General features: G+C 44.0%; 4 protein-coding genes and 3 non-coding genes across 7 annotated transcripts in view; 5 read left to right on the top strand and 2 right to left on the bottom strand.

Annotated features, from left to right (window-relative positions):
* LOC119930465 (galactose-3-O-sulfotransferase 2-like) overlaps positions 1–11,607 on the top strand; it is a 13,847-nt gene extending 2,240 nt beyond the window's left edge. The window contains exons 2-5 of the mRNA XM_038748791.1: positions 2,865–2,966; positions 3,048–3,134; positions 5,268–5,538; positions 10,792–11,607. Coding sequence (XP_038604719.1) covers positions 2,865–2,966; positions 3,048–3,134; positions 5,268–5,538; positions 10,792–11,607 — 1,276 coding nt within the window. The remainder of the gene's footprint in view (positions 1–2,864; positions 2,967–3,047; positions 3,135–5,267; positions 5,539–10,791) is intronic.
* A 6,828-nt stretch (positions 11,608–18,435) lies between these two features.
* On the bottom strand, positions 18,436–32,647 carry LOC119930463 (galactose-3-O-sulfotransferase 2-like). Its single transcript, XM_038748790.1, has 4 exons — positions 32,479–32,647; positions 30,132–30,279; positions 23,932–24,208; positions 18,436–19,250 (listed from the first exon to the last, which is right to left on the bottom strand). The coding sequence occupies exons 1-4, from the start codon at positions 32,645–32,647 to the stop codon at positions 18,450–18,452; spliced, it is 1,395 nt and encodes a 464-aa protein (XP_038604718.1). The 3' UTR covers positions 18,436–18,449.
* Positions 19,650–19,787, bottom strand: LOC119931146. Its single transcript, XR_005452003.1, has one exon. It is a non-coding gene; the product is annotated as a small nucleolar RNA SNORA7 (small nucleolar RNA).
* LOC119931108 lies at positions 26,523–26,661 on the top strand. The gene has a single exon (XR_005451970.1). It is a non-coding gene; the product is annotated as a small nucleolar RNA SNORA7 (small nucleolar RNA).
* A 6,557-nt stretch (positions 32,648–39,204) lies between the features above and the next one.
* On the top strand, positions 39,205–49,654 carry NEU4 (neuraminidase 4). The gene is made up of 4 exons (XM_038749595.1): positions 39,205–39,364; positions 42,016–42,221; positions 46,714–46,969; positions 48,372–49,654. Exons 2-4 carry the CDS (start codon positions 42,021–42,023, stop codon positions 49,427–49,429), a joined length of 1,515 nt encoding a protein of 504 aa, XP_038605523.1. The 5' UTR covers positions 39,205–39,364; positions 42,016–42,020; the 3' UTR covers positions 49,430–49,654.
* Positions 49,655–75,339: 25,685 nt separating this feature from the next.
* On the top strand, positions 75,340–110,130 carry PDCD1 (programmed cell death 1). Its single transcript, XM_038748789.1, is given in 10 exon segments — positions 75,340–75,390; positions 76,305–76,385; positions 76,735–76,804; positions 79,596–79,599; positions 80,452–80,482; positions 80,484–80,673; positions 101,882–102,232; positions 102,919–103,074; positions 107,416–107,450; positions 108,351–110,130. Coding segments are annotated over 10 exon segments (1,149 nt in total). The 3' UTR covers positions 108,531–110,130.
* Positions 110,131–128,615: 18,485 nt separating this feature from the next.
* On the top strand, positions 128,616–128,754 carry LOC119931197. Its single transcript, XR_005452053.1, has one exon. It is a non-coding gene; the product is annotated as a small nucleolar RNA SNORA7 (small nucleolar RNA).
* Positions 128,755–144,179: the final 15,425 nt, after the last annotated feature.

Here is a 144,179-nt window from a genome sequence, read left to right as displayed (position 1 = left end):
CCAGGACAGGAATGGACATAGAGGACAGGTGTAGGCAAAGCCTGAAAGTGTGGTGGCTATATTGACTGTGATGGTGGTTGCATCATGGGGAAAGCTTCCCTTCATCCTTGACTTATTCCTAACCCAATCACTGCTCCTCCTCGTCATCACAGAAACCTGGCTCTCTCCAGATGATACAGTCTACCCTTCTTCTGTCTCCAGAGGGGACCTCATATTCTCCCAACACCCCAAGACTCCCTGGGAAAGGGGGAGAAGTGGGCTTCTTTCTCGCCCCGCACTGTCACTTTCATACAATCCCACATCCTTATCTTTCTCTTTCCCTTCCTTCCATATAATCTGCCTCTACCACCCACTCCTGTTACTACTCACTATCAACTTCCACCCACCTCAGGCCCCTCCTCCAATTTTCTGAACCATTTTGATCACTTTTCTCATATTCCTTTCCTCATTCTCCATCCCTAAATTGACCCTTGAGGACTTCAATAGACTGTGAGCCCACTGTTGGGTAGGGACTGTCTCTATATTTTGCCAACTTGTACTTCCCAAGCACTTAGTACAGTGCTCTGCACACAGTAAGTGCTCAATAAATACGATTGATTAATTGATTCAATACTCATGTGGATGTTCATGATGACCCTTCCACTGCCCGCTTTCACTCCTCAACTCCACTGACCTCCTGCTTCACCCCCACCTCCCACTTCATCAACTCGGTCACACTCTTGAGCTTGTCATCTCCAGTCACTATGCAGTTGATTCATTCAATTGTATTTATTGAGTGCTTACTGTGTGCAAAGCACTGTACTAAGTGCTTTGGAAGTATAAGTTGGCAACATATAGAGACAGTCCCTACCCAACAACGGGCTCACAGTCTAGAAGGGGGAGACAGACAACAGAACAAAACATGTGGACAGGTGTCAAGTCATCGGAATAAATAGAAGTAAAGCTTCCAGGAGGCCTTCCCAGACGGAGCCCCCTTTTTCCTCTCCCCCTCCCCATCCCCCCGGCCCTACCTCCTTCCCCTCCCCACAGCACCTGCATATATGTTTGTACAGATTTATTACTCTATTTATTTGGCTTGTACATATTTACTATTCTATTTATTTTGTTAATGATGTGCATCTCTACCTTTACCAACTATGAAGTGTTTCTGAAGTGAGAGTCGAGATAAGTTGAATCCAACCGACAATGGTGACATTTGGTATTTTTTTGAATCATTTATTTGTTATATTCATTTATTTGTTAATTTCACTTAAAATTAAATCCAATCATATAGTGTTCACTACAAATTTTAAAGGGAGGAGGGAAGGCCAACAGTCTCTGTGGCGAAATGTTCCTATCACAGAGGGGCTCAAAAAGCAAGACAAGCTTTTGAAGAAAAGCCACTCTGTCCAGGGAGAGAATGAGGCTGTGGAGGTGGCTGCAGCATTGATAAAATTCCAGAGAGAGTGACAGGAACAGAGGAGGAATCCAGGAGAAGGGTGGGAATGCTCAGGTGCAAACTGGGTATTTCTGCCCAACTTCTGTAAAATTAATTTGCTTCTTGTGTTACGTACAGGAGCAGGAGAGGGCAGTGTCGGGGGGAGGTGGTTGTGAAAGGGCAGGGCAGGGAGAAGGAGAGACAGATTATAATAATAATTGTAATTTTTGTTAATCAATCAATCAATCGTATTTATTGAGCGCTTACTGTGTGCAGAGCACTGTACTAAGTGCTTGGGAAGTACAAGTTGGCAACATATAGAGACAGTCCCTACCCAACAGTGGGCTCACAGTCTAAAAGGGGGAGACAGAGAACAAAACCAAACATACTAACAAAATAAAATAAATAGAATAGATATGTATAAGTAAGATAAATAAATAAATAAATAGAGTAATAAATATGTACAAACATACATACATATATACAGGTGCTGTGGCGAAGGGAAGGAGGTAAGATGAGGGGGATGAGGGGGACGAGGGGGAGAGGAAGGAAGGGGCTCAGTCTGGGAAGGCCTCCTGGAGGAGGTGAGCTCTCAGTAGGGCCTTGAAGGGAGGAAGAGAGTTAGCTTGGCGGATGGGCAGAGGGAGGGCATTCCAGGCCAGGGGGATGACGTGGGCCGGGGGTCGATGGCGGGACAAGCGAGAACGAGGCACGGTGAGAAGATTAGCGGCAGAGGAGCGGAGGGTGCGGGCTGGGCTGGAGAAGGAGAGAAGGGAGGTGAGGTAGGAGGGGGCGAGGTGATGGACAGCCTTGAAGCCGAGGGTGAGGAGTTTCTGCCTTGTTAAATGTTAATTGTTAAATGCTTGCTATATTCCAAGGAGCGTACTAAGCACTGGAGTGGATAAAAGATAATCAGGTCTCGCATGGGGCTCCTAGTCAAAGTAGGAAGGAGAACAGGTATTGGATCTCCATTTTGCAGATGAGGGAACTGAGGCACAGATGAGTTAAGTGACTTGCCCTAGGTCATACAGTAGACAAGTGAAGCTGGTATTTGAACCCACACCCTCTGACTCCCAAGCCAGAGCTCTTTCCACTGGGCATGCTGCTTCTCTGATTTATATCCTCTGAAAGATAATAAGAATAATGGCATTTATTAAGCACTTACTATGTGCAAAGCACTGTTCTAAGAGCTGGGGAGGTTACAAGGTGATCAGGTTGTCCCACAGGGGGCTCATAGTCTTCATCCCCATTTTCCAGATGAGGGAACTGAGGCCGAGAGAAGTGAAGTGACTTGCCCAAAGTCACACAGCTGACAAGTGGCAGAGGCAGAATTTGAACCCATGACCTCTGACTCCAAAGCCCGGGCTCTTTCCACTGAGCCACGCCGCTTCTCGTGATGATTTACACACAGAACCTCAAGGATATATGCATGAGCGTTGGGGCTTAGAGTAGCTGGGAAAGTTCAGGCTCTGGACTTGGATGGAGGTGGTGAGGACGACGGAGACAAAAAACAACCAGAAATAAGAAACCAGACCATGAGTACAAACAGGTAGGATTTGCGGGAAGAAAACTTGAATTTTTAGATTCCAAGATGAATAGAGTAAGACTACTTCTTGACTTGTCTTTCCAGGTTCTTCTTGTGTGCTGTCCTTCTTCTTTCACTGGCAGCCATTTTCCTTGGAAGCTTCCAGCCTTCAAAAGTGAAATTCCCTGTGGTGTAAGTATATCTGTGCCAGACCAAGCACCGGGAATTGGGAAAGGGGACAACACACACACTGTGTAGAGGCTGCTGGTCACCTGACAGGACTGCCATTTTAACTGACTATTCATTCATTCAATCATATTTATTGAGCGCTTACTGTGGGCAGAGCACTATACTAAGCACTTGGCAAGTACAAGTTGGCAACATATAGAGACGGTCCCTACCCAACAACGGGCTCACAGTCTAGAAGGGGATGATGGCATTTAATAAGCACTTACTATGTGCAAAGCACTGTCCTAAGCGCTGGGTGGGTTACGAGGTGATCAGGTTGTCCCACGGGGGCCTCACAGTCTTCATCCCCATTTTACAGATGAGGGAACTGAGGCACAGAGAAGTGAAGTGACTTGCCCAAAGACACACAGCTGACAATTAGCGGAGCTGGGATTTGAACCCATGACCTCTGACTCCAAAGCCCCTGCTCTTTCCACTGAGCCACGCTGCTTCTCTGGTACGAAAGACTACAAAAGACAGGAAAGCAGGGAGCTTCAGAAAGAAGCCCTAGTCATAATTGTGGTATTTGTTTTACAGTTACATATGCATTGAGATATTTAGAGTGAGGAATGGTATGTGTGTGGCAGATCAGAACTAAAGTAGTAGAAATAACAGTGGATGGTACCGATCAAAGCAGAATAAATATATTTCTAGGCACTGTAGACTCCAAACTGTGTTAAACCCAGGACCAAATCCCCAGAAAACCTTTAAAGAGAAGAATGAGGCTCATTTCCCCTATCTGTGTTGACTACGCAATTGAGTGTATACCACTTAAGCACTTTGATATTCACCCTGGCCGCACAAGATTTATGTAGAAATCCTTATATTCAACTATTTCCCACATCTGTAATCTATTTTAACACCCATCTTCCCCTGTAGATTGTAAGTGCTTTGTGGACAGGGATTGTGTTTACCACCTGTGTTGTACTTTCCGAAGCACTTAGAACAATGCTCTGCACACAGTAAGTGCTAAATAAGTACCTCTGATTGATTGGTCGGTAAATGGGAGTTTTGAAGACCAGAAGAGAATTATAGTGCTAAAAATCCTTGGAGAACTAAAATGGCTGGAGAAGCAGCTTGGCTCAGTGGGAAGAGCACGGGCTTTGGAGTCAGGGGTCATGGGTTCGAATCCCAGCTCTGCCAGTTGTCAGCTGTGTGACTTTGGGCAAGTCACTTCACTTCTCTGTGCCTCAGTTCCCTCATCTGTAAAATTGAGACTGTGAGCCCCCCGCTGGACATCCTGATCTCCTTGTAACCTCCCCAGTGCTTAAAACAGTGTTTTGCACATAGTAAGTGCTTAATAAATGCCATCATTATTATTATTATTACTGAGCATTGGTTCTTGTGGGCCTGATCCATGGGGGAACTGAGGCCCAGAGAAGTTAAGTCACTTGCTCAAGGTCACCCAGCAGACAAGTGGCAGAGCTGGGATTAGAACCGAAGTCCTCTGACGCCAAAGCTCATGGTCTTTCCACTAGGCCACCTACTTCTCTGTTGCTGATGCTCCTGAGACTCTTTTGACCATTTAAAAGAAAGCATGATATTAGGTTCTGTCAGGAAACTAGGCCTTACGTGAGGTTGTGGTTTGGGTCTTCTTCTTTGGTTTTCTTTCACAGTCCCCCTTCTCCTCTCCCTATGAACGGCAGATTGGCTCTCTTGGGCTGGAGAGGACTTGACGGTCTGAGTTTTGGCAAACCTGACTATTCAAATGCCAAATGAGGCTGTCAGAGATTGGCCCAAACCCCAGAGATTCTCCTTGTGAGGGTGGACTCCCTTCTTGCTGTCCTTGGGAGCCAGGTTAAGAAGGCCCTCTGGGGAAGCTGGTGGCTCCCTCTGGCCAACACTGCCAGGGTGGGACAGGAGAAGGAGGAATTGGGGGACAGACTCAACCCAGCTGTACATCGTGATGCTTAATGCTTTCACCATTACTATGGTGAAAAATAATGAGAGATTATACCCAGCTGTACATCGTGATGCTTAATGCTTTCACCATTACTATGGTGAAAAATAATGAGAGATTATAATGCTCTCTGGGGAGGACGAGGGAAGGACAGGCACTGACAAGTCAGTTCACCATATCGTTTTGTGTTCATTCAGGAAATGGAAGAGCCCCTATGCCAGTAATAAATCCTGTCATGCCAGGACGAACATCATGTTCCTCAAAACCCACAAAACCGCCAGTAGCACCATCATGAACCTCTTGTACCGGTTCACAGAGAAGCAGAACCTCACCATTGCTCTTCCCGCGGGCCGGAGTTTCCACCTGGGATACCCCTGGCTTTTTCTGACCACTTATGTGGAAGGCTTCGACACAGAGAAACGCAACTACAACATCATGTGCAACCACTTGAGGTTTAACTGGCCAGAGGTAAGGTTTGGAGCACTGGGCTGAAGGGGCAATTTGGGAAAGAGAAGCAGCCTGGCCCAGTGGAAAGAGCAAGGGCCTGGAAGACGGAGAACCTGGGTTCTAATCCTGGCTCTGTCACCTGCCTGCTGTGTGACCTTGGGCAAATCATTTCACTTCTCTATGCCTCAGTTCCTCAACTGCAACCCGTTCTCCCTCCTACTTAGATTGAGAGCCCCATATGGAACAGGGACCGTGTCCAATCTGATTAATTTATATCTACCCTATCTTGCTTGGGAAATGTCATAAAAAAAGGCTGCTCTTTCTGGGGCAGATACTGTGTAAACTGCTGTGATGCATAAGAATGGGCTATTCTGTTGAAGCCACAGTATGGCCTTGTGCAAAGAGCAAGGGTTTGGGCATCAGGAGACCTGGAATCTCATTCCAGCTTCCAAACCAGTCGGCTGGACAAATCCTATGACCTCTTTTTGCCAAATCTGTTAAATGGGGTTAAGATGGAACAGGAACTGTGTCCAACACAATTTGCTTGTATCCACCCCAGCGCTTAGAATAGTGTTTGACACATAGTATGTGCTTAACAAATACCATCATCATGGCATTCACACTCTCTCTACTCCAGAGCTGAGCTAGACGCTTGGAACCTAGTTAGTGCTTAATAAATATCACAATTATTGTTTCCAATTTGGGCTGCAGAGAGAGAACCTGGGTTCTAATTCTGGCTCTGCCATTTTTCGGCTGTGTGACCTTGGGGAAGTCACTTAACTTCTCTGAACTTCAGTTACTTTATCCGTAAAATGGGGATTAAGACTGTGAGCTCCATGTGGGACATGGACTATGTCCAACATTATTATGTCTAACAACATTATTATCTTGTATCTTGTGTATATTTGTACACATTTATTACTCGATTTTATGAACGATTAATGGTGATGAGCTACAATTCTGCTTATCTATTCTGATGGTATTGACACCTGTCTACTTGTCTGTCTCCCCCTTCTAGACTGTGAGCCTGTTGTTGGGTAGAGACTGTCTCTATATGTTGCTGATTTGTACTTTCCAAGCGCTTAGTACAGTGCTCTGCACACAGTAAACGCTCAATCAATATGATTGACTGAATCTATCCCAGCATTAGTTCAGTGCCTGGTACATAGTAAGCACATAACAGATACCATAAAAAAAATGTTAGCTTGGTGGAAATTGTCTCTCTTGGAGTGATGGCTGCTTTAAGTCTCTGTTTTTGCAAACTTGCTGGGGAAATAGGCCCACCCCTGTCTCCTAGCCCAGCTCACCCTAGTTTGCATGACTTTTTGACTTTCCTGTTCTCCCTCCCTACACTTTGACCTCACTCCCCCGTCTCACTGGTCTCTCTATGTGCCCCACTGCTTCTATTCTACAGCTCCTGGGATGGATTTATTTTTCCCTACAGCTCCAGCACTGCTAGATCCCAGCAGTCACCTTGCTGCTGCTCCCCAAACTGCTTCTGTCACTCTGGGGGAAGGGGAGGGAATGTGGGGAAAGCCAGCATATGGGGCAGGAGAGGATGGGGCTGGGCGGAAGACCGTTGGTCTTCCTGCATCCCTCCCTGCTCCGGTCTCGGAAGGCTGGGCTCGGAAGATTGTGGGACACAGAGAATTGGAGAAGTGAAATACAGAATAATAATAATAATAATAATTATGGTATTTGTTAAGCACTTACTATATGCCAAGCACTGTTCTAAGGGCCAACAGGTTTGGGGCAAGGTTAGGGGACTAAGAAAACCCTGGGGGTTGAGGAGGAGGATAGGGCTCAGTTTGTGAACCAAATGGAGTGACTATATTCTCGCCTCTAGACTGAAAGCTCGTTGTGGGGAGGGAATATCACTGTTAATTGTTATATTGTAGTTTCCCAAGTGCTTAATACAGTAGTCTGCACACAGTAAGCGCTCAATAAATATGATTGAATGAATGAATGAGGCTAGCTCAACAGGAAAGAGCATGTGTACACCACTCAGGAGCTTCTTAGAGCTACTCTGATGGTTATCAACCCACCCTTCCTGCTCCTCTCAGGTCTGCCCAGGGAGAGGCCCTAGAGCAGGGTCTTACGAGACTAGACAGAAGAACAGAAGCACCTTTACCATTTAGGCCACCCATAACCTTGTAAAATGATCATTTCTAGCCACAGAATTGTTAAGCTGAAGCTTATCATATGCACCAAATATCCACCAGTTTATCCCCACACTTAACTGATAGAGTCTAATTAAGAGAAGAATTAGGGGCCTCATGGACCCCCTCGCAATGTGCCCTGCCATCACCTCCAGGTCATCTCTGGCTTAGCTCGGCTCCGTGGAAAGATCCCGGGCTTGGAAGTCAGAAGTCATGAGTTCTAAACCCGGCTCCGCCGTTTGTCAGCTGTTTTTGACTTTGGGCAAGTCACTTAACTTCTCTGGGCCTCTGTTACCTCATCTATAAAATGGAGTTTAAGACTGTGAGCCCTACGTGGGGCAACCTGATCACCTTGTATCCTCCCCAGCGCTTAGAACAGTGCTTGGAACATAGTAAGTGCTTAACAAATGCTATTATTATTATTATTGTTGTTATTATATGACTACATTCACCACCACCCTAGATTCCAACAGCACTGCCCCAGAACCTTAACCTTCTTTCCTACCCCCTGGGGGTCCCCAGATGGATCAGGGCCTGCTGAAAATACTATTGCATTCACCTCGGGACCAATCAATCAATCAATCAGCAAATGTTATTTATTGAGTGCTTCACACATAGTAAACACTTAACAAATGCCATCATCATTATTATTATTATGCACAGAGCACTATACTAAGTGCTTGGGAGAGTACAGTGTAACAGAGTTGGCAAACACATTCCCTGCCCAAAGAGGGCTTACAATCTACAGGGGGAGACAGGACCATAATATAAATAAAAAATTTTTGATGTATAATTTAAAGATTATATGTAATCTTTAAATTATACAATATAAATTATAACAATTATAAAGTATACAAAATATATTATAATAATTATAATTGTATGTTATTATTATAAATTATGATATATATATATAATATATATGTATAAGTGCAGTGGGGTTGGGGGTGGGGTAAAAGCAAGTGTCCAAAGGTCATAGATCCACATGCATAGATCATGCGGAAGGAAGGGGGAGCTGGGAAAAAGAGGGCTTAAATTGGGGAAAGTCTCTTGGGGGAGATGTGACCTTAATAATCAATTGATCAATCAATGGTATTTATTGAGTGCTTACTATGTGCAAGAGCACTGTACTAAGTGCTTGGAAGTATAATAATAATAATAGTAATTGTGGTATTTTTTAAGCGCTTACTGTATAGCACTGCTCTAAGCGCTGGGTATGTTGCCAACTTGTACTTCCCAAGCGCTTAGTACAGTGCTCTGCACACAGTAAGAGCTCAATAAATACGATTGAATGAATGAACGAATGGGTAATCGGGTCAGACACAATCCTTGTCCCACATGGGACTTACAGTCTTAATCCCCATTTTACAGATGAGGTAACTGAGGCAGAGGTGAGTTAAGTGACTTGCCCAAGGTCACATAGCAGACAATATAACAAAATTAGCAATTACATTGTCTACCCATAACGAGCTTACAGTCTAGAGGAGGAGCCTACTATTGCCTTAAAAGTGGAGAAAGTGGTGGGCTGGCATATATCAATCAGTCGTATTTATTGAGCGCTCACTGTGTGCAGAGCACTGTACTAAGCGCTTAGTACATGGAGCGGGGAGGGAGTTACAGGCTAGGGGGAGGACGTGGGAAAGGGGTTAGCAGCGAGATAGATGAGATCAGTCTGCCAACTCTGTAATACTGTTGTACTGTACTCCCCCAAGCACTTAGTACAGTGCTCTGCACGCTAATCAATTGATTAATTGATCAGGGCACAGTGAGTAAGCTAGGATTTCAATGTCCTCCACCCTCTCCAATTCTATCCCTGCCCGTTCTGAACCCCAAACTGACTTTGTCCACCAGAAAATACTCAGATCCGATCCAGACTGCTGAACTGTATCTGAAGCAAGATACTCTACCAAATAATCAGCTAATACTCTGAACCTCTGTGCATTCAATCATTAGATGTTAAATGACTGCCCCCCTCCAATCAATCAATCAATCAATCGTATTTATTGAGCACTTACTGTGTGCAGAGCACTGTACTAAGTGCTTGGGAAGTACAAGTTGGCAACACATGGAGACAGCCCCTACCCAACATCATCATCATCATCAATCGTATTTATTGAGCGCTTACTATGTGCAGAGCACTGTACTAAGTGCTTGGGAAGTACAAGTTGGCAACATATAGAGACGGTCCCTACCCAACAGTGGGCTCACAGTCTAAAAGGGGGAGACAGAGAACAAAACCAAACATACTAACAAAATAAAATAAATAGAATAGATATGTACACGTAAAATAAAGAGTAATAAATATGTACAAACATCTATACATATATACAGGTGCTGTGGCGAATCAATCAATTGTATTTATTGAGCGCTTACTGTGTGCAGAGCACTGTACTAAGCGCCTGGGAAGTACAAGTTGGCAACATATAGAGACAGTCCCTACCCTCCAAGTATCAATGAAACAGATCCCTCATTCTAATTCTAGCCCTAGTGAGGATTTTTACCAATTGAATTTTGACCGCAATATCGGACCCAGTCAACGAAATGTTGTTGGAGCTCAATCATCAGTATGATTTTTGATGATTTATTAACAAACGTTATTTCAGGGACTGCTCCAGTTTATTTTTTCCCCCAATCGGTGAAATGGCAACTGGATTGCAAAGATCTGGGGAAACTGATCAAAATCTGGGGAGCACTGGACATACCAGCTTGGAGTGGCTTCGCATCCTCACCTCTGATTTGTCACCGGGCAAAATGTGGATAAAACAAAGCAGCAAGGCCTAGTGGGAAAGAAAGCACAAGCTTGGAAGTCAGAGAACTTGTGTTCTTATCCACTTGCTTGCTGTGTGACATTAGGCAAGTCAGTTAACTTCTCTTGTGCCTCAGTTGCCTCATCTGTCAAATGGGGATTAAATCCTTTTCCCTCCAATTTAGACTGTTAGCCTCATGTGGTATGGGGACTCTGTCCAACCTGGCTTTATTGTATCTATCCTAGTGCTTCGTACACTGCCAGGCACATAGTAAACGCTTAATAGGTACCTATAAAAAATAAATGTCCTGACATATGATGCAGTGATAAATGGATCATGCTAGGCATCCTCTTCTTTCCTACACACAGGTGCAGAAAGTGATGCCGCGCCATACAATCTACTTTTCCATCATAAGAAACCCAGTATCCCACCTGGAGTCCGCCTTCGTCTATTATAAAAACGTGGTGCCGGCTTTCAAGAACCTGAAGACGCTCAACGATTTTTTGGCGTCTCCACTGAGTTATTACAATGAAAGTCTAGCCATAAAAAATGCATATGCCAAGAACAATATGTGGTTCGATTTTGGCTACGATAACAACGCCAAAGACACCGAGGGCTACGTCCGCGGCAGCATAAAGGAGATTGAAGAGCGGTTCCAGCTGATCCTCATTGCGGATTATTTTGACGAGTCGATGGTCCTCCTGAAGAACACGCTCTGCTGGGACCTGGACGACGTGGTCTACTTCAAGCTGAACTCCAGAAGTCGGGACACCATCCAGACCCTGAGTCGGGAGAGTCGGGAGAAGGTGAAAGCCTGGTGCTCCCTGGACTGGCAGCTCTACCTCCACTTCAACGAGACGTTCTGGAGGAAGATCGAGGCCACCATCGGGAGGAAGGATTTGGTCAGGGAGGTGGAGCTCCTGAGACAGAGGCAGAAAGAGCTCATGGCGGTCTGTGTTCACAACGAGAAGCCAACAGATAAAACCGAAATCAAAGACTTAAAGCTCAAACCTTTCCAGTCGGGGGAAGCCAACATCCTGGGCTATAACCTCAAACAAGATTTAGACAATGAGACCTTGGCCGCCTGCCAGAAAATGGTCATGCCTGAACTCCAGTACATGGCACATCTGTATACGCAGCAATTCCCGGAAAAACGACCGAAGAACCTAGAGTTTCTTGGTTAGCCTGGGGGATAGTGAGTGCAAAAGTATCAAGTGCCAAAAGGCCTGCGTCCTGACAATGTGGCCTCGCTGTCCCAAACCCGGAGACCACCGTGGTCCCGTCTCTCCCCAGGTAGTGCAGGAAAATAGCAGGGAGAGGGCTAGGCATCCAAGAAAGCACATGTGGGCCAAATTCCACATTTTTTTTTTCAATTGTATTTATTGAGCGCTTACTGTGTGCAGAGCACTGTACTAAGCGCTTGGGAAGTACAAGTTGGCAACATATAGAGACGGTCCCTACCCAACAGCGGGCTCACAGTCTAGAAGGGGGAGACAGAGAACAAAACAAAACATATTAACAAAATAAAATAAATAGAATATGTACAAATAAAATAAATAAATACAGTAATAGGAGAGTACAATATACTTCATACTCCATACTTCATGCTGCCCATACTTCATGCTGCTGCCCAGATTATCTTTGTCCAGAAACGCTCTGGACATATTACTCCCCTCCTCAAAAACCTCCAATGGCTACCGATCAATCTGCGCCTCAGGCAGAAACTCCTCACCCTGGGCTTCAAGGCTGTCCATCACCTCGCCCCCTCCTACCTCACCTCCCTTCTCTCCTTCTCCAGCCCAGCCCGCACCCTCCGCTCCTCTGCCGCTAATCTCCTCACTGTACCTCGCTCTCGCCTGTCCCGCCGTCGACCCCCGGCCCACGTCATCCCCCGGGCCTGGAATGCCCTCCCTCTGCCCATCTGCCAAGCTAGCTCTCTTCCTCCCTTCAAGGCCCTGCTGAGAGCTCACCTCCTCCAGGAGGCCTTCCCAGACTGAGCCCCTTCTTTCCTCTCCCCCTCGTCCCCCTCTCCATCCCCCCGTCTTACCTCCTTCCTTTCCCCACAGCACCTGTATATATGTATATATGGTTGTACATATTTATTACTCTATTTATTTATTTATTTTACCTGTACATTTCTATCCTACTTATTTTATTTTGTTGGTATGTTTGGTTCTGTTCTCTGTCTCCCCCTTTTAGACTGTGAGCCCACTGTTGGGTAGGGACTGTCTCTATGTGATGCCAATTTGTACTTCCCAAGCGCTTAGTACAGTGCTCTGCACATAGTAAGCGCTCAATAAATACGATTGATTGATTGATTGATTGATTGATTATAAAAGAGTTGGTATTTAATACAACTCGTCATTCTCACAGCAGCAAATTTTCTAGAATACCAAGATTTATTTTATTATGCAAATTATCAACTGTTAAGGATGTGTCTTGCATAATACTCCATAGGGAACATATTTGGATTTTTTTTTTTTATCAGAGACATGCACACAGGAATATTATTCCTTAATTTGCACCGGGCAACAGTCCATTCTAGGTACAATCAGCAGCTAACTATTCTTTTAAAATTTGCCTTATGCTAACTTTTTAAAAGCATTTCTTTTACAACAGTAAAATACCCTCGTCAAGAAACATTCACTTACCAACCTGACGTGATTCCTTTATTCGGCTGTTTCCTGGAGGAAGTAGTCAGTGTTGAGTTTAGATGGAGGCTGACCTAGTTGAAGAAGCTGCTAATAGTTTTTTTTTAAGTTACGTCTTTCATTACCTAGTATTTTTGGGATGAGTACTGTGTGTTTGTTCTAGACGCTTGGTAGAGTACAGTGAAAATCAAAGACATTCATCCCTGAGCTTAAGGAACTCAGAATATGATGTGTAACTTTGTCATTTATTTATCTAAATGTTTGATATTTAATTCATTTTGTGAATTGTATAAAAGGATTAAGGGATGTGCCAAAGCACTGGGCTAAGCATAAAATAATCAAGTCAGGTACAATACTCATCCCACAGGAGCTCACGATCTAATCAATCATTCAGTGGCATTTATTGAGCACTTACTGTGTACAGAACACTGTACTAAGTACTTGAGAGAGTGCAATATAATAATATAACAGAGGTGGTAGACACGTTCCCCGCCCACAATTAGCTTACAGTCTAGAAGGAGAGACAGACGTTAATATAAATGCAAAAATTATGTGTATGTACGTAAGTGTTGTGGGGCGGAGGGAGGAGTGAATAAAGCACTGTACTAATCTAAGAAATAGAGCGTACTGTGAATGGTGTTGAAAAGTCAACGTGTTCATGGAAAGCTACTGTTTTCCATTCAGTCCCCTGGAAAACCCCTCATCTATGAATCACTTATGGACCGAACTCTTGCCTTCTTTCCGGCTCTTCTGAAAATGTGGAGAATGTTGGTGGAGACTGTCCCAGGATTAGCTACGCTATTCAGTGGGTATGGGGCTATCGCTGGTGAAATACCACTTTTGTCTTGCGTGTGGGAGGGGGGAACAAATATCTTTTTTTATTGTCCGTGACAATTGTTCTTAAACGACTAGAGTAAAAGTCATGGAAGTTACGGAGTTAGGGCTAACCAGAACACTGTATCCCACACAAAACATTATAATAAAATGTCTCTTGATTTCATTATGGTGTGTATTTGGTACATTTATTTTTGGGGGGTTTGATGTGGTGCAAATTCTGTCTTGTGCCTTAAAAGCTCATCAGGATTTTTCAATCCTTTTTTTTTTTAATGTTATTTGTTAAGCTCTTACTATGTGCCAGGCACTGTACTGAGCACTGGGGTAGACATGGTCCAATCTAGGAGGGAATAGAGGTTGATGGATTTGGCACTGGTGGCCTTTGAGAGGGTAGTTTCTGTGGAATGAAGCGGGTGGAAACCAGATTGGAAGGGGGTCACGGAGAGAAATGGAGGAGAGGAATTGGAGACAGTGGGTGTGGACAACTTGCTCAAGGAGTTGGGATAGGGATAGTAGTAGGGAGATGGGGGGATAACTGAAAAGGGAACTGTGGGGTCAAGGGAGGATTTTTTTTTTAGGAAAGGCAAGAATATGTTTGAAAGCAGTAGAGAAGATGCTATTGGAGAGTGAACAGTTGATGTTGGTTGGGGGAATAAGGGAGGGGGCAAACACTTTAATAAAGTGTAAAAGGATAGGGCCAGAGGAACAAGAGGAGGGTGTGGAATTTAAGAGGAGGCTGGAAATCACCTCTTGAGATACTACTGGGAATGATGGGAGAGTTGAAGAAGGGGCAGGAGGAGGGAGGGACTGCAAAGGAATAGGGGAGATTTCAGGGACATTTTACCAGATGGTTTCAATTTTCTCAAGAAATTATGTGGCCAGGTCATTAGGGGATGAGGAGGCGTGGAGGGAGGAGAGGAAGGGGGTTTGAGAATAATAATAATAATAATAATGACATTTGTTAAGTGCTTAGTATGTGTAAAGCACTGTACTAAGCCCTGGGGGGGATACAAGGTGATCAGGTTGTCCCACATGGGGTTCACAGTCTTAATCCCCATTTTATAGATGAGATCACTGAGGCTCACAGAAGTTAAGTGACTTGCTCAAGGTCACACAGCAGACATGTGGCGGAGCCGGGATTAGAATCCATGACCTCTGACTCCCAAGCCTGGGCTCTTTCCACTGAGCCATGCTGAGAAGGAAGTTAAATATCTGAAACAGCTGATGAAGGCAATGAGGATGGAATTCAGTGATGGAGAAGTGATGTTGTCAGGCCGAGGAGAGGGCAGAGCTAAAGCAGGCAAGTATGAACTTGAAGTGGATGAAGTCAGCCTGATATCTAGATTTCCGCCAGCGGCTCTCTACGACTCATGCACAGAAGCGAAGAGAGTGGACTTCTGAGGTGATCCAGGAATGAAGATTAGTGGTACAGCATTGGCAAAGGGTTAGGAGAGCGATTGATTTGAGTTCAGTAGAGAGGGTGGTGTTGAGGGCATCAATTTGGTCATCAAGGGAAGATAGTTTGGATGTGAAGACTAAATGGGGCACGGTGACTTGAGCAAATTGGATGGGGTTAAAAGATTGGAGGTCTCTGTGGAGGAACAGGATAGATTTGTGGGGAGGGGGTGTGTGGGAGAGAAGGTGGGTGAGGAGGCTGTGGTCAGTTAGAGGTATTCAGAGTTGGTGAGGGTAGAGAGTGAATAGTGACTAGAGATGATGAGATAGAGTGTGTGTCCAAGTTGAGAAGTGGGTGAGGTGGGGTGAAGCCGTAAGTCAGTGGAGTTGAGGAGTGATAGAAGGCAGGAATATATACCACCTGCCATCCAGTAATCAGTCAGTGGTATTTATGGAACGCTGACTGTGTGCAGAGCACTGTACTAAGCGCTTGGGATAGAATCAGTAGACACGTTCCCTGCTCACAACGACCTTACCTTGTATTGTACTCTCCCCAATGCTTAGGACAATGCTTGGCTCACAGGAGGCTCTCAATAAATTCATTATAAGACACATATAGTGTGTCTTATAATGAAGGCATATTGCCTTCCTTAGAAAGATAGCTCATCATGCAGGGTGAAAGTAGGTCTAGGTATGGGCTAGGCTTGGGGGCTAGTGGCAGGATTGGGGTTTTGGGGCTGGAGGAGTCAAGTGTCCTGAGTCCTTGGGGTTGGTGCAGAGCTGATGATGTTGACTGTGCTGCTGAGGTCTTATTTTCATTCCCGACCTCTGGGTGCTACTGGGAAGCTGGGGCAATCCTTGCAATAGGCTAGATTTGGGTATTTGAGATATGTTCTGCCATTTTATAATAATAAGATAATACAATATAGAATACATTATATAATAATAATAATACTAGTAATGGTATTTGTTAAGCACTTACTATGTGCCAGGCACTGAACTAAGCAGTGGCAGTGGTGGGTATACAAGCAAATCGGTTTGGATACAGTCCCTACCCTACATCAGGCTCACAGTATTAATTTCCATTTTAAAGGTGAGGGGACTGAGGGCCAGAGAAGTGAAGTGACTTGCCCAAGGTCACACAGCAGGCAAGTGACGGAGCCGGGATTAGAATCCAGGTCCTCTGAATCTCAGACCCATGCTCTTTCCACTAAGCCATGCTGCTATGCTTTAAAATCCACGGAAAGCCACGGTAGCAGGGGTTCAGGTATTGGATCTGAGCTTGGGTCTGGATAAAAGGTTGAAATCGAAGGCAGGTGGGAATTTGGCTACCTTAGGCAGAACGGGATAGGGACCAGAATGAAGGCAGAGGTAGAGGAGAAGAAAGGTGGGGGGAGTACAAAAAGGTGAAGCCCAGGACTCCCCGTTTCTGCCTCTACCCCTTCAGACTGGTTGTGTATTTGTGTTCATGGACATGCATGTGTAAGTACCTGCGCTTACAAGCATGTGAGCGTAAGGGATTGTGTGTTACTGTGTTTCTCTATCCGTGCCTCACTCTCACTGATGCTACCATCCATCCCCGCCCACCTGTTTCTGCTTTCTTCTCCAGCAAATTTTGGACCACTCTTTCTACTCCTGCCCGCTTGAAAGTTTTGCTCACAGCACTTCGCCTGGTTCTAATTAATAGGTCCTTTCATTCAACAGTTTCACTCCTTGTCTCTCTTGAAATAGTACTTTTATCAGTATTATTTCCTTCCTTTGACACTGTAAATGCCTTGAGGCCCTGGACGTTGTCTTCTGTTTCCTATGAATCACATTCCACATCATCATCATCCTCACTGTCAGTATTTATTGAATATCTGTGGTGTATAGCGGTCTTTATTAGCTGTTTCCTCTCAAGCCCCCCTCTGGAATGTAAGTTTGTTGTGGGCAGGGAATGTGTCTGTTGTTATATTGTGTTCTCCCAAGGGCTTAGAATAGTGCCTTGCACACAGTAAGTGCTCAATAAATATGACTGACTGACTGACTGGTATCTTTGCCCCTGACTAGCCCCATTAAATACCTAAGGCTTCATTGGCCTTGGGAAACACAGACTTTAAAGGATGAAAGGAGTACAGTTGGCAATGAAGCAATTTTTTTTAAAGCCAGGCCAGGGTGGGGAGGCCCACATAATGGGAGCTGTGGGAATGGAAGTTTCAAAGAATTGTGGGGAGGGCCGGATAGATGTGGCTAAGGGGTGGGCCGGGCTTCAAAGATGGAGAAAGTGGTAGTCTGTCAGATGTGAAGGAGGAGGGAGTTCCAAGCAGAAGGAAAGATGTAAGCAAGAGGTTATTGGGAAGAGATGAGAACCAGGCACATTGAGTAGGTTGGCATTAGAAATGTGAAGAGTGTGGCTTGGGGTGTAATGGCAGAGTAGTAAAGACAAGGAGGTGTGCGAGCTGATTGAGTGCCTTAAAGCTGATTGAATTTGGAGAGTGAGCACAAGAAGAAAATTATAGAGGTAACTGTCAACAAAAGTCAGCTTTTGTTGGAATCAATAAACTGAAAAACGCCAAGTGGGGAGGATGGCTGATGGGATTTTAGAGTGAATTAGGCTCCGGGTGAATCTGCTTCAGAGATGGCAAATTGATACTCCATGTCTGACCCCTGAGCTCACTGAAGAATCATCAGCCCATCAATGGTACCATTGTCAAACTTTATCTCTTAAATAGGAGGGCGCAATTTAAAATGTTCAAGAGTGAACCCCTAAGTCAGCTGGCATTTAAAAAAAAAATCAAGGGTCATCAAAAAACAAATCAAGGGCAGCCCTGAATGGGCCTGGGGGAAAGGGGTACCAGGTCAAAAGCTGATTTATGAGCTCTAGCTTTCAAAGAAGCTCCCATTATTTGCTGGATCCTGGGATGTAGCCCAGGGAAGTCATTTTGCAACTGTGGAGCTCTAAAGATAATGAAATTTACAGAGAAAGAGAAGAAGGGTAAATCTGTCAAAGGGGAGGTGTTTCTGTGTAGGAAGTCATGAGAAGAGTCAGGTAGATAATAGAGCATGGAAAATATAGTTTTATTTCTCAAACATAAATGGCAGTTAAGGTTCTGCTAATAGATTTTTACCTGTTTATATCAGACAATACGGCATCACATAGGAAATATTTATGTGATCTTGGGGGATTTGTGTGGGAACTGACGTTTGTACATGAGGTTTGTATGGGAAAATTCAGGGAGGATCATCCTATGGCACTTCTTCCTGGTCTCATTATCTAAGTAAGGCTTGAGATTATACCCGAGAATTCGAGCCAGGCCTGATTGTACAGGCTGTAGCTGCCTCTCTTTGATCTGGGACCACTCAACAGCCTTCTTGTCCTGTATACAGACCGCCATGAGCTCTTTCTGCCTCTCTCTCAGGAGCTCCACCTCCCTGACCAAGTCCGTCAGCCCGATGGTGGACTCGATCTTCCTCCAGAACGTCTCGTTGAAGTGGCGGTAGAGCTGCCAGTCCAGGGAGCACCAGGCCTTCACCTTCTCCCGACTCTCCCGACTCAGGGTCTGGATGGAGTCCCGACTTCTGGAATTCAGCTTGAAGTAGACCACGTCATCCAGGTCCCAGCAGAGTGTGTTTTTCAGGAGGACCATCGACTCGTCAAAATAATCCGCCATGAGGATCAGCTGGAACCGCTCTTCAATCTCTTCTATTTTGCTGCGGACATAGCCTTCGGTGTCTTTGGCGTCGTTATCGTAGCCAAAATCGAACCACATGAAATTTCTCGCAACCATGTTGCCTATGTCTCTTCTTGGGTTATAGTAACTTAGTGGGGAGGCCAGAAATTCATCCAGGGTCTTGGTTCTCTTGAAGGCGCCTGCAAATCTGAAATAGACGTAGGAGGATTCCAGCAAGGAAATAGGGTTCCGCAGGATGGAAAAGAAGAAGGTATTGCGAGGCATTATTTTTTGGACCTGTTCCATTTGAAAGAAGAGAGCACAGAGAAAGCTGCTATTAGCTCAAAGTTCTTTACTTTCATTTTCATAATTGAATAGTGCCAGTTATTCTCTGGACTCTAAGCTTGTTAGGGGCAGGGAATGTTATATTGTATTATATTGTATTTTACTCTCCCAAGGGCTTAATACAGTCTTTCTGTCATGCTGTCGAGACGTCTTCGACCCATAGCGATGCCATGGACACATCTCTCCCAGGACGCCCCACCTCCATCTGCAATCGTTCTGGTAGTGTATTTGGAGAGTTTTCTTGGTAAAAATATGGAAATGGTTTACCGTTGCCTCCTTCCGCACAGTAAACTTGAGTCTCCTCCCTCGACTCTATCCCATGCTGCTGCTGCTTGGCACAGGTGAGTTTTGACTTGTAGCAGATTGCCTTCCACTTGCTAGCCACTGCCCAAGCTAGGAATGGAATGGATATGCCTCTGCTTTACTCTCCCTCCAGTAGTCGAGACTTGTAGAGTACTGGAAACTCTACAGATGTGACCCTGAGAGGAGCTTAATACAGCTCTCTGCACATAAATGCTCAATAAACTCCACTGATGGATGGATGGATCCTCTGATGCCCACATATTTATGTTTGTTTAATTTTGAGCATTTTCCCTTAGACCAAAAAAACTTTCATGATCAATCAATCAATCAATTAATCGTATTTATTGAGCGCTTACTGTGTGCAGAGCACTGTACTAAGCACTTGGGAAGTACACTTCCATCATTAGCCAATGGATGTAGGATTCTGGGACACATAAGCTCTGCCTCTAGACTGTTAGTTCCTTGTGGGTTAGGAGTATGCCTTCCAATTCTAGAGTACCGTACACTCCCAGTTGCTTAGTACGATGCTCTCCAAAGAGCAAGTGCTCATTAAATGCTATCTATTGATTGACATGATGTGAGCAAAAATCATTTGAGTAGTAATGAATAACTAAAGTTCCAAAAGGCAAAGCCACAGGGCCACCTATGAGGCAGTTGTAGAAGGGAATGTAGTGGAAAGAGCATGGAACTTGGAGTCAGAAGACTTGGGTTCTAATCCCGGTTCCACCACTTGTCTGTTGTGTGACCTTGGGCAAGTCATTTAACTTCTCTGTGCCTCTGTTATAATAATAATAATGATGACATTTAAGTGCTATGTGCAAAGCACTGTTCTAAGCACTGGGGGGATATAAGGTGATCAGGTTGTCTCACGTGGGGCTCACAATTTTAATCCCCATTTTACAGATGAGGTAACTGAGGCTCAGAGAAGTTAAGTGACTTGCCCAAGGTCACACAGCAGACATGTGGCAGAATGGGGATTCGAACCCACGACCGCTGACTCCCAAGCCCGGGCTCTTTCCACTGAGCCACGCAGCTTCTCTAGTTATCTTCTCTACTTCTCAGAGTTATCTCATCTGCTAAAAGGGGATTAAGACTATGAGTCTTATATGGGAGAGGGACTGTGTCTAACCTGCTTATCTTGTATCTCCTCAGAGATATGTGTGCTTGGCACATAATAGGTGTTCAACAAATCTCATTAAAAAGGGAGGAGTGGAGAGAGAGAGGCTCCCACCAAGAACAATCAATGAGCTTCTGTTCAAGACTGAGAACCTGTGTGGAGGAATTGATTCTATCGCTTAGGTCTTGTACAGTGTCTCCTCACATTCCCTCATCCCTGCCGGTCATGTTTTCCCTGAGGCACAGAGTGCACCAAGTGAGAGGTGGGCAGGGATGCAGCACATTACAGAGGGGGCACTGGTCTTTGCCCATATCGGACACATCAGACAGGTAGCACGGTGCTTAGTTCTCCTGATTCCCGGAGAAGTGCTCCTTCAATAAAGGATGGAGGGAAAAGGGAGAAAAAGATAGGAGAAGATAGGGAGAGAGCGCAGTAAGCAGTAGGAGAAGATGGGGAGAGAGACAAGGGAGAAAGAAAGGGGTGGGCACAGCACACAAGGAAAAGAAACTGAAGACAAGTATAAGAACAGAGGAAGAGAGGGATCTGTGTTTGGTGAAGGGTGACAGGAACAACGAAAGGGAGAGGAAAATTGAGTGGCAGCCAAATAGGAAGATGCTTAGAACAGTGCTTGGCACATAGTAAGCACTTTATAAATGCCATCATTACTATTATTCTCTGAGCCTCAGTTCCCTCATCTATAAAATGGGGATTGAGACTGTGAGCCCCACGTGCGACAACCTTGGTTACCTTGTATTCCCCCCTCCCAGCGCTTAGAACAGTGCTTGGCACATAGTAAGCACTTTATAAATGCCGTCATTATTATTATTCTCTGCGCCTCAGTTCCCTCATCTGTAAAACGGGGATTGAGACTGTGAGCCCCACATGGGACAACCTTGGTTACCTTGTATTCTCCCCTCCCAGCGCTTAGAACAGTGCTTGGCACATAGTAAGCGCTTTATAAATGCCATTATTATTATTATTCTCTGTGCCTCAGTTCCCTCATCTGTAAAACGGGGATTGAGACTGTGAGCCCCACGTGGGACAACCTTGGTTATCTTGTATTCCCCCTCCCAGCACTTAGAACAGTGCTTGGCACATAGTAAGCGCTTTATAAATGCCATCATTATTATTATTCTCTGTGCCTCAGTTCCCTCATCTGTAAAACGGGGATTGAGACTGTGAGCCCCACGTGGGACAACCTTGGTTATCTTGTATTCCCCCCTCCCAGCACTTAGAACAGTGCTTGGCACATAGTAAGCGCTTTATAAATGCCATCATTATTATTATTCTCTGTGCCTCAGTTCCCTTATCTGTAAAACGGGGATTGAGACAGTGAGCCCCACGTGGGACAACCTTGGTTACCTTGTATTCCCACCTCCCAGCGCTTAGAACAGTGCTTGGCACATAGTAAGTGCTTTATAAATGCCATCATTATCATTATTATTATTATTATGAGAAGGGCAAACTAAGAATGGTACATGGAAGCAGCTTGGTCTAGAGGAAAGAGCGTGCACATGGGAGTCAGAGGACCTGGGTTCTAACCTGGGCTCCACCGCTTTGCCTGCTGTGTGAGCTTGGACAAATCACTCTACTTCTCTGTGCCTCAATTTCCTTATCTGTAAAATGGAGATTAAATCCTACTCCCTCCTACCTTAGACGGTGAGCTGTATATGGGGCAGAGAGTGTGTGTGTTCAGTGGTATTTGTTAAATGCATAATAATAATAACGATGATGATAATAGTATTTGTTAAGCTCTTCCTATGTTCCAGACACTGTTCTAAGCACTGGGGGAGATACAATATAAGCAGGTTAGACAAAGTCCCTCTCCCACATAAGGACTCCCAGTCTTAATCCCCATTTTACAGAAGAGGTAACTGAGGCACAAGGAAAGGAAGTGACTTGCCCAAGGTCACACAGCAAGGTGGAGCAGAGATTAGAACCCATGACCTCTGACTCCTGGGCCCATTCTCTTTCCACTAGGCCACTAGGTTATGTCCAAACTAATTATCGTCTATGTACTCCAGAGTTAAGTACAGTGCTTTAATAAAATACCATAATTATTATTAGTATTACAGAGGAGGCAGTAAACATGAGAGAAAGAGACAGAGATAAACATACACACACATACAAGAGTTGAGGATCATAGTAGGTGAGGTGGAAAAAGTCAAGGAGAGAAAAGAAGGCTAGCAAGGATAGGAAGCGGGGGAAAAAGAGAAAGAAATAGAAAAGCAACTGAATTTCTCATCCAGTTGAAGCATAGAGATTTCTGCTTGTGATTTTTTAATTACCCACAATATGCCAGTTTATTCTACAACTCATATAATAGTTTTGCTTTTTAAGAACCTTTCAACCTATATTCTTGAGCTATTTAGACAACTCATATAAATTTCAGTTGCGGATACTTGAATAAGCCTGCCTTTAGGAATGTGACTCATACGGTTGTATTTTACTTGAAGGAGACTCATTAAACAAGTTGTGGGACATTCAGTTAATCAACCCTAAAAAGGATTAATGGTAGAAATTGTACTGGTGGGATTTGAACTAGAGAATTGAGGGAAACTAACTTGGCATAACTGAGACGTATATCTCTATATTTATATGTGTATAAATACTCTTTATATAAAGAGAAGCAGCGTGGCTGCTTCAAGAGAAGCAGCATGGCTCAGTGGAAATAGCCCAGGCTTTGGAGTCAGAGGTCATGGGTTCAAATCCCGACTCCACCACTTGTCAGCTGTGTGACTTTGGGCAAGTCACTTAACTTCTCTGGGCCTCAGTTCCCTCATCTGTAAAATGGGGATGAAGACTGTGAGCCCCCCGTGGGACAACCTGATCACCTTGTAACCTCCTCAGCGCTTAGAACAGTGCTTTGCACATAGTAAGCGCTTAATAAATGCCATTATTATTATTATTATATATATACTCTTTTTACCCTCCCAAGTGCTCAGTACAGTGCTCTCCACACAGTAAGTGCTCAATTAATACCACTGACTGGATGATTGATATATTAATGTAATAGAATATCAAATAGTGCTTATATGAGCCTCAACCAAGAAACAACAAGGATAAATCCCAACTCTTGGGTTGTGTCCGATTTATTGTAAATCTACACTGTAAAGGTGGATTAGGGCGGATTTTGATATTCTACACGTGTTTGAACTCGGGAGGAATTAACTGGAATCTGTTGCCAAGCTCTATTATGTCTCTGAATCTTACCTCAGGAAAGTTGAACCTCAGGTGATTTCCCATGATGTTGTGGTTTGGCCCAGTGGTTTGAAAATCCTCCACATAATTAACCAGGAATGGGGAGGGGTAGCCGAAACTGAACTTTTTGCCTATTGGTAGAGCGACAGTGAGGTTCCTCTTCTCTGCAAAGCGGAAGAGGACGTTCAGAATCGTACTGCTGCCGGTTTTGTGGGTCTTCAGGAACATAATATTAGTTGAAGGCTGGCAAAGGATTGGCTTTGGACTGGCCAAAAGAAGATATGGCAACCTGCCGAAACAGACACGCACAGAAGAGTGTGATGATAGACAGACCGTCCATAACCGACTTTCCAGAAGTCTTCAGAAACCCAGGTAGCCCACCAGAAAATGTACGAGCCCACCAGACTCTCGTCATCCTCAACTACAGTCCCTTTAGACTGTAAACTCACTGTGGGCAGGGAATGTGTCAGTTTATTGTTGTATTGTAGTCTCCCAAGTGCGTAGTACAGGGCTCTGCACACTGTACGATTGACTTATATCAGTAAGTATGATTGGCTTTCTAATTGACTAATGAGGCATTGATGTGAGTGCCACCAAGGTGCTAAAGAGGGTGTCACCAGTCAACCAGCTCTGAGGGTTACGTGTTTAATTTGAATGGAAATTCTGATTTTTTAAAAATGTTATTTGTTAAGCGCTTACAGTGTGCCAGGCACCGTGCTAAGCACTGGGGTAGATACAAGCTAATCAGGTTGGACGCAGTCCATGTCCCACTTGGGGCTCACGGTCTTAATCCCCATTTTACAGATGAGGTAACCGAAGCACAGATATGCTAATAATAATAATAGTAATGATAATAATGATGGTATTTGTTAAGCGCTTACTATGTGCCAAGCACTGTTCTAAGCGCTGGGGTAGATACAAGGTAATCAGGTTGTCCCATGTGGGGCTCATAGTCTTAATCCCCATTTTACAGATGAGGTAACCGAAGCACAGATATGTTAATAACAATAATAGTAATGATAACAATGATGGTATTTGTTAAGCGCTTACTATGTTCCAAACACTGTTCTAAGCGCTGGGGTAAATACAAGGTAATCAGGTTGTCCCATGTGGGGCTCATAGTCTTAATCCCCATTTTGAAGATGAGGTAACTGAGGCACAGAGAACTTAAGTGACTTGCCCAAAGTCACACAGCAGACAAGCGGTGGAGCTGGGATTGGAACCCAGGTCCTTTGACACCCAGACCTGTGCTCCATTCACTAGACAATGCTGCGTCTCTTGCTTTCAACTGGTGCAGGTGGCCAACTTCCACGTGGCCGTGAGGAAGGTGCATCAGGTTTCCTGGGAGACCACTCTCACCTTCAGATGTCCTGTCAAGCACTGTCAACCCAGCCTGCACACTTCCCTAATGCTAACCTTCTCACTGTGCCTCAGTCTCCCCCTCTTGTCATCGACCCACGTTCTGCCTCTGACCTGGAATGCCTTCTCTCCTCAAATGTGACAGGCTATTACCCTCCCCCGCTTCAGAGCCTTATTGATGGCACATAATAACAATAATGACATTTATTAAGCGCTTACTATGTGCAAAGCACTGTTCTAAGCGCTGGGGAGGCTACAAGGTGATCAGGTTGTCCCATGGGGGGGCTCACAGTCTTCATCCCCATTTTACAGATGAGGGAACTGAGGCACAGAGAAGTGAAGTGACTTGCCCACAGTCACACAGCTGACAATTGGCAGAGCCGGGATTTGAACCCATGACCTCTGACTCCAAAGCCCAGGCTCTTTCCACTCAGCCAAACTGCTTCTCATGTGTGAAGCCACACTGCTTCTCATCTGCTTCACATCTCCACCAAGAGGCCTTCCCAAACTTTCCCCACCCTGCCCTTCCTCTTCTCCCACTCTCTTCCGCATTTCCCTGACTTGCTTCCTTTGTTCTTCCCTTTCCCAGCCCCTCAGCACTTGTGGATATGCCTGTAATTTATTTATTTGTATTGATGCCTGTCTCCCCATCAACCATGTATTCGTTAATTTATATCTATTGTATACTCCAGCAAATCATAAGCCACTAGAAGGCAGGGGAAACGCTTCATCCTTTGTTGTGCTCTGCACTCAGAGGGCACTGATGCCCTCTGCTACTAACTGTACTCTCCCAAGTGCTTTGTACAGTGCTTTGCACATAGTAGGCACTCAACAAATACCATTGACGATGAGGATACTGGTCCAATCACTGTCACCTTCAAAATCTAATGATAATAAAAATGGCATTTATTAAGCACTTACTATGTGCAAAGCACTGTTCTGAGGGCTGGAGAGGTTACAAGGTGATCAGGTTGTCCCATGGGGGGGGCTCACAGTCTTCATCCCCATTTTACAGATGAGGTAACTGAGGCCCAAAGAAGTGAAGTGATTTGCCCAAAGTTACACAGCTGACAATTGGCAGAGCTGGGATTTGAACCCATGACCTCTGACTCTAAAGCCTGTGCCCTTTCCACTGACCCACGCTGTTTCTCAAAGGGGTGTATATACAATTACCATGAAGCTAATCTTACTTTATGGGCTGCAATCCTCCTGTTTGGCAATTTCCCTTTCCCAAGTGGTAGCAACCCCTCTCAGGGTCACACCTGGTGAGTTTCCAGTACTCTACCAGTCTCGACTATGGGAGGGAGAGTCAAGCAGAGGGCCTACCCATTCCATTCCCAGCTTGGGCAGTGGCTAGTGAGTGGCAGGCAATCTGCTACAAGTCAAACCCATGGGAGAGAGTAGAGGGCGGAGACTCAAGTTTATTCATTCATTCAATCGTATTTATTGAGCGCTTACTGTGTGCAGAGCACTGTACTAAGCACTTGGGAAGTACAAGTTGACAATACATAGAGACGGTCCCTACCCAACACAGGCTCACAGTCTAGAAGGGGGAGACAGACAACAAAACATATTAACAAAATAAAATAAATAGAACAAATAGACTAGACTGTGAGCCCACTGTTGGGTAGGGACCGTCTCTATATGTTGCCAACTTGTACTTCCCAAGCGCTTAGTACGGTGCTCTGCACACAGTAAGCGCTCAATAAATACGATTGATTGAAATAGGCACAGGTAAAATAAATAGAGTAATAAATACGTACAAACATATATACATATATATAGGTGCTGGGGGGAGGGGAAGCAGGTAAGGTGGGGGGATGGGGAGGAGGGGGAGAGGAAGGAGGGGGCTCAGTCTGGGAAGGCCTCCTGGAGGAGGTGAGCTCTCAGGAGGGTTTTGAAGGGAGGAAGAGTTTACTGTGTGAAAGGAGGCAATGGTAAATGGTAAATCACTTCCGTGTTTTTCCGTATTTCCGTATTTTTCCGTATTCCGTATGTTTACCAAGAAAACTGTATGGATACACTACCAGAACAATTGCAGATGGAGGCGGGGCATTCCGGGAGAGATGTGTCCTTGGAGTTGCTATGGGTCGGAGACGACTCGATAGTGGAATAGGAGACAAGGCAAGCATTAGCGAAGAGGAGGCAGGGCTGGGTCGGAGACGAGGTAGGACTCCCTCTGCAGTGAGGTCAGGGGTTGGAGGTCCAGGGGTTCAGAGCGGCCTACCTCATTTTTCCCCAGGGGAAGGCGGAGCTTGTTTGCAGCTGGGAAGGAGGGGAAAAGCAGGGAGGTCTACAGGTCTGCTTTTCTGGATGAGCCATCATAGGGGCCATTGTATGGAGGGGAGCCCCTCTTCGGGTTTCAGACCCACTCCTCTCCCCATCCCCACCCCAGTGAGGCTGGGGACAGAACTGGGGCTCCAGTCTGGGGCACCCCAGGTGTCCTAAAGTTTTCTTAGGCTCCCTGAAAGCTGGGCTGGACTCTCCAGTGTAACTCAGCTCAGAATCCCAATGGCACAGTGGATAGAGAAGCAGCGTGGCTCAGTGGACCTAGCTCAGCTAGCTCTCTTCCTCCCTTCAAGGCCCTACTGAGAGCTCACCTCCTCCAGGAGGCCTTCCCAGACTGAGCCCCTTCCTTCCTCTCCCCCTCGTCCCCCTCTCCATCCCCCCATCTTACCTCCTTCCCTTCCCCACAGTATCTGTATATATGTATATATGTTTGTACATATTTATTACTCTATTTATTTTACTTGTACATATCTATTCTATTTATTTTATTTTGTTAGTATGTTTGGTTTTGTTCTCTGTCTCCCCCTTTTAGACTGTGAGCCCACTGTTGAGTAGGGATTGTCTCTATATGTTGCCAACTTGTACTTCCCAAGCGCTTAGTACAGTGCTCTGCACACAGTAAGTGCTCAATAAATACGATTGATTGATTGGAAAGAGCCCGGGCTTTAGAGTCAGAGGTCATGGGTTCAAATCCCGACTCTCCTAATTGTCAGCTGTGTGACTCTGGGCAAGTCACTTCACTTCTCTGGGCCTCAGTTCCCTCATCTGTAAAATGGGGATGAAGACTGTGAGCCCCCCGTGGGACAACCTGATCGCCTTGTAAACTCCCCAGTGCTTAGAACAGCGCTTGGCACATAGTAAGCGCTTAAGAAATGCCGTTATTATTGTTATAGAGCACGGGCCTGGGAATCAGAAGATTGGAGGTTCTAATCCTGGCTCTGCCACTTTTCTGCTGTGTGACCTTGGGCAAGTCACTTCACTTCTTTGGACTTTAGTCCCCCTTGTCTGTAAAATGGGGATTAAGTCTGTGAGCCCATGTGGGACAGGGACTGTGTCCAACACTATTTGCTTGTATCCACCCCAGCGCTTAGTAGAGTGCCTGGCACACAGTAAGCACTTAACAAATACCACAATTATTATGATTATTATTATTATTATTGCCATCATTTCTCCAATATCCGTTTTTCCAGAGCTTCCACTTTGTGTAGAAGGCACGGGATTACCAGTGCCTTCTTGATTCTTGAGAAACAGAGTGCCTGCTGCCTATCATGTGAAGGGAAAGCGACTGCTAATTCTGTTGTATTAATGCTCAGTGCAGTACTCTGTGCATAGTAAGCGTTCAATAAATACCTTTGATTGATTGATTGATTGATTAAAAGCAAGATACAGTGGGTGCCTGGTGCCCACTATACCAACCCTCAGGTAAAGTGCAACCCTCAAGGAAGCAGCGTGGCTCGGTGGAAAGAGCCCGGGCTTGAGAGTCATAGGTCATGGGTTCAAATCCCAGCTCTTCCACGAGTCAGCTGTGTGACTTTGGGCAAGTCACTTAACTTCTCTGGGCCTCAGTTACCTTATCTGTAAAATGGGGATTAAGACTGTGAGCACCCCGTGGGACAACCTGATCACCTTGTTCATTCATTCATTCAACTGTATTTATGGAGCACTTACTATGTGCAGAGCACTGTACTAAGCGCTTGGGAAGTACAAGTTGGCAACATATTAACCATTCAGTGCTTAGAACAGTGCTTTGCACATAGTAAGCACTTAATAAATGCCATTATTATTATTAATCCCCATTTTACAGATGAGGTAACTGAGGCCCAGAGAAGTGAAGTGACTTGCCCAAAGTCACACAGCTGACAATTGGCGGAGCTGGGATTTGAACCCATGACATCTGACTCCAAAGCCCGTGCTCTTTCCCACTAAGCCACGCTGCTTCTCAGCTGTTTGTCAGCTGTGTGACTTTAGGCAAGTCACTTAACTTCTCTGTGCCTCAATTTCCTCATCTGCAAAATGGGGATTAAGACTGTGAGCCCCACGTGGGACAACCTGATCACCTTGTATCCTCCCTCAGCGCTTAGAACAGTGCTTTGCACATAGTAAGTGCTTAACAAATGTCATTATTATTATTATTATTATCTACCCTCCTGTGCACTAAACCAGAAGGGTTTGTGCCACTGGGCTGGAGGCTCAACAGGCAGATTATCCCACCAATCAAGTCCCTCCTGGAGGAACCCATCAGGGAAGCTCCAGGAGGGACTTGATTGGTGAGATAATCAGGGGTAATCGATCAATCAGGGAAGGTCGGGGGAGAGGCTGACTATAAATCAGTGTTTCAATTGGAAGAATTCAAAAATCTTCTACCTCAGTGTTTGGCACAAAGATTGATAAATACCACCATCATCCTTACCAAACATGTACCTTGGTTGACTCCATGAGAGTGTACTCAACTGTTTCTGTTGACTCTCATCCTATTCTATCCAGTTAGATGAGTGTTGTGAGAAGAGCATTCCCTAATTCCCCAACAACACCTAGTAATCATATACAATTTGGCTTCAAGCTACCAAAACGAAAGGCGATAGAAAAGGGTATTTCTTAGGGAAGGCAGAACTGGACTGAACATGAAATTAAGAATCTCCTGAACCTGAGCTTTCTTTTGATCTTTCCTTGGAGCCCGGAGAACACCTGCTCTCAGGAGGTACATTTTATTTGCTGGATTAATACAGGGAAGAAAGTATTTTAGCCAACATTCCCCTCTCAGTCTTCCAAAGAGAACGTGTCTACCCACTCTTTTATATTGTACTCTCTCAAACACTTAGTACAGTGCTCTGCACACAGTAAGTGCTTAATAAATACGATTGATTAATAGGTTCCCTATGGCAAGGAAGTGCAAACTCAGCCATCTCCACTTGTTCTGATCTTAAACTGCTGGCTGGTGATTAGCTTCTAGCCTCAGGAGGGGAGAACATTTGCTCACCTGTTAAACTTGTAGACCTCTCGGTGAGCCAGGAGGATCCATTTCAGAACTATGAGCCCCAGGGATGCAACGAAAAGACAGCAAAGCAGCTGGAGAATCCTGGAGCAAAGAGTCAGAAGAATGCAGCTCATTCAGGCATATCATAGAAATGTTGCCCTCATCCAAATTTCTGCCAACTGTGTTATATTATACTCTCTCAAGTGCTTAGTTGATGGTTTTGACACTTGTCTACATGTTTTGGTGTCTGTCTCTCCCTTCTAGACTGTGAGCTCGTGGTTGGGTAGGGACCGTCTCTATATGTTGCCGACTTGTACTTTCCAAGCGCTTAGTACAGTGCTCTGCACACAGTAAGCGCTCAATAAATACAATTGGATGAATGAATAGCAGAGTGCTCTGCACATAAGCAGCATAGCTTAGTGGACAGAGCATGGCCCTGGGAGTCAGAAGGACCTGCTTTCTAATCCTGGCTCTGCTGTGTAACCTTGGGCAAGTCATTTCACTTCTCTCTGCCTCAGTTACCACATCTATAAAATGGGGATTAAGACTATGAGCCCTATGTGAGGCAGGGACTGTGTCCAACCTGATTAGCTGACCTCTACCTTAGTGTTTAGAACAGTGCTTAGCACATAGTAAGTGCTTAACAAGTACCATAATAGTAATAATAATTATTATTATTTTAGGAAGCATTCAATAATTATCACTGATAATAATAATAATGGCATTTGTTAAATGCTTACTATTTGCAAAGCACTGTTCTAAGCGCTGGGACAATACAAGGTGACCGGTTTGTCCCATGTGAGGCTCACAGTCTTAATCCCCATTTTACAGATGAGGGAACTGAGGCTCAGAGAAGTTAAGTGATTTGCCCAAGGTCACACAGCAGACATGTGGTGGAGTTGGGATTAGAACCCAAGACCTCTGACTCCCAAACCCGGGCTCTTTCCACTGAGCCACGCTGCTTCTCCTGATGATAGATGATGGTTCAAAAAATCGATTGCAAATTTTACCCAGGGGGAATGGTATCAGTCAATCAATGGTATTTATTGAGCACTTTTGGTGTGTGGAGCACTGTACTAAATGCTTGGGAAAGTACAGTACAACAGAATTGGTGGAAGAAATCGTGAAGGTTACAGGAGGAGAGAGAGACAAAATAAATTAGGGGTAGGGGAAGTAGTAGAGCACAGGAATATTTACCCAAGTACTGCTGGGCTGGGATAATGATCAAGGTACTTAAGGAAAGTGAGGATATAGAAAAAGAGGGCAGCTTTTCTGGAATTTGTATTACTGCTTTGGCATAGCCTTAAGCAAGGGCTATTTACTGACTATTCTGAGACCTATCTCTCCTCCCCATAAAAGAACTAATTCCCCTTCCAAGCTGTGGGGTGTCTGGCCACATATACCAGTCAGAACTGAGGATAGGGGAAAACTCAGGGCCGGCTAATGAGTCCTAGGTTCACAAGACAACAGTGTTACTGTTTCTCTGGGATCCTCAACTCTGAATTTCCTGATTTTGTGATGCCCTTTGAAATGCTGGTTGATTCAGCATTCAGTCCTCGCTGCTTCTGCAGTTGCTCTCTGTGTTTTGGAACCTTCATTTCCTCCCCATAGAAATCCCCCAGTCCAGTCATTTGGCAGACGGAGAGCCTCTGTGGCTACTGTACAGATCTGGGATTTTATTTATTTATAAAATGTCCGTCTCCCTCTCTAGACAGTAAGCTCGTCATGGGCAGGGAATGTGTCTGTGACGGTGTTATATTCTGTACTCTCCCAAGCGCTTAGTACAGTGCTCCACACCCAGTAAGCGCTCAATAAATACGATTGCCTGGTGGACAACCCTCCAGTCCCGTTTCATTAAAACCCAAGTTGCATTTTTTGAGTAACTCTTGCCTGCTCCCTTTTCCTCTCTTTCTCCTTCGACCCCCTCCTTTCCTTACCTGCATCTCCTATGTGAAAATCCCATTCCGTCTTCAGGCTCCCCACAGAACGCCACCCAACGTGCGAGACCTCCCCACCTGCTCGAGATCCGTATCCCTCAGCCTTCTCCAGCAGCAATGTGCGTTCCCACTGGAGGTCCTGCAGACTGGGCCTTGGTCTTCGGCTCATCCGGACGTCACGATATTCCCAACAATAAACTCAACGGAGTTAAACGTTCAGAAAGAAGCCATTCCAGAATGACGAATAAGCAGGTTTATAAGTCCTTTCAAAGTTCATTTCCAAAGACAGTAAAGAGAGTCCCACATCTAAAGCAGCCTCTTCCCCACGCTTGGTGTAGGTGGATATAATAACACCGAGGAGACTTAAACGTTTATAAGTATCATGGAGAGGGCCTTCTGTGATACCTCTTTGATCTGCGTCCCGGGAATTCGGTCTTAGAACCCCGGTCATGACCAAGCGATCACCGAAAAGAGGGGGTAGAGGAGGTCTCGGGTTAGATTGCATTCAAAATTTTAAAGGGATTATTTGTTTGGTTGTTTATGGTATTTGTTAAGCACTCACTTTGTGCCATGAACTGTACTAAGCGCTGGGGTGGATGCAAGTTAATCAGGTTGGACACAGTTCCTGTCCCACATGGGGCTCACCATCTTAATCCCTATTTTATAGATGAAATAACTGAGGCGCAGAGAAATGAAGTGACTTGCCCAAAATCATGCAGCAGATAAGTGGTGGAGTCAGGATTAGAACCCCAGTCCTTCTGACTCCCAAACCCGTGCTCTATCCACTAGCCCATGCTGCTTCTCTTAATGCTAGAAATCTAGAAAGGACAGATTTTGGAATACACAGTGATTCATTAGGTCAGGGACAGATTTTGAAATGGTGCCACAGGGAACAGAAAGACAAATGACTCAGAGAAATTGCTTTGATATGAAGTTCATCACCACGAAGGACAAGGGAGTTATTGTATTTTGGAAATCACAGGTGGATACATGTCTTTTTCCGGCTTCACCGACCTCATCCTCTGATTGAGGAAGACCAAGGGGTCAGGAGTGTGGGTCCGGGGCACAATTGAGGAGTTGAAGAATTGGACATTAAGAAAGAGTCACAGGGTACTGACTTTGCTTTGGAATGGAAAAGAGCATTTTTCTGATTTGCGAAAACAAGGAATTTCAATTAGCATCAGTGATGGATTCTTTTTAAGCTTTCTCAGACTGTTCAATCAGTGGTATTCATTGAGTGTTTATCATGTGCATGAAATAACTAATTCCTCATCCCAGCTGTGGGGTGTCTGGCTGCATATACCAGTCAGAACTGAGGATAGGGGAAAACTCAGGGCAGGCTAATGTGTCCTAGGCTCACAAGACAGCAGTGTTACTGTTTCTCTGGGATCCTCAACTCTGAATTTCCTGATTTTGTGATGCCCTTTGAAATGCCTGATTCTGGCATTTCATGTGCAGAGCACTGTATTAAGCACTTGGGAGAGTACAGTACCAAACTCTCTAGCTGCTGTTTCTTGGAGAGGACAAAGTTCGTATTAATGAATAATAATGAATAATTATGGCATTTAATAAGTACGGACCACATATGCGTCAAGTGTCTGTGGAAAACTATACTTTAAAATTTGACTTTCTCCCCACCATGTGGACTAGAAGGAAATGTTAGTGTTTTTTTAAAAAATGGCATCTGTTAAGTACTTATTATATGCCAGGCACTGTTCTAAGCACTGTTGTAAATACAAGATTATCAGGGTGGACACTGTCCATGCCTCCAAGGCTTAATCTTAATCCCCATTTTACAGATAAGGGAACTGAAGCACAGAGAAGTTAAGTGATTTGCCCAAGATCACAGAGCAGACAAGTGGCAGAGCTGGGTTTAAAACCCACGTTCTTCTGATTCCCAGGTCCATTCTCTATCTACTAGGCCATGCTGCTTCTATGTTGCTGAGACTTTTCCATTCTTTTTCCCACTTTACTTTGTGCCCCTATCCCTTTCTTGTTTGGCTTTCATTCTTCTCAGAAGCAATCATCAGCACCACCTGTTTCTTTCCAGCTCTCTTCTTGTTTTGTTTCCTCTTTTCTTCTCTCTATCCCAATTACTATTGACGGATTCAGTCTCTCCCATTGTAATCTGCTCTAGTGTCTGTCTAGATTGTAAACTTCTTGAGAGCAGGGTTCATGTGAACTAATTTTCTTGTTTATCAGTCAGTCCATCACATTTATAGGGCGCTGACTGTGTGCAGAGCACTGTACTAAGCGCCTGGGGGAGTACAATACAACAATAATCCCATTCCCTGCCACAGTGAGTTTACAGTCTAGAGAGGAAGACAGTCATTAATGTAAATAAATAAATTACGATATAGTAAATTACAGATATAATAAATGACAGATATGTTCTCTCCCAAGTGCTTAGGGCAGTGCTTGGCACACAGTTGGTGCTCAGTAAATACTAGTTCTTTGAGTCCTGTGACTGCAAGTTTGGGCTGGCACAATTTCACACCACCCATCACCCCCATCATCATCATTTTCATTATTGTTTTATTTACTGAGCACCTTTGATGTGGGGAGTAACAAACGAGGTGCCTGGGAACATGCAATATAAGTAGAAGACATTGCTTTTGCCCTTGAGGAGTTTACAGTCTATTAGCGATTTTATAATAATAATAATGATGGCATTTATTAAGCGCCTACTATGTGCAAAGCACCGTTCTAAGTGCTGGGAAGGTTACAAGAGAAGCAGCGTGGTGCAGTGGAAGGAGCTTGGGCTTTGGAGTCAGAGGTCATGGGTTCAAATCCCCGCTCCGCCAATTGTCAGCTGGGTGACTTTGGGCAAGTCACTTCACTTTTCTGGGCCTCAGTTACCGCATCTGTAAAATGGGGATGAAGACTGTGAGCCCCCCCCCCCCCCCCCCCCCCCCCCCACCATGGGACAACCTGATCACCTTGTAATCAATCAATCGTATTTATTGAGCGCTTACTGTGTGCAGAGCACTGTACTAAGAGCTTGGGAAGTACAAGCTGGCAACATATAGAGACAGTCCCGACCCAACAGTGGGCTCACAGTCTAGCGCTTAGTACAGTGCTTTGCACATAGTAAGCGCTTAGTAAATGCCATTATTATTATTATGATGATGATGATGATGATGATGATTACAGGGTGATCAGGTTGTCCCACGTGGGGCTCACAGTCTTCACCCCCATTTTACAGATGAGGTAACCGAGGCCCAGAGAAGTGAAGTGACTTGCCCAAAGCCACCCAGCTGACAAGTGGCAGAGCTGGTGGGATTTGAACCCCAAACCCCTGACTCCAAACTCTTTCCACTGAACCACTGTGCTGCTCTAGAGATGAAGTCGAGGCAGTAGAGGCTCCATAAAAGCCGAATTTTCTGCTTCTTACAGGTGCGGCTTGCCATCTACTGATTTGTGTGGGCACTGCAACCAGTCCTCGATTTCAGGGAATAATAAGAATAAATATAAGAATATAAATAAATCCACCTCTCGGGCTCGCACCCGGACAGTTTCCAGGACTCTAGCAGGCTCGGCTACGGGAGGGAGAGTCAAGCGGAGGCCTACCCATTCCATCCCTAACTCGCGCAGTGGCTAGCGAGCGAAAGGCAATCTGCTACAAGTCAAAACTCGCCCATGCTGGGCAACAGCGGCAGCATGGGAGAGAGTCGAGGGTGGATTCTCAAGTTTACTGCACGGAAGGAGGCAATGGTAAACCACTGCTGTATTTGTACCAAGAAAACTCTACGGCTACGCTACCAGAACGATTGCAGATGGAGAGCGGGGCGTTCTGCGAGAGATGTGTCCGTGGTGTCTCTATGGGTTAGAAATGACTCGACGGTATAAGACAAGACTTGTTAAGTGCTATGTGCTAAGCGCAGGGGTAGATCCAAGATGATCAGGTTGGACAAGATGATGGCATTTATTAAGCACTTACTATGTGCAAAGCACTGTTCTAAGCGCTGGGGAGGTTACAAGTTGATCGGGTTGTCCACGTGGGGCTCACGGTCTTCATCCCCATTTTACAGATGAGGTAACAGGCACAGAGAAGTTAAGTGACTTGCCCAAAGTCACACAGCTGACAAGTGGCAGAGCTGGGATTTGAACCCATGACCTCTGACGCCGAAGCCCGTGCACTTTCCACTGAGCCATGCTGCTTGGGCATAGTCTCTGTCCCACATGGGGCTCACGGTCTTAATCCTCATTTTACAGGTGAGCTGAGGCCCAGAGAAGTGAAGTGACTTGTCCAAAATAATAATAATAATAATGGCATTTATTAAGCGCTTACTATGTGCAAAGCACTGTTCTAAGCGCTGGGGAGGTTACAAGGTGATCAGGTTGTCCCACGGGGGGCTTACAGTCTTAATCCCCATTTTACAGATGAGGGAACTGAGGCCCAGAGAAGCTAAGTGACTTGCCCAAAGTCGCACAGACAACAATTGGCGGAGCTGGGATTTGAACCCATGACCTCTGACTGCAAAGCCCCTGCTCTATTCCACTGAGCCACACTGCTTCTTTAAGATCACATGGCAGACATGTGGTGGAGCTTATTAATAATAAATATTTATTTATTTATTTATTTATTTTACTTGTACATATCTATTCTATTTATTTTATTTTGTTAGTATGTTTGGTTTTGTTCTCTGTCTCCCCCTTTTAGACTGTGAGCCCACTGTTGGGTAGGGACTGTCTCTATATGTTGCCAACTTGTACTTCCCAAGCGCTTAGTACAGTGCTCTGCACACAGTAAGCTCTCAATAAATACAATTGATTGATTGATTGATTGATTCTCTCCTAAAGTACAGAAGAAGCCCGAGCAGTTTTACTTGGGATCCATGGTAGTAGTTGGGTCCTGGTCCCGCCTCTCCTTGGATTTTAAGCCCCACCCTCAAATTCCCGCTTTCCGTGCCAAAAACTAAGTCCTTGAGGGTGACAGCTCTCATGGCCGGAGTGAGGCAACCAATCTTGCCTTGCATCTGCCACACACAAGACTCCTCTGATGGTGTGACAGTGGTGGCAGATAAACTCAGCAGGTATCATTCCATCCCCAAACATTTCCAACCTCTCCGAGGCATAAGTTGTTTCCTAGATCAGGAATTGTATATTCCTTTAGTTTAGAAATTAACTTCACTGCAGTTACTAGTCAAGAAAAAAACAGCATGACCTAGTGGATAGAGCATAGGCCTGGACCTGGTTTCTAATTCTGGCTCTGACTCATCTGCTGTGTGACCTTAGGCAAGTCACTTAACTTCTCTGTGCCTTAGTTACCTCATCTGTAAAATGGGGATTAAGACTGTTGAGCCCCTTGTAGGACATGAACTTTGTCCAACCTAATTAGCACATGGTAAGTACTTACAAATGCCATTAGACGGTACTGGAGAGTCATGTTTTTTACTCTGCAACATCTTTTCAGTATTTATTGTGTTCCTACTGGGCATAGAGCACTAGATCAGATATTTGGGAGAAGAAATTAAAAGTAGAAGTTGTGTTTCTTATACTTGATCTTACAGTCTAAAAATGTGTGTGTATGTGTGTGTTTATGTAGGGGTGTGCGGTTTATCTCCTGGTAAATTCCAGAGTTTTATGTAGTGCATTGAGCATATTTACAATCCAATTCCCATCTCTCGAAAGCTATGATCTGTGGCTCCCTGCACCTGAAGGAAGGGAAAATGAACAATCAATCAATCCTTTTATCAATCGATGGTATTTATTGAGGGCTTCCTATGCGCAGAGCACTCTACTAAGAGCTCAGGAAAGTACAATATAACTGATAGTCTAGAGGAGCTTACAGTCTGTAGGGGAGACAGGCATGAATGTAAATAAATAAATTATGGATACTAACATGAGTGCTGTGGGACTGAGGGAGGGAGACAGCTACTGTAGTTGTCCCGCCACCCTCAGAGAGGACGTCTGTAGCCATTCCAACAGCATGTCTCCTCTTTGCTTCTGTGACTGCTGCTATGGAAGCAAGTGTATGGTTCCCTTCCCCACAGCACCTGTATATATGTATATATGTTTGTACATATTTATTACTCTATTTATTTATTTATTTTATTTGTACATATCTATTCTATTTATTTTATTTTGTTAGTATGTTTGGTTTTGTTCTCTGTCTCCCCCTTTTAGACTGTGAGCCCACTGTTGGGTAGGGACTGTCTCTATATGTTACCAATTTGTACTTCCCAAGTGCTTAGTACAGTGCTCTGCACATAGTAAGCGCTCAATAAATGCGATTGATGATGATGATGATGATGCTCTGAGCACAGTAAGGACTCAATAAATACGACAATGAATGAATGAATAAATAAATACCACCTCACACTCTCAAGCACGGGGCTGCCCAGTGCCCTGGGAAGAGAGAAGAAGGTGAATTTTGGCTCTCAGGGACCCCCCCGGGCATTTTCCGTCCCTGAGTGGACACTTGGGTCTGTAGTGTGTCCCTGCTGTGACGTGAGACCTTACTGCTCACAGGTCCACTGAACTGCTCCTTAACAATGGGGCCCCTGTCTGGGTGTCACTTGCTCAGCCTCCAGTTGCTGACTCAAGGAAATTTCCTGGTCACTGACCATCGACCCCTATTAGAGCTGTGTGAGGGAAGCAGGGAACGACACGGGGGAGAGGGGGTGGGAGATATGAGGGAAAGAGAGGAAGGAGAGGGGAGAAAAAGAGAGAGGGAGGGAGAGAGAACACACACCAAATCAGAGGGATACCAGAATTCTCACCACAGACTTAGGGAGAAAGAGCACATTAAAATAGTTAGAGAAGGAGATTCATTCAGTCATTCAGCGAACACAACGAGAACCCCGGAAAAGGAGCAGAAATGTCTGCATCAAGACAGGCTTGAAGAATAAACAAGAACCCGTCTAATTGAGCGGAAGTCCAGGTAAGTTATTCCTTTTTAATCCCATCATTTATCATCTAGCAATAATCCTTCCGTCCGCTCCGTTCAAAGGATCTTTTGGGGGATAGAAGTCAGCCATCCGTTTTAAAAATAATTTCAGCCAGGGGTAACCTATTTAGACAATGACAGGAATTGGGTTCCATTATTAGAGAATGGGTCCAATGAACCACTAGTTTCCAATTAGTTTTGCAACTCTTGCAGTTGGGTCAGAAAATTTCCTTCACATCCTCCAAGATGAAAGTTTCCCCTGCAGGGAGCACGATGGTGTATTAAATCAGAAATAGGAGTGAATGAGAATGAAGCTGCAGGGAAATATCTTAAACTAAGCTAGCCTTGATGGGTTTCCTGCCGATCCAGTGTGAAGATCAAATTAAATGAAATTGTTCATCCAGGGGCTTTTCAGGACACCTAGGCGTCGCAGTCATGATTTCTTTCCTTCAAATCCCCTAAAAACTCTTTGCATAAAATCCCCCTTCCTCCCCTCACTCCCCTCCCCTCAATGTTTGGAGGGTACGGATTCTCTCAGGTCATGATTAATGGATTAATTGTCTATTCTTATCTATATGCTGCAGTCACAGAAAAATTCCAGGGGGATTTTTAATGTCTATCGTTAAACCAAACTCATCACATCTTTCACTTTTCAGTGCCAAAAATGAAACTCTCGGTAGGGAGGGAATTCAAGAAATTCTTAAGGTCGACAAAACCAACAAACTAACCCTCTTTGAGAGCATGAAAAGGACATTCTGAAGGAGCAAGTAAATCTAGTAGTAGGTCTAAATAGGTGGCAGCAAGAAATCTCTAACTTTAACAATAACTTCAGAATCAGACACCCCCTTTGATTTCTAACTCTTTGTAAGGGGAATCAGAAAAAGTTTACCTGTAGCTGAAACTAAAATTCAGACAGATGCAAGTTTTTTTTTTTCCTGGATGAAAAAATAGAACTATTATAATGACTTAAGAACTGATTTGTTCTGTACCCAGGAAGAAGTCATGAGTAGGAAATCAATGTAACTTCAAGTTTTTAAATTTTATTTTATAGTATTTGTTAAGTGCATACTCTGTGCCACTGTACTAAGGACTGGGGTAGATAAAAGCTAATCAGGTTGGACACATTCCCTGTCCCACAGTCTTACATATTACATTTGAGGGAACTGAGGCAGGGAGAAGTGAAGTGGCTTGCTCAAGATCATACAGCAGAAAAGTGGCAGAGCCAGGATTAGAACCTAGGTCCTTCCTACACCCGTGCTCTAGGCAACACTGCTTTAAGATCCTTCAGAAAACCTGCTCTGGGAATACACAATTCTAGAAAAAGAGTTTCACATAAAAGATTATTTGTTGAAGACCACAGTTTTTGGCATCTTTGAGGCTGCCCAAGCCCAGAAGTATCATAGCTCTCTAATATTGTACAGAAGCTCGGCACATTTCCCCATCTGAGCATGAAGTTACAAGTATTACATCATCTTACTCAAATATCACTGGATAATTCAATCCCATATTCAGATGCTCATATTTGGAGGAAGCGTAAGATAGTAGAGTAAAACTCTTGATGAGGTAGGTCGATAGCAGCCCAGGGAATGTCAATCCTAGCCTCACCAGATAAGGCTTTTAACTAGCTTGACTGTTTTCATGGTGGATGCTTAATGACGGGGATCTCCATGGCAACTGGGAAAGAAGGAGAGAAAATGGCAACATGTTTGGAGCTGTTCAGTAATTCTGCCGTCTGAGCCAAGCACAAAGAAACTATTGCTCAGTATTCAGCTCATGAAGGAGAAGAACGGGTGACTCCCAGCTTCCTGGGAAAGAGAGTGGGCCAGGCACTTCGAACCTATTGCAGAATCTTTTCACTTTAGAGAAACTAAGTACTTTGATGGTCAAGAAATGGTAAAAGATGCCTATTTAAAATGGTTGGATCAACAGTGGGGTCTCTAGGGAAATGTCTTAGTATTAGTGAGGGTAAGGGCAGTGCTACTCTTGCCTTTAAAATGGTTGTGGTCAGCTACGGAAATCAATCCCATTCCTGGGAGGGTAGAAAGATTGGAGTAGTACATCTGCCAGAAAATTACTTTCTCCCCCTTCAAAGCCTTACTGAAGGTGTATCTCCTCCAAGAGGCCTTGCCAGACTAAGCCCAACTTTACCTCATCTCCCACTCCCTTCCGCGTCACCCTGACTCACTCCTTTTGGTCCCCCCCTCCACTTATGGGCATATCTGTAATTTTATTTATTTATATTGATGCCTGCTTACTTGTATTGTTGTCTGTCTCCCCCCCTCTAGATTGTGAGCTCATTATGGTCAGGGATTGTCTCTCTGTATTGTATTATTCGTTCATTCAGTTGTATTTATTGAGCACTTATTGTGTGCAGAGCACTGTACTAAGCGCTTGGGAAGTACAAGTCAGCAACATATAGAGATGGTCCCTACCCAAAAATGGGCTCACAGTCTAAAAGGGGGAGACAGACAACAAAACAAAACAAAACAAAAAGTATTATACTTTCCCAAGTGCTTAGTATAGTAGTGTTCTGCACACAGTAAGTGCTCAATAAATACAATTGAATGCTTGATTGCTTGTAAGTGCTTCGCAAAGATCATTATTATCATATAATTATTATTATTCTTACATTTTCTCTCTCCCAGGGGCCATGAGCACTCGGTATTTCCCAGGGCGGACAGTGCTCTTCGAGCGGGAGCACAGCGGAGTGACGTACAGAGTACCAGCACTCCTGTACATCCCTCAGAGTGCCACACTATTGGCTTTTGCTGAAGAGAGACTGAGTCCTAATGATGCTCATGCCAACCTGTTGGTCCTGAGAAGGGGAACATTTTATCGGAACTATGTAGAGGTGAGTGATACAGCCAGGTAACAGGAAGGGCAGGTTGTCCCATTCAATTTTTGGAGGACAGTACTGAGGCTAAATATTGAATTCCTGGGTAAATTCAAGTAGGTATCCAGACCCCTCAGTCCAAGAACTCCCGAGCTAGCACTAACACGTGCAGAAATAATAATAATAGATGAGCATATGGGTTATGGAAGAACTGGGTGTTCGTTTGTTTTGCAGAAACATCACACAAGATGTCTATTCTGCCACAACCCTCTCCGCCTGCTAAGGCTTTGGTAGAATAGACATCTTTTCAACTGAAGTAGGAAAAAATTGGGTTCTATGGAATCCTGTACAGATTCAAGTAATAGCTGCTGGATTCAGAAGAATGGTGCTCTTAGGATTGTTCTTTAGAGGAAGCTGGAATGAACCACATTGAACCTATCTACACAATTCGTTAAAGAGGAGAGTCACAGTCCTTGTGTTACCATGTTATGTGCCAGTGGTACCTGTTTCCCTGACAACTCACTGGATTGTTCCATTCCAGGTAGATTTTTTTCAATATTACTGGATCTGTGGCTGCAATTTGTCCCCCATGCTATTAGGAGAGATAGCTACTCCTGTGAGTCCCTTGCAGGATGTGGACTGTGTCTAACCTTATCAGTTCATGCCCCTGTGATTAGTACAGTGCTTGCCACATGGAAGTGCTTAACAGGTGCCATGAAGAAAAAAAAATCCACATTTTTGGGAGCCACAAAAACACCACAGAGAAAACTACTACCTGGGACTAAAATCACAAACTTTTGGAACATTTTTAAGCTATCAGGATAACGAGGAAGTAGCTCCGGACACTACAGAATTTGGCTGAATGTTGTTGTGTGGAACAGCAAGGCATCAGAAATGGCCCATGCCTAAATTTTATTCTGCAAAATAGGATCCCCAAACTCCCTGGGACAACATGGCTCCTCTACTTGTCTGCTGTCTGAACTTGGGCAAGTCACTTAACTTCTCTGTACCTCAGTTCCTTCATTTGTAAAATGGGGATTAAGACTGTGAACCACAGGTGGGGCATGGACTAACCTGATTAACTTGTGTTTGCATCAGCACTTACTACAATGCCTTGCACATAGTAAGCACTTAACAAATGCCATAAAAAATATTGAATCCATACAGGAAGAGAGGGAAGAAAATCCACGACTACACACATGTGCATTTTTCTTTTTAAAGAGACATGCCCTTGGATCATGGAAATGTAATGATAACAATAATTATAATTACTAAAAATTATGGTATTTGTTAAGCACTTATTATGTGCCAAGCACTGGTCTGGGTGCTGGGTTACATACAAGAAATCAGGTTGGACACAGTAACTGTCCTATAAGGGCCACATAGTCTTAATCCCTATTTTACAGATGAGGTAACTGAGGCAAAGAGAAGGTAAGTGACTTGCCCAAGGTCACACAGCAGACAAGTGGCAGAGCCTAGATTAGAACCCATGTCCTCTGACTCCCAAGTCCGTGCTCTTGCCACTAGGCCCTACTGCTTCTCTATGCAGTCCTAGGAGGAAAGATTTTGTGAAGGAAAGATTTTGTGGAGGAAAGATTTTTCCAGTCTTCCTGGACATATCAAGAGAAACATCTGATGTTCCCTTTGCTTGTGACTCCCTGCCTTTCCCTTCTCACAGTCAATCTCCTGGAAGCTCAGGATCCGATCCTGACATACTGCCTTTGGTACACAGTTCTGACATAGAGTAGTGGATGTCACCCCTAATCATTCAATCAATCAATTAATGTCATCTTTATTGAATTCTTATTATGTGCAGAGCACCGAACTAAGTTCTTGGGAGAGTAGATTATAACAGAGTTGGTAGACACATTTCCTGACCATACCAAGCTTACAGTCTAGAGGGGGAGATGGATATTGATATAAATAAATTATGCATCTGTACACAAATGCTATGGGGCTGAGAGATGGGTGAATAAAGGGTGCAAACCCAGTTCCAGGGTGATCCCAGACTGAGCTCCTTCCTCCCAGACTGAGCCCCTTCCTTCCTCTCCCCCTCGTCCCCCTCTCCATCCCCCCCCTTCTTACCTCCTTCCCTTCCCCACAGCACCTGTATATATGTATATATGTTTGTACATATTTATTACTCTATTTATTTATTTATTTATTTTACTTGTACATATCTATTCTATTTATTTTATTTTGTTAGTATGTTTGGTTTTGTTCTCTGTCTCCCCCTTTTAGACTGTGAGCCCACTGTTTGGTAGGGACTGTCTCTATATGTTGCCAATTTGTACTTCCCAAGTGCTTAGTACAGTGCTCTGCCCATAGTAAGCGCTCAATAAATACGATTGATGATGATGATGATGATGATGATGATGATGATGATGATACAGAAGGGAGTGGAAGAAGAGGAAATGAGGACGCAGTCAGGGAAGGCCTCTTGAGGGAGATGTGCTATTAATAATGTTTTCACGTTGGGGAGATGAGGATATGATAAGAAGGGACCCTGAAGTTGGGTCCAAGGTGAGATCAAAGAATGAAGTACATGGGTAACAAGCATAGGGAATTAGAGTAAGAAGACTAAAAGGCTATGTTTGCTTGGGAGAAAAATCTAGCCTCTTAAAAAAAAATCCTGAACTGTCATGTTTCTTAATGTTACAAATATATCCAATTCTTTTTTTCTTCAAACCTAAAGAGGACTGGCAAACAGAAGATTTGAGGGGCATGTTTTAGGACTGGCTCAAGACTGTTGGTTTTAGTCATGGATTATTGTCTCTGTTGTTTGCTTTCTTCTTTGCTCGTCTCCTGATTGGCTTAGGAGTGTGTCTGATTGCCAAGCCGTGTCTGAGAGTCCTGTGGGTTCAGTGCTGCTCTCCTCACTCTGCTGCCAGGCTGCCCGACTCTGAGATGGCCCCGAGGCTCCAGGGTGGCAGTGGGGATGGGGAGGGGATAGTTGGGGCAGGAAAAGTGCCAAATGCTACCTGTCAATCAGGAAGATGGGCTCCCACTGGGGCTCCCTTGTGGACTCTTGGTTGAGCGTCACAGGGATTGAAAGCCATTTCCCCTGTCTACATGCTATTCTTGTAAATGCTAGTTTGGCCCCGAGAGTTAGATTTAATAATAATAATGCCATTTGTTAAGCTCTTACTATGTGCAAAGCACTGTTCTAAGCGCTGGGGGGGATACGAGGTGATCAGGTTGTCCCGCGTGGGGCTCACAGTCATCATCCCCATTTTACAGATGAGGGAACTGAGGCTCCGATAAGTTAATGACTTGCCCAAGGTCACACAGCAGACATGTGGCGGAGCCGGGATTCGAACCCACGACCTCTGACTCCAAAGCCCGGGCTCTTTCCACTGAGCCACGCTGCTTGGTCTGTTCAGATTTAAACCAGTGAAGCAGTATGGTCTAGTGAAAAGAGCACAACCCTGGGAGTCGGAGAACCTTGGGCAAGTCGCTTTGCTTTTTTGTAACTGAGGGAATAAGACTGAGGGCCCCATATGGGACATGGACTGTGTCCAACTCGATTCAATTTTAATTACCCCAGTGCTTAGTACAGTGCCTGACACGTAGTAAGCCCTTATAAAATACCATAAAAAACCAAACCAAAACAAAATACCTGTTTTCCCTTCTCCTCAGACTGTGAGCTCCATCTGGGACAGGGATTATCTGACTTGATTATCTTGTATCTACTCCAGGGCTCAATACAATGCCTGGCACATAGTAAGCACTTAACAAACACCACATGAAAAGCAGCATCGCCTAGAGGATAGAGCATGGATGTGGGAGTCAGAAGGACATGGGTTCTAATCCCTGCTCCCCCATTCGTCTGCTGTGTGACCATGGGCAAGTCACTTAACTTCTCTGTGAATTAATGGGAATTAAGAATGTGAGTCCTATGTGGGACAGGGACTGTGTCCAACCCGATTATCTTGTGTCTACCTCAGGGCTTAGAACAGTCCCTGGCACATAGTAAGCATTTAACAACTACCACAATTATTATTATTATTATATTTCATTAAAATTAAATCTTAAGAGGAATTGTCCTCTTGAAAAGTCCCCTCAAAAGGACTGCCTTTCTCCATGCAGATTTGGCCAGAGGAAGATAGGGAGAAGCAGCATGATAGTCTAATGATAGATCTTCTATGATAGAGAAGCACCATGGCTCAGTGGAAAGAGCCCAGGCTTTGGAGTCAGAGGTCGTGGGTTCAAATCCCGGCTCCACCACTTGTCAGCTGTGTGACTTTGGGCAGGTCACTTAACTTCTCTGGGCCTCAGTTCCCTTATCTGTAAAATGGGGATGAAGACTGTGAGCCCCACGTGGGACAACCTGATTACCTTGTATCTACCCCAGCTCTTAGAACAGTGCTTTGCACATAGTAAGCGCTTAACAAATACCAACATTATTATTATTATTAGGGAGGACTTTAGTAGGCTGAAAAGTCAGAGAGGGAAGGGGCTGAGGGGAGGAGAATCTTGATTTCTTCCTGTCCTCTTCTCTCCTCATCAGTGGGAAGACATGAGAGCGCTAGAGACTGCAACTCTAGACCAGCATCGGTCCATGAACCCCTGTCCTGTCTACGACGAATTCACAGGCACTGTTTTCCTCTTCTTCATTGCCGTTCTCGGCCGCACCCCGGAAGCTTTTCAGATCATCACGGGCCAAAATGCGGCCCGCCTCTGCTACGTATATAGCTCTGACGAGGGTCACAACTGGAGCAGCGTCACTGACCTCACCCAAGAAGTCATCGGAAGCGCAGTCAAAGGTAGAAAAGCTCACTCACAAGTGAACTAGGAGTTCAGAACACAGTTCTTTTCTTCATCAAAATTTCCAGAACTGATCGCTTTTAAAAAAATAGTATTTGTTAAGGGCTTACAATGTGCCAGGCACTGCACTAAGTGCTGGGGTAGATACAAGTTAAACAGGTTGGACATAGTCTCTGTCCCACACAGGGCTCATGGTCTTAATCCTTGTTTGACGGATGAGGTAACTGAGGCATAGAGAAGTTAAATAACTTGCTCAGGGTCACACAGCAGACAAATGGTGGAGCTGGGATTGGAACCCAGGTCCTTCTGACTTCATTCATTCCCATGCGCTATCCATTAGACTAGGCTGCTGCTCCACTTGGGTGTCCAAGCCTGGCTATGAGAATGGAGAAGAGAGGAGTGTGTGCGAGATTCCTCCATTTTTATTAGTTCTAGAGACCAAGCTGGGAGGCTCTGAATAGCTATTTTCTGGTGGTTGGGGAAGGGCAATCAAATCAATTATTCAATCGTGTTTATTGAGTGCTTACTATGTGCAGAGCACTGTACTAAGAACTTGGGAGAGTACAATGCAACAGAATTAGCAGACACGTTCCCTGCCGATAATGACCTTACAGTCTAGAGGGGGAGATCTCTTTAATAATAATGATAACAATAATAATAATAATAGCACTAGTAATAATAGTCTTTGTTAAGTGCTTACAATGTGGCAAGCACTGTAGTAAGCACTGGGGTAGATACAAGATAATCAGGTCTGCAATTTCTTTTTCACACAGGGCTCACATTCTAAGGGCCAGAGAGAACAGGTATTTGATCCCCATTTTATAGATGAAGAAACAGACAAAGCAGCATGGCTCAATGGAAACAGCACGGGCTTTGGAGTCAGAGGTCATGGGTTCAAACCCCGGCTCCACCAATTGTCAGCTGTGTTACTTTGGGCAAGTCACTTAACTTCTCTGGGCCTCAGTTACCTCAACTGTAAAATGGGGATTAAGACTGTGAGCCCCCCGTGGGACAACGTGATCACCTTGTAACCTTCACAGCGCTTAGAACGGTGCTTTGCACATAGTAAGCACTTAACAAATGCCATTATTATTATTATTATTTAAAAGATGGGAAGGCCTAATGGACAGAGCATGGGCTTAGGAGTCAGAAGGTTATGGGTTCTAGTCCCAGTTCTATCACTTGACTGTCGCGTGGCCTCAGGCAAGTCACTTCACTTCTTTGTGCCTCAGTTTACTCATCTGTAAAAGGGGGATTAAGACCATACCTCATATGGGCAGGGACTGCATCCAACCCGATTTGCTTGTATTCACCCCACCGCTTAGTACAGTGTCCAGCACCTAGTAAGCACTTAACAAATAGCACAATTATTATTACAGTAGTCTCTTCTTCTCCATGCAGACTGGGCCACCTTTGCCCTAGGCCCCGGACACGGAATTCAGCTGAAATCAGGACGCCTGCTGGTGCCAGCCTACACCTACCACATCGACTGTACAGAATGCTTCGGAACCCTCTGCAGGACCACCCCTCACTCCTTTACCTTTTTCAGTGACGACAACGGCCACAACTGGCGCTTCGGAGAATTCGTCCCGAACCTGCAAACTGGGGAGTGTCAGTTGGTGTCTGTGAACGAGGAAGATGGCAGCAACGTCCTTTATTGCAATGCCAGGAGCCCTCTGGGGTACCGAGTCCAGGCTCTCAGCACCGACGACGGAGCTGCCTTTCACCCGGGGCAGCTGGTCCGTAAGTTAGTCGAGCCCCCGCGAGGCTGCCATGGTAGCATCGTTGGGTTCCCAGCTCCTCTGGCCTGCACCCCTGCCGGCCTCCCTCCCCAGGAATTCCCATCTGTCAGGCAGAGAAAACTCCCACTTCTAAGAGAGCTTTTGAGAAGCAATCCTCCTAGAGAGGGGATTGAAAATGTTACCTCCACCTCTGGGACCTGCAAGCCACTGGAGTCCCCTCATACAAAGAACTCTGAAAACCCTTCTCTTTCCAGGAGCTGTGAGCATGGTGATCTTGAATCTTCCCAACGGTTTTCCCTTGCTAAAGAGCCAAGACTGCCTGGCCCAGAATCCATTTCCAAACCGGAGACTTCGTTTCAGACCCCTACCTGGATGCTGTATTCCCACCCGACCAGTGCTAGGTCTCGAGTCAATATGGGGGTTTATCTCAGCACCTTTCCGAGAGATGCCAACAGCTGGACTGAGCCCTGGATAATTTACGAAGGCCCCAGTGGTTACTCTGATCTGGCCTACATTGGGCCACCATTTTCAGGGGTCCCAGCTGTTGCCTTTGCCTGTCTCTATGAAAATGGGACCAAGTCCTCCTACGAACAAATCTCCTTCAGCATATTCACACTCCATGAAGTCATGGAGAACATACCTGTGGTGCCCAGATCTCTGATCTGGAGAGACCGAGAGGGTAGCAAGGGGCGATCTAGGACTTGTACGACCTCCTGAATCTTTCAACTCATCAGATGAGACCCTGAGTCTTGTTGCGAAAGATTCAGAGAATAGAAATTACTCTAAGTGCAAGTACAGACTTGGGTCTTGAAGGAATCCTGACTTCCCCTTTCACCGGTGTTCATGAATGAATATGACCAAGGGAGTTGTGGAAGATTTCCAATGTTCTCCAGACCCCATTTCCATTCACCCTACTGTGTCTACACAATAAACAGTCATGGATAAGGGTATCGATGATGATGATGACCTTGAGAGGCCACATTGAAGGCAGAGCTGGCTTTTGGACCTGGGGAGGGAAGCCACTAGTAGGTTCTTTGCAGTGGCTGTAGGAGTATTGCCCCATCTCCCTCCTACCATTCCTCTCCAAACTCCTTGAGTGAGTTATCTAAACCCGCTGTCTCCAGTTCCTCTCCTCCAATTCTCTCCTTGACCTCCTCCAATCTGGCTTCCATCCCCTTCACTCTACAGATACCACCCTCTCAAAGGTCACGAATGATCTTCTTCTTGCCGGATCCAATGGCCACTAATTCATCCTAATCCTCCGCAACCTCTCAGTTGTCTTTGAAACTGTTGACCATCCCCTTCTCTTGGAAACATTATCCATCCTTGGCTTTATTGACACTGTCTTCTCTTGGTTATCTTCCTTTGTCTCTGGCCACTCATTCTCAGTCCTCCTCCTCTGCCTCCCACTCCCTAACTGTGGGGGTCCTTCAAGGTTCAGTTCTGGGTCCCCTTCTATTTTCCATCTACACCCACTCCCTTGGAGAACTCATCCACTCCCATGGCTTCAACTATACCTCTACACAGATTTTCCCAAATCTACATCTCCAGCCCTGATTTCTCTCTCTCTCTCTCTCTCTCTCTCTCTCTCTCTCTCTGAAGTCTCACATATCCTCCTGCCTTCAAGACTTCTCTATCTGTATGTCCTACCATCAGCTCAAACTTAACATGTCTAAAACAGAACTTCTTATCTTCCCACACAAACCCTGTTCTCTCTCTGACTTTCCCATCACTGTAAATGGTGCCACCATCCTTCCTGTCTCAAAATCCCATGACTTTGACGTTTTTCTTGACTCTTTCTCATTCAATCCATATATTCAATCTATCAATAAATCCTGTCGGTTTGACCTTCACATCACTAAAATTCTTCCTTTCTTCTTCATCCAAACTGCTACCACGTTAATCCTATCCTACCTCGATTACTGTATCATCCTCTTTGATTTCCTCCCAGCCTCCTGTCTCTTCCCCACTCCAGTCCATACTTCACTCTGCTGCCTGGATTATTTTTCTACAAAAATGTTCAGGACATGTTTCCCCACTCCTCAAGAACCTCCAGTGGTTTCCCATCCACCTCTGCAACAAACAGACATTCTTCACTAATTGGCTTTAAAGCACTCAATCACATTGCCCCCTCCTATCTCACCTTGCTACTCCCCTATTACAATGCAGACAACTCATCTGGCTCCTCTAATGCTAACCTTCACATTGTACCATGATTTGTCTATCTCACCGCCGACCTCTTGCCCACATCCTGCCTCTGGCCCTCCTCCTATCTGACAGACAATTACTCTCCTCACCTTCAAAGCCTTATTGAAGGCACATCTCCTCCAAGAGGCCTTCCCTGACTAAGCCTTCTTTTTCCTTGTCTTCAACTCCTTTCTGTGTCATCTTGATTTGTTCCCTTTATTCATCCTCCCTCCCAGCCCCAGAGCACTTATGCACTTATCTATAATTTATTTATTTATTTTAATGTCTGTCTCCCTCTCTAGACTGAAGCTCGCTGTGGACAGGGAATGTGTCTGTTATAATGTTATTCTGTACTCTCCCAAGCTCATAGTACAGTGGTCTGCACACAGTAAGCACTCAAAAAATATGATTGACTGATTGACTGAGTGGGCAGGTCCCTTCAGAGGGAAAGTTACCCCAGCCTGCCTGATATTCCTCTTCTCCTTGCATTGCTTACTTCCTGCTCCTCTCTCTTGACACTGGAAGTTGAAAATGGAGGCTGGGAAAACCTGGATCCTTTCTATAAGCACAAGACCACAATCACTCCTGCCTCTCACGTAAGCCTAAAGTTAATACTGATGAAAGAAAAACACATTCCTTAGATGCTTTGTGACTTTCTAATGTGTTAGTATAACTGGGCTTCAGTTGGGAAAGAGAAATTGGAGGAAGGAAAGAGAATTGGTATTACTTAGACTCTTAAAGGCAACAGGTCTCTCTGTTCCGGGTGGCATCTGAGTTCTTGATCTTTTTGCTTTGCTTTCATTCTCCCTTTCAGGGGGAGGAGTAATGTGACATGCCAAGTAATGCGAGAGGGGCTAACCCTGATGGTTTGAAGTTGCACACCCACATACATGAAGAAGCACACTTCCTTTTTTTTTTCCTCTCTTTATCTCCTCCTCCCGTTCTTTCTCTTTCATTTGCATCAGGGCTACCAGACTAAAACCAGGAAATTTTGAACTCTTTGTTATTTTTAGCATCAGCACAGTGAGACATGAAGAAATGATGCACTCAAAACACGCAAGGGGTTAAAACTTACTGCACAGGTTGGGCCGGTAACAGGTTCCAAAGGAAAGGAAATCCAAGAAAGGTGGCAGAGTCAGGCCCCATTTAACTTGTCCTTTGAGAATTACTCAGGTAGCTGTAATAACAGGGACGCAGTCTGGCCCCGAGGACCCAATTAAATACGTGTACCACCCCACCAGCGTATGTAATATGTTACACACACTCACACACACTGCATTGAGCTACACACAGCCTCATTCAGGCACACACCTATGCATTCAGACCCACCAGTCCACAAATTCAAATTCAGTCACACAACGTCTACACTTAGCCATGCATAATCACTTCCTCAGCCATTTTTTAACCTCAGTCATCTTCCCCCATAAGACAGTCTCATTTAGACCCTCTCAAACAGATACACTCTCACTCATTCACTCATCTGCCCCCAACCCCCACTTCAAACCTAGTCAGCCACCATCAAACAAATACGTTCAGCTACAAACACTCAGACGCTGCAAAATGGTGAGGATGATTCTGGGAAGTAGCATGGCATAGTGGATAGAGTATATCCCTGGAAGTTAGAAGTCATGGGTTCTGATCCTGGCTCTGCCAACTGTCTGCTGTGTGGCCTTAGGCAAGTCACTTCACTTCTCTGTGCCTTGGTTACCCCATTTGTAAAAGGAAAATTAAAACTGTAAGCTCTATGAAGAAGGGGGACTGTGTCTAACCTGATTTGCTTGCATCCACCCCAGTGCTTAGTACAGTGCCCGGCACATAGTAAGTGCTTAACAATACCACGATTATTATTATTATTGCTATTATCCTGGTCCATTACACTGTGTGTCCACAGTAGCTTTAGTGAAGTCATGTACACTTGTGCATCTGGTATCTATGAGGGCTGTCAGTGGCCACACTAGATGTGCCTTGGGTATTCATTCATTCATTCATTCAATCATATTTATTGAGCACTTACTGTGTGTAGAGCACTGTACTAAGTGCTTGGGAAGTACAAGTTGGCAACATATAGAGATGGTCCCTACCCAACAGTGGGCTCACAGTTTAGAAGGGGGAGACAGAGAACAAAACAAAACATATTAAGAAAGTAAAATAAGTAGAATAAATACGTACAAGTAAAATAAATAAATAGAGTAATAAATATGTACAAACATATATACAGGTGCTGTGGGGAAGGGAAGGAGGTAAGGTGGGGGGATGGAAAGGGGGGGAGGGGGAGAGGAAGGAGGGGGCTCAGTCTGGGAAGGCCTCCAGGAGGAGGTGAGCTCTCAGTAGGGCCTTGAAGAGAGGAAGAGAGCTATGTCTGACTCTGTCCAACCAATATCTAATGTCCAGGATCCTTAATGAAAGGAGAGCTAGGATGAATTCTCTCTTTAGTATTAACAAAATTCACCCTACTTCAATGATATATTTGGCATTTTCAAAGTCTTGGGATAAGGGTGGATTTGCCGTTTTGCAACATGTAAGTACTAAGCTAAGTGCATATAATTAAGAAAAAGCACTCTGAAAGCTCATTTTTGAACTGCTATGGCTATTGTAAGATACAATATATTGTATCCTGTGGTTCCCTACAAACTGCAATGAGAAAAAAAAGATATTTACAAGTTCTTTGTATTGCTGTTAGAAGTGTATTTCACTTTTAAAATTGCATTTTCCTGAAAAATTGCCTTGCACCCCAAATTTAGCTGCTCAAGGCCAGGAACTAAAGGCATTATTGGGAAATTCAATCTTATGTGGGGCATGATAGGATACAGAGTAAACCATGGGCTGCTGACTTAGAGTGAGTTTATAACATGGCAATTATGCCTATTCTGATATTTCTCCAGTGTGCTATAGATTGTAAGCTCCTCATGGGCAGGGAATGGGTCTTTTGCTTCTGTTTATTACTACTACTATTACAACAACAGCTATTACTATTACTAGCACTACTACTACTACCACTAGTACTACTAATTATGGTATTTGTTAAGCACTTATTACATGCCAAGCACTGTACTAAGCACTGGGGTAGAGACAAGATAATCAGATTTGACACAATCCCTGTCCCTCATAGGGCTTGCAGTCTACTATTACTACTACCACTTCTATTATTGGGGAGGATCACACAATGGGGTAAAACTCTAAAAGCTCTAAAAAGTGTTAGCCAAGCAAAGGCCTTCAAAATATTCCAGTCACGCACTTTTTAATGGCTAGTGGTCTCCCTATCTGGCAAGCAAGGTGTAGCGCAAGGGAAGATGGAGGAAGTCTTCTATGCTGTCAGCTCACTGTGGGCAGCGAATGTGCCTGTATTGTTACGTATTTTACTCTCCCAAGCGCTTAGGACAATGCTCTGCACACAGGATGCACTCCATAAATACGATTGACTGACTTTCTGCAATGTTGGAGTGGAAGGAAACCAGGCTGAGCAACCCAGGCGGACCACAGCCTCTGAAACCAAAGCATATGAGGGTGAGCCTGGAGCTGACTCCCAGCTCCTCGGAAGGGTTTGTGCTGCCTGGGCCCAACTGCTTCCTCGTTAGCCTACAGTGTGGAAAACCCTGCAAGTAGGGATGGGGAACAGAGCTTATAGAGAGCTGCCCGTTGCCACTGCCCAAGGTCCATCTCTCCATTCACCGGACCTAAGAGGGGAAAGGAGGAAAGCACCTGCGAGAAATATTGTGTTAATTTTCTTTTCACTTGAAAATAGATCAAAAATAAATTCCCGGGGACAGCAGCCGTCCGAGGATGGGAGGTCCTCAGACTGGGAGCCTTGAACCTGAGCATCAGTTTGCATCATATGCCTGGGAGGGGGAGGCGGCATCATGTTGGACTGTAGTTCAACCCCAGACAACTCTCTAGGCCAACCAAAAGCCTCTTATGCAAGTCGCACATCTTCCTGGGGAGCCCTATTCATGCTATATCGGGGACGGAGCTGTGTTGATTACACTATGACTCTTCATGTACACTTTTTCACCTTTCTTCCCTTTTTAGCCTTATTAGCCTTACATAGTTTCAATAATGAATAAGGATAGTTCTGAGTTGAAGTTGAAGCCTGAGGCCTCTCGTTATTTGTGAAAATAGATCCCTGAAGATCATTCAGCTCTGGGGTTCCGATCTTTTTGGGTGATCTGGGCCCTAGAGATCCCCTTTGCCTGGATGACAAACCCCATAGAGAGCCCACAGCTGTCCACCCTGTTCCAAAATCATAAAATGAACATTAAAAAGCATTAGATACTACTTCACAGAATTTCCCCAATTAGGCATATAATGTTCAATTTGTAAAACAATTAGAAATACTATTTCCCTTGAAATTTCTTTCCGCACTCATGGAAACATTATCACCCTGCTTTTTCTAATGGCCTTTGATAAAATAATGCAAATGAAATGATGCACCTTCAAACTCAGGGACAACCCTTCAGAGTCACATATAGCAACCAGGTACTCAAATCATGAGGCTCTAAGTCTGTAGAAAATCCTATAGGGTCACATTGCCTCTGGGGAAGCCATTATTATTACCATCCTTATTTGTAGTGATAAAAATGATAAAAATAACTGTAGTTCTCATTGTGTGTGTGTGTGTGTCTGTCTGTCTGTCTGTTTGTTGGGCTGTTCTTTGTATTCGAAGTCACCCCTGATGTGAGGTTCACCCTGAGTGTTTATGTGCCTAAAAAGGTCTTTAAAGACTGTGAGCCCCAGAAATAGGTGCAAGAAGGAGCCAATATTGTCTCCTTCTGAAATGTCTCATTGAAGTAGTAATAAAATGGAAGTAATAATAACAACAGCAGTAGTAATAACAGCATTTTTTAAGTGCTTTCCATGTGTCAAGCGCTGTACTAATTGCTGGGGTAGATAATAATAATAATAATAATGGCATCTAGACTGTGAGCCCACTGTTGGGTAGGGACTGTCTCTATATGTTGCCAACTTGTACTTCCCAAGCGCTTAGTACAGTGCTCTGCACACAGTAAGCGCTCAATAAATACGATTGATTGATTGATTGATTGATTAAGCACTTACTATGTGCAAAGCACTGTTCTAAGCGCTGGGGGAAATAAAAGGTGATCAGATTGTTCCACGTGGGGCTCACAGTCTTCATCCCCATTTTACAGATGAGGTAACTGAGGCCCAGAGAAGTGAAGTGACTTGCCCAAAGTCACACAGCTGACAATAGGCAGAGCAGGGATTTGAACCCATGGCCTCTAACTCCCAAGCCCATGCTCTTTCCACTGGGCCACACTGCTTCTCTGTGATCAGGTCAGGCACAGTCCCTGTCTCACATGGGGCTCACAGTCTAACTACGTAGGAGAAAAGAGAAGCAGCATGGATTTGTGGATAGAGCCTGGGTCCATGAAGAGAAGGACTTGAGTTCGAATCGCGGCTCTGCCGCTTCTCTGCTGTGTGACCTTGGGCAAGGCCCTTAACTTCTCTGTGCCTCAGTTACTTCATCTGTAAAATGGAGGTTAAGACTGTGAGCCCTCTGTGGGTCAGGGATTGTGTCTAACCTGATTAACTTGCAACTACCCCAGCATTTAGTACAGTGCCTGGCACGTACAAATACCATCAAAAAGAGTATTGAATCCCCACTTTATTGAGGGGGAAACTGAACCAGAGAGGTGTTGAATGCCTAGCAGGTCACACAGCAGGCAACGGTCGGAGCCAGGATGAAAACAGGTCTTCTGACTCTCAGGTCTGTGCTCTTTCCATGGAACTCCACTGCTTCTCTATGACCTCTGGACAACAGATAGAGACCTCTTTTCAATTTAGGTCTCTTCATTTGAAACCCAGGACCCATGATTTCCATTTGAGGTGGAAAGCAAGAAGGAGCCAGGGAAGGGATTGATAAAAGATCGGATGTGGTCAAAGCAATTGGAAAGATGAAGAAAAATGATTCAGACCTGGGTATCTATGATGCAAGAAAAGCAAATATTCTTTCCTAACTTCCGAGAAATGTTTCAAGAGTAAACAGAGCACAATGTTATTATTTGCGAGCATTATTAACCATTTCCTGTTCCTGCTTGAGAAAGAACTACTGATCAAATTTCGGTTTTAATGTCCTACAAAAAAAATCTCTCCTACCTATCTTTTCTTTAAATGACTACCATGCTTCAGGCTAGATTCATAATGAACCCAGCTCCTCAGTCGTTTGGCTCATGTGATTCTGAGAGGAGCTTTTGTTATAATTGCTTTGTTCTAGTGTTTCCACGGAAGGTGTACGTTTTGAATTGAAATTTAGTATTCTTATTCTCGGATCAAAGTTAATTTGAGAGGTTAAGAAGAATTTCTCTCCCAGTTACTTGGAGAATTTTGAGATCTCTAGCCACATTTTTAAAAGACAATTCCAAAATTTCCTTTTTGTTTAAAATGGTATTTGTTAAGCACTTACTATGTGCCAGGCACTGTACTAAGCTCTGGGGTAGACACATGATAACCAGATTGGATACAGTTTCTGTCTCACATAGGGTTCGCAGTCTCAATCCCATTTTACAGGTAAGGTAAGTGAGGCACCGAGAAGTTAAGTGACTTACCCAAAGTCACACAGCAGACAGATGATGAAACCGGAATTAGAACCCAAGTCCTCTGACTCTTGGGCCTGTGTTCTGAATAATGATAATAATAATAATAATGATAATAATGGGATTGTTTAAGTGCTTACTATGTGCCAGGAACTCTACTAAGCACTGGGGTGCATACAAGAAAATTGGGTTGGACACAGTCCCTGTCCCACATGGGGCTCATAGTCTCAATCCTCATTTAATAGATGAAGTAGGTGAGGCACAGAGAAGTGAAGTGACTTGTCCAGGGTCACACAGCAGACATGTGGTGGAGTCGGGATTAGAACCCTTGACATTATGACTCCTAGGCCTGTGCTGTAGCCTCTATGCCATGCTATTTCTTTTCAGTAAACCAGGCTGTGTTGTGGACAGGGATTGCATCTACCAAATCTTTTGGACTGTACTCTCCCAAACGCTTAGTACAGTGCTATGCACACAGTAATGGTAGAGTGCTCACTTAGCATGTGAGAGGTAGTGGGATAGATGCCTGCATTCTCCACCTATTTCATGAGACTGTGAGCTCATTGTGGGCAGGGAATGTATCTGTTGTTGTACTCTTCTAAGCGCTCAGTACAGTGCTTTGCACACAGTCAGTGCTCAATAAATACGATTGAATGAATGAATGAATAAGTACTCATTAATTACCACTGATTGATTGAGTGAGTGATTAGTATTTTTGAGTACCAGCTATGTGCTAGACCATATCTAAGCTTTTGGGGAAGCTACAAAAGAAATAAATGATTCAAACCTTGCTCTCAGTTAGTGGTAGGGAATGTGTCTGTTTATTGTTACAGTTTACTTTCTTGAGCACTTAGTACAGTGCTTTGCACACAGTAAGTGCTCAAAAATATGGTTGAATGAATGAATGGTATTGATTGAGTGTTTGTTATGTGCAGAGCTCTGTACTAGGCACTTGGGAGAGTACAACAGAGGCACAAAAATTTGCTCCCTGCCTACATTGAGCTTATAATTGAAAGGGAAAATAATAAGCATAACTCAATGAATATACCACAATAAAGTTTGAAAGAATGGTGAAACAAGTACTAGCCACCAATGAAGAAAGAAAGGAATAAATAGATAGCAAAGCCGGTACATTTTTGAGTGCCAAAAAGGCGTGTAGGAAATACCACCCAGGAAGATAGGAGGAATGTCTTCTGGTGGGAAAGGCACATGTCCACCAATTCCTGCATATTGTACTCTCACAAGAGAGTCTTACAGTGCTCTGCACACAGTAAGTGCTCCATAAACGCCAATGATTGACTGAGAATTTAGTACAGTGCTCTGTCCATAACAATCACTCAGTAAATGCCACTGAATGACCGATTGAAGAGATCATCTTTATTGCGGGGCTTGAAGGCTCTCAGAATCTGATGACTAGACACTGGGCAGGGTGGGCACTGCCACTGGAAGTCAGACCAGCCATTCCCTTTCTGGGAGAGGGCAAGAGGGAGGCAGGGTTTCAATCCTATAATCTTGGACTGTTAACGAGTGCCGAAGGAGCGGGAAGTACCAACCTTGGCAACTTCAGAGGTGGAAGGTGAGAAGGAAAGTGCCTCTGATTATCCACCCCCAGCTCTTTCCTGGATGTTTATGATCATCTCGATTGCTCCATCGTCTCCCGTGGGAATTTCAATTCCTAAATATTTCCCATGAGCAACTTTTCTGATTTAATGGCCTGGGCTGGGGTGGGAGGTGGGGGTGGGGGAGAGAGAGAGAGACAGAGAGAGAGAGAGTGTGTGTCTGTGTGCGTAGAGGTCGGCCCTGAGCTAAGAACAAACACAGTTGAGGGTGACTAGAGAGCCCCTGGAGATTTTGGAGAAAGAGTCAGCCACCTAATGCTGAAATGCTTTTTTATGGCCAAGCTAGATAGCTGAGTCACTTTTTCTCTTCCTGCCTCTTTTCCATTTATTTCTTCCTTTCTATTTTGCAGTGTTTTCTCATAGGAATTTAAAGTGCGTTCTTTCTAAGGTAAGGCATCCTTTTTTATTTTACTTTCCTTTCTCTTCACACCTTCACCACCCTTTTCACTCTTCTGTCTTTTTGACTTAACTTTCTTGCCTGAATCACTCTTTTGAAGAACTTACTCATCCCTTTGGTAAATGTCTTTGCAAAACATATTGAAATGGTGTGGTACGGCCAGAAAGGCTTCCATCACTTCTTGCCTATGTGCGCATACTTGCACAGACACACAAACACCAAGAGATGGGCTGGTAGACATGCTAACGTGCATGGACAGACTCACAGACGTGCTGAAACCCACAACCGGATGCGCTGAGGAACCCTGTAAAAGCTAGGCCCAGCCTACATTTTTTTGCAGGTTCTGAAACTGTGAGGCCAGTTCAGAGCAAGTCTGAGCTCAGGGAGGCCTGAGGAAAAGAGGCAGAGATGGACAAGGGGACCAAGAAGAAAGACACAGAGCTCCATTGCTCTGTACCTCTCAGTAATTTATTTATATTAGTGTCTCTCTCCACCTACAGACTCTAAGCTCCTTGTGGGCAGGGAACATGTCTATCAACCCTGTTGTATTGTACTCCCCCAAGCACTTAGTGCAGTGTTGCTGCACAAAGTGCTCATTAAATAGCATGAATTGATTGATTGATTGACTGATTATTGCCGCAGATGCAGAGAGAGAAAGAGAAATAGGCTGAAAGAGCAAGAGTAGTGTGGAGAGCAGTGAGTTGCAATGTAGAGAGCTGTGGGGAGAGCAGTGAGAAGCAACATGGCCCAGACTGAGCACCCCTTTTTTCTCTGCTCCTCCTCCATTCCCCATTGCCCGTACTCCCTCCCTCTGCTCTACCCTCTTCCCTGCCCCACAATACTTGTGAATATTTGTACATATTTATTATTCTATTTATTTTATTAATGATGTGTATACCTCTATAATTTTATTTATCTATTTTGATGCTACTGATGCCTGTCTACTTGTTTTGTTTTGTTGTCTGTCTCCCCCCATCTAAACTGTGAGCCCATTGTTGGATAGGGATTGTCTCTATCTGTTGCCGAATTGTACTTTCCAAGCACTTAGTGCAGTGCTCTGCACACAGTAAGTGCTCAATAAATACGACTGAATGAATGAATAGTGGAAAGAGCCTGGATCTGGGAATCAGGAGACCTGGGTCTTAATTTCTGACTCTGCCACTTGTGTGATGTGGGAACTTAGGCAAGTCACTTAATTGACTAAGTCTAGACTAGTAATAGTCTAGACTGTGAGCCCGTTGTTGGGTAGGGACCGTCTCTATATTTTTTGCCAACTTATACTTCCCAAGCACTTAGTACAGTGCTCTGCACATAGTAAGTGCTCAATAAATACGACTGAATGAATTGAATGAATGAACTTACTTTCTCTGTGACTCAGTTTCCATATCCTCCAAATGGGGATTTCAAACCTGCTGTCCTCCCTCCTCCTTAGACTGTGAGTCCCATGTGGTGACAGGGATTATGTCCAAACTGAATATTTTGCATCTACCCCCTTTCCTAGAACTGTGTTAGCACATAGTAAATGCTTAATGAAAGCCACAGTGATTGTTATTGATTAGAGGAGCACTACTGGCAGAGAGAAAGAGAGAGAGAGAGAAATTTGTATAGCGAGAGCGAGAGAAAGAGGGGAGGGTCTCTCTCTCTCTCTCATATTAGCATGATACGAACAGGATGGCTCTGTAAGGTGGAGCCATATCCTCCAGCAGTCACAAATAGAAAACCATGCTTTCACAACAGCAGCGGATGAGGCTAACGTATCCTTCCCCGCTTCTCTGGAGTCCCTGCCATTTTCACACTTCAGTAACTTTGACTTTATTTTCTCCTTTGGTGAATCTTCTGGTCTTTCACTCTTCTCTGTAGTTGCTGTTGTTTTGGCACCCTGGCCAAAAACAGGACCTACTTAGTTTCTACTAATTATGCCTGTTTCATTCATTCATTGAGTTGTATTCAATAAATACAACTCAATGAATGAATTATTGAGTGCTTACTGTGTGCAGAGCACTGTATTAAGCACATGGAAGAGTACAATAGAACAATAAACAGTCACATTCCCGGCCCACAATGAGCTTACAGTCTGAGACAGACATCAATACAAATAAATAAAATTACAGATATGTACATATGTGCTGCGGGTCTGGGATGGGGGAAGAGCAAAGGGAGCAAGTCAGGACAATGCCGAAGGGAGTGGGAGATGAAGAAAAGTGGGGCTTAGTCTGAGAAGGCCTCTTGAAAGAGATGTGTCTTCCGTAATGCTTTGAAGGTGGGGAGAGTAATTGTCTGTCAGATTTGAGGAGAGAGGGCATTCCAGGCCAGAGGCAGGATGTGGGCTAGGGGTCAATGGTGAGACAAGAAAGATGGAGGCACAGTGAGAAGGTTAGCGTTAGAGAAGCCAAGTGTGTGGGCTGGATTGTAGGAGAGAAGTGAGGTGAGGTAGGAGGGGACAAGGTGGTGAAGTGCTTTAAAAAGCCAATGGTTAGGAGTTTTTGTTTGATGAAGAGGTGGATGGACAATCACTGGAGATTTTTGAGGAGCAAGGTGACATGTCCTGAATGTTTTTGTAGAAAAATGATCCAGGCAGCAGAGTGAAGTACGGACTGGAGTGGGGAGAGACAGGAGGTGGGGAGGCCAGCAAAGAGGCTGATGCAGTAATCCAAGTGGGATAGGATGAGTGATTGTATTAACGTGGTAGCAGTTTGGATGGAGAGGAAAGGGCAGATTCTAGTGATGTTGTGAAGGTGGGACCTACAGGATTTAGTGATAGATCAAATATGTGGGTTGAATGACAGAAAGGAGTCAAAGATAACACCGATGTTACAGGCTTAGGAGACAGGAAGGATGGTGATGCCATCTACAGTGATGTTGGGTAGGGACCATCTCTATATGTTGCCAACTTGTACTTCCCAAGCGCTTAGTACAGTGCTCTGCACACAGTAAGTGCTCAATAAATACAATTGAATGAATGAATGAATGTGAAAGTCAAGGGGAGGACAGGGTTTGGATAGGAAGATAAGGAGCTCTGTTTTGGTCATGTTATGTTTGAAGTGATGGGAGGACAACCAAGTAGAGATGTCTTGAAGTCAGGACGAGAAGCGAGACTGGAGAGACGGAAGAGAGATCAGGGAGAAGAGAGATGTAGATTTGGGTATCATTTGCTTTGAGGTGGAAGTTGAAGCCACAGGAAGGAATGAGTTCTCCAAGGGAATGAGTGTAGATGAAGGTTAGAAGGGGACTGAAAACTGAACCTTGAGGGACCCCCACAGTTAGAGGGTGGGAGGCAGAGGAGGAGCCCATGAAGGAGACCGAGAATGAAGGACCAGAGAGATGAGGAGAACCGGGAGAGGAGAAAGTCAGTGGAGCCCAGGTTGGATAGCATTTCCAGGAGAAAGGGCTGGTCAACGGTGCCAAAGAAAGCTGACAGGTTGAGGAGGATGGAGAAGGTAAGCCAAAAGTTGGTGACTATTTTTTTTAGTGGTATTTGTTATGCCTTTAACTGTGTGCCAGGCAATGTTCTAAGCACTGGGGTAAACATGAAAAGCAACATGGGCTAGTGGATAGCGTATGAGCCTGGGAGTCAGAAGGACCTGAGTTCTAATCCCAGCTCTGCCACTTGTCTGCTGTGTGATCTTGGGCAAGTCACTTCACTTCTCTGTGCTTCAGTTACCTCATCTGTAAAATGGAGATTAAGAGTGTGAGCGCCATGTGGGACAAGTACTATGTTCAACCTGATTTGCTTGTATCCATCCCAGTGCTTAGTACAGTGCCTGGCACATAGGAAGTGCTTAACAAAAGCCGCAGTTATTATTTTTATTATTCTTATACAAGATAATCAGGTACAGCACAGTCCCTGTCCCACGTAGGGCTCATAACTTTAATCCCCATTTTACAGATGAAGTAATGGAGGCAAAGAGAAGTCAAGTGACTGGCCCGAGGCCAGTCAGAAGACAAGTGAAGCAAAGCAGCGTGGCTCAGTGGAAAGAGCCCGGGCTTTGGAGTCAGAGGTCATGGGTTCAAATCCCGGCTCTGCCAATTGCCAGCTGTGTGACTTTGGGCAAGTCACTTGACTTCTCTGTGCCTCAGTTACCTCATCTATAAAATGGGGATTAAGACTGTGAACCCCCCAATGGGACAACCTGATCACCTTGTAACCTCCCCAGCGCTTAGAACAGTGCTTTGCACATAGTAAGTGCTTAATAAAATGCTATTATTATTATTATTAAATGGCAGAGCTGGAAATAGAACCCAGACCCTTGTACTTTCCATTAAGCCACGCTGCTTCTTCCTAAAGCAGAGTGTCTGGGCATATTAATATCAACAGCAACAGTACTTACAGTACTTACCGAGTGCCTATTCCGTGGGAAACATTATAGTAGCTTCTTGAGGAGCATACAAAAAGAAATGAAGAATGTGGTCACTTCCCTCAAGGAACCAACGAAATACAGAGGGGATGGGAGTCTTCAATAAACAAATATGTCTTTAAATTTGAGAGAATAGTTAGAAATAATGAACCCAGGTGAATAAATAAGTTGTTGACAAATAAATAAACTGATAAATACATGAGTCCTGAGGTGGCAGATGGGATGGCAAGGATAGGAAGAAAAGTGAGGAATATTTTCAAGAGGAAAAGTCTTGGTAAGAAACCAGAGATTTACATTAGGGGGACTGCGCCTGCTATGTCAGAGACCCTGAAAGTGATTTTGGGTCTACTTCTGCTCTATCTCAGCATCCTTTCTTCTGGTCTTGTGCTGAGGATGCCGTGATCCAGACCTGGGTCTGGGCAGGGCTGGCTAAGCCCCGGATATCCGTCTGAGCCACGCTGAGCTGTGCTGTGGCACAGACGTGTTGAGACGCCCACTTTACAAGTTCGTCTCTTTTTTTTTCGGTTATTTGCCATTTGACTCATTTTTTTCCCTGCCTTTATTCTATGCTTTATTTATGCTTTCTCTTAGCATGTCATGTTAGTTTTCCCCTCTGTTTCTTTTTTCAAGCATTGCTGTTTGCTTTCAGGCGTCATCAGTTCCTTTGAGTTTCTCTTTAATGTTCTTTTCTTTTTCCCACCTCATTAAATGCCCCCCCCCCCATTAACCTTTTTTAGGTGTCAGGGTGTGTGGGGACAATATTTTATTTTATTTTTTTTGTATTTGTTAAGCACTTAACTATGTACCAGGCCCTGCACTAAGTGCCAGGGAAGATACAGGCTAATCAGGTTGGATACAGTCCATGTCCCACATGGTGCTCACAATATTAATCCCCATTTTACTGATGAGGTAACTGAGGCACAGAGACGTGAAGTGGCTTGCGCTATTTTATTTCTTGTGACTCGTTACATATTCTGTACTTAAAATAAAACCAAAACTTTTACTTAGGGTTTATGTACTTTTCTCTAACAATGTGTTGGTTGGGGAAGCAGTGTGGCTCAGTGGAAAGAGCACAGGCTTTGGAGTCGGAGGTCATGGGTTCAAATCCCTGCTCTGCCACTTGTCAGCTGTGTGACTTTGGGCAAGTCACTTAACTTCTCTGGGCCTCAGTTACCTCATCTGTAAAATGGAGATTAAGACTGTGAGCCCCCCATGGGACAACCTGATCACCTTGTAACCTCCCCAGTGCTTAGAACAGTGCTTTGCACATAGTAAGCGCTTAATAAATGCCATTATTATTATTATTTTTTAAAAAACTTCCTGGGCCTCCCCCTCACAAAGTTTTGAGTTCCTGGTTTGTTAGTTCCAGGTGGAAGAGAGAACTCCCTTATTCTGTGCAACTAGTGAGGACTGGATTGCCTGTGAAAGAGAGGGCCTTTTCAGCCTACCTGGCACACTTAGATAGGGTGTCTCTATAATGTCAGACCACAAAATTACTGTGGTATCCGTTAAGCACTTATTATGTGCTAGGCACTATACTAAGCACCAGAAGTTACCTTTGCAGCTTTTCCCCAAATTCCAAGCAAACATTCATCTTTCCCCTCCATGGGGAGTATCGATCACTTAAGACTCCTCAACGCTTGTCTCTCCCCTTAGGGTTTGACCCCCATTTCCCTCTACTTTCAAGTATCTCTTCTACTGCCCACGTTTCTCCTTTTTTCTCCTTTACTTCCCCCTCCCCTGTTTGCTTTCAGCTTCCTTTTTCCCTTTTTTCCCTTGTCACAGCTGGTCTCCTTTCTTCTTGCCTGAAGCTGTAGGGAGTGCCCACCTTCCCCCTCCCTCTCTTTTGTTTTCCTTTTCTATTATTTGTTCTCTTTTTCTTTCCTATATCCACCACTCCCCACTAGTCCATTTTGACTCTCCCTCCTCCATTTATCCCTCTTTCTCACTAAGTTTCTTTGAAGTCGACAGAGTTTTCACTGCGGAACTAGGAAGAGGACACCCAGTGTTCTTCCTGTTTGTTAATAATTATGGTATTTCATTCATTCATTCAATGATATTTATTAAGTGCTTATTAGTTGTGCACATCACTGTACTAAGTGCTTGGGAAAGTACAATACAACAGTAAAGAGTGACCATCCCTGCCCACAACGAGCTCACAGCCTGGGAGGTGGGGGTGGGGAGGAGAGACATCAATACAAATAAATAAAGTTACAGTTATATACATAAGAGATGTGGGGCTGGGAGAGGGGGGAAGCAAGGGAGCAAGTCAGGGTGATGCTGAAGCAAATGGGAGATGAGGAAAAGTGGGGTTTAGTGTGGGAAGGCCTGTTGGAGGATATGTGCCTTTAGAAAGACTTTGAAGGTGGGGAAGAGTAATTGGTGGATTTGAAGAGGGAGAGCATCCCAGGCCAGGGGCAGAACATGGGCCGGGGCCAGCTGCGAGACGACAGGTGAGATTAAGGCACAGTGAGAAGGTTAACAACAGAGGAGCAAAGTATGCAGGTGGGCTTGTAGAAGGAGAGAAGCCAGGTGAGGCAGAGGGAGCAAGGTGATGGAGAGCTTTAAAGCCAATGGTTAGGAGTTTTTGTTTGATATGGAGGTGGATAGACAACCACTTTAAGCTCTTGGTAAGGTACTTGCTAAATACTTATTGTGTGCGAAGCACTATTCTAAGGCTGGGGTAAATACAAGTTAATCAGGTTGGACACATCCCTGTCCCACATGGGGCTCACAATCTTAATTCCCATTTTACAGATGAGGTAATTGAGGCCCAGAGAAATCGTGACTTGCCCAAGTTCACACACCAGACATGTTGGAAGAGCCAGGATTAAAACCCAGGTCCTTCTGACTCTCAGACCCATAGTGTCTCCACTAAGCCAAATAATAATAATACTAATACTCGTGCTATTCTTTAAGCCCTTACTACGCATCAAACACTACTAAACGCCGAGAAGTTAGGTGAGAAGCAGTCCCTGTTCCACATGGGGCTCACTGGAGGAGGGAGAACTGTTATCGACAAGTAGTGGGCAAAATAAGTTAAAATCGGCCGCTGGGTTTGAGAACCCAAGATGTTGACGCAGATAGGAAAAATGACTCGGAGACACGAGTTCGGTTAGAGTAGTAGAGGAAGGAAAGCTGACTGCTCGCCCGTTCACCTCCCGAGAGGTATGAGTGACAGCCCCGATCCCAACCGATTCTTCCCTTTTATTTGGTTCCCCATCGGAGCTACACAAAGGATTCCCGCACGCACAAAACTCTAGCACCCTATTATGAGGAGACATCGCCCACACAGGATGGGGTCGTCTCAAACAAGGCGTGGCCAATTTAATCAGTGTCAGCCCTCCTCGATTACAGGATTTTCCAGGAGGCCTGCACCTATTCCTCACACATTCTGTTGTTAAGCCCTGCACACGATGGAGTCGGTTATGCTAAGCCTTTAGGGAAAATGCAGTCAATGCCGCTTCTGCTGGAGTTTGCGGCTAGGGTGGACAACGGAACAAGTATTCAACCCCCATTTTACAGATGAAGAAACTCAGATACAGAGGAGGTAAGTAACTTGGCCAAGGTCACATAAGAGGCAAATAGCAGAGTCAGGATTAGAATCCAAGCCCTCTGACTCCCAGGGTTACGGCCTTTCCACTGGACCGTGCTGCTTCTGAGCAGCATACAGGTTGGACAAGTCAAATGAACACTAGGCAAGACTCCAGGACTCCTGTCCTTGCTATCAATCAAGCAGCATGGCCTAGTGGATAGCACACGGGCCTGGGACTCAGAGGACCTGGATTCGAATCCCTCCTCCACCATTTGACTGCTGTGTGACCGTGGGCAAATCACTTCACTTCTCTGTGCTTCAATTACCTCATCTGTAAAGTGGGGATTAAGACTGTAAGCCTCCTGTGGGACATGGACTGCATCCAATCTGATTAGCTTGTATTTACCCCAGTACTTAGAACAGTGTCCGGTACCTAATAACTGTTTAACCAATACCGTTAAATAAAATCAATCAATGGTATTTACTGGTATTTACTGAGTAGGTATTTACCCTCCTTCCTCTTCCCCTCTCCATCCCCCCCTCCCCCCTTACCTCCTTCCCTTCCCCACAGAACATGTATATATGTTTATATGTAATTATTACTCTATTTATTTTACTTGTACATATTTATTCTACTTATTTTATTTTGTTAATATGTTTTGTTTTGTTCTCTGTCTCTCCCTTCTAGACTGTGAGCCCACTGTCGAGTAGGGACCGTCTCTATATGTTGCCAACTTGTACTTCCCAAGCGCTTAGTACAGTGCTCTGCACACAGTAAGTACTCAATAAATACGATTGAATGAATGAATGAACACTTACTATGTGTTGAACACTGTATTTGCTTGGTAGAGTACACTGCAAAAGAATTTGAAGTCACATACCCCTCAGACCAGGAGCTTACAGTCTAGATAAGCAGCGTGGCTCAGTGGAAAGAGCCTGGGCTTTAGAGTCAGAGGTCATGGGTTTGAATCCCGGCTCTGCCAGTTGTCAGCTGTGTGACTTTGGGCAAGTCACTTAACTTCTCTGTGCCTCAGTTACCTCATCTGTCAAACGGGGATTAAGACTGTGAGCCCCCCGTGGGACAACCTGATCACCTTGTAACCTCCCCAGTGCATAGAACAGTGCTCTGCACATAGTAAGCGCTTAATAAATGCCATTATATATATATATATATATATATAGAGAGAGAGAGAGAGAGAGAGAGAGAGAGAGAGAGAGACAGACAGACATTAAAATACATAATGGATATGTACAGAAGTGTTGTAGGTCTGAGGTTGGGGAAATATCAAGTCCTTAAAGGGTATATACCCAAGTGCATAGGTGCCACAGAACCTCCTTCCCCTCCCCTCAGCACCTGTATATATATTTGTTCAGATTTATTACTCTATTTTACGTGAACATATTTACTATGTATTTATTTTGTTAATGAAGTGCATATAGCTTTAATTCTATTTGTTCTGACGATTTTGACACCTGTCTACATTTTGTTTTGTTGTCTGTCTCCTCCTTCTAGACTGTGAGCCCATTGTTGGGTAGGGACCGTCTCTATATGTTGCCGACTTGTACTTCCCAAGTGCTTAGTACAGTGCTCTGCACACAGTAAGTGCTCAATAAATATGATTGAATGAATGAATGAATGGGGGAAACGAGGGCTTAATAAGGGAAGCCCACTTGGTGGAGATGTGATTTTAATAAGGCTTTGAAGGTGGGGAGGGTGGTGGTCTGTGATATATCAAGGGGGAAGGAGTTCCAGGCCACAGGGAGGATGTGGGCAAGGGGTCAGCGGTGAGATAGATGAGATTGAGGTAGAGTGAGTAATATGAAATTAGAGGACCAAAGTGTGTGGGCTGGGTTGTACAGGGAATCCGCAAGGTAAGGTAGGAGGGGGTCAAGCCTATTGAGAGCTTTAAAATGGATGGTAAGGAGTTTCTGTTACCATCTGTTGTACCTTCTGTTGTAAGGAGTTTGGTTGCGGAGGTGGATGGGCAACCCCTGGAGAGTTTTGAGGAGGGGGAAGAGGTGAGTTTGGTGCATTTTATACATGGTAATTAATATTTTTGAACAGTTCAGGTGTCTATGACTTTTCTAATAATGATAATAATGATGGCATTTGTTAAGCACTTACTATGTGCAAAGCACTGTTCTAAGTGCTGGGGGGGATACAAGGGGATCAAGTTGTCCCACGTGGGGCTCACAGTCTTAATCCCATTTTACAGATGAGGTAACTGAGGCTCAGAGAAGTTAAGTGACTTGTCCAAGGTCACACAGCAGACATGTGGTAGAGCTGGGATTCGAACCCATGACCTCTGACTCCGAAGCCCGTGCTCTTTCCACTGAGCCATACTGCTTCTGTAGACTATTAAGCTTGGACTATTAGACTAAGCTTAGACTATTAAGCTTAGACTATTAGACTAGACTATTAAGCTTAGAAAACTAGGGTGGCCACTAATAATAATGACGATGGTATTTGTTAAGGGCATACTCTGTGCTAATCACTGTTCTAAGCACTGGGGTAGATACAAGGTAATCAGGTTGTCCCATATGGGGCTCACAGCTTAATTCCCATTTTACAGATGAGGTAACTGAGGCACAGGAAGTTAAGTGACTTGCCCAAAGCAACACTAGCAACACAAGGAGATACAAGACACCTCTATGTCAGCTTCTTGCCCTCACCCCACAAATATTTCTATTGAAATGCTTTTTCCTTGCAAATAATTGCTGTTTATTATTTTCAAATGCTTCGAGCTCCCAGTCATTCCGCAGACAATAACTATCAGCTATGAAAATAGAAATAAATAATGAAAATAAATATAGGAAAAATGTAAGCCAGTATGTATTGTGTATATATACAAGTATGTATGTATACATACAGTATGTATGTATTGTGTGATGAGTGTTATACACCTTGTGTGATGAATTTGTTCATTCCTGTTAGACTCTTCTCTGTCCTTTTCCTCAGGTAGTAATGTTGCTATCACTGAGGGATGAGGGAGAGGTTGGCGGGTGGACGGGGGAGCGGGTGGGTCTCAGACTTTCCCTTCTAGCAGGGAAGGGAGGCCAGACAGCTGGCCCCTGAGCCCAGCTGGTTAGGGAAACCAGGTCCCCTGGCTACCATTGCTGCTACCTGAGGTTCTCAGCTTGTGTGTGGTTTAAATAAAAGAAGCAGCATGGCCTACTGGAAAGAGCACGGGCCTGGGAGGACCTGGGTTCTAATCTCAGCTACATCACTTGTCCGCTGTGTGATCTTGGTCAAGTCACTTCACTTCTCTGTGCCTCAGGTACCTTGTCTGTAAAATGGGGATTAAAGATTGTGAGCGCTATGTCGGACAGGGACTATGTCCAACCTATCTTGAATCTACCCCAGCGCTTAGTACAGTGCTTGGCAAGTAGTAAGCACTTAAAAAATCCTACAATTATCATTATCGTTATTTTTGGGCCTGCTTCAGGCCCTGTGGCTTGGGATCCTTCTCTACTTCTACAGCCCACCTGGCACACTCCTCTTCTCTGCCGCTAACCTCCTCACTGTGCCTCGTTCTTGCCTGTCCCACCGTTGACCCCTTTCCCATTTCCTATCTCTGGCCTGGAATGCCCTCCCTCCTCACATCTGCCAAACTAGCACACTTCCCCCCTACAAAGCCCTCCTGAAAGCTCACCTCCTTCAGGAGGCCTTCCCAGACTAAGCTCCCCTTTTCATCTGCTTCCCCTCCCCTCCCCATTGCCCTGATTCCCTCCCTCTGCTCTACCCCCTTCCCCGCCCCACAACACTTGTCTATATGTACATATTTATTATCCTGTTAATTTTATTAATGATGTGTATATATCTATAATTCTATCTTTTTGTATTGATGCTATTGATGCCTGTCTGCTTGTTTTGCTTTGTTTTCTTGTCTGTCTCCCCCTCAAACCAGACTGTGAGCCCATTGTTGTCTCTGTTGCCAAACTGTATTTCCCAAGCGCTTAGTACAGTGCTCTGAACACAGTAAGCGCTCAATAAATACGATTGAATTAATGAATGAATGAATCCTACAGACCCGACTCCACTTAATCAATTGTATTTATTGAGCACTTACTGTCTGCAGAGCGCTGTACTAAACACTTGGTAGAGTACAAGAGAAGCTGCTTAAGAGAAGCAGCTTGGCTTAGTGGAAAGAGCTTGAGCTTGGGAGTCAGAGGTTGTGGGTTCTAATCCCAGCTCTGCCACTCGTCAGCTGTGTGACTTTGGGCAAGTCACTTAACTTCTCTGCACCTGTTACCTCATCCGTAAAATGAGGATTAAGACTGTGAAGCACTTATACCATTTGAAAACAAACAAAAAAAAAAAATGAAAAAAAAACTGGACTACCTGGAAGCACCTTGAGGAACTGATGTTCAGGAAAAACTGGTAGGACACTGCCTGGCACTTAGTAAGCGCTCAACAAATACCATTTAAAAAAAATCTGAATGTGAGAGTTGAAAGTGAGCAAGGAATCAAGGATAATGCTGAGATCAATCAATCAATAGTGTTTATTGAACAAACTTTGGTGAGCACAGCGCTCTGCTAAATGCTTGGGGAATATGATAGAATTTGAAGTCACAATCCCTGTCCCTAAAATGTTTGCAATCTAGTGGGGAGACAGACACAACTCATTTATGGAGAGAAGAAAGGAAAATGGGTATGTAGATGAGTAAGTGCCATAATAGGAGGGTGTGTAAGTCAATATGTACAAGAGGGCTGATGAGGGCATGTGGCTTGCTGGCAAGTGAGGGAACCCAGAATAGAGCCTTGAGGGACACCACAAGTTAGGAGGTGAAAAGAAAAAGAACCTTCTACATGTCTACTCTCTTTTCCCACTACACCTCAGTTTACATTTTTTGTTCTTCTCAAGGTAGTCTACTCACTTTGCCTCATTCTCATGTCTCTCATCCCCAACCTCTTGCTCACACTCTCCTCATTTCCTGGAAGTCCCTGCAGCTTCCTATTTGACATACTACAGCTCTCCTCATCTTTAAAGCAATTCTGAAATCACACCTCCACCAGGAGGTCTTCCCTGATTAATTTCTAATCTCCCTAGTTTTATTCACCCCAATTGTCATTCCACCATTTTTGTGCCAACTAAAATCTTAAGTACTCTTAACTTATCCTAGTAGTTATGTACCCATTTTTAAATTGTATTTGTTAAGTGCTTACTCTGTACCAGGCACTGTACTAAGCAATGGGGTAGATACAAGTTAATTAGGTTGGGCACAGTCCCTGTCACACATGGGGCTCACAATCAACCCCCATTATACAGATGAGGTAACTGAGGCACAGAGAAGTTAAGTGACTTTCCCTAAGGTCATGTAACAGACAAGTGGTAGAGTCAGGATTAGAACTCGGACCTTTCTGCCTCCAGGCCCATGCTCTATCCATAAGGCGACACTGTTTCCCATTTTACGCTATTTTTTCCCCTATTTGAAATTTATTTTATTGTCTGTCTCCATCACATATTGTAAATTGCTTAAGGGCAGAATTCATATCTACTAATATTGTAGTCTCCCAAGTGCTTAGTTCAGTAAAGCAGCATGGCCTAGTGGATAGAGTATGGTCCGGGGAATCGAAAGGACCTGTGTTCTAATCCTGGCTCTGCCACTTATCTCCTGTGTGACCTTGGGCAAGTCACTTATCTTCTCTGTGCCTGTTACCTCATCTGTAAAATGGGGCTTGAGACTGGGAGCCATATGTGGGACCGGGACTGTGTCCAACCTGATTATCTTGTCTAATAATAATAATAACGATGGTACTTGTTAAGCACTTACTATGTGCCAAGCACTGTTCTAAACACCTGGGGGTAGATACAAGGCAATCAGGTTGTCCCACATGGGGCTGACAGTCTTAATCCCCATTTAACAGATGAGGTAACTGAGGCCCAGAGAAGTGAAGTGACTTGCCTAGGGTCACATATCAGACCCTAGATTAGAACCCATGACCTCTGATTCCCAAGCCTGTGTTCTTGCCATTAAGCCATGTTGTATCTACCTCAGCACTTAGTACAGTGTCTAGCACATAGTAAATGTTTAACAAATGCCATAATTATTATTATTATTAGTAATAATAATTATAAAGGGAGATGCAAGAGAGGAACCAGGGTCAGCTGATGTTATACAGCCCAACTGAGGAGTCTGCATATGAATAGGAGCAAGAACCCAATTTGCTTGTGTCCACCCTAGTGCTTAGTACAGTGCCTGGCATATAGTAAGTGCTTAACAAATACCATAATAATAATAATTATTATTGTTAAAATAGGGTGATAGTTTGAGGGTGCAGTGGGATATAATCAAGTGATGGTTTAAAACGGGGGGGGGGCACATCAATTAGTTCATCCAGCAATCTGAATTTCTGAGTATCTACCGTGTGCAGGCACTGTACTAAGAACTTGAGAGAGTAAAATAGAATTTGAAGATATGGTCCCAGCTCTCAAAGAGCTTACAGTTTAGCGGGGGAGACAGCTGCTAAATTATATTACAGATAGGAGGAAAGATAATAATAACAATTGCAGTATTTGTTCATTCATTCAGTTGTATTTATTGAGTGCTTACTGTGTGCAAAGCACTGTACCAAGCACTTAGAAGAGCACAATATAACAATAAGCAAAGCACTTAACGATGTGCCAGGCAGTGTACTAAGTACTGGGGTAGATACAGGTAATCAGGTCCTACATAGGGTTCACCGTATCAAAACAGGTATCAAATCCTCATTTTGCAGATGAGGAAACTGAGGCCCAAATAAATTAAGTGGCTTGCCCAAGGTCACATAGCAGGTCCGTGGCAGAGCTGGGATTAGAAGCCAGGCCCTCTGACCCCGAGGCCTGTGCTCTTTCCATTAGACCACACTACCTTCTCAGAGAAATGATGCTGAAAACACACACCATTTCTGGGTGGGACATGCATGGAGAACAAATCACAGCAAGTCACTCCTTAGATTGTGAGTAACCGTGTCCAATCTGATTATCCTCCTTCCTCCCCAAACCTTAGAGCAGTGTTTGGCACGTAGTAAACATTAGACAAATCCCACTGTTACTGTTATTACCCAACCATCAACTCTATGGTGAGTTGAAATGAGGCAGTTATTCAAGGATGAACAGAAGAAGCATTTTAAAGACCCAAGGAAACCAAATCTCATGACCCCAAATGGGCAAAATGAAAACAGCTCCAGACTTTGTGGGTAACAAAGGTTATAGGGCAGAAAAAGGCAATTGATGTGGAAGGAATTGTCAGTCCACTTTGGTTTTAACATCACACCTGCAAACACTGATAAAATCACAATGTCAGCATCAACCCTCAGGACAGTTAACTCAATTAGCCACTGTGGGTTTTACAAAGGAAGTGTAAAGCTTACTGTCTCATGAGGGTTGGATGGTGCCCAACCTGATTTGCTTGTATCGGCCCCATTGCTCAGTACAGTGCTTGGAACATTATAAGCGCTTAACAAATACTCCAGTTATTATGAGGCTGACAAGACAATCACAAGTAAATAAACCTACAAATAAATTACCAGGCGGAAGCAGGGAATCAGCCAAAGGAAGCAGAAAAACAATCAGATCCTTTATTTTCTGAACTGTGATTCCCTATGGTGATCTTCAGTCAATCAATGAATGGTGTTTATTAGGTGCTTACTGTGTGCAGGGCACTGTACTAAGCTTGGAGTGTTTCCAAGAAATCCCTCTTGCAGGGAAACGCTATGGAAACCTAAATGGTCTCAGGTCACGCATCGGGCGCCTTGATTTTTTGTCAAAGGCACAATCCCCTGGTTGGCACTTGTAAACTGAGGCAAATGGAGTGAACTCAGTCAATCAATCAGTCGTATTTATTGAGTGCTTACTGTGTGCAGGGCATTGTACTAAGTGCTTGGGTGAGAACATACTCATTGTCCACAACGAGCTTACAGTCTAGAAGGGTTTTATAGTCTAGAATGAAAGCAAGTGATCTTATCCATTATTCTGCTGCTGGGACTACACACTATAAGCAACAATGTCTACAGTGTTCTATACAATCAGCAGTTTCGATAGTGTTGTTTATATCGTAAACACACAGTCAATACCACTGCAAGAAACAGTGTTGAATCCGGGGATGGAGTATGGCAGAAATCCAGTTAATAATAATAATAATAATGACATTTGTTAAGTGCTTACTATGTGTCAAGCACTATACTAAGAGCAAGGGTAGATACAAGATCATCAGGTCATAAATGGGGCTCACAGTTTAAGTAGGAGGGAGAACCAGGTATTGAATCCCCATTTTACAGGTGAGAGGACTGAGGCACAGAGAAGTTAAGTTCTATTTAGTTGCTTTAGATCCACATGCAATCAGCGTGGCTCAGTGGTAAGAGCCCGGGCTTGGAAGTCAGAGGTCATGGGTTCAAATCCAGACTCCGCCGCTTGTCAGCTGTGTGACTTTGGGCAAATCACTTCACTTCTCTGTGCCTCAGTTACCTCATCTGTAAAATTGGGATTAAGACTGTGAGCCCTACATGGGACAACCTGATCACCTTGTATCCTCCCCAGAGCTTAGAACAGTGCTTTGCACATAGTAAGTGCTTAACAAATGCTATTATTATTATTATTATTATTATTATTATTATTATTATTATTATTATTATTATTATTATTATTATTATTATTGCCTTCTCGGGGTCACATAGAACTGTGAAACACATCCTTAGGAAGCCTAGGTATATCAGCACCCTAATTTCAGCTTCTCTCCAAAGGACTGGGCCCGGTGTGATAGGTTTGACTTTTCTAACAGACTGGAGATGTGAGGTTTGTGAGTTGGAACCTTTCCTCTCAAATTTGGTCTCAGCTTCCCCCTGTGCCAGCTTGTCTCGGGACATTTCCTGCGAGGAAGTTCTAATAACTATGATGTTCAGTAGTTGCCAAATAGAATTACCCAGAAGCTGTTATGTTTAACAGAACTGACACCCACTCACCGCGTATCAGCAGAATCGTGCTGAGCAAACTAATACTTTTTTTCCACAGCCCGTGGAGAGCGAATCTAACGAGATGATTGAAGGCAATGTGGTGGGTGGACTGGTTTCACGTAGATTTTCAACAAAAAAAAACAAAAAAAGCACACCAGTGCCTTTTCTGGGGCTCTGCTGCACAACAAAAATACCTTTAGTTTCTGTACAAAATGATTTCCTGTAGTATCGTCAATTTAGACAGGGCAGTGGGAAGGGAAGTCAGGAAGAAGGAGGAGAAATAGAGGAAGAAGAGGTCAATTCCTAACCAAATATTTTCCCACTTCATTCTCTATCCCAGATTTATATTTACTAAGAAATTTACAGGAATTTAGTTCTCTGAGCTCTTCCTGGCCCCTAACCAGTAAGATTGGTTGAAATTGCTAGTTTCCTTTTATACCCTTTTACAGCTGGGGCAGTTGGAGTCCAGAAAAGCTAAGGACTTTGCCCAGAGTTACTCAGAATGTCACAGAGTTAAGGGTAAAGGTCACAGTGCTCTTCTTTTGAGTCTAAGGCACCCTACACTTCATTAACCGAATCCTTTGGGCCAGAGATGAATACACGTTTCTTTCATTCAAGTCATTCAATCGTATTTATTGAGTGCTTACTGTGTGCGGAGCACTGAACTAAGCGCCTGGGAAAGTACAATCAAGCAATAAAGAGTGACAATTGTGTAGGGACAAGAAAAGGAATAGGGAGGCATTTACTTTCCCCAAGTCCAGGCTCCCCGACTATCGTATATAGTATTTACTTCCATAATTGTCCCAATTTCCTTGTATAATTTTTGCAACCAAAAAGCGGGGGAGAGTCTATTACGTGGGGAATTAAGTAGTGAAAAAAAGGAGCAAGAGAAAAAAGAGGAGGAAAGGAGAGAAGGAAGAGACAGATCAAAGGGCGCTTGACGATACATCTCTTCTTTTTTATGGTGTTTAAGTGCTTACTATGTGCAAGGCACTGTACTAAGCACTGGGGTAGATTTGAGCTAATCAGGTCGGACACAATCCACCCCTTGGGAAAGCACAGGCTGGCATATGGCAGGTAATGTTCACATTAGTTAGAGAGGCCTAAAACCCATGATCAGAAGTTTGATCATGTCAAAGTTCATAATGTAATAAGTGCAATGTACTATCCACACAGGCTTAAATGATTATTTTCCTGTTTTGTACTCAGCAGAAACAACGAATAAAATAAGGGAAGGGCAATAAACTCAGTGCTACTAAATGACAACCTGATGGCAACTCCTCCTTCTAGACTGTAAGTTGCTTGCAGGCAGGGAATGTATACTCTCCCAAACACTCCATATGGTGCTCTGCATGCAGTAAGCACTCAATGAATACCATTGATTTGATTGTCTGACTGATCGGCTGTTCCCATAAGTCAAGAGAAACTCTGCTTCCCTCTTTCCTGCTTTGTCTCCTTTTCCACATCCCAGCCATTGAAAATGCCAATGAACTCCTAACCCCTCTGCAAACCCACATCCATCCATTTCCTCAGAACTCTACTGAAGGTCCACCTCCTCTCTGAAGCCCTTCTGGCCAGCCTCAATGGGAATTTATAGTCATTTGATCCCTACAGTAGTCAGCACTTTCCTCTGTCCACTCATTCAATCGTATTTATTGAGCACATACTGTGTGCGGAGCATTGCATTAAGCACTTGGAAGAGTACAATGTAACAATGAACAGATACATTCCCTGCCTACAACTGTTCTACCCAGTTCCCTGAGACTTCAGCTGACTGGATCATCTGTCCTGCCATAACAGTGTGTCCTTAATTTGTTTATGATTATTTTTTGTGGCTTTGTTCCTTGTTCCTTGAATTTTATCAATAATAATAATGATAACATTTATTAAGCGCTTGCTATGTGCAAAGCAGTGCTGTAAGCACTGGGGAGGTTACAAGGTGATCAGGTTGTCCCACGGGGGGCTCTTCATCCCCATTTTACAGATGAGGTAACTGAGACACAGAGAAGTTAAGTGACTTGCTCAAAGTCACACAGATGACAATTGGCGGAGCTGGGATTTGAACCCATGACCTCTGACTCCACTGAGCCACACTGCTTCTCTAATTTAACTAATCAGTTAATTAACTAATTTAACTAATGGCTTTTGGCCCATCCTGTCCTGTCCTGTCCAGGCCTATCCTCTCAGTGGACTGGAAGCTCCTTGAAGCAGGGCAGAAGGAAAAGTCAGTGGGTGACCTGACCTCAGGCCTGGAGCCAGCCATAGCAGGCTGTCATCTTCTCTGTCTCCCATCACCACTATTGTTGTTGCTGTCATGGTGCTCTGTTCATGAAGCACTGAAAGTGGCAGAGAGAGGATGTTATCTCCCTGTCGCCACTGCAGGATTCCTTGATGCTCCCAAGAATCCTTCAGGCACATAATCTCTCCCCCTCATCCCACTTTACTTCTGTACCGGTCCCAGGTCTCACAGCAGATTTTTCCTGGTAACTGCATCCCATAGTGTGTTCCATGCTCTGCCCATGGTGGCTGCTCATTAAATATTCCTGACTGATAGAAGCAAATGTCCACTCAACCTCATTTCACCTCACTTCCCTGATGTTCCTGACCTCCCCTGCAGAGGCCTGTTTGGTAAAACAACTTTAGTACTTTGGCTCAGGGCCTGCTGCATTTTCTGAAGTGGTCCCATGCTTCCCTTTTTCATTTTGCTGAAGCTTCCCAGTCCCTTCTTATTATTAATCTTTAGCAGCGTGGCCTAGTGGAAAGAGCACACCTTGGTTCTAATCCTGGCTCTGCTACTTGTCTGTTGTGTGTCCTTGGGTAAGTCACTTAACTTCTCTGTACCTCAGTTCCCTCATCTGCAAAATGGGTATTCAGTACCTGTATTCCCTGTTACTTTGAATGTGAACCCCATGTGGGACCTGATTATCATGCACCTGCCTCAATGCTTGGCATATAGTAAGCACTTAACAAATACCACCATTATTATTATTATCATTATTATTGTTTTAATAACAATTATTACTATTAATATTAGCAACAATCAGGACCCCAGCCCTTCCTTTGGGCACTTATGTGAGTCTATGCAGGAACTCCCAATATTCATCTCTCCTGGAAGCTCACTTTGAAGACAGAGCACGAAGGACCAAAGAATAGAGCTCCAGCCTACTAAGGTTTCTGCTGTTACTCTGGAGGCTTACAGGTGTGAAAGCACCCGGGAAATCATTAATATTCATCTTCAGCGTTGTAATCTGAAAACCCCTTCTCTACCCCTTGGCCAAGAAATTGTGTGCGTGAAAATTTTCCTTCCCAGAGAGGTAGGAGTAACAACGGGGCGTGCTGGTTTCGGTGGAATTTGTTTCCAGTGTCTGGATTAGTCAGCAGCCTTTCTTCCCTCGACATTAGCTCGCTTTCTACTGCCCCACTTTGCTTTCTTTCCAGGAGAGGGGACATACTATTGACCAGGCCTCCCTCTGAGCAAGGTCCCTGCTGTGGCCTGTGTAAAATGAATTATTCTCAAAGGTGTAGCAGTGTTTCACTGGTGGTAAAGATGAGGATTATTCATTGTAAGTGTATGCCAGTGCGTGCACACGTGTATGTGTGTGTGCATGTGTGGGTTTATGCATGCATGCCCACATGGATGTGTCTGTCTGAGTGTGTATGTGTCTGTGTGGGTGGGAGTCTGGCGATCAGAATGAAGCTGTCTCTGTACTTCAGGGCCTGCTCATCCAGCTTTTGACATCAATGCCCAGTGTGTGCTGAAAGAGGTTTAAAGGAAACCAAACAAAAAAAAAAAAAGCAAAAAAATAAAGTCAACAAGCCACAAATGAAATAAAAAAGACACACAAAATCACACTGAAAACACGTCAGCATGCCCAGGAAATGCAGCTCCTGCTTTCCCTTGCGGTCTTATCACTTTAACGTTCTTCTTCTTTTTTTTTTTAAGGTAGGCTTTTTTCTGAAGGGGTTGTATAGAATGCGAGAACTCAGAAGTTTTTTTTTTTCCAAGAGGTGGGGTGAAATAAATGAGAAGCTGCAGCTGCAGCCTTGAGTAAAGGAGGAGGAGGTGGAGGAAGAAGAAGAAGAAGGGGCGGGGGCCCCGTCAGGGCTTCCCTCTGACAGTCAAAGCTGGGCTGTTTCATTTCCATTACCCATTTCCACTCGTACAGTAAGAGGCAAGAATCTTCTGTGAAGCCGAGACGCAAGAGGAAGAGAGAAGGGGCCCGGCCGAGGTCGAGACCCCACCGGGAGCAGACACACTGGGGTGGATTCCGACCGGCGGGCGGCTCGGGGAGCCAGGTGTCGGGGAAGCGGGGCGATGGAGCTCCTGCATGTCACCGTGGCTGCGCTCTACGCTGTGCTGCTCGGCTGCCAGCCGAGGCTTCTACGAGGTACGTGTATGTCCATGTGGTATATGCGTGTGTGTCACCGAGGCTGTTTTGGCTGCTGCTCGCTCCTTGGACTCCCATCCGGGGGGCCTCCTTCTTTAGACGGGCCAGTGAGGATCCATGATTTTGATCTTGGCTGGCGGGCTGAGAAACATCCGCTCTGGGTGCAGGCGAAATATGAAGACAGGCCCCAAAGCCCAGAGTCTCACTCTTGTCTGCGGCTGCTGGGCCCGCACAGTGCTTGCTGTTTGGATTAGCCTCTGTAGAAGTAGTAGTAGCAGTAGTAGTAGAAATAGAAGTACTGGAAGTAGCAGTAATTAATCCATGGTATTTATTTTTATTTTTTATAGAATTTGTTAAGTGCTTACCATTTACCAGGCACTGTCACAGGTCCCGGGGTAGATACCAGACAGCCCATGTCCCACCTGGGGCTCACAGTAGTAATTCCCATTTTACAGTTGAGGTAACTGAGGAACAGATAAGTTAGGTGACTAGCCCACAGTCACCCAGCAGACAAGTGGCAGAGGCAGGATTAGAACCCAGATCCTTCTGACTCCCAGGCCTGAGCCCTGTTCACTAGGCCACACTTTTGAGCGCTTACTGTGTGCAGAGCACTGTACTAAGCCCATGGGAGAGTATGGGATAACAGAGTTGGTAGATACGCTCCCCGCCCACAACGAACTTACAGTCTAGTAGAAGTAGAAGTGTGAGAACTGGGAAAAAACACACTTGTGAAAGTTAGACACCATTCCCGGCCCTTCACAAACAAAAGAAAAGATGAAATAATACAAATACAAAACAGCCTAAAATATGACCTATTTGTTGATAATTGTGAAGCAGGCCATCCTTGACTTTCCCAGAACTTTCTTCTTTAAGAAATGTAGTCCCATTGCCTCTGTTTTTCAGGTGGCTGACAGCCATCTAGTATGGATCTTAGATAAGCAGTGTGACCCAATGGAAAGAGCACAGGTCTAGAAATCAAGAGATCTGGGTTCTCAACTGTGTTCCGCAACTTGTCTTCTGTGGAACCTTGGGCAAGTCACATATGCTCAATTTTTTTGTCTATAAAGAGGGGATTAAATATCTGTTCTCCCTACCTTTTAGACTGTGGAACTCCATATGCAACAGGGACTGTATCTGATCTGATTGTATTAATAATTGTGGTATCTATTAAGGGCACTGAATTAAGGGCTAGGGTCAGATTGGATACAGTTCCTGTCCCATACAGGGCTCACAGTCTAGGAAGGAGGGAGAACAGGTTTTTCATTCCCATCTTATACATGGAAAAACTGAGGCACAGAGAAGTTAGGTGACTTGCCTAAGGTCAAAGAGCAAGTAAGTGGTAGAGCTGGGATTAGAACCAAAGTCTCCTGACTCCCAGGATCAAGCTCTTCCCACTAGGCCATATATTGACTTCAGTGCTTAGTAGAGTGCTTGCACATAGTAAGCACTTAACCCATTCCGCAGTGTGATTTAATAATGTCCTACAGCTATGGCTGAAGAACCAGGAACAGGTGAATCAAGAAGCTTCTTTAAAGAGCTGCTCTGCTCCTGTCAGAAGATTTCTAAGAGAATGTCAGCTCTGGTCTTCAGGGCCATGATTGTTAAGAGGTCTGTCTTCACATATCCTCTCCTTACCATCCTCAGGCTTGGGCCTGGAGCTCAACATTGTGGGGACTTTTCTTGGAGACTGAAAAAACACTACATTAGACTGATTTAGCATCAGAAAAGCTCACTGACTCTGCCAACACGGTTTGCTGAGAAGCCTATTAAGAACCGCCCCTGATACTTTGGTGTTTGAACCAGTTGCAGTGAAGACACACTCTTCAGTGAACCAAGCATAGAATCCCAAGGCTGGAAGGGACCTGCCTACGTGGGTCACTTAGTCCCTACCTCTGACTCCAGGAAGGCTTAATCTCAAATCACACAATCAAGCCCGCTGCCTCCCTCTTTCCGAAATATTTTCCAAGAGGGAGGCTCTCCTGATTCTCACCGGAGACTGATTTTGGGAATGTAGTTTGGAAATGGAAAGTGAACATTTCTGCTCCCTGTAGAAATCCTTCTGGTGGATATCACTAGAAAAAAATGCTAGGTTCTTGATCATCAAGTATTGTGTCCCAGATTCCACTGTTAGGCTATTCCTGGTCCAAAAGAGAATGAGATTACTAGTGTTCTACTTATGAGTCACAAGGGAGTGATCTGGGAAGACAGGAACATGAACATGAATGTGAAAGAATGGCAGGCTAATGATATTCCTTCTTATATTTGTTTGTGTTTCAATATAGTGTAAGATCTTGAGGGCTAGCAGCATACCCTTTTGCCTTGACACTGGATCAGTACATGCACAAACACACACACGTGTGCACGCACACACTGAACTCTTTTGCTTCCAGTTCATATGAGCAATTTGCAAATGAAAAGGGGGTCAGATGTATTTGAGATATTTTAGACAAGTGATTCTCAAACATTTTCATCCCTTAACCCCCTTGGAGAGCTTCTTTCCTCCAATATCTCTTGGGAAGGTTAGAGATTTATCTTAGTGTCCTTCATTGAAAGAAGATGCTGTCTGGAAGGGTGAGGGTGGGTCAAAATGGCAATTGGGATCAGAAGTCAGAGGTCATGGGTTCAAATCCAGACTCTGCCAATTGTCAGCTGTGTGACTTTGGGCAAGTCGCTTAACTTCTCTGTGCCTCAGTTGCCTCATCTGTAAAATGGGGATGAAGACTGTGAGCCCCACGTGGTACAACTTGATCACCTTGTAACCTCCCCAGCGCTTAAAACAGTGCTTTGCACATAGTAAGCACTTAATAAATGTCATTATTATTATTATTATCAGAAGGTTCGAGAAATAAGGAGAAAGAAGAAGAGAAGGGCTTTGGCTAGAAAGAGGGGTGGAATAGAAGTAGTGTGGGAAATACGAAATACAGCCCTGGGGGAGGAAGAAGGATGTATTATTGAGCAGGTCTATCCCTATTAATGGTATTAATTGAGCACTTAACATAAGCAGAGCACTATACTAAGTACTTGGGAAAATACAATACAACAGAATTAGCAGATGTATTCCCTGCCTGTAACATGCTTACAGTCTAGAGGGAACAAGGGGAATGTGCACTGTGGCCCCCATGGAGGAATCTTTTATCACAAAGACACAGGTTGCAAAATTTCAATATAACTAAGTACAATTCAGTGTAAAGAAGAAGATTGTTTCGCTCTATCAACCTCTGGGTTATGGGCCGTTATGGGCCCACACTCCCACTGTGCCACCCTGTTTACACCCACCCATTCAAAATTTCTCACTCTGAGGCTCCCTTGACAATTTTCCCAGGAGTTGGGTGCCCAATGAGGAGTCCCAGTTTAAACCAAATTCAGTATAACTTCCCAATCAGGAAGTTCTAGGGAGGGGAAGCTGCATTTCCTCCTGGGGTTTAAAATGGGGTTCTTAGATTGTTCTCTAAATACCCCAACAAGCCTCTCCTGATTCTCATTTGAGATCTTGAAAGCATAAGATTGACCCTGGGAGAGCATAGCACTTTTTTTTTTGTTTTCTATGGGAAGAAGAGTGCCAACTGTCCCCTGGTACATTTGGCATCCCATTCAAGAAGAGGGGCATAGTAACTCAGGCCCTGTCCTTTCCCTCTGCAGCCAAGGCCACGGAGTGGCCTCCATTAACCAGTGGCCCTGGACAGTGAAGAAAGAAATGGCTTTGGCTTTGTTCCTGAAGAAAGATCAGTTGGGCTGGCAGTGATTACAGCCTGGAGCTAAAGGGATTGATAGATGAGGCCCAGCTCATCCGGGGCAGAAGATGCTCCCTTCTTGTAGGCTTTAATTTCTTTCATTCTTTCATTCATTCAGCTGCCTCCATTGATAGATACTGAGGGGAAGTCTTACCTCTAATTGCTCTAGGGGATGGAAATTCCTGGGCCAGAGCTGGGGCCAGAGGAAATGCCCCTACCAGCAAAGCTTGAGGGAAACAGAAAAGAAACCTGGAAATAGGAGTCAGCTACTTCAGTGGATGCCCCAAACCACACTCCTCACCCTCGGCTTCAAGGCTGTCCATCACCTCTCCCCCTCCTACCTCACCTCCCTTCTCTCCTTCTCCAGCCCAGCCCGCACCCTCTGCTCCTGTGCCGCTATTCTCCTCACCGTGCCTCGTTCTCGCCTGTCCCACCGTCGACCCCCGGCCCATGTCCTCCCCCTGGCCTGGAATGCCCTCCCTCCGCACATCCGCCAAGCTAGCTTTCTTCCTCCCTTCAAGGCCCTACTGAAAGCTCACCTCCTCCAGGAGGCCTTCCCAGACTGAGCCCCCTCCTTCCTCTCTCCCTTCTCCCCCTCCCCATCCCCCCACCTTACCTCCTTCCCCTCCCCACAACACCTGTATATATGTATATATGTTTGTACGTATTTATTACTCTATTTTATTTGTACATATTTATTCTATTTATTTTATTTTGTTAGTATGTTTTGTTTTGTTCTCTGTCTCCCCCTTCTAGACTGTGAGCCCACTGTTGGGTAGGGACCATCTCTATATGTTGCCAACTTGTCCTTCCCAAGGGCTTAGTACAGTGCTCTGCACACAGTAAGCGCTCAATAAATACGAGTGAATGAATGAATGACCTGTTATTGGAACACTTGGGGATCACCAGAATCATAATTGTTACATTTGTTAAGCACTCACTGTGTGCCAAGCACTGTTCTCAGCACTGGGGTAGATACAATATAGCAGGTGGGAAATAGTCACTGTCCCACATGGGGCTCACAATCTAATGAGGAGGGAAAATCGGTCTTTAATCCCCATTTTACAGATGAGGAAACTGAGGTTCAGAGAATTTAAGAGACTTACCCAGGGTAACACAGCAGGCAAGTGGCAGAGCCAGGATTAGAGCCTAGGTCTCCTGATTCTCAGACCCATGCTCTTTCTGCCAGGCACTGCTGCTGCTTCTCAGAATAAGTGAACAGGAACGGGGTGCCGGGAGTGGGGAGTGACCAGAGAGGAGAATCGCTCAGTTTGGAAAGGATATTAGCAAAATTTGGAATTGAGCCTGCATTATTTTGTGATTCTGGAGTGAGGAAGGGAAAGAGTTCAGATTGAAAAGCAAGGAGCAAGGCAGGGAAGGATGGAAAAAAGAACAAAAATATAAGTGGGAAGGAGAGGGAGAGGAGAGAGGAGATAAGGGAGAGAAAAAGCAGCGTGGCCTAGCAGATAAAACATGGGCTGGGAGTCAGAAGGAACCAGGTTTTAATTCTGACTCTGCCACTTGTCTGCTCTGTGACCTTGGGCAAGTCATTTCCCTTCTCTGTGCCTCAGTTACCTCATCTGTATCCAACCTAATTAGCTTGTATCTACCCCAGTTCTTAGAGCAGTACCTAGCATATATTAAGCACTTAATAAATACCATAAAAAAAATAGAAGCCCAGAGCAGTGTGGTTTGAGATGCTATTAGGAGTAAGTGGAAACCTAGAAGGAGAATATAGACTGGAAAGGGGCTTGATGGTTATGGATAGGAAAGTAGTAATGAAAGATAGTCCTCTTGGGAGAGAATTTCCAAGAAAATAGTAGCAGCAAACTATGCGAAAGAAAATGCAGTCCATCATGGGAATTTGCAGATTGTAAATATAAATTTAATTCTCAAACAAACAATTGAGAAAGCATAGCAACACACATGGGTTCAAGTCCCAGCTCCACCCCTGACTTAGTTGGTGACCTTGGGCAAGTCACTTAAATTTATAGCTTCAGTTTCCTCACCAATCAACGGTATTTATGGAGCACTTACTGTGTGCGGAGCACTATACTAAGTGCCTGGGAGAGTGCAATACAACCGAGCCGGCAGACACGATCCCTGCCCATAAAGGAGCCCATAGTATGGAGGGGGAAATGGACATTAATGTAAATTAAAAAAAAAATGGCTATGCACATAAGTGCTGCGGGGCTGAGGGTGGGGGGAACATCAAGTGGTTCAAGGTTATAGATCCAAGAGCACAGGTCGGGGATGATAGTCGGGAATCCCATGAAGGACAAGATCTGTGTCCAATTTCATAATCTCGTATCCACTCCTATGTTGAGTTTATAGTAAGTACTTAATAAAGGTCAAGTTGTTATTATCATTATTATGGTATTTATTAAGCGCTTACTATGTGCCAAGCACTTTTCTAAGCACTGGGTAGATAAAGGTAATCAGTTTGTCCCCCATGGGGCTCACAGTCTTAATCCCAATTTTCCAGAGGAGGCAACTGAAGCACAGAGAAGTTAAGTGGCTGGCAGATGGGTGGCAGAGTCGGGATTAGAACCCACATCCTCTGACTCCCAAGCCCGTGCTCTTTCCACTAAGCCACGCTGCTTCTCATAATTAAGAGTTATAATTAAGAGTAGGGTTTCTTTTAAATGATATTTGTTAAGTACTTACTATTTGCTAGGCACTGCACTAAGTGCTGGGGTGGATACAAACCATTAGGTTGGACAAAGTCCATTTCCCATTTGGGGCTCACAGTCTTAATCCCTATTTTACAGATGAGGTAATTGAGGTTTAGGGAAGTGAACTATTTTCCTAAAGTCACACAGCAGACACGCGGCAGGAGATGGGATTAAAACCCATGTTCTCCTACTCTCAGGCCTGTGTTCTTTTTATTAGGCTGTGCTGCTCTTCCAGAGGTAAAAGGTGGAATTAATCAATTAATCACAGGTATTTACTGAGGGTTTACTATGTGCAGCACATGATACTAAACACTTGGGAGAGTACAATGCAATAGAACTGGTAAATCCCCATGCCCACCCTCAGCAGCATAGCCTAGTGGAAAGAACACAGCTCTAGGGGTGATAAAACCTGGGTTCTAACCCTGGCTCTGCCACTTGTCTGCTGTATGACCTTGGGCAAATCATCATCACCATCATCATCAATCGTATTTATTGAGCGCTTACTGTGTGCAGAGCACTGTACTAAGTGCTTGGGAAGTACAGATTGGTAACATATAGAGACAGTCCCTACCCAACAGTGGGCTCACAGTCTAAAAGGGGGAGACAGAGAACAAAAACAAACATACTAACAAAATAAAATAAATAGAATAGATATGTACAAGTAAAATAAATAGAGTAATAAATATGTACAAACATATATACATATATACAGGTGCTGTGGGGAAGGGAAGGAGGTAAGATGGGGGGATGGAGAGGGGGATGAGGGGGAGAGGAAGGAAGGGGCTCAGTCTGGGAAGGCCTCCTGGAGGAGGTGAGCTCTAGTAGAAGGCAAATCACTTAGCTTCTTTGTGCCTCAGTTATCTTATTTGTAAAATGGGGATTAAGATTGTGAGATCCATGTGGGACATGGACTGGGTCCAATCTGATTAGCTTGGATCTATCCCTATGCTAAGTACAGTGCCTACCAATAGTAAGCGCTTAACAAATATGATTTTTTAAAAAAGATTACAGTCTAGAGGGGAAGATGATAGAAGGAAGGAAAAACTGAATTTAAAGGAGGAGCTAAAGTGATTGGGATTAATTAATCTGAAGAATATAATTTAATATATTCTATAATATCATATAACAATAAATTAATATTAATATGATAGAGAAGAAGCATGGCTCAGAGGTAAGAGCAGGGGCTTTGGAGTCAGAGGTCATGGGTTCAAACCCCCGCTCTGCCAATTGTCAGCTGTGTGACTTTGGGCAAGTCACTTAACTTCTCTGTGCCTCAGTTCCCTCATCTGTAAAATGTGGATTAAGACTGTGAGCCCCCCACGGGACAACCTGATCACCTTGTAACTTCCCCAGCGCTTAGAACAGTCCTTTGCACATAGTAAGCTCTTAATAAATGCCATTATTATTATTATTATTAATTAAGTAGTTTTTTTATTTCACTGAAAATAGTTCTTACAAACAAAATAACATCGATAAACTCACAGCCTTATTAAAATCACATCTCCTCCAAAGGCCTCTTTTCCCCTACTCCCTCTCCACTCTGCATCACCCATGCACTTGGATCCGTACCCTTGAGCACTTGATATTCACCCTACCTTTATCCCCTCAGCATTTTTGTACATATCCATAATTTATTTTAATGTCTGTCTTCCTCTCTAGTAAGCTCCTATTTTTTAAAAAAGGGTATTTGTCAAGTGCTTACTATGTGCCAGGCATTGTTCTAAGTCCTGGGGTAGATTATTGTGGTTTTATTATTAATAATAATAATTTATTATTATTAACAATAATATTATCATCATCATTATGGTATTTGTGAAGCACGTATTATATGCCAAGGACTGTTCTAAGTGCTGGAATAGATACAAAATAATAAGGTTGGACACAATCCATGTTCCACATGGGGCTCACAGTCTTGAACACCATTTTGCTGATAAGATAACTGAGGCACAGAAAAATTAAGTGATTTACCCAAGATCACACAGCAGGTAAGTCGTGGAGCCAGGATTAGAACCGAGGTCCTCTTATTTCTAGGCTCCTTGCTCTTTCCATTAGACCACACTGCTTCTCTGTGGGCTTCTCCTCTTGGGCAGGGAATGTGCTACCAAATTTGTTATATTGAACTCTCCCAAGCACTGTGTACAGTGCTTTCCATACAACTGATTGGCTGAATATTTGATAATGCCCGTTTATTTCTCCTGTCTTCCACCTTGTACTTGCCCTAGTAGTAGTCGTCATCATCAAAGTACTAGTAGAAGAAGTATAATAGCATTTTTTTAGCACCATTTTGGCACATGAACTGAACTAGGTGCTTGGGAAGTATAGAATTAAAAAACCGACATATTTTCTGCTCATGAAGCGTTTACACTTATTGGGGGAGGCAAACATTTAAATATTTATAATATCGATAAAATAAATAAATCTAACCGATTCATAAATATCCGCCATCCTATTCCTCCTTCATCTCTTACCTGTCTTCGACATTGTGAACCACCCCCTGCTCCGTGAAATATCATATAACCTTGATTTCACTGACACAGTCCTCTCCTGGTTCTTTGTCTGGCCACACATTCTCTGTCTCTTTCATTCACTTCTCCTCTGCCTCCCACCCGCTAACTGTGGGAGTCCCTCAAGGCTCAGTTCTGGGTCCCCTTTTATTCCCTACCTGCTCCTACTCACTTGGAGAACTCATTCACTCCCAAGGCTTTAACTACCATCTCTACCGGATGATTCCCAAAACTACATCTCCTTCCCTGATTTCTCTCCTTCTCTGCCATCTCTCATTTCCTCCTGCCTTCAGGACATTTCTATTTAAATGCCTCACCTCAAACTAAGCATGTTTAAAACAGAACTCCTTGTCTGACTGCCCAAATCCTGCCCTCCTTTTGTCTTTCCCGTCACTGTAGACAACACCATTCTCTTCCCTGTCTCACAAGTCTGAAACATTGGCATTATCCTCGACTTTCTTATTAAACCCATATTCTGTTGGCTCTGGTTTCATAACATTGCTAAAATCCTCCCTTTCCTTTCCACCTAAACTGTTACTATGCTGATTCAAGCATTTATCAAATCCCGCCTTGACTACTGCATCGGCAGCAGATTTATTACTCTATTTATTTTACTTGTACATATTTACTATTCTATTCATTTTGTCAATGATGTACATCTAGCTTTAATTCTATTTATTCTGATGACTTGACACCTGACCACATGTTTTGTTTTGTTTTGTTGTCTCCCCCTTCTAGACTGTGAGCCCGTTGTTGGGTAGGGACCGTCTCTATATGTTGCCAACTTGTACTTCCCAAGCGCTTAGTACAGTGCTCTGCACATAGTAAGTGCTCAATAAATACGATTGAATGAATGACTGAATGAATGAATCAGCCTCCTCACTGACCTCCCTGCCTCTTGTCTCTCTCTACTCCAATCCTTACTTCCCTCTGCTACCTGAATCATTTTTCTAAATAAAGTTCAGTTCATATCTCCCCACTCCTCAGAAACATTTAATGTCACTCATCCACCTCTGCATCAAACAGAAACTCCTTACGAGCAGCTTTAAAGCAGTCAATCATCTCGCCCCCTCCTTCCTTACCTCACTGATTTCCTATTACAACCCAGTCAACATACCTCTCTTTTAATGCTAACTTACTCACTGTATCTCATTCTTATCTATTTCGCTGCTGACCCCTTGCCCCTATCCTCCCTCTGGCCTAGAACTCCTTCCCACTTTATGTACAACAGACCATCACCCTCCTCACTTTCAAAGCCTTACTAAAATCACATCTCCTCCAAGAGGCCTTCCCTGATTTAGCCCTCAATTCCTCTGCTTTTGCTCCCTTCTGTGTCATCTGCAAACTTGGAATTGTACCCTTTAAGTGCGTGATAGTCACCACACCCTCAGTCCCACAGCATTTATGTACATATCCATAATTTATTTAATGTCTGTCTCCATTCTAGACTGTAAGCTCCTTGTGGACAGGGAACGTGTCTGCCAACTCTGTTGTACTGTGCTCTTTGAAATGCTAATACGCTGTTCTTTAACCTGTAAGAGTTCAATTAATACTATATAAATACATATACACCAGTACTAGGGAGGGTGTAAATATATCATATGTGCTTTGTATCGATCCTTGGGCCTGCCTCAGAGAATCTTTTCAGTTTGACTCTTCCAGAAAGTATTGATTACCCTGGGAGTAAGTTTAAACTGCAGTTCCTAATTCTTTGTTTTAAAAACATTAGATAGTTTGGGGAAGAGAAAGCTGAAGAATCACTTAATTATAGTGTTTAACTAACTGGTGGATTATTGTATGGAGGATAATGACTAGTTTCCAGGGATTGAATTAGAAAGCATAAACATCAGGTAGTATTTAGGTTAGATAACCTAGCCTAGTGAGAATAAAAGCAGTGTGGTGGCCTAGAGGAAAGATCACATGGTCTGGGATTCTGTGGACTTGGGTTCCAGTTCCTGCTGTGCCATCTATCCATTCTGTGGCCTTGGGAAAGTCACTTAACTGCTCTGTACTTCAGTTTTGTCATATGTAAGATGGGGATTAAATACCTATTCTCCCTCCTACTTAGACTGTGAGCTACGTGTGTGTTAGGGATTGTTTCCAACCTGTATCTACACAGTGCTTGGCACATAGTAAGTACTAAACAAACAACACAATTATTATTGTTATTATTAATTCCCCTAATACGAATACTAATGCTAATAACAAACAACATTGGAAGGGGAATATGAAATCTCTTTCTCTGTAGATTTTTGCAAATACAAGTGTAACCCATTGTCTTGGGATCTTTTAACGTGCAGACCCTCCTGGGGACAGGTTGATTTCTGGAGGCTACTTAGGGGACCTATAGGAGTTTTTATTATTTGTAAAATGCTCCAATACACCCCCAGGGTGATGCCTGCTCCTTTTTTTCCTTCTGAATTTTTCTTTTATTTAAGGATGTTCCGAAAACAGAGTGGGGAGAACAGAATTCAGGAGGTGACTAAGGTTCCAGGAAAATGTCATTCTGCTTGTCTGGAAGTTAGTAGGGAGATGGGGGAGGACTTTAAATGCTCCTCCTAAACACAGATCTTTCTGTGGAAATTCTAATCCCACTCTGCTTAAATTGTGCTACAAGATAGTTGCCCCAGTTAAAAAGAAGGCATGATTTCAATCGAGGGATCAATGGCATTTATTGTGTGCTTACTGTCTACCCTCCTGATGCTCTCTAGATTTATTGTTTCTGACCACATAGACTTCACCCCTTTTGGTCCCCCTCTTTCTAAGCGTATGGGTGGCAACAATGGTTGCTCTAATTTCCTTTTTCAGTACTTTTGCTGCTTTTCTCCACTGTCTTAGAACCTCCAGCTTCTCCCTCTTCCCTCTTCCTCCATCTTCCATCGCATCTACTTGCACCACCTCAACTCTGACCTCAACTCTGTAATCCTACTCCTCTGTGCACCTGTTGGGCTCCAGACTAACATGTTAGATGGGATTCTTTTTGCCTAAAATAAAATAAGAAAATCAAAGATGAAGGAAATGACCAAAAGTCTCTGGCCCTCTCTCTGAACTGGCTCTGAGGGCTAAATAGTTTCCTAGGAATATGAGACTTTTTGTCATCAAGTCTCAGGCTTTATGCATTCTCTGAGCAAAATGAGGCTTCCCTCCCCACTCCCCACTTTATGCCTCTGTATTTATCAGCTTGGTCACAAAATGATTTTACACCTTTTGAGGGGAGCACAAAGTTTGGGAGCATATGGCTTGACCCCAAATGTGTGTGTGTGTGTGTGTGTGTGTGTGTGTGTGCATATTTGCATATTTAAATATATATACAAATATAAAATCTATTTTCTTCTTTTTTGCATGGATTCAGCTTAGTGGAAATGCTTATTGGGGCTAGAGCTTTGCTCTAGTTTTAGATCTCTTTGCAGTTTAGTTTTGATCTCATCCCCTCTTCCCTCAGAGATTTCCCAAAATAATACCTTAAATTTGTATTAAACCACTTAACAATCCTTTTTTCAGTCCTCTCATTTTACAAGCTATTTTCTCAGCCCAACCTCTCTTCACTTTTACCACCATTCTGGGGTCCGAAACACAGACCCCACTCCTAGGCACACCAAGTGGGAGACAAAAACTTTCAGAACTTCTGATCATTTTATCGCGCCTTTGTCTTTTTCTCTACTTCGATTAGACACCAGGCGGAAGTGAACTCAACCTCACTGCCCGTGGGTTTCGTGTTTCTGTTCTCTCCTTGCTTCATGCACTCCTTCGAATCAGATCATCCTCCACTGTAACTGGACTCCTGAGAGGGACAACTCAGGATTACTAAAAGCTACATGGGTTGTCTTCCATCTTCTGCCAATCTTGTGCTTATAGCACATGCCATGAAAACATTCGCAATAGACTGCCCTGATCAAGCTAATATGCAAGGGACATCAAAAAATTGTCATCAACCTTATAATCTGGGAGATTTAGAAAGGGTTCAATACAGAGGCTAATAATCACAAATCATTTCTGGGAACCATGAGGATTAATGAGCCTTTCAAATCCCTTCAGCTTTCTAGATAATAATTAATCTTCAGTGACAATTTGAGTAGCCAGTGATGAAATGTTTTTCAATTGGAGAAATAACCATTAATTAGATTTAATCATCATTGGTGATGATTCTTTAAACAAAAATCAGTGCAGAAATGATCATTTATGAAGAATTTCTGAAAGATGCAGCATGGCAGTGAAAAGAGCATGGGCCTGAGTGTCAGAGGACCTGGGTTCTAATCCTAGCTCTGCCACTTGTCTGTTGTGTGACCTTGGGGAAGTCACTTAACTCTGTTACCTCACCTGCAAAATGGAGATTCAATGCCTGTTCTCTTTGTACGTAGACTATGAGCCTTATGTAGAACCTGATTATCTTGTATCTACCCCAGTGTTCAGTACAGTGCTTGACACAGAGTAAGTACTTAACAGATATTATTATTACTATTTCAACTAATCACTTCAACCAGTAAATCAACCGATGGGATTTATTGAGGATCTACCCAGTGCTAAACACAATACTAAGCACTTGGGAGAGTACCCAGGAGCGAGGCACAGATTTCCTGCTCTTTATGATACTGTGGTTTAATGAGAGAGGCAAGAAGATATAATGAATTACTTTCAAATAATGGGAGCAGGAGGAAGGGCAAGAATATGTAGCAGGAAGCACAGCAATTACATCAGCTCAAAATAATGGAATAAAAATTTAAATGACTAAATAGATAAGTAAATTATATATATATAATTTTATGTACATGTATATTCATCTGTATAATGGCTGGGGATAGGAATAAAATACTTCAGTGCTAAGGGTAAGTGCTGGGTTGATGCAGCTGGGTTTTGTGGAATATTCAGAGAAAGCTTCCCAGAATGTCTTTTTATCCCCCAATTGCCACTTCAACATTTTTTGCCACCTCAGCATTCAAGTCCTCACTACCTGGTAGGACTTTTGCACATAGCTTTAGACTTTACGTCTTTCTCCTGTCATTTATTTTAGTGTTGGTCTGCCCCGGATCGTGTCTACTGATTCTATTATACTCTTCCAAGCACTTACTACAGTGCTCTGCATGCTTAGGCACTCAAAAAAGCCATTATTAATTGCTTGATTGGAGGAGGTGGGTTTTTTCGAGGGCTTTCGAAAGATTGGCTGTCTGATGAATTTTGGCGGGTGGAGGAAGTTTCAGGCTACAGTGCAGTGTGAGCAAGATAGTGTCAGATGAGTCTGGGAAGATTGAAGAGTATCAGCCTAAGAGAGCCCGGCAAGAGAGCCATTATGTAAAATGGAAAAAGCTGGTGGAGAGCCTTGAAGTCAACTATATGGAGCCTCTGATTGATGCAGAGGAGAAGGGCAGCCAATGGATGGTTTGTGAGGAGTGGGGAGAGGTGTGTTGAGCAACTCAAGATGATCTGTATGGTAGTGAGGAGTATAGGCTGAAGAAGATTTGAGAGGCTGGCGGCAGGGAGACCAGAGAAGATAGTAGTTGAACGTGCTATAGGTTGTCAGGGTGATAGCTTTTAGTGGAGAGAAAAATGGGTAGATACAGGAAATGGTGTGGGGGAAGGACCAGCAAAATGGGGTGAGAACCTGGGCTTTAGTGCATGTGCGGAAAACAGAGCCACATCTGAGTTCTTCATTCCAGTTCAATTAGTGATAGATCTCTGAGCGTAGGGACTATGTCTTCTTTTTCTACGTTCCCAAAAGCTGAGAGCCGTGATGATCCTGCTGATACTTCTGCTCCTCCATCTAGAATGTTAAACTCGTGGTCAGGGAACTTGCCTGCTGACTCTGTTGTGCTCAGTTAAGTGCGCTACACCTAGTAAGTGCTTAATAAATATCATTGTTGGTGATGATGGTTTGAAGAGAAACAAATGCTACATAGATTGTAGTTGTTTTAGAGATTTTAAACGATTTATTTTTTTAAACTAAAATTAATTTTTGGGGGTATCTATATTATTCTCATTGCTCTAGTTCACTTTTAATGAGCCCCAAAAAGAATGGAAATGTCAGCTCAATAACAGGTACCCTGGTTTAAACCTTGTTAAATTTGTATTACCTATGTGAAGCTTACACCTTTCTTCTAATCTGCACCTTTGCAAAATCATTTGGAATTTAGCTGCTGACTGCTGAAAAGCCATGTAGCAATTGTACAGAAAACAAATCCTACGCCTAACAGGTGGAGACTTCAGATAGGCTTTTTCTGTCAATAGCGCACGTCTAGGAAAAAACCAACAGTCATTCAAATTCACGCAGCAGATGTACTTATAACAGACCTTGCTGCCATGGAAACTCAAGAGATCATGGAACTTTCTGCTACAGGAAGGATTTACTTATTTTAGCCAGAATTTCCTTCCCTCCCTCATATCCATTAATGAACAATAATCAATTGATAAGTTGCATGTGCACTGCCTCTTTCCATCTCCAAGGCACTTGCATTTCATCCCTGGAACAAATGGGCCTGATGCCTATGACATGGAATTTGTCAAACTCTAAACCACTGAGGCAGTGTGGTTTAGTGATTAGGAGCCTGGATCTGGGAGCCGAGAGACCTCATAGCAGTCAAGTGGTGGAGACCAGACTAGAACTTGGGTCTCTATTCCAGTCTCCACTCTTTGCCTACTATGTGAGACCATAAGCAAGTCATTTAGTCCCCGTGCCTTAGTTTCCTCATCTGTAAAATGGTGATTCAATACTTGCCCTCTCTCCTTCTAACACTGTGGGCTCCATGTGGGAGAACTTTGTCTGACCTGGTTATCCTGTATCTACCTCAGTGCTTGATACATAGAGAGTGTTTAATAACTACCATTATCAATATTGAAGATACTGGCCCCAACTCCTCGGGGCAAAACCAGTGAAAATTTCAATAAATAAACAGAACCTGAATCTGCACATTTGTGCTCTGGTGGGCTGCTCCACTGGCAGGTGTCATCTGGATTTCTTTTTTAATGATATTTGTTAAGCATTTACTATGTGCCAGGCACAGTACTAAACGCAGGGGTCGACCGAAGCAAATCTGTTCAGACACAGTCCCTGTCCCACATAAGGCACACAGTCTCAATATCCATTTTACAAATGAGGTAACTGGAGTCCAGAGAAGGGAAGTGACATACTCAAGAACACACAACAGATAAGTGGCGGAGCTGGAATTAGAACCCTGGTACTTCAAATTCCCAGGCCTGTGCTCTAGTCCATATGTTTTAAGTGGGTCAGGGACTGTATCCAACTAAACCAGCACTTAGCACATACATAATAAGCATTTAATAAACACCATCATTGTGACTATTATAAGAGAGGTGGAGAAAATGTTGTTCCATCCCCCACTCCCCAGAGAGCGAGCCTGAACCCCAGCCAGTTTTATGGCTCTGTAGGGTTGGGGCTGGGGGGTGGTGGGGAGGGAAGAAGTTTGCAGTCTGGACATTGCTATCTGTAATCAAGCTGATGTCAAGTTTCCCAGGGTGGGACTAGAAGGTTACTCCAGTATGTATGGGGCTTTCCCTTCACGCTTGGGTTTGCCTCGTTTAGTCTCAGGTCAAAAATGGATGTTTCCACTGGAAAGATCCTTTTAAAAAACACTGGCCCCATGCAGATTTAGCTTTCGGGATGTTTCTAAATGAAAGGGGCTGTGAAACTATACCATTTAAGGCAGTTTAGTACGTGAGCACCATGTGGGACAGGGACTGTGTCTGAGCTGATTATCTAGTTTTTATCCCGGTGCTTAGAACAGTGCTTGGCATAAAGTAAGTGCTTAACAAATGCCATTAAGAAAAAAAAAAGAAAGTGAGTTTTAAAAGTTGTCTCACCTTGTCTCGGAACTAAAACATTTGGCCTCCTTAGTCAACATTATTCAGGCATTTTCTCCTTTCCCCTGCTTGCACCTGCCCAACACAGTTCTCTATTGCCATTCAGTTATAGGATACCATGAAGGCAGACACTAAACTACCATCTGTGTTGTAATAATGATTGCAGTTATTAAGCACTTAAGGTGTGCAAAGCACTGTTCTAAGTGCTGGGTAGGGTACAAGGTGATCAGGTTGTCCCACATGGGGCTCACAGTCTTAATTCCCATTGTACAGATGAGGTAACTGAGGCACAGAGAAGTTAAGTGACTTTAGTAAAGGCTTGCGTCTGAGATGATGGATTGTCTGTGACTGAGAACCTGCAGGAAGGAATTGGTTATTGTGATGGAAGTTAGTGCAACACCACTGGCGCTCTCTGGTTGCAGCCAGGGCAGGGAACATGCCTGCTAATTCTGTTTTATTGTACTCTTCCAAGTGCTTAGTACAGTGCTGTACATATAGTGAGTGCTCCATAAATACCAATGATTGATTGCCAGACATTTTCTTCTGTCCAAGGGCTATAGATCAGCAGATTATCAGGGTAGTTGCCTTGGACTGCAGTTTCCACTGACCAAGTTACCTGCCTATTTTTAGGCATCCAATTGAGTCTGTCCACATTGTGAGACACCCTAGATGGCTCTTCAGTCAGAAACCTTCAATCAATCAATCATTTATTGAGCTCTTACTGTGTGCAGAACACTGCACTAGGTGCTTGGGAGAGTACAATGCGAGAGAGTTGGTAGACATGCTTCCTGCCTTCAAGCAGCGTAGTCTGGTATCAAGAAGCATTCCCCTACATCTGGCAGTTTCACCCTCCATGGTTCCTGACCACAGTAACATTAGGTCAAGCTTAGCTCTGTGTGTGTGTATTTTATGTATTTAATTAAGGGTATTTAAGAGGAAAGTTTAGTTCTGTCAAAAATATCTTAGATCTATTGACTTCTGGATCTGAGCTGGCTGTGAGAGTGAGGGATAAAACTGATTGGTCCTGGATATCACGGCCTGCAAGATTTTTTTTGGTGGGGCAAGGCAGGGCAACACTTAAAAACTGTTTTCCCATAATGTATCTTTTCCTACCCTTGATGCTTTCTTGCCTACTGCTATTAACATTTACTGCCTGTTTTCTGTGGATTTTTTCATTTCCCCCAATTATCCAAGAGAAGTTAGGATACTCTGATCTAGACTCTGAGACAAAAATAAAAGCTCTGGTTAGGTGTGTACTAGTACATCTATGTCCATATATATATATATATATATATATGTTTTAGTTTGACTGTCTTGACTCTCAAACTGTAAGCTCCGTAAGGGCAGGGCTTGCTCCTACATGATGCTTTTGTGAAATTTCCAAAGCGCTTAGTACTGCTCTAGGTTCCCAGTGAGTGTTTGATAGATTCCTGTAGTCACTGCTGTTAACTTCATGTTACAGCATTCTAGCATGATGATGATGGAGGCCGTCATTAATTCCAAGAGCAATCTATAATTATTTTTCTAGAGCAGTGGCAGGTGATTACTTTGGCCAGAGGGTCAGTTACCAGTTTGGCTAAGCTGTTGAGGGCCTCATACCCTCCACTGAAAATATAGGAGAAAGGGATTTAAAGAGAGGTGTGCCTAAAGAGAAGCAGCATAGCTCAGTGGAAAGAGCACGGGCTTTGGAGTCAGAGGTCATGGGTTCAAATCCTGGCTCCACCAGTTGTCACCTGTGTGACTTTGGGCAAGTCACTTCAGTTCTCTGGGCCTCAGTTACCTCATCTGTAAAGTGGGGATTAAGACTGGAAGCCCCCCGTGGGACAACCTGATCACCTTGTAACCTCCCCAGTGCTTAGAACAGTGCTTTACACATAGTAAGTGCTTAATAAATGCCATCATTATTATTAAAGAGAGATGTGCCTGTACCAGTTACAGAAGGATGTGAGGCTACAAGGTGAGCTCAGTCTGTTTTGAATCTCTTCCTTACTCATAAGAAGGACATCATTGATTTTCTTCCCCCATGATTCTTGGCAGTTTGTTTTGGGGTCTGTCACTTCCACTAGATTGTAAGTTTCTGGTAGGCAGGAAATGTGTCTATCAACTCTGTTTGTATTATAGTGTCCCAAGTGCTTAGTAGAGTGCCCTGCGGGTGGTAAGCACTCAATAAATACCATTGATTGATTGATTAATTGATTGTGTTTCTACCTATGGCAGCTCCCACATGCCTCTGAACCTGCTTTGGTTCCCTGCAAGAAGTGCTGCAATGGGGCCAGTGGGTGGACTTAACTGAAAGCCACTGTGATGGGCTCAGAAGCAGCAGGGCCTAATGGAAAAAGCAAAGGCCCAGGAGTCAGAGGACTTGGGTTCTAATCCCACATCTGCCACTTGCCTGCTGTGTGACCTTAGGCGAGTCACTTAACTTCTCTGTGCCTCAGTTTCCTCATATATTAAATGGAGATTAAATACCCTGTAGCTGGAGAATATGTCTACCAACTCTGTGTATCGTACTCTCTCAAGTGCTTAGTGCAGTGCTCTGTATACAGTAAGTGCTCAGTATATGCCACTGATGAATTGATTGTTCACCCTCCTTCTTGAACTGTGAGCCCTTTATGGGACAGGGATTGTGTCCCACGTGATTATCTTGTATCTATCTCAGCATTTAGTTCAGTACTTGGCACATGGTACATGCTTAATAAATATCACACACACAAAAATTTAGAACCCTCTGCAGGGCAGAAACACAGCCCCTTCTGCCACAGGCCAGTGTGAATCACAGAGCAGCCTGGATCCAATTTGAAGGAAGTATTTTGCCCATCCTAATCTAGAGGATTTTTCCAGGGAAATGTCCATTTTTGACCTGAGTCGACAAGTCAAATCCCAGTTTGGAAAGCCTCCTGCACACCAGTGTATTCTGTAGTTCTGCACTAGGGCAAGGAAACTAGACCGCATGACCAAAATGTGACTTTAAGCCCCTCCGTCAGTTAAATGGGAATTCTGATCCTAATCTCCCAAGTCTTCCAGAGGAGTTGAGGTTTGGTGCTGGGTTATCATTTGGAATTGAAGACTGCTCGAGGAATGCAAACTTTCATTGTAACCAACAGTCACAAACATTTTTAGTAACTAGTAACTTGACCTAAAGAATTTCAGCAGATTGTAAGTTTTCATTGATTCTGGCAAGATACTCTCGCCCCAGTGACATTATTTCCTTGTTTCTCTGACAGTCACATTGCCTTATTTCACCAGCCTATGGTGAATAGATGACGGTGGGCAGGGATCATCTCTACAAATTCTATATTATTATTTTCTGACAAGTATTTAGCTTAATGCTCTGCATATAGTACGCACTTCATAAATATCACTGAAGGATTGAATAATTGATGACAGCTAATGAGCATTTATCCTGCCTCTTAATAGTTACCTTGTGGGCAAGGAATCCATCTACCAACTCTGTTGAATTATACTCTCCCAAGCATTTTATATAATGTGCTGCACTAAGTGCTCAATAAATACCACTGATTGATGAATAATACTAATTATGGTATTTGTTAAGTGCTTACTATGTGCCAAGAAATGTTCTAAGCTGTGGCAGGGTAATCAGGTTGTCCCACGTGGGGTTTACACTTTTAATCCACATTTTACAGATGAGGTAACTGAGGCACAGAGAAGTTAAGTGACTTGCCCAAGGTCACACAGCAGACAAGTGGCGGAGCCGGAATTCGAACCCACGTCCTCTGACTCCCGAGCCCATGCTCTTTCCACTAAGCCAGGCTGCTTCTCTAAACATAGTGAAAGAGGCCCTAGTGAGATTTAAATCTACGACCCCTGTTTTACAAGACCAGTGCTCTAGCCCCTGAGCAGAAATACTGACTTCATAATCCATGCAATCTTGAGGTTACTTGCCTTAAGAACCAGGATAATTATTCTCCCTCTGAACTCTGTCCTTATCTTGTGGTTTGAATATTGGGCTAGTCTCTTCAAATAAATAAAGAGTGTTTACTGAATGCCCACTCTGTGCAGAGCACTGAAATAAGCACTTGGGAGAGTACAGCAAAGCAGCGTGGCTTAGTGGAAAGAGCACGGGCTTGGGAGTCAGAGGTCGTGAGTTCTAATCCCAGCTCCGCCACTTATCAGCTATGTGACTTTGGGCAAGTCACTTAACTTCTCTGTGCCTCGGTTACCTCATCTGTAAAACAGGGATTAAGACTGTGAGCCCTACGGGGGGCAACCTCATTGCCTTGTATCTACCCCAGTGCTTAGAACAGTGTTTGGCACATACTACGCCCTTAACAAATACTGTTATTATTATTGTCAATTTTCTCAAGGAGCAGCAATAACCCTTGCTCAAAGAGGGAATAGAGTAATGTTTCTAAAATGCCTAGAGGTTTTTTTTTAATGCGCGATATCTCTCATTTCTCTTCACGCCTGAGTAAAAACACTACAGCACAGAATGTACTGGACCTCTCCTTTTTGTTTATTATTTTTCCAGCACAAATAAAATCAGAAGCAAGTTGCTCAGCCTCTTCCCCAGCCAAATTATTTGGGCAAAAAGGAGAAAATTTCACGTTCTTCTGCAGCGTCTCAAATATGCCAAACTCGACTACCTTGAACTGGTACAAATACTATAACAACCGCAAAGACAAATTCGCAGAACTGAAGAAGGAAGACGATAAGTACCACGAGGGGAGGCATCATGTGAGCAAGTGTTCTAATTCGGTCTTTAAGATAACGATTTTGGAACTGCAGCTGAATGACACTGGGGAGTACTTTTATGAAGCCATCGAATTATCCACTTCTGCTAAGATCTGGAGGAGCAATTGTACTCTTCTCAATGTGACAGGTGGGATTTTGACAAGTGGTGTTGGTAGCAGAAATAACCATTTAGAGAGACCCAGGCCCTACCTTTCAGAGCATTGCCTTCAGACAGAGACAGTGTTCAAACTGTCCCTGACACGGACTCCTATGAACGGTATTATGCTGGTTACCACAGGAAAGGGAAGGGAGTGGGGGACGGGGAAGGTAATTTGCTGACTGGCCCCTCACCCATCTTCCCCTCCCTTCTGGACTAGGTCAGGCAGGTGATAGAATAAGAGGACTGGGAGTAGGGAAATGTTTATACAGAAGTCGGGACCAGCCCCTAGAAGACAGGGAAGAGGTGGGGGGTCGTGGAGAGTTAGAGAGGCCCAAAAGCCGCAATCCTCAATGGAAATGGGGGCATGGAGGCCAAATTAACATTGCCCTCCCAAGCCCCCCATTTTCGACTCTAAGCTAGGCAGGTCCACGTGTGTTAATTTTAAGTTAATGAATCCGTGGAGCTGGAGAATTTTCCAAAGTATCCCTGCTTCATTTCCTCGTTCTTCTTTCCCACTCTTTCCTCATCTTTTGGGGATGAAACTGGGGTGGGACGCTTGACACCTTCAGGATAGCATGTAATCTAGGCCTAGTTAAAGCAGTGGAAACGCGGACTCCCCGTGACTGCGTAACCGGCTTGAAACTCTGCCTCTGATTTCTTGCTCAAACCTTTAGCAAGAACTCCAGGCCCATCCACGACTCCTCCAAAAATTATCTCCGTGAAAGAGGGGAACGTCCAGGGGACCGTCATCCTGTCATCGAGCGTCGTGGCCGTGGCCCTCTTGCTGCTGTTGGGCTGGGTTCTATTTGCCATTGCCCAGAAAAGGAAAGGTAAATGCACCCTCCAGTTCTTGCCCTCCCTTCCCCACCCACCCCTTTCTACCCTCCTCCCTTCTTTTTGTCTCTAGGTGGAGCTTAATTTTTGTCCTACTCAGAGGTTGTTTAATTAGGACTCCTTAGAGACACTGGTACAAGCTTGCTGGTTATAAGCAAATGTGAATCACCCTGACAGTTGCACTCCAGAAACAGCTAGATTGATTTAGAGTACTGAGGTCCCTAACAGGACAACACTAAGGAGTTAGAAGCAGTGTGGTCTACTGGAAAGATCACGGGCTTGGGAGTCCTTTGACCTGGATCCTAGTCCCGGCTCTACCACTTGTCCGCTGTATGACCTTGGACAAGTCACTTGACTTCTCTGGGCCTCAGTTTTCTCATCTGTAAAATGGAGTTTCAATACTTGTTCTTGTTCCTACTTAGACCGCGAGCCCCATGTGGGACAGAGACTGCATCTAACTTGCGTGTCCTTTATCACCCCAGCACTTAATACAGTGCATGGCACAAAGAAAGTGCTTACAAGTATGATTAAAAAAAAGTTCTCAAACCTATTTCTTTTTCTTCTTGTGGCCATGGTGCCTCTTCTTCTGGGGCCTGGAAAGCGGGAGAAAATTGAGATAAGAATGTGAGTTTTTTCCCATGACAGTTAAAATACGGCCTCTGCTAAAGGTCTGTATAAATCTGACTTCAGTTCCTTAGGTCAGTAGGGGCAGTAGAAGAGGGCAATAATGCTGCCTGGAAGGGGAATTTAAATGTTGATAAGCTTATCTGATTTCTTGCTGAAACCTTTAGCGAGAACTCCAGGCCCATCCACGGCTCCTCCAAAAATTCCAGGACAGTCCTGGAAGTCAGTCCCTGGCCTGTCCTCAGCATTTTCTCCAAACAAACAGTGCTGGAGGGATCAGGTGCCTCAAGTTGGAAATGCTTTGATAAGTCCAGGTATGGGGTTCAAGGACATAAGTCCCAACCTTAATTAATTCTCAGGGATTTAGTGAAGGAAGCCCTAAGGGAACGCCTGTGTCAATTTTCCCCAGACACCTCTCACTGCTCCCTCTCTTCTGTCACATTCAGACACAGAATTTGAATCAAGACCCAACTGACCAGTGTTATTTGGCCTGGAATATTTACCAGGAGTCCCTGAGTCATCTGAGGAATAGACAAGGGCCAGGGCACTCCATTCCCATTATTTGAATCTTCCTCAGTGACAGGGGGACTGGACTTCTTCTGTGACTGGAATCAATCTGAAACTCCCACTCCTTGCCTGAGAACTGCTTTAGAGGACCTCTGAGTGGAGCTCTAGGGCATGGTATGATTAGAAAGCTTTTCTAGGTCCCACAAGAGACGGCGCTTCTCCTCAAGCTGCAGGACAGAATAACAGTAATGATAATAATAATTACGGCATTTGATAAGTGCTTATTATGCCCAAGCATTGCACTAATTGCTGGGGAAGGTACAAGATAATCAGGTCCCACAGGGGCTCACAGTTTAAGTAGGAGGGAGGATCACAGCACAAAATCCCCATTTTGCAGATGAACTTTTTTTTAATGGTATTTGTTAAGCACCTACCGTTTGCCAGGCACTATACTAAGGCCTGGGATAGAGACAAGCCAACCAGGTTGGAAACAGTCTATGTCTCACATAGGGCTCACAGTCTTAATCTCCTCTTCACAGATGATGTAGCTGAGGCATGGAGAAGTTAGGTGACTTGCCCAAGGTCTTGCAGCATGCAAGTGATGGAGCTAGGATTAGAACCCAGGTCCTCTGACTCCCAAGCACATGGTTTTTCCACTGGGCCATGCTGGGGATGTTTAAAATTATGGTCTCATCCACTGAGCAGCTAGTATTAATGGCCCCTTGCATATTACATAACCAAGGGCTGACGATAGGGATATTCTGTACTGGTTTGTGAGCTGAGGGGATAATTGCAGGTCAGGAGAAAGGTCTGGGAACCATCTGGCTCAACCCAGGGAAATAGTGAGGCTTATTTAAGTTGTCTTCCATGTGATACTGGTACCTCTGGGTAATCAAGAGAATGTATTCCTTCTGTTTATACCTGGAGACTGTATATGCTCTGATGGTAGATTTGCGAAAGTAGGTTTTCCTGGTGATTTTTTTTCAGTTATTCTATGAAAGTAGATTATTATTAACAACAGTGTGGTATTTGTTAAGCACGTATGTGCTAAGTGCTGGAGTAGATGCAGTATCATTAGATCAGACACCGTACCTGTCCCACATGGAGATTGCAGTCTAAGAGGAAGGGAAGGCAGGTATTCAATCCCCAATTTATAGATCAGGAAAGTGAGGAACAGTAAAGTTAATTGATTTGTTCAGAGTCACAGAGCAGGCAAGTGGCAGAGCCAGGATTAGAACTCGAGTCTCTTGTGTCCCAGGCCTGTGCTCTTTCCAGTAGGGCTTTCTTTCAAACGTAACCCTAAATCTTTACCAGCAAAACATTTGGACACTAACAAATAGTAGTCTGTGAAAAAGGGCATTGCTTTTCAACCAATTTTTTCATGTACCTCATAAAAGTAGGCAGGGGAGTTTCTATCAAAAATATCTATATGTCTGTGCCACAAAGCCTGCAAGGGCAGCTTCAACTTCAAAGCTGATGAAACCGCCCGTTCTTGCCATTCTATGTCTAGGTCAACAGGTTCCGGGCTGGGTTAGGGTGTTGGCCTCTCAGTCAGGAAACTCGAATCAGTCAACAAGTATTGAGTGCCCATGAGTTGTCTAGCTTGGAGGAAGCACAGTTGACTTTGTCTGCCCCCTCTCTGGGTCTGTATCCTGCAGTCACGCTTCTGAGAATCTGAGCTGGAGAGAGTCAAAAGCCAGTGGAGATTGGTGCCCATCTGAGCCCAGCAAGAAACCAGCCTTTCTCTGACTGGGTGAACTAGGGAAGCAGTGTGGCCAAGTGAAAAGAGTACACACCTGGGAATCTGAGGACCTGGATTCTAATCCTGGCTCTGCCACTTGCTTGCCAATTATTATTTTTGGGGGGTGTTTATTAAGAAGTGCTTACTATGTGTCTACTGTACTAAGTACTTGGGTAAGACACAAGCTAATCAGGTTGGACATAGTCCATGTCCCAAATGGGGCTTACAGTCTTACTCCCTATTTTATAGATGAAGTAACTGAAGCATAGAGAACTTCAGTGACTTGCCTTAAATCACCCAGCAGACCAGTGGGGGAGGCACAGTTAGAACCCAGGTCCTTTTGACTCACAAGCCCATGCTCTACCCACTAGGCCATGCTACCTCTCAACTTATGTGCTTTAGTTTCCTCAACTGTAAAATAGGGATACAATACCTGTTCTTCCTTCTACTTAGACTGAGAGCCCCATGTGGGACAGAGACTCTGGCTGGCCTGATTAACTTGTATCTACCCTAGTGCTTGACATATAGTATGGGGTATCTGTTTTAAGAAATATCATAATTACACTACATTTCATTACACCACAGCTGAAATGGAAATGCTCAGGTAGGTGAGTTTTCCTCCTACAGAGCTCTGGAACAGGTTATTTCCCCACTTTGTGTTTCATCTCCTACTTCCAGAGCAGAAGCTGATCAAGCTTAGATAGCCAGAGAGCAGAGCAATCAATTCTTCTTAAATTGCTTTGAAAGAACCTTGGCCTCTCTAGAGAGTACAATTACCTCTACACCGTGTGCTGTTTGTGCACTCTGTTGCCTCGGTTCTTCTGTGTTCACCTCGCTCATGCTAACCCTGGAGAGTGACTCTGTTTTACCACTCCATCAGATAATGTCTGGTTGGGGTTTTTTATTTTCTTCATTAAGGTAAAGCCTCTAATTACATAGTCACCACAGGTAGCCCATGAAGCATCTGCATCTTACAAATTTCAAATATTCACCCACTTATTTTAACCTCCTCAATCCTGACCTATGGTGAGAGACACACACACACACACACACACACACACAGAGAGAGAGAGAGAGAGAGAGAGACTACTGAGTTCATTAACTGTAGCTTGTCCCTGATGAAATCTCTGTGCAACTCTCCTCTCTTATGCAATTCCATTCTCTTGTGTGATTCTGTCTTGTGCACTGAGTTCTTCCCACTGATTTTCATGGTGGTATTCCACTCTTTGCCTTGTCTCTTGTTTTTCCATCTCTCAGGATAGGTTTGGAGCACATCAGAAAATAGACCTAAAGATTAATAGGGAATTATTTCAGCCCTTCTAAGATGAATCTTTAATTCCAAATATCGTCCCCGGTTCCCCTCCCCCCTGCCCCAGACCAAAGCTTAGACGGCTGTTCAAAAGAAGGAAATCTAACATAATATGAGGAATGTTTACATATTATAACCCAATTTGTCTCATTGCAGGAATCAATAAATCAGAAAATGATGATTTGACTCTGGTAAGTTTCTTTTTACTTCCTTTTAAAGTCACATCATTCATGCATGTGGCATAGGAAATATTTGTTATTGGGTCTATTATTGGGTGCAGATATGGGGATGGATGGTGATGTATCAAAATTCAACAGTGAGCAAACAATGCTTTGGCTCAACACCCATGCCATTGCTTTCAAGGGTGTATCTTCTCAAAAAAAATGCCAAGCCTCTTCATTTATGTAGCCTGACAGATTAGAACATGTCATCAGCGTTACATATGATCTAATGACTACCCCAATGAAGCGCAGAATTCAGTTGCTGGTCAGACAAATTAGTCTGAGGGTACTGACCTATGCTTTGGGGTTTAAATGTAAATATACCTGTTTACATGGTGTGTGTTGACAGAGTGCCTGCTAGCTCACAGCACTTTCATAAATCAGTGGTATTTATTGAGTGCTTACTGTGTGCAAAGCATTGTTCTAAGAACTAGGGAGAGTACAATGTAACAGAGATGGTAGACACATCCCCCGCCCATAATGAGCTAGCACTTCTTGACTAATGAACACAAGCAAAGTGCTTTCAGACGATAATTTAATCTCACGCTGGTTTTATGAACAAGGGAGAGGTAGCATCATGAGCAAGAGGCTGTAGTCAAAGCCTTGGAGTCTGGCCAGTTGGAATCTATTCCAAAAGACTACCATGGATTTATGGTGGGTGTTTGGATAGGCCCTTTCCTTTCCTGGGTTTCATTCTGTCTTTGAGCTAATTGGAGGAAGGGTCATGTAACTTTAGTGATTTAGTTGGAGTTGGGCCTGCTTCATAAGAGGGTATGGTGGAAGTCCAGAGACGGGGAGAAGTGTGGCCAGGGCTGAAGGGGTTAACACTCTGGTTATTCCACCCGCAACACGTTTTCTCTTTTCTTCAAGAAGGAAGAGCCGACATCCAGGCCGGTGTTTACAGTGGACTATGGTGAGCTCGAGTTCCAGAGAGGAGAGAAGGCTCCAAAGACAGTTGGAACATGCACGTCGGAGCAGACCGAATACGCCACCATCATCTTTCTACCAGAAAAACCCGTGGCCCAGAATGGTCTCCAGATAAAGAAATAAGAACGTGTAGGTTGTAGAGCACCACTTGTTCAGGAGGCCAGGGTCCCAGTAGATCATTCTCCATCTGCTGGACCCCTCTAGCTAGCCTTCTTACCTTCTCCTTTACCATCCTCAGCCCTTGCCCTTTTGTTCTTATAGAGAAGTATCTGTCTCTATGAACTGATCTGGGTTCTCTCCGGATGTGGACCCCTTCACACCGATCCACGTCTGTCTCAGAACTGCATGTCGTTCAAATATTTTTCTTTCTTCTAGTCAGTAAATCACTATTTTAGGCCGTTGCTGGAAATTTGCATTGAGAAGGGTGGACAGGTTGGGGCTCACAGTTTTTTTCTACCCCCCGGGGACCTGAGGATTATGACTCAAGTCTTTGGTTTGCTCCCGGTTGGAATTTGCAAGAGGAATTGTACTCTGTTTCCAAGAGAAAGAGATGTGCGTTGTTCCCAGTGAGCTTGGGAGCAGCATCTTTGATGGCTTGACAAAACTGAGCTTGGAAATGGGGTTAGTTATAGAGGTTCTGGGTTTTTTTTTGTTGCTGTTTTTTTAAGAATGGGTGATACCGGAGATTCCTTGAGAGGGATACAGCCCAGGGAACAAATCCAAAACTCCAGGGAGCTGCCCTGTTGTTAATACTATGAGGGCAGTGTTAGTGTTTTTGGCATATTTGCCATCCGTGTCATGTCACTAGAACTGATGCAGTCTTGTGTGGAAAATATAGTGCAAAATCTGTGAGCAATGATGGTGCTGGTGAAAGTGAAAATCACAATGCTGACTGCAGACAGGAGATAAGTAGACAGGGTGCCTTGTAAGCTTTCTCTTTTCACCTGCCACAATTTTGTTCATTTAAATCAGACCCCTGCTCTGAACAGAGTGAAAGTGGAAGGTCGTGCAGGGGGGCTTATTCCCCCTGCAACTTGGTTAGAATGTCTCAGCTTTGAGTCGCATTTCTCCCAGCCCTGCCTCTTACCACCTTTCCCAGCCCCTCGATTCCAAGACGAACCATCTTCTGGGGCAACTGCAGTCAGTGGTAGGCGGAAACTCAACACTGCTCTGTGCAGAAACCATTAGATCCTTGTCTGTTGTCCCTCTGCTCCTAGGGCTCCCGTCGGCTCTGCTGTTTCCAAAGAGGAGTTTGGCAGGGTGTGAGGCTAGTGGAGTGGCTGTGAGAGGGGATAGGCCTTTTAATTTAAAGACTGCTATTTGACTTTTCCTTGGGGTGTGACCTTGGATCCACCCTGATTCATTTGGGAGCAGCTGGTTGCACTGTCGGTATCCTTAAGTTAAAAACCAATTGTAAGGGAAGTTTTAAATCCTTGGTCTTGTGTATTTCAAGATCCAGACCAGGTTTTGTTGATCCTGTAAGATTTCAGACTTTTGTATATAAATTGCATTTTAATTTAAGAATATAAATGGTAAATATACTGTAATATTTCTAGGCATATTGCATGTTTGCACTATATGTGAAACAGATATAAATAGGTGGACAAATAGTAATGGAAAACAAGCTCAGCTGATTTCTGTGGGTTGTGTTGCTAGGAATTGTGTCAATCCCAGAAATTCTCTGGAGGGCAGAAGTCCCTGAGATAGTTCATTGAATATCTATGGAAACCACATAGGACTCTGATGCCCTATTCCCATTTGCTCATTTTATACTGTTAATAAAAAAAAATTACAAAAATCTACCAATAAATGTGTGTCTGAATGAAAAGAGGGAAAAAGGAAGGAGGAGATGGTTAGAAAATACCAGCAAGGTATTAATCCTTGGGCCCAGTGGGTACAGCAAGGGCTTGGAAATCAGAAGGAAGGACCTGGGTTCCAATTCCAACTCTGCCACATGTCTGCTGTGTGACTTTGGTTAAGTCACTTAACCTCTCTGTGCCTCAGTTATCTCAGATGTAAAATGGGGATTAAGACTGTGAGCCCCAAGTGAGACAGGGACTGTGCCCATCCTGATTATTTTGTATCTACCCCAAGGTTTAGTAGAGTGCTTGGCACATAACTAGCACTAAAATACCATAAAACAACAACAAAACCTTCCTCAATAATAATAATGACATTGTTAAGCACTTAATATGTGCAAAGCACTGTTCTAAGCGCTGGGATATTACTCTTGAGTGTTTGGAATGTGTGCTGTAACAGCAAATGTTGCAAACCTGTTGAATTTGTCTGAGGTATAATCTGACCCACTGCAGACAACTAGAGTTTTTGAGGAATGTATACCAGTGAACCAAATTCACAAAAGACCACTGACTCTTTGGTTCATGTCCATCTGAGAAATTCCTTTGACCCCTTTGTGAATCACGGGTAACTTGCCCATGCCTCTAACGTCCTTTAGGAAAACCAGATGAAGAAGCAAGAGAATCGATCAATTGAGTTATTAACTTTCAATCAATCATTGGTATTTATTGAATGCTTACTGTGTGAAGGCACTGTACTAAATAGTAAGGAGAGTACAATACAATGGACTTGGTAGACATGATCCCTACCCACAGGGTAAAAAGCAACTTCTACTAGAAATTACTGTGAACTTTCCTAATAAGGAAGGGAGTGGATGGCAATCTTTGCTTTTTGTTTTGACAGAAAAGTATGCTTCCTTCCCAGATTGCTTTCAGTCAAAGTCAGAGTTTCAGCTTAAGGAAGTAGAAAAAGGTTTATCAGATCTCAAGGGTGGAATTGACTACCTGTTACATCATCCTCATTGTGGGGTACCTCATATTTGCATAACACTTTATACTTGCTTATAGAAATGTGGATTGGAATCATCAGTATCCTTCTCCCCCTTTTATCAGTTTAACAAAAGAGGAAGATAGTGATGGTAAGATCCTTCTGCTGTAATGCCAGGATAAGAAACCTTCTCTCCTTAACCCTTACTCCACCAGTCTGCCTTTTGAGCCAGGGCACTAATGTGCTATTGATCTCTCTATACTTGGCAGACCACTCTAAATAAATTATTCTGTGGGTGAACCATCAGGTATTGGTATTCCAAATGGACTTCAAGGAACAAAATGGGTCTGAGGGATAAAATTGAGATGATAGATTAAAAAACTACATGCATCAATAGTCCAAGCACCAATCCCATGTTGTTTTTTCAGGCTACCAGCAGGTTGGGTTTTTTTTTTTTTTATCACTGGGTATTGAAATAAACCGACAAATGTTTCTGCCCTGGGGAAGAAAGGTAGTCAGAACTGAACCCTCCTGAGTCCCAAGACAAGAACCAGCGGTTTCCCTCTGAAGGCTGAATAAGGCAGATTTTGCATGGACGGTGTTGTTCTTTGCAAATAGAAAGCAGCATCTCCGTGGTGTCAAGATAAGGGGTGTGAGTGTTGAAGTGGTAACAGAGTCAGCAGTTTGTTTTTTTCATTTTCCTGTAAAATACATCTCGTTTGAGATAGAGTCTTGCCACTGGTTCATTTTTTCCACTCTTGAACTGAAAAAAAATCAAATATTAGTTATCATTAGACCCTTGATCACAATTACCACTGTGTAGCTGAATGAACACATACTCACATCTTAACTTTCTATACTTGCATTCATCAAAGCATTTCTTCAGGGGTGCGGATTTTGAGTTGCAGGGTGATGGTGGTTTTTACAGGGACCAAGACAAGTGCTGGTAAAGAACAGGATATGTGGTAAACTTGTGGCACTTTTAAATGCCCAATTCAGCACTTTTCCTTGGTTCAGATGACTCTGTTCTTACAAAAAGAGGAAACTGAGACACACCTGGGGTGTATGTGTGTGTGTGTGTGTGTGTGACTTCTGGATGGGAACCAACTGGTTCCACTTTTGGGGATGGAGTTGGCATGGATCATTGGGATCCATAGGCAACTTGCTGAAAGGATGAGGAGAGATGTACAGAGGACAAAGAGCCTAACTAATCCACATGCAGCATCCGATTGGGTTACCAACTCCAATATGTTATAATAATAATAATAATAATGACATTTATTAAGTGCTTACTATGTACAAAGCACTGTTCTAAGCGCTGGGGAGGTTACAATGTGATCAGGTTGTACCACTGGGGGCTCACAGTCTTAATCCCCATTTTACAGATGAGGTAACTGAGGTCCAGAGAAGTTAAGTGACTTGCCCAGAGTCACACAGCTGACAATTAGCAGAGCCAGAATTTGAACCCATGACCTCTGACTCTAAAGCCTGTGTTCTTTCCACTGAGCCACACTGCTTCTCTAACTTTCTCAAGCAGTTAGTACAGTTCCCTGCACACAGTAAGTGCTCAATAAATACCACTGATTGATTGAGTTGACTGACAAAGTGTTTTTTTGATTAAAAAAGAAATGATGAGAATTCTCCAGCAGGTCCCAAAATGTTTACCACCTCCACATTGGGCATGCCATTTTATATCACCAACATTTCCACCTCCCCTTTCCTAGCATTTTCTCACCCCTCATGCCAACAACTATCTAGAGATGTGGAGCCTATTGAAAAGGATTGGGAATAATGTAAATACAGACGGAAGTCAGAATCGTTGGGGTTTTCCAAGTGACTTCCATCTACACTGTTAGGTATTAACAATACCATTCATTTTGGAGAGGTGCCACTATCACAGCTTCAGCAACTAAATACAAGCAAAGAGTAAGGGTTTTTTTTTTTCAAAAGTATCTCCAAATTGGTTCCACAAGGCACATAGAGATGATGCTTCCCTGCCCAAGCTGGACAAAACTTTCTTTAGTTGGGATGGAAATGTGAGAAAAGTTTCCATTTCCATCAACCTTTCAGATATCCCATAAAGTAGGAACTTACAGCTTTATTTCAAAAGTGCTTCAGATCTGAAGATGTGGGCTGCAGCTTCACCTCTTATGTCCCTAATGACTTTGCCTCAACATTTAAGATGCCCTCTGTGAAGGTTGCCAGGTAAATGAAAATGCTGTGGAAGCGTTTCCTTGCTGTATATAGGAAGAGAGCACAATTCTCAGCCTCTTTTCCTTGTGCCCTCATCTTCATCCTCAGTGGTTTTTTTAGAGCACTTAATTAATCGCATTTAGCACTTATTGTGTGCAGAGCACTGTACTAAGTGCTTGGGAGAGTATAACAAAACAGAGTCGATAGGTTTTTCTAGACTGTGAGCCCGCTGTTGGGTAGGGACCTTCTCTATATGTTGCCAACTTGTACTTCCCAAGTGCTTAGTACACTGCTCTGCACACAGTAAGTGCGCAATAAATATGATTGAATGAATGAATGAATACATTCCCTGCCTACAATAAGCTTACAGTCTTAAGGGGGAGACAGACAGATGATGTGATAGCATTCTTGGAGAATAGATGGAGAATTCATAGAGAAAATATACTATGGAGGAGTAATGAGCCTGGGGGAAAAGATGGACAAACTTATGAAATGCTGGGAAGAAGCAGATGGAAGTGGAATAGATCATTTAATAGTACTTAAAGCACTTACTATGAGCAGAGAACTGTACAAAGTATTTGGGAGAGTACGATTAAACGGAGTTGATAGACACATTCCCTATCCACAAAGAACTTAAAGTCTAGAGGGGGAGACAGACATGAAAATAAATTATGGATATACACATAAGTGCTGTGGGGCTGAGAATGAGGTGAATATCAAGCATTTAAAGGGTAAGGATCCAAGTGCATAGATGACACAGAAAGGAGAGGGAGTAGTGGAAAAGAGGGCTTTTACAGGGCAGGACACTTGGAGGAGATGTGATTTTAATAAGGCTTTGAAGTTGGGGAAGAGTGGTGTCTGTCATATATGAAGGGGGAGAAAGTTCCAAGCCAGAGGCAGGATGTGTGAGATACATGAGTGAGGTACAGTGAGCAGGTTGGTATTAGAGCCAAAATGTGCAGATTGGGATGCAGTAGGAAATCAGTGAGGTAAGGTAGGAGGGGGCAAGTTGGTTGAGTGCTTTAAAACCGATGGTAAAGAGGTTTTTTTGATGTAGAGGTAGATGGGTAACTACTATAGGTTTTTGAAGAGAGGGGAAATATAAGACTGAACAGATTTTTAGAAAAATGATCCAGGCAATGGGGTGAAGTAAGGACTAGAGTGGAGAGAGAAAGGTGTCATGATGGTTAGCTAGAAGACTAATACAGTAGTCAAGGCAAGATATATAAGTAATTGGATCAGTGTAGTAGCAGTTTGGATGGAGAGGAAAGGGCGTATTTTAGCGGAGGTAGGAAGCCTATTTTGTGACGGTAGGACTGACAGGATTTGGTGATGGCTTCAACATTTGGGTTGAATGAATGAGATGACTCAAGGGTAATGCCAAAGTTATGGGTTTATGAGGTAAGGAGTACATTGCTATTGTCTACAGGGTTGGAAAAAGAGGGTGGATGGGGTTGAGGTGGAAGGGGGAGAGAAGGTAAAAAGAGGTTATTTGGCTATATAACAGAAAGAGATGATGGAGTAGAACATTCTGGGGAGAGAAGTTAGAGGGTGAAGAGCGGAAATGGGTAACTGGGAAGAGAGAAGAGATAAAAGACCTTGTGGGGTTCTAAATTATTATTATTATTAGTAGTAGTAGTAGTAGTATGAAATGGAAGGGGGATTTAGGGGGTTGAGCAGGAGAGGAGAAATTGTCCAGAGATTACTGAAATTGTGTAACTGGAGAAAGACGTTTGGGCAGGAGAGTGGGTGGACAATTCTAATTTATAATTATAATTTATTATAAATTCCTTATTTATTCATATTAATGTCTGTCTCCACATCTATACTGTAAGCTCATTATGGGCAGAGAACATGTCCGCTAATTCTGTTGTACTCTCCCAAGTGTTTCGAACAATGCTCTGCACATAGTAAGCGCTCAATAAATACCATTGATCGATTGAACAAAAGGGAAGCATCAAACTACTAGAATGCCAACTCCTTGAGGTCCAAGGTCTAGGTCTTAATCTCCCATTTCAACTTAACACATTCCAAGTAAGAACCGTCTTTGTTATCCAGTGGGCTCATTATAAATTTTGTGGACTGACAAGAATAATAATAACGGTATTTGTTAAATGCTTGCTATGTGCCAGGCACTGTACTAAGCCCTGGGGTAGATATAGAGTAATCAGGGTGGACATAGTCCCTGTCCCACTTGGGGCTCATAGTCTCAATCCCCATTTTACAGATGAGGTAGCTGAGGCACAGACTCTGATGTGACTTGTCCAAGGTCAGACAGCAGACAGGTGGCAGAGCTGGGATTAGAACTCATGACCTTCGGACTCTCAGGCCTGTGCTCTAACCACTCCACCATGCTGCTCACATAGAATAGAGGAAAGATAAATTTAAGGATGATATTGGGAGGAAGAGGGCTAATATGCTAGAGGAGATTTGGTGAGAGGAAATAGCATGGAGCAAGGCACCAAATTGTACTGCCCAAGCACTTAGTACAGTGCTCTGCACACAGTAAGCGCTCAATAAATACGATTGAATGAATGACTCCCCACAGCACATATATATCTATCTGTATATATCTGTAATTGATTGTTTTATCTACTTGTATTAATGTCTGTCTCCCCCTCTAGACCGTGAGCTCGTTGTTGGGTAGGGACCATCTCTATATGTTTCCAACTTGTACTTCCCAAGCGCTTAGTACAGTGCTCCGCACACAGTAAGCGCTCAGTAGATACGATTGAATGAATGACTCCCCACAGCACATATGTATCTATCTGTATATATCTGTAATTGATTGTCTTATCTACTTGTATTAATGTCTGTCTCCCCCTCTAAACCGTGAGCTCATTGTTGGGTAGGGACCGTCTCTATTTGTTTCCAACTTGTGCTTCCCAAGCGCTTTGTGCAGTGCTCCGCACACAGTAAGCGCTCAATAAATACGACTGAATGAATGACTCCCCACAGCACATATGTATCTATCTGTATATTTCTGTAATTTATTGTTTTATCTATTTGTATTAATGTCTGTCTCCCCTTCTAGACCGTGAGCTCATTGTTGGGTAGGGACCGTCTCTATATGTTTCCAACTTGTACTTCCCAAGCGCTTAGTACAGTGCTCCGCACATAGTAAGCGCTCAATAAATGCGATTGAATGAATGAATGAATGAATGAGGAGGCAATGGAGGGATTGGGGAGGTGCCTCTGCTCAGGGAAGAGGCAGGGGCTAGAGTGGGTGCCAGATGTGAGCCTGGAGTCTCTGTGGAGAATTAGGAGATGGGTAGAAGAAGCAACAGCAGCAACGGGGAGGGAGGTCTTGGCAGAAGAAACATCCTATTAATAAGACTGATCTTTATGTAACCATTTTAGAAATCCTGCAGGGTGTTGTCTGATTCACGTGTTGTTGCACAAAATGTGCCAGTCCATCGCGGAACCCTTTCAGGATTTGAGGTTCTTAGGATACTACGGATCTTGGAGTGGACAGCTTAATAAGGTATCCTGATTGGAAGAGGTGTAGGTGAAGTGAGAATATTCATTCAATCGTATTTATTGAGCGCTTACTGTGTACTAAGCGCTTGGGAAGTACAAGTTGGCAACATATAGAGACGGTCCCTACCCAACAACGGGCTCACAGTCTAGAAGGGGGAGAATGTTTGGTTGGAGGTGGTAGTTAGGGACACCACCGCTGGAACTGGGGGTTCTCTTGATTTAGCCCCTCTGGCCGCAACCCTGGCTTGAGTTGGAACAAACAGTACTGTACTTCTAGGTCTGTCAGCAAAGCTGAGTGGAAAGAAAGTGTCAACCCCACCACCTGCAGGTTATCATTTCCCCTTAGAAAAGTACCCTCGGCTTATCTGATGGCACAACTAGGTACTGGTTCCTGTTATCTGAGGCTCAACCGCCTGATAATACGGGCACGGAGTCTAAGGCCGGGTGCTCTCGGTGGGTCGTCTGATGACGGATTGCTGTTAACTGATGCTTCATATTGATTTCGGTTCCAGCAGGCGCTTTAACAGTCTGCTAGATTCTAGACGTAAGCTTCTTGTCATAGGTAGCATGTCTACCAACTCTATTCTTTTGTACTCCCCCAAGACTTAAAGCAGCATGGTGTAGTGGATAGAGCAAGGCCCTGGGAGTCAGAAGGTCATGGGTTCTAATCCCAGTCTGTTGTGTGACCTTGGACAAGTCACTTCACTTCTTTGTGCCTTAGTTACCTCATCTATGAAATAGGGATTGAGACTGTGAGCCTTATGTGGGACAGGGACTGTGTCCAATCTGATAATAATAATAATAATGGCATTTATTAAGCACTTACTATGTGCAAAGCACTGTTCTAAGTGCTGGGGAGGTTACAAGGTGATCAGGTTGTCCCACGGGGGGGCTCGCAGTATTAATCTCCATTTTACAGATGAGGAAACTGAGGCCCAGAGAAATTGTGACTTGCCCAAAGTCACACAGCTGACAACTGGCAGAGCCGGGATTTGCTTGTACGCACCCTAGTGCTGAGAGCAGCGTGGCTCAGTGGAAAGAGCCCAGGCTTTGGAGTCAGAGGTCATGGGTTCGAATTCTGACTCTGCCACATGTCTGCTGTGTGATCTTGGGCAAGTCAACTTCTCGGAGCCTCAGTGACCTCATCTGTAAAATGGGGATGATGACTGTGAGCCCCACGTGGGACAACCTGATCACCTAGTATTCCCCCCCCCAGCGCTTAGAACAGTGCTTTGCGCATAGTAAGCGCTTAACAAATGCCATCGTTATTATTATTATTATTATTATTATTATTAGTACAGTGCTTGGCACATAGTAAGCACTTAATAATTACGGCAATTATGATTATTTTTCAAGGCTTCAGTTATCTCATCTGTAAAATGGGGGATTAAGCCTGTAAACCCAATGTGAGACATGGATTGGGTCCAACCTGATTAGACTGTGTCTACCCCAGCACTTAGTACACTTCTTGGTACACAGTAAGCACTTAAAAATTACCGTGAGAAATGCTCGGCACACCATAAGCATTCAATAAATACCGGTAATTGACTGATGGATTGGAACTTCCCGACTGAGGGCCAATGGTCAGATATAGGCAAGGATCCGTGGAAAGAACACGGGTTTTGGAGTCAGAAGTCATGGGTTCAAATCCCGGCTCTGCCAATTGCCCGCTGTGTGACTTTGGGCAAGTTACTTAACTTCTCTGTGCCTCAGTTACCTCATCTGTAAAATGGGGATAAAGACTGTGAGCCCCTCGTGGGACAACCTGATCACCTTGTAACCTCCCCAGTGCTTAGAACAGTGCTTTACACATAGTAAGCGCTTAATAAATGCTATCATTATTTTTATTCGTGTACCCTCATAACCTGCCAGCACCCACAGATGCTATTCATTTTTTTTAATGGTACTTAAGCACTTATTACGTGTCAAACATTGTTTAAAGTGCTGGGGTAGCTTTAAGTTAATTAGGATGGATATAGTCTCTGTTCCACATGGGGCTCACAGTCTAAGGTGGAGGGGGAACAGGAGAAATGAGGCACAGCAAAGTTCAGTGACTTACCCAAGGTCACACAGCAAGCAATTGGCAGAGCCAGGATTAGAACCCAGGTTCTTTGACTCCCAGGCTCTTGCTCTTTCCATTATTCCTTGCTGCTTCCTGTAGCATTGCATTGCAGCTCAAAAGTGCCTGGAGGATAGATGCCCCCTTTAAGGTCTCTGACAAAATGACCTTCCAGGAGTTTCAGCCCTCAGAACTGTGTTTCTAGCTGCATTTCTAAGCCCCCTCCCTGCCTTGATGCAATGGATTGTCATTATTATTATTATCAACATTATATTTGTTAAGCACTTGCTATGTTTTAAGCACTATTTTAAGCACTGGGGTAGATTACCAGTTAATCATGTTGGACACAGTCCCTGTCTCACACGGAGTCACAGTCTCAGTACGAAGGAGAGCAGGTATTGGATCCCCATTTTACAGTTGAGGAAACTGTTGAACCCAGGTCCTCTGACTCTTTTTCCACTAGGCCACGCTACTTTCCATAGATCTTATGGATTACATAGGACTTCCCCAGCAGGTCCAATTCTGGAGGGGAATCAGGTGGGTAACAGTAAGTGTAATGGGCTGGACTCTGACTGGACACATACTTTACCTAAGTTATATCTGCTGTGGAAGAGGAGGCTTACCTAGAGCTCAGGGCATCTACTGTGTCTTGGGAGAATGGCTCTGAACTTCGGGTGCTGTTGAACCTCCTCTCTTCCCTCCACTTTCTCCCCCTTTTCACCTTTTTCCTCTTCTTCCACCTGCTTCCTTATTCCTTGCTTTTCCCTCCCTCCATTCTTTCCTCCTCAGTCTAACGGCTTTCCCCATCTGTTTGTCTGTGCACCATCCATAATCTGAAAACATATCACTGACTGATTAAAATTTGAAAATGTTATTTTACTCCTAAAACCAATGACCCAATGACCCAAGAGAGGCAGCATAGCTTAGTAGAAAGAGAATGGATTTGGGAGTCAGAGGGCCTGGGTTATAATCCCTGCTCCATCACTTGTCTTTTCTGTGAACTTGGGTAAGTCAATTAATGTCTTTGTGCCTCAGTTACCTCATCTATAAAGTGTGGATTGAGATGATTTATTGATTGATTGATTTTTGAGCTCCACGTGTGACATGGACCCTGTCCAACCTGATATGCTAGTATCTACCCAAGTGCTCAGTACACATAGTAAACGCTTAAGAAATATCATTTAAAAAAAGACTGCTGACAAAACATTTGCTGTTTTGATTATTCATGAAACTTTGGTCTAACCCAGATCATTTAATTAAAGATGTGGTATTTATATTTGGCCCATGCAAAAATGAGGCTAGAACAAGTGAACAGATGTCAATGATAACTTTGGGATTATCTTTCAATGTTATACCATTTTCACAGCTGGCAGGCATGGAGATGCATAAATTTGCCACTTGGGGAAACTGAGATTCAGAGGAGTTTCATACTAATAATAATGATGGCATTTATTAAGCACTTACTATGTGCAAAGCACTGTTCTAAGCGCTGGGGATGTTACAAGGTGATCAGGTTGTCCCACGGGGGGCTCACAGTCTTAATCCCCATTTTACAGATGAGGTAACTGAGGCACAGAGAAGTTGTGAATTGCCCAAAGTCACATAGCTGACAATTGGCAGAGCTGGGATTTGAACCCACGACCTCTGGCTCCAAAGCCCGTGCTCTTTCCACTAAGCCACGCTGCTTCTCATGGTAGCTACCAAATCTTTTGTTCTGTAGCCTCCTAATCACTTAGTACAGTGCTATGCATACAGTAAGCACTAATACTTACCACTGTTTGACTGAGTGATTAGTATTAGTATGAGTACTGTTGGGTAGGGACTGTCTCTATATGTTGCCAACTTGTACTTCCCAAGCACTTAGTACAGTGCTCTGCACACAGTAAGTGCTCAATAAATACTATTGATTGATTGATTGATTGATTACCAGCTATGCGGTCTTTCCCCTAGGCTACGCTGCTTTCTGAGGAAAGTACAATGGTTCTCTGCTTTTCGGGACATGTGAAGAGAAGGGGAAACAAAAATATCCAAGAAGTTGCTCTATGTTCTGCTGAAATTTGGTAACAATAAAGAGGATGCACCAAAATAAAATGGTTTTTGTACACTGAAGCAAAACCTCAAGTGATGTGGCAACTCCACGGACTTCTGGGAGTCATGAGCAAAAGACAGGTCAGGCTGGGTACTGGCAATCAGAAATGACACCATTACTTTGCACCAGAGGTTTCAGAAGCATGGTTTCACCAAGAGGGAAAAGCATAAACATTGCTAGCACTGTAGCTACCAAAAACAATATTGCAGCAAAGAATAATATTTACCTGTATACCCACATAAAGATACAATCTCATCGTCAACAGCATCTAGCTTGAACCCAAAGGACAGAGACAGTTATTCGTGGGTGTGTATATATGTATATGGGTATATATTAGCCTGCTGCATATCTGCACATGCACTCGTCCTTAGCAACAGTCTTAGCTTCCGTTTTTTGTGTTATTCCTGTTCTGATTCCTGGTTATGCCAGTGTCTCTTTTCTTCTTGCTTTTTTAATTTATTCATTTTTTGCACGTGGTAGGTCTTTTCTTGGATGCTTAATGTCATTTGTAAAGAAACACCCAGCTCTCCTGAATCCCAATACACTTTACAACCCCTTCTCTTGAAATTTCCCTATTACCACCATCCTTATTTGGTTCCGGTCTTTTCTTCCTTTCCTCAAAATCCTGAACTCCATCGGTTTAGCTCGTGTCCCTGCAGTTTCCTTTTGCCTTCATTTCCCCAATGAAATCCTCCCTCATTGTGAGGGCCAATCGAGAAGCGGTACCTATCTTAGCTGGCTCCTCTCCCTTCTGTACCACAACTTTACTCCCAGTACACTCTAAGACCTCTCGGAGCCTTGGGGCCTGCTGATCTGATTTTCCTGCATGAATCCAGGTGCTTAAAGCCTCAAAAGCTTTAGTGGAGTGAAAAAACGTTCAACCTTCCCAGAGACCCCAAAGAGGGGAAGCAGACTTGGAGTTTTTCCGCAGTCAACACCAGCTGTTTTTCTGCATCCTCTTACTTGTTTGTTTTTGCTCCAGGTGAAAGATCAGGCCTCCTGGAGACCTCCTGAACTCCCACCCACAGTTTAACCAAGACAGTTGGAGCCCAACCCAACTGTGTTTTGCAGTCCTACCCCCGCTCCTATGGCAGGATTCAAATTCTGCTCTCCCGCCCCCACGTTTAAAGAAGAGCAAGGTAGACACCAACACCGTTAACCGCTGAATTCATACTGGTTTCCAAACAGTTTCAGGGTGGACGGGGGCTGGAAGATTGCGGTTAAAGCTTCAGGCGCCTTTGAAAGGTGCAGAGCTTAACTCTGATCAGAGACGACCTCTCGACATACCATTTAGTGGTCGGAAGTGGTTGCTGCAACTGGCAGACCGAAGCACACAGGAATTTGGGTGCTTGAGAGACCACAAATACCACTGGGCTCAGGCAAGTCTGCTTGGTCCCGTAGCTCTTTCTTGTTTTCTGCATGGAGTTTCGCTTTAAATGACTGACTTTTACACACCCATGTAGGGCAACAAGGAGGAGACAGAGAACACTCTGTACAAGGACTCTGTACACTGCAGCCGGCCACACGTGCAATAAGGAATGGGGCGATATGCTACCCGAACCCATTTTAAACCACTGAGCACCAACGTCAAAGGTGGGAGTTGAGCAAAGATGCTGTTGGAGAGGAGGTTTCTCCTGACATACTTGAAACCCAGGGTGATGAGACTCGGAAGCAGCATCCTTCCTTTTGTTTGGAAATCTCCTTCCTCCTCTGGAGAGGTCTTTGGTGATTTCTCTGGCTCCAGAGAAGCCCTTTCCCATTTAACTTGATGTGCCCAGATGGGTAGGAGTTTATGTCTTATGCTTGACATGTAGGTGTGATTGTACTGGGAATTCAGTTTCTTTCCAGTCACTCGGTCCTAAGGACTGGATATTGGAAAGTCGGAGTTTGGCCTTGGTTTCACAACTTGGCAGGTCAGTGCGTGGCTCAGTGGAAAGAGCATGGGCTTTGGAGTCAGAGGTCGGGGGTTCAAATCCCGGTTCCGCCACGTCAGCTGTGTGACTTTGGGCAAGTCACTTCACTTCTCTGTGCCTCAGTTACCTCTGTAAAATGGGGATTAAGACTGTGAGCCGCCTGTGGGACAACCTGATCTCCTTGTAACATCCCCAGTGCTTAGAACAGTGCTTTGCACATAGTAGGCACTTAATAAGTGCCATCATTATTATTACCATCCCTGCCCACAAGGCACCATAGCTTAGTGGAAAGAACATGGGCCTGAGAGTAAAAGGACCTATGTTCTAATTGTGGCTCTGCCACGTGCCTATCTGCTGTTTGACCTTGGGCAAGTCACTTAAATTCTTTGCACCTCAGTTACCTCATCTGTAAAATGGGGATTCAGTACCTGTTCTCCCTCCTATTTCAATTGTAAGCCCTGTGTGGGACATGGAATGTGTCTGACCTAATTATCTTTTATTTTTCCCAGTGCTTAGGACAGTGCTTTACACGTAGTAAGCACTTTACAAATATTACTGTTATTATTATTTCCATGATAAGCATTGTTTTGATGTTAGTACAAAGAAATACCCCAGGGTTTTACAAATAAGGACAGAAAAACTAGAAAACAAAATAGAGATGCAACTAGCAAAAACATAACTCAATATTTCAAGAACAATAGAAGGCATCATTTCTTAGAACATGCAGGAAGAGAATATCTGGAGTTCTTTGAATTGATTGAGAGAAAATAATAATAATAATAATGATGGCATTTATTAAGTGCTTACTATGTACTGAGATTTTCAAAAGACTTTGATAACTCTCCACACCAAACACTTAAAAAAATTACAAAACCTCAAGAAATCACATGGGATTGGACGAAATGTTCGGTTATGGGTAATCAATCAATCATATTTATTGGGTGCTTATCTGTGCAGAGCACTGAACGAGGTACTTGGGAGAGTACAACAGAGTTGGTAGAGAAGTTCCCTGCCCACAACAAGCTTACAGTTTAGAAGGAGAAGCAGACATTAATATAAATCAATAAATTATGGATACATTCATAAAGTGCTGTGGGGCTAAGGGAGGGGTGAATAAAGGGTACAAATCCAAGTTCATTGGGGGGGGGTGACACAGAAGGGAGAGGGAGAAGAGAAAAGGAGGGCCTAGTCGGGAAAGGCCTCTTGGAGGAGGTGTGTCTTCAATAATAATAATAATAATAATTAATAACTATGGCATTTGTTAAGTGCTTACTATGTGCCAAGTACTGTTCTAAACACTGGGGTAGGTACGAGGTAGTCATGTTGTCCTATGTGGGGCTCACAGTCTTAATCCCCTTTTTCCAGATGAGGTAACTGAGGCCAAGAGGAGTGAAGTGACCATTTGAAGGTCAGATATGAAGAGGCCAGAGGCAGGATGTTGGTGAGAGGTCAGCAGTAGAAAACAGTCTAAAAATTAGGAAACTAATGGCAGGGTTAAATGGCCACTTTTTTTTTTTATCAGCAATGGTATTTACTGAGCACTTACTTTGTACAGAGCACTGCCCCAAGCTCTTGAGCATAAAGACTAGGGTCCCTCAGGGGCCCTGCCTAAGACTGGATTTCTTGAATATCTTCATAAATGAAGTGAAAAAGGGAGTGTGCACTGAAGGGTCCAAGGTGACTGATAGCACTGGGCTCTTCCAGGCATCAAAGGGCCAGGAACTCCAGCTAGAACCTCATAAAGCCGAATGAGGGAGCCAAAAAATGGCAGGTAAACTTCAGGGAGAGCAAGTGAAAGGGAATTATCCTAGGGAAAAATTAAAAATACCTCTACCTGATGCGGGGCTTGAAGTTATCCAGCATGACTGAGTTGGCATTGAATGTTCTTTCAATTCACAGGTTCATTGCACGACAGCAGCCAAACAGAAACAGGCCAATTGAATGCTGGGAACCCTCAGGAAGGTATAGAAAGAAAAAGGCAGACTTTTCCAACTACACAAAACTCTGACATGCCCAAATCTGGGATACTGTGTGTACTTCTGGTCACTGGGATTTGAGGACAAAATAGAGTTTGGGATGGTGCAGAGAAGAGCAACTGAGGTGATTAGGGGCACAGAGAGACACTCGCGTCCTCCAACCTCCAAACTACCGTCTTAGGGAGGCCCTCTCTTTTTCCCTAGAGTGGGTCAGGAGAAGCTAGGATGGCAGTAGGAATGTGTCTACCAACTCTGTTGAATTGTACGTGCCCAAGGACTTAGTACATTGCTCTGCACACATAAGTGCTCAGTAAATATGATTGATTGATTGATTGATGTTGCCTTCTAAGATTTTAGTGTGTTCAGAAGACTTTGAATACTGGATTCTAATTAGCCTGTCAGAGCAATGAAAAACCCTCACCAACCCTCCCTTCCCCATCTTTTTCTTGTGGAACACTTGTGGGTCAAGGATCCTGTCTGAATGATCTTTTGAACCTTTCCCCAGTGCTCAGCCCTGCACAGTGCTTTGCCCATAATGGTATTAATATATGGAGAAGCTTCTTTTGAGGATAGAATGAGTGAGTTAGGACTCTTCAGTCTGGAAACACATAGGAAGGCAAGGACCCTTCAGGGACAGAATGGATCCAAGATTGTTGCTCACCGAATCCCACACCAGGTCTTGAGGGTGGGAGTGGTACAAGTAGAATTGACATTTATTTAATGATAACAATAATAATAATGGTACTTGTTAAGCACTTATTATGTGTTAGACACTGTACTAAGCACTGGGGTGAAAAACAAATCAGGTTGGACACAGTCCCTGTCCCACATGGGGCTCACAGTCTTAATCCCCATTTTATAGATGAGGTAACTGAGACACAGAGAAGTTAAGTGACTTGCCCAAGGTCACACAGCAGACATGGGACAGGGCTGGGATTAGAACCAGTTTCATCTGACTCCCAGGCCTATAGTCTATCCACTAGGCCAGGCTGCTTCTCTATTTACCTATTACAATTGGCAAAGCATAATACTGAGCTACATAAATAAGAGGAGAAGAGGACAGAAGCTCTCAGAGGGAATAACAGGGAAAGTTGTTGTTGTTGTCTTATGCTGTTGAGTCGTGTCCGACCCATAGCGACGCCAAGGACACATCTCTTCCTGAATGTCCCACTTCCATCTGAAATCAGTCTGGTAGTGTGTCTTGGTAAAAATATAGAAGTGGTTTACCATTGCCTCCTTCCGCGCAGTAAACGAGTCTCTGCCTTCAACTCTCTCCCATGCTGCTGCTGCCCAGCACAGGTGAGTTTTGACTTGTAGCCATTTGCCTTCCACTCACTTGCCACTGGCCAAGCTAGGAATGGAATGGGTATGCCTCTGCTTGACTCTCCCTCCCGTAGTCGAGACTGGTAGAGTACCAGAAACTCCCCACGTGCAACCCTGAAAGGAACAGGGAAAGTAGAGCCCATCAATTCAAGAAAAACAACGATAAGAATCTCACATTGCGGCTGCGGGGATTGGTCTTCAGGCTCCTCACTAATCCAAACAGCCTTAATTTTCTCCAAGTTCTAAATGTTAAATAGACCAGAGCTCTCCTCCTCCATCAGACCTCTGTTCCTATAGGGGTGGGACAATGTGGGGGTCCAAGCCGTGGAGATCCCTGAACAGCGCTTGGGCCATTCTCTTCTTTCACCTGCCCAGGTTCAAAACAAACAAAAAAGGAAACATTTTTTCTCACAGCAGTTAGTAAGCACATAAGAGTGATTACCACAGGAAGCCAGACAGGAAAAAAAGGGTCAGAAGATTCAAGCAGGATTTGGATAAATTCATGGGTAAAAAGTACACAGTGGGTTTTGTGGAATGTAAGTGGAAAAGCAAGGGATGGTAGATAAGCAGTAGGAACAAACCATCTCTCCATTCCTCCAGTACTCCGGGACCACTGTTATCTGATTCTAGGCTGGATAGACTATTGGTCCAACCAAGTAGTGGCATTGCTTACGTGCTTGTGTTCTTATCTTTTTTTTTATGATTGGGGTGCAAGCTTAGTCATATGAGGATAAGTGACAATTGAATAATAACACGAGGCGACCGAAGATGAGATTTTGTCAACACGTGCATGTGTGGCTGATAAGACTGTGCAATTGACAATGCCTTCTGCTTTGCAGGCACATAACGATTGTCCTTGGCTGCACTTTGGCTTTTGTTACCCACAGTGCGTGGCATTGTTTTCACTCCCTTCAGTGCCTGGCTTTATTTCCACTGCCTGCAACGCTTGATGTGTTCTGCCTGGCATTATTTTCAATACCCACAGTGATTGGTGTGTTCCTTATTTTTTGGAGTCACAACCTTCCTGAAGTCTCTGCTTCCAGCAAGATCTCAGTTTGAGATTGTAGCCCACGAGGCTGTCCTGCCTTCTTCTGCTGTCCCCCAAATGACAGCTCTGGATTTGACTTTCCTAAATGTCGTACAAGGAATATTTTGCCAACAGTGAGTTCTCTCTGACATTAGAATTGGTGGAATTGTACTCTCCCAAGAGCTTAGTACAGTGCTCTACACACAGTAAGTGCTCAATAAATATGACTGATTGATTGGTTAATGAGGGAAGTGATGCAATCTTCTCCTCTGGAGGTCTTCAGATTTAGGATAAATTCCTGCCTGCCTGGGTTGGTTGTAGTGTGGCTCTCAAGAGACTCATCTGTATAAATTAGGTTCATGCTTGGAGAAACTCTACTGGGAAGAGACAAGACATCCTTCTGGAGGGAAATGAGTACGCTAAAGAAAGAGAAAGAGAGAGGGAGAGAGAGAGAAAGAAAGCATGCAATCAAAAGCGTACTTGAGAAGCGTGAGTGAGAGAGACGGTGGAAAATAAGACGAAGGAGTTTCTGTTCTGTAGGTGTTGACGGGAAAGTCCCCTTTGATAAGAAACAACAACAACAACAACAACAGAAGAAAAAATAAGCAGGGGAACTTGCCACATTTTTTCTTTTTTAGTTAATAAACTCCCTCCCTGGGATTTGGTGGGTTGTGATCTGAGTTTTGTGCCATGATGACATGGCAAAAGGAGATTTCTATGAGATGAGTGTCTCATTCCTAGGCAAGGAAAATCATAGGGGCTTTCAGTTTTTATTACTCATCTGTGAATTCTTCTAGCAATCCATTCAGAGTTAAATGGGTGCTCAAAACTAAGTCCCTCCTCTTCTTTCACCAAACATGTCCTTTTCCTTTTTGGAATTTCAAATATAGTAAAAAACTCTTTTATGTAGCCAGCTCCAGTAAATCCGCTTTGCCTTTCTTGACTGGAACCACTAAAGTAACCTCCCAACACTTGTGTACGTGCCTGTTCAAAATGCACTCTTTGGCGGCTTGCATTTTTATTTATCTTTCATTTGTCTAGACATTTCTGTTGTTTGTATTTTCTATATATTGATTTCTATTTCAATGTCCCTGTTTCTCTCTCTCCCTCCCTCTCTCTCTCTCTCTCTCTCTCTCTAGATTATGAGCTTCTTGAGCAGAGGAAGTATATCTACCTTTTCCTTCACAACTTCAGTCAGTCAATCAATCATATTTATTTAGCAGTTACTGTGTGCAGAGCACTGTACTAAGTACTAGGGAGAGTATAATATAATAGAGTTGGTGAACACGTTCCCTGCCCACAACTGAGCTTACAGTCTAGAGGGGAGACAGACATTTGTATAAATAAATTATGGATACGTGCACCCCCACACAGGATCACACCCTGGAGCGTTTCCAGTACTCTACCAGTCTTGGCTACTGGAGGGAGAGTCAAGCAGAGGCCTACCCATTCCATTCCTAGCATGGGCAGTGGCTAGTGAATGGAAGGTAATCTGCTACAAGTCAAAACTCACCTGTGCTGAGCAGCAGTGGCATGGGAGAGTGTTGATGGGGGAGATTCAAGTTTACTGCGCAGAAGAAGGCAATGGTGAAGCACTTCTGGATATTTACCAAGAAAACTCTACGGATACATTACCAGAATGATTATGGATGGAGGTGGAGCATTCTGGGAGAGATGTGTCCATGGAGCTGCTATGGGCAGGAGACGACTCAACAGCATAAGACAAGACAAAGATATGTACATAAGTGCTGTGGGGCTGAGAGGGGGGTGAATAAAGGGTGCAAATCCAAATGCAACCTCTCCCTAGTTCCTGGTTCAGTGCTCTTATATACATTTAAGGGGGCATAATTAATACCGTTGACTGAAAGTTAACACCCAGGAAGGAAACCAGTGGGTCAACTATACCATACACTTTCCTCCAGTCATCATTTTCCTACATGTGCCTTTCTCTGTGAAAAGCCCCAGCTAGGGTGGCCATCAGATTGATTTTATACTGGGCAGACATATTTTCTTTTGGTCTGTGGCACCAGATACCTTTGTATCCGGGGTATTTATGTTAAATCCCCTGTCCCCCTCCTTCTCGGCTCTGTGGCTTGGAATTGTTCTCAGGGACCTGGGAGGAAAGAGCCAAAGCTCTGGGCAGATTGGAGCTGGCCACATGTTCTAAGTTTCAGTGACCTTAGACATGCTCCACAGAATGGTGCTTCAGATGCTGGGTGCCTGCACCTGGATCAGTCTGGTATCTGTGAGGAAAAACTCTCAGCAAGACTTCGGTCAAGGGGAAGAGCTATTATAACAGGGCCAACCACCCACCAGAAATCCTGCAGGAGATGGAGTAGCCAATTTAAAAAATGTCCCAACAAATAATTTGTTAGAGTACACTGCATTGTGCCCACTGCCACTTCAGCTCCTGGGGAAGGAGCTAGATTCCTTCTAAAGCCATCAGTCGGCTGAGAGGGAGGGACAAAACCAGTGACACCAATCATCAGTGCTGGCAGAGAGGCAATGAGGCCTACTAGGGCGAACACAGGTCTGGAAGTCAGAAGACCTGGGTTCTAATTCTGACTGCCATTTGCTTGCTGGGTGATCTTAGGCAAATCATTTTGCTTCTCTGTGCCTCAGTTTCCTCATCAATAAATTGAGGATTCACTATCTGTTCTCCTTCCCCTTTAAAGGGTGAGTTCCATATGGGACTGTGTCTTCTCTGATGATCTTGTATCTACTCAATCAATCAATGGCATTTATTGAGCATTTACTGTGTATTAAGCGTTTGGGAGAGTACAATATAAGAGAGTTGGTAGACATGCTCCCTACCCACAACGAGCTTATAGTCTAGAGAGGAAGACAGACATTAATGTAAATAAATAAATTACAGATATGTGCATAAGTGCTGTGGGGTTAAGGGAGGAGTGAACACTGCTTGGCATGTAGTAAATGCTTAACAAATATCACTATCATTACTATTCCAGGGCATGACCTACTCCATGTGACATTCTGCCCCTCAGTGAGCTGAAAGGGCTCTTGCCCTCCTTCCTGATCCCCTGGACAGAGAGGGGTATGTTCTCACCGTACTTCAATCTTACCTGTCTCTCTCTGCCGACCCCTTGTCCACATCCTCCCTCTGGCCAGAAACTCCTTCCTCCTTTTTAAATGACCAACCACTACTCTCCTCACCTTCCGAGCCTTACTAAAATCACATCTCCTCCAAAAGGCCTTCCCAGACTAAGCCCCCATTTCCCCTATTCCCCTCTCCCTTCTGCATCTTCTACCACCTGAATCTGTGCTTTTTAAGTACTTGATATTCACCCCACCCTCAGCCCCACAACATTCATGCACATAGCCGTAATTTATTTAAATGTCCGTTGTCACCCTAGTCTGAAAACTCCTTGTGGAAAGGGAAGATGTTTACCAACTCTATATTGAACTCTCCCAATCAATCAATCAATCAATTGTATTTATTGAGTGCTTACTGTGTGCAGAGCACTGTACTAAGCGCTTGGGAAGTACAAGTTGGCAACCCAGTCACTTAGTATTGTGCTCTGCACAGTCAATACTATTGACTGATTGAATCATCTCTCCAAGGAACTGAGACCAGGCAAGCCTCTCTCTCCTTCCCTCTCATTCGCACCCCCGACACTTCCATTCTAAACAGCAGATGGTGGAATCACACTCTGTTCATTTAATCGTATTTATTGAGCACTTACTATGTGCAGAGCACTGTACTAAGTGCTTGGGAAGTACAAATCGGCAACATATAGAGACGGTCCCTACCTCCCTAAGAGATATGGAGTCTTCATTCAATCCAATTATATTTATTGAGTGCTTACTATGTGCAGAGCCCTGTACTAAGCTCTTGGAAAGTACAGTTTGGTAACAGATAGAAACAATACCTACCCAACAATGGGCTCACAGTCTGGAATAATGATGGTATTTGTTAAGCGCTTACTATGTGCCAAGAACTGTTCTAACCGCTGGGGTAGATAGAAGGTAATCAGGTTATCTCACGTGGGACTCACAGTCTTAATCCTGATTTTACAGAAGAGACAACTGAAGCACAGAGTAGTTAAGTGCCTTGCCCCAAATCACACAGCTGTTAAGTGGCAGTGCTTAGTACAGTACTTGGCACATAGCTAGCGATTAACACATACTGTGATAACTTATGGAACATTTTACTGACTCTCTTCTGGTCCCACTGCCCCCAACTTCTCTTCCCCTGAAACTCTTTTGGCTTTCCCTCTGCCTGACCCTTACTTCTCCCCAGTCGTGTTTGTCTTCTTTCAGGAAGGAAACAAGAACAAACCATCTGACTGAGATTTCTGCAGGTCCCCCACTATTTCCCTGAGACTCTTACAGCCCCTGCTCTTTTCGCAGTGCTATTTTTAGCCTTCGAACCATGACACCACCATTTTCATAATCACAGCAAAATCTTCGACTTTGCACAAGCCAGAGTGTGGTGAGTAATATTTCACCTCGGCTCTGTGACTGCAACATCAACAGAGCAGTAGTTTCCACTGTAGGTGGAGAACACGTGTTTGCACTTTGAAGTAGACAGTTGCAAAGGGCACAGTGAATGGCAAAGCAGCTGCGTTGGCTTGGGTGGGGAGAGCGTCCCCCTTGGGATCTTTGTTCAGGTGGGGTCTGGCTGTTCCATAGCTCATTACACACACTCCACTTGTAACTCAGAGGCCCAAACTACCTATTACACCCCCTTGGTGTTTTAGGCTCCTGTTCTCTTGAAACAGTGTGGTCTAGTGGAAAGAGGCCAGCACAGGGAGTCAGGAAACCCCTACTTACCAGCTGTATGGCAATCAGCAAGTCACTTAGAGTATCTTTGCCTCAGTTTCCTCATCTGTAAAATGGGTATTAAATACCTGTTCTCCTCCCACCCTCCATTGTGAGCTTCATTTGGGACTGTGATTGTGTCTGATCTACTCCAATTTTTGACTCATAGTATATGCTTAAGAAATGCCATGATTATTATTGCTTGACTACCTACCTTTTCCCCAGGAACCAATTGTTCTCTATCCATAAAATGGGGAAAGCAATGCTGACTCCCCTGATGATGGATTAGAATCAGGAAGTATTAAGTCTGATTCTTGAATCTGAATTCAAGATTCTGTGCTGGGTTGTGGGGGAACCAAAATGACCTTTCTAAGGAACTGTCCATCTACTGCAGCAGTAACGCTCCCCAATATATTCCTATCCATCAGTAAAGTCAACATTATTCCCAAGTAGCTCTCCATACAGTAAGCTCTCAATACCACTGGCTGATATCCATCAAGGTCCCACTGTGTGCAGAGCACTGATCGAGTGCTTGCTCCTTGTACAGTGCTCACCCCACAGTAAGCACTCAATAAATACCACAGATATATTGATTGATTGAATGAAGGGCTTTGTGCAACAACTATAAGGAATGATCCTTGGTCTGAAGGAGCTTAAAGTCTAATAGCAAAGTCATGAAGGAATGAAAATCCGATAGTTATAAGAGTGTAATAAGTAGATACAAATAATGATGCATGTGGATAAGTGAATAAATAACTAAAGAACAAATGAGAAAATGCGTAAATATAGGAGTGCTACAGTAGCTTGACTTCCTGAAGGAGGTGGCTGTTCAGTAATTGGTGTTTTTCAGCACACAGAAGTGAGAACTCTAGTGGGTAGGGAGGAGTTGGAGGATGGGAGAATGCTGAAGAATGCTGCTGGAGAATCAACCTGGTTCCTTATTCTTATTAGCCTTTTCACTCCTAGAGGGCAGGGTCTTTGTCTTGTATATCTTTCCTGTGATATTTTTTATGGTAGTTGTCAAGCACTTACTATGTGCGAAGCACTGTAGTATATAAAGGTTACTCAGGTTGGACACAGTCCCTGTGCCACATGGGGCTCACAGTCTAAGTAGGAGGGGTAGGGCTTAATTCCCATTTTACAGTTGAGGAAACTCAGGCCCAAGACCATACAGCAGACACGTGGTGGATGCAGGATTTGAACTCAGGTCCTCTGACTCCTAGGCCTGTGCTCTTTCCACTGGGCCATGCTGCTTCTCTGATTTCCCTCAGAACTTAATCAGGAGCTACAAGAACCAGGAACTAAAAGCATTCTGGTTCTTCAATCTACCCTCCCCATCCTGAGTCATACTCCTAATTTGTAATGTATCTCCTGGGAAGGTAGAGGTTGAGCAGCCATAGCCGATGGAGGTGAGCGGAGGAGAGGGGCCGGTTCTCTTCCTCCCTCTCTTCCCCCAGTACTCATCCCACCCTCAGCCCCACAGCACTTACGTATGTATCCTTACACTCTGCTGCTTCCTCTATCTGTAATTTATTTTAGTCTGTCTCCCTCAGTAGTATTTTTGTTCAGTTTCATGCTTAATAAAGCAAAATCAATTTGCCCTTGTTTGGTTACTTGTTTTGCCCTCTGCTCACTGACAACAAGAAGTCCAGACACTGAGAGTTTTTGCTGGAAACCTTTCTTCTGACAAAGCCAAAGCAGGTTCTAGCTAGAAGAAAATAAGTAAGAACAAAGAACTGTGGCAGCTCATTATGGGCAGGGAACATTAGCTAATTCTGTTGTGCCGATCCCTCCCAAGTACTTAGTACAGTGCTCTTCACATACTAAGCACTCAGAAAATACCCTTAATTGATTAGTGAGGGCCATTTACCAAACTGATGAAGGAGAAAAATCACAGGACTCCTGGACCCTTATCCAAGATAGGCCTCTTCAGCCTGATCCACCTCAGCGTGGTTGTAATCAACATAAAGAATGAGGATTTGCCAGATGGGTACTGAGGGAACAAGTAGATGATCTAAGAAGAGCCAATATGTGTGGTTTCTTTTGTGTTTTGTGTGTATGTGTGTGTGTATGTGTATGCATGCCTGAGGATAGGGGTCTCCTAGTTCACTGAAGTAGTCTATTGACCAATTGAATAGGCTATGAAATGCTATAAGAATTGAAGCCCCCTATGTTTAACTTAAACGTATCAATTCCAAATAGGAACTAGCAGTCTGGGCTTTGTTTTTGCAGTCAAAGTGGCCCCAGGCAGAGTTCAGGGTAGGCTTGGATCAGAGGGAATTTGAGGAACTGGAAATCTGGAGAGTGGTTTGGAGACCCTTACTCTGAGATTAATAAGGAGAGGGACTGCAGAACAGAAGGTCAGCCTGGCTAATGAACCCGATTTATGGGAAGTCACACGAGAAAGTCCCGCTAATTCACTTTAAGGAAGTTCAGCTAGAATGAATGTGTCATTGGTAAGAGACAATACTAAGTTCCCTGACCTGCTGAACTTCAAGTGGACAATTTTTCTTTGAATCATGAGGGAATCTGGGAGTCAGTTCGATCTATACAAGGACAGGAAAGTGAATCCTCATTGCCTTTGTTAATTTCTCCCGGGCCCTTATTGATTTTCTGCTGAAGAAAGTAACCCAGCAGATGAAGATCTACAAAATACCAAGAAAGTATTATACTACAGGCAGTGACTTACAGAAACCAAGATGTTCTTATTCACTGTTTTTAATTAGCCCATCAATTGGTCACTCAAACAATGGTATTTACTGAGTGCTTACTGTGTGCCAAGCACTGTCCCAAGAATTTGGGAAAGAACGATTCTCTGAGAAGGAGCATGGCCTAGTGGAAAGAGAATGAGTCTATGAGTCAGAGGACCTGGGTTTTTTTTTAATGGTATTTGTTAAGTGCTTACTGCATGCTGGACACTGTATTAAGCACTGGGGTAGGTACAAGCTAACCAGGTTGGGCACAGTCCATGTCACACGTGGGGCTCACAGTTTCAATCCCCATTTGGCAGGCAAGGTAACTGAGACACAGAGAACTGAAGTGACTTGCCCCTGACTCCCAGCTGGTTCTCTCTCCACTGCACCATGCGGTTTTTAAGCCCAGCTTTGTGAGGGCAACATTGAAGCCAATCTTGATGTGCTGTGTGATAGTGATCTCTGTGAAGGTTGCCAGCTTGGGATCTGTAACTAAGTGACTTAGCTCCCTCTCGCCATCTGGTCACATAAGAGGTTATTTTATAGCTCCTTCCCACATTCACCAAAGAATAATACTCACTTCACAGATTTGTCCTTTTAAGCCTTTTTGTGATAACGATGCTATCGGTGTCATGGAGAAATGATACCTTTTCATTCTCCTTTTAGCCATTATTTCAGTGTTAGCATTGTATTTATGGATCAATTTCCGAGTTGTACTTTCCCAAGTGCTTAGTACAGTGCTCTGCACACAGTAAATGCTCAATAAATACCACCGATTGATTGGTTGAGTTGATTCAAATTCTGCCGTTAGGAGAATGCTAACTTGAGTCTCAATTGATTTACCTTGGGGACTCCCCACGTATTCAGTTCACTTGTTCCCTGAGTTCTCTTTGACCTGGAGTGGAGGCAGTTCTCTCTGCACTGCTGTGGTCTGCTTTCTGCTTCTAACTGGGTGCATCTGTCCTCAGGCTATGGCTACAGGAAGGAGACATACTTTCTGTTTTTTCTAGACTGTAAGTCCTTGAATGCAGGGAACGTGTCTACCATGGCACTGTACTCTCCCAATTGCTTAGAATGGTACTCTGCACACAGTTCTAATTTGTAATCTAATCCTGGCTTTGCCAGTTGCTTGCTGTGTGACTTTGGGCAAGTCGCTGAACTTTTCTAATCCTCTGTTCTCCCTCCTACTTAGTCTCTGAACCCCATGGGGCACAGGGACTGTGTCCAACCCAATTAATTTACAGCTACCCCAGCAATCAGAACAATGTTTGACACATAATAAGTGCTTAACAAATACCATAAAAACGTAAGCACTCAATAAATGACATTGATTAATTGGGTTCTCCATGAACTTGTAACTAATTTTCTTTTCTTTTCAGTACTTCAGGAGAATGGGAAAAGAACTGCTAGGTAGTCAGCAAAATGCAATATTTTAAATAATTTTTTATGCTGCATGAACTTGTTGAGGTCCCTGGAATTAAAAAAATTAACAAAAAAAACTAGCCAGGCAAGAAGGTCCTCAGCCCCTTCAATCTCCTCGATGAAATGTGCTTTGACTAATTTATAGTCACCAGGTTTAGTTACTGTTTAACCACTGAAGAGTTCTAGGAGCTGGGAGATGACTTTCCCCAAATGCTGGCAGTATAATTAGGGAAGTTGGTGCGTGACTCATATATTCTCTGCTCTAGTTCTTAGGAACATTTCTCTGCTTCTCACTATTCACTAAGCAGAAGGTTAAGTTGAGTCCACCAGAAGTGCAGTTCAGGGCATCCTGGCAAATTTGGTTCTCCTGACAAGCAGCTCGGTTAATTTAGTTGGGCTTCAGTTTGGATCCCAGTAATGAATTACCTTTTGCCTGCACCCCTAAACCAGCTAACTTTTTTTAATGGTATTTTGTTAAGTGCTTTCTATGTGTCAACCACTGTTCTAAACACTGAGGTGGGTACAAATTAATCATGTGAGACACAGTCCGTGTTCCACATGGGGCTCACAGACTGAATAGAAAGGAGAACAAGCTTTGAATCCCCCCTTTAAAGTTGAGGAAACTGAAGCACAGGGAAGTGCTCCCATGATGGAAGCTCCAGGATGGAAGCTCCCATCCTCTTGTCTCTCCCCACTTCACTCTATACTTCACTCTGCTGCCAGGATCATCTCTGTGCAGAAATGCTCTGGGCATGTTACTCCCCTCCTCAAAAATCTCCAGTGGCTGCCTGTCAACCTACACATCAAGCAAAAACTCCTCACTCTCGGCTTCAAGGCTCTCCATCACCTTGCCCCCTCCTACCTCACCTCCCTTTCCTCCTTCTACAGCCCAGCCCGCACCCTCCACTCCTCTGCCGCTGTCCTCCTCACTGTACCTCATTCCTGCCTGTCCCGCCGTCGACCCCCGGCCCACATCCTCCCCCTGGCCTGGAATGCCCTCCCTCCACACATCCGCCAAGGTAGCTCTCTTCTTCCCTTCAAAGCCCTATTGAGAGCTCACCTCCTCCAAGACGCCTTCCCAGACTGAGCCCCCTTTTTCCTCTCCTCCTCCCCATCCCCCCCACCTCCTTCCCCTCCCCACAGCAGTTGTATATGTACAGATTTATTACTCTATTTATTTTACTTGTACATATTTACTATTCTATTTTTTTGTTAATGATATGCATATAGCTTTAATTCTATTTGTTCTGAAGACTGACACTTGTCTACTTGTTTTTGTTTTTTTTTTTTTGTCTGTCTTCCCCTTCTCGACTGTGAGCCCATTGTTGGGTAGGGACCGTCTCTATATGTTACCAACTTGTACTTCCCAAGCGCTTAGTACAGTGCTCTGCACACAGTAAGTGCTCAATAAATATGATTGAATGAATGAAAAGTGAAGTGACTTATCCAAGGTCACAAAGCAGGCAAGTGGTAGAGCTAGAATTAGAACCCCCAGCCTCTGACTCTCCTGCCTGTTCCTTATCTATTAGGCCATAACTGCTTCCCAGCTCATGAGGTGGATCCTGGAGACCTACAACCTGTCTACTTACCAAATGGCAAAAAGGTGTTTCTGGAGGTTGGCAATTTCCTCCCAGAAATTTGTCAAGCTATTGCTTCCTGATTTCCTAGCAGCATGGCCTAGGGGAAAGAGCACAGGAGTGGAAGTCAAGAGACCTGGGTTCTAATTCTGACACTACCACTTGCCTTCTGGGTCACTTAACTTCTCTATGCCTAGGTTTCCTCACCTGTAAAATGGTGATCAAATCCTGTCTCTCCCTCCCTCTTAGAGAGCTCCATGTTGGCCAGGGAATGGGCCCAATTTAACTGTATTCTATTTACAACAATACTTGGCACTAGTAACCTCTTTACAAATACCGCGGTTGTTACTCAGGAAATTATTCTTAAAAGGGCCTAGAAAGAGAAGGACAAAATACAAAAGAGGAATACCAAAAAAAGCATCTCCTAGTTCAGCTGGTATTTTACAGATTAGAATCAGTTGACCTGCCCTTTCCTTCCATTTGCACACCCAGAATCAATCAATCAATCAACTGTATTTATTGAACATGCACAGTATGCAGAACACTGTACTAATGCTTGAGAGACTACCCTATACCAGAATTGGGAGACATGTTCCCTGCCCACTGTGAGCTTAAATATAAAGTCCTGGCTTAAAGTTGGTTGCTGGAAGACATTCTCTGTTTAAGGACAGGGCTTAAAAACCCAAATCTCCAGGAAAACATTTTGATATTTCCTCTTATTTTAACAGTAGCCCTGGGAGCATTTTTACTACTTGGGTGGGGGTTTTTCATTCATTCAATCATATTTATTGAGTGCTTACTGTGTGCAGAGCACTGTACTAAGCGCTTGGGAAGTACAAGTTGGCAACATATAGAGACGGTCCCTACCCAACAGTGGGCTCACAGTCTAGAAGGGGGAGACAGAGAACAAAACATATTAACCAAATAAAATAAATAGAATAAACGTACAAATAAAATAAATAAATAGAGTAATAAATACATACAAACATATATACATATATACAGGTGCTGTGGGGAGGGGAAGAAGGTAAGGTGGAAGGGATGGGGAGGAGGGGGAAAGGAAGGAAGGTTTTCTCTACCTTTTGGACTCAACTTGGTTATTGATGATGATAATGAATAATTGGAATTTGTTAAAAGCTAACCAATGTGCTAAGCACTAGGTGCTGGGGTAAATACAAGATAATCAGGTTGGACACAGTCCCTATCCCAGTCTAAATAGGTGGGATTAGGATTGAATCCCCGTTTTGCAACTGAGGACTCTGAGGCCCAGAGGAGTTAGGTGACTTGCCCAAGATTACAAAGCAGGTAAGTGATGGAACCAACAATATAACTCAGGTCTTCTCACTTCCAGGCCTGAGCTCTTTCCATTAGGCCATGCCGCTGCTTCATAACTTGGTTTGATTAAGTTGTTCGTACTTGTACGTCACTTTTAATATCTGTGCTTGGTTCCACACTATTATAATATGCACTATATCATAGGGAACCATTGAGGCCTTGTGGAAAGAACACAGTTCCAGGAGTCAGAGGATCTGGGTTCTAATCCCCATTCTGCCACCTGCCTGCTGTGCGACTTAGTTTCTACGTCACTCAGCTTCTTTATGCCTCAGTTTCCTCATCTGTAAAATGGGGATTCAATACCTGTTCTCTCTTCTTGTTAGACTGTGAGACAGGAACTGCTTCAGATGTCATTATCTTGTATCTACCCAGTTGCTTAGAACAGTATTCGGCACATAGGAAGTGCTTCACGGATACCATTATTATTATCATTACTATTTTTAATAAAAATGCAATGGCCTACATAAATGTTTTGCCAGCTTTTCCTTGCTTGGGACTTTTAGACTGATAACAATCAGTATTGTTTCTCCGCTATTCATTCTGACTCATGCTGATTGAGTAACTGAATGGCATTTCCAACAGTGCCTTAGTGTCATCAAAACAATTTTCTCATAATTCAAACTCATTTGCCTTTACTGAAAAGGGTGTCACCTTTATTATTCTTATCAATTCAATAAATGATAATCTCCTCTTGGGCAAGGACTGACTAATGTATGTTCCCATACACTTCTACAGTTATTGGCTGGCAATAGATTCATTCATTCAGTCATATTTATTGAGCGCTTACTGTGTGCAGAGCACCACTATCAATAAATGCTGCTGCTGAAAATTACTATTATTTTTAAAGCATTTTGGTCCATCTTTCCTTTTGCGTTTGCCTGGCTGCTGGATTACCCTGTGGGAAGGGCTGAATTATATGTGTGGCAAAAACAAGTATAGAATAACAATGTCTGTGTGTAAGTGTTCTACTTAAATGGGTGCAGAATTATGGTATAAAAGACTTTCATTAAAATCTAATTGTGAATAATAATAATAATAATAATAATAATAATAATTGTTGTGTTTGTTAAGCTCTTACTGTGTGCCAGGCATTGCACATTGTCACTATGTGACTGCATAATCTTAGTTCTAGAATAATAAAAATGATATATTTTTAAGGGCTTAATATGTCCTAAACTTTTTATACTATCTTTTCAAGCACTTATTAATAATGATGGTATTTGTTAAGTGCTTACTATGTGCCAGCACTGTTCCAATATGCTAGGCACCGTACTAAGGGCTGGGGTAGATATAAAACAGTTAGATTGGATTAGCCCACGTCCCACATGGGGCTCACAGCTTTAATCCCCATTTTGCAAATGAAATAACTGAGGCATGGAGAAGTTAAGTGACTTGCTCAGTGTCACACAGCAGACAAGTGGCAGAGCTAGGATTAGAACCCAAGTCCTTCCGACTCTATACATACTCTATACAGCCCATGCTCTTTCCACTAGACCGTGCTGCTTCTCTTCTAAGCTATTGGGTAGATATAAGATAATCAGCTCAGGCATAGACTTTGAGCTGGAAAAAGGCCAAGGGAGAGTAGAGAGTCAAGATGGTGGCTCTACTTCTTACTGTCTACTACGGGAAACAAACTCATCCGGCCCAGGTACCCCTGGGATTTGCCACATCATCAGAGGTGTCGGTGAAGCGATGAACTACACTTTGGTCATGGAAGCACTGGGGCAGAGGGGCAAGAGCAACTCTGAGACTGGCCACTGCTCTCCACACACATGCTGGATGACCTGTGTCAGGTTAGCAGAGGTGGCAAGTGACAGCACAGGAGGAGGAAGAGGGTGGGGTGAGTGAGATATTACAACCGCAGGCCCCCACTCTCCCCACTTCCAAGTGTATTAGAAGTAAACTTTCTCACTCTCTCCTTCTATTTCTTTTTCACATAATTATTCATTCATTCACTCAATCATATTTATTGAGCGCTTACTGTGTGCAGAGCACCGTACTAAGTGCTTGGGAAGTACAAGTTGGCAACATATAGTTGGGTCCCTACCCAACAGTGGAAAGTACAAGCTGGCAAAGTAATAATAATTATGGTATCTGTTAAATGCCTACTATTGTGCCAAGCACTGTGGCAGTTAGAAGATAATAGGGTCGGACAGTCTCTGTCCTTGTCCTATGTGGGGCTCACAATGAAAGAGGGAGAGAGAACAGATATTTCAACCCGTTTTAACAGATGACGAAATCAAGGCACAGAGAAGTGAAGTGACTTGCTCCAGGCCACACAGTAATTAAGTGGCAGAGGCGGAATTAGAACCCAGGTCTGACTCCCAGAAGCGGGCTTTTTCCCTTAGAAAAAGCTTCTCTCCTACTCTCCTCCTTTCCACCTCTTCTCCCCACCTTTCCGTTGAAACTGAATGATGTGCTGCTGTACACCAACTGCGCAAAGGTTTCCTTCTGTTTGCCTCTTCTGAGTGGGCAGGTTTTAGAGAAGCAGCGGCGTGGCTCAGTGGAAAGAGCATGGGCTTTGGAGTCGGAGGTCATGGGTTCAAATCCTGGCTCCGCCAGTTGTCAGCTGCGTGACTTTGGGCAAGTCACTAATATGTTTTGTCTTGTTGTCTGCCTCTCCCTCCTAGACTGTGAGCCCACTGTTGGGTAGGGACTGTCTCTATACGTTGCCAACTTGGACTTCCCAAGCGCTTAGTACACTGCTCTGCACACAGTAAGCACTCAATAAATACGATTGAATGAATGAGTGAATAATTATAGTATTTGTTAAGTGCTTACCATGTGCCAAGCACCATTCTAAGCACTGGGGTAGATACAAGGTAATCAGGTTGTCCCACTTAGGGCTAACAGTCCTAAGTATAAAGTATGCATGGTTACCTGTATACATGTATATACCTGTATATATGTATATATGTTTGTACGTATTTATCACTCTATTTTATTTGCACATATTTATTCAATTTATTTTATTTTGTTTATATGTTTTGTCTTGTTGTCTGTCTCCTCGCTCTGCCTGCGAGCCCACTGTTGGGTAGGGACCGTCTCTATGTGTTGCCGACTTGTACTTCCCCAGCGCTTAGTACAGTGCTCTGCACACAGTAAGCGCTCAAGAAATACGATTGATTGATTGATTCTCCGGGCCTCAGTTACCTCATCTGTAACATGGGGATTAAGATTGTGAGCCCCATGTGGGACAACCTGATAGCCTTGTATCACTCCAGAGCTTAGAACAGTGCTTTGCACATAGTAAGGGCTTCATAAATGCCATCGTTATTATTATTATTATTATTATTATTATTATTATTATTATTATTATTATTATTCTTATTATTTCCAGATTCCGTTGCCAGGCTGAAGCATGAATAGAGGGCGCTGTAGAGCAAATGAGGGGGCCACTTTGGAAAGGAAGTACAGGCCGCTCCGGGACCTTCCATGTAGGTTACAGTTTGGGCCTACATGAGTGATGTTGGTGAGAACAGGGAATTCAGAGGGGAGATTTAGAGGTGACATTTTGGGTGGGGAACAGCAGGGTATGAGTTTAGAATCTGAGGGAGGCTTATAGATAGGCAGGAGGAATAACGACTCAGGAAAACCTTGGCTTAGGAGAGGGCAAAGGTCTGAGAAACCGTTGGTGTTTTGGATGAGGAGAGGGTGAGGATCTGAGGAGGTATCGACATCTTGGAGGAGAAGAGGCAAAGGTCTGAGGAGATACTGGGAAGCAGTATGGCCCCGGGAGTCAGAGGACCCGGGTCCTAATCCTGGCTCCGCCACTTGTCCGCTGTGGAAACTTCACTTCACTCCTCCGTACCTCAGTTACCTCATCTGTGAAATGAGGATTAAGACTTTGGTCCCCATGTGGGACATGGACTGTGTCCAACCTGCTAAGGTCGTATCAATCAATCAATCAATCAATCGATCGTATTTATTGAGCGCTTACTGTGTGCAGAGCACTGTACTAAGCGCTTGGGAAGTACAAGTTGGCAACAGCGGTTAGTACAGTGCCTGGCACCTAGAAAGCACTTAACAAATATGGTTAAAAATGGAACAGGGGACGGGGGCATTCTAGGGTTGTGGGGAGCGGGGAGGCTAGGTGTTCTAGAAAGCAGGGGATCCTGAATGGCTAGAAGTTCGTGGGGAATAATGAGCAGGGGGAGAAGCAGGAAGAGGGAAGGAGGCTTGAAAATAAGAGCAGAAACTAGAGGTATGGGAAGCTGAGGGATAATAATGATGAACCCAATTCTGCCCTCCTTAAGGTGAGAACGGCCACGCTTGGTCTGCAGAAAGGCCCTTGGGTAAGTATGTGAGAGAGCCAGTTCTCCTGAGTAGGCCTCAGGGCGACTGTGGGGACTGAGTGGGTGGGACTTTTAGACTGTGAGCCCACTGTTGGGTAGGGACTGTCTCTATATGTCGCCAACTTGTACTTCCCAAGCGCTTAGTACAGTGCTCTGCACACAGTAAGCGCTCAATAAATACGATTGATTGATTGATTGATTGACTTTTGGGGCCTGCTGGCTGTGGGGAGAGATGCACTGCCCAACTGAGATTCTGCTGCCCGGCTACCCCGGGTCAGCCTCTCAACGGAGTTTAAGGAGTTGGGCTAGAGACAGCTGGGTCCTCAACATCACCACAGTGGTGCTTCTCTGCTTGGAACAGACCCTTATCTGCTTCAAATGGATATTGAGGAAAAGTTGCTCCTTGTCCTGCAGAGGGTAGGGTGTGCCGCTGAGCCCCTGGTGCCTAGTTAGGAGAGGCCAGCAGAACCAAGTAGCTTTAATTGTCACAGAAAGCAAGGTCCACAAGGTTCTGAGGCACAAAAATGGACTGCAACTAATGCTTGTCTTGGACTTTTTTTACTCTAGTGCCTTTTCCTCTTGGAACTCAGGGTGCTTTGGCAAAGATTCTGTTGCCGAATTGTACTTTCCAAGTGCTTAGTATAGTGCTCTGCACAGAGTAAGCCCTCAATAAATACGATTGGATGAATGAATGAAGATTATGTTTCCTTGCAGACACTATTGCAGTTTTTTGGACATCTCCCTGTAGTAGGGACAGCCTGTTATCATTTTAGAGATCGGGAGTGGTGATTATCCTTGGGTTGCTTTGAAGGGGTGTGTGGTTA

The sequence above is a fragment of the Tachyglossus aculeatus genome, chromosome 7 (genome assembly GCF_015852505.1).
Source record: "Tachyglossus aculeatus isolate mTacAcu1 chromosome 7, mTacAcu1.pri, whole genome shotgun sequence".
Lineage (NCBI taxonomy): Eukaryota > Metazoa > Chordata > Mammalia > Monotremata > Tachyglossidae > Tachyglossus > Tachyglossus aculeatus.
The sequence above is the reverse complement of the archived record's forward strand: the minus strand, read 5'-3'. Positions and strand labels throughout refer to the sequence as shown.

Excerpts from the sequence above, each read along its gene's own strand:
- LOC119930463 (XM_038748790.1), bottom strand. The coding sequence starts at position 32,647 with ATGAGCCGAAGACCAAGGCCCAGTCTGCAGGACCTCCAGTGGGAACGC. Across the intron at positions 30,280-32,478 it reads TTTTCACATAGGAGATGCAG|CAAATAAAATGTACCTCCTG; the intron begins GTAAGGAAAGGA and ends GTATTAATCCAG. Across the intron at positions 24,209-30,131 it reads TTCTATCGCCTTTCGTTTTG|GTTGCCATATCTTCTTTTGG; the intron begins GTAGCTTGAAGC and ends CTGTTTCGGCAG.
- NEU4 (XM_038749595.1), top strand. The coding sequence starts at position 42,021 with ATGAGCACTCGGTATTTCCCAGGGCGGACAGTGCTCTTCGAGCGGGAG. Across the intron at positions 42,222-46,713 it reads TTTATCGGAACTATGTAGAG|TGGGAAGACATGAGAGCGCT; the intron begins GTGAGTGATACA and ends TCTCCTCATCAG. Across the intron at positions 46,970-48,371 it reads CATCGGAAGCGCAGTCAAAG|ACTGGGCCACCTTTGCCCTA; the intron begins GTAGAAAAGCTC and ends TTCTCCATGCAG.